This window comes from Tiliqua scincoides, chromosome 5 (assembly GCF_035046505.1).
Source record: "Tiliqua scincoides isolate rTilSci1 chromosome 5, rTilSci1.hap2, whole genome shotgun sequence".
Lineage (NCBI taxonomy): Eukaryota > Metazoa > Chordata > Lepidosauria > Squamata > Scincidae > Tiliqua > Tiliqua scincoides.
In genome coordinates, this window is record NC_089825.1 from 108,777,560 (window position 1) to 108,921,738 (window position 144,179).

Below are 144,179 nucleotides of genomic sequence, written 5' to 3' on the forward strand. Positions count from 1 at the left end.
TTTGGGCGACTACACCCAACTCTAGGCAGCTTCAGTACAAGCCTGCCGCCCCCTTCATTGTCACCCAGAAGGGCCAGGGTGGCAGGCTAGCTCAGGCCACCCAAGTGAATCCGTGATGTGCCTTTGCCACCAGGCTGAAGTTCATCCAGCCTGTGTCACCCAGCCGGGAATGCCAGCATGACCAAGCGTGGAGTCCACCTGGCCCTTGCCACCATGCGGCATACACCGAGATGACCTTACATACCCAAACCGGCATGACACCTGCCTAAAGTGATCAACAAGACGTTTGGAAACCCCAACTCTGCCCCTAACACCACAGTCCGGGGTAGGCGAAAAAACCACCAACCAACGTGCCAATTAGGCTGATGGCAAAAATTTCCTACTCGGCCCCAGATGGCGACCAGCTAGTCTCAGACTGCCAAAGTGTGGGGGGTTGGGGGATCGCTGCCTGGTCCCGACTCAGCGGGTTCCCCTGTGCAGCCTGAACGTGGCCCCAATCCAATTAGCCCCCAGCCAATAGGCTGCAGGGCTGGCCCTTTTGTGCCTCATGCGGGGGTAGGGCAAACGCCAGTGGCGCATTAATTCACGTGGCACTGGAATGAGATAGTCAATAGATCAAAGATTGATATACTCAGAGATCAAAGACTGGAGTGAAGCACATAAAGACATCTTCAGTGTTTCAGTCATTGTGCTGGCTCCCAAAATCAATTCAGAATGAGGAAAGGCTCCAACTGTATATATTCTAGCAAGAGTCCTGAGAATAACTCTCACTGGTCTTATCACTTTTAATGAGGGCAATGTGAATACGACAAGGAAAAGGTCTGAAAGAGGTGGTTACTTTGAGGGAACCTGGACACAGAGGACAAGTTCTACAAGTAAATGGACACACTTGAACATTAGAGCAATGGATAGAAATCAGTTGATCCCTGTTCTCATGCCCATTCCCTGTGATTATTCCTAGATGGTGCCCCGGTCCAGATGTGTTGAGCGTTGCCACCCTGGACAGAGCAGACAAGTTCGTCAAGGGGAGCAGATTTGTTGCTATGATTGTGCTCCATGCTCTGAAGACCTGATTTCAAACCAGATGGGTAAGTGAAAGTGTGCAAAGCTACATTGTTTTTAGATTGAATTTTGGCCAGAGTTCAGAATTATTTTGTCAAATATTGTGTGATTGATGCATCACCATCATCATCACCACCACCATCATCATCATCAATGTGTTTATGATCACATGGGGAAAGTATTCAAGATATTTGCACAAATGATCAGATTTGGAGAGGCAAGTGTTGTTCTTCCCTTTGTCGCTGCAATATCAAGTATTGACTCTCATCTGTGAATGGGCCAGTGATGACCCCAAATTCTCCCACACATAAATTGGTCAATATTTTCACAGAAAGCAAAAATGAAGAGCAAGAACTTTCAAGTGGTTTTGGGGAACCATGTGGGTTTTGGGGAAACCATGTGGGTGCAGGGATTTTCTTGGAGTGCTTCCATATTGCCTTGTCAACTGGAAGCACAGTTGCCAACATTGCCAAGGTTCATGGCAGTCGGTTCCTGCCAGCCTAAGGTATTCACAGCCCAATCCTAACCTGCGCCAGCACAGCCCAGCCTGTGTGGCCTGCACTGTTTCCAACGCAGGTTAGGTGGCAGCTGGAGGTCTCCTTCAGTAAGGGGATATATTTCCCCTTACCCTGAGTAAAGCCCAAGCCTGCTCTTTGGGGCTTCTCATATCTGCACCAGCAATATAGCTGGCACAAATCCAAGAAGCCTGGTGTAACACCAGGAGGGACAGAGTTAGGATATGACAGAGGAGGCTTCTGCCAAACCCACCCCCCTCCCAGACCTGATCCAACCCCTTTCCTCCCTTTCCACCCCTTTCCTCCTGCCCAGAATCATCCCCTCCCTGTCTCCCCACCACCCTCCCCACATCCAGCACAAGCCTACCTACACCGCCTGGTGCTGCTCCTGTTCCCAATTGGACCTCCCACCATAGCATGTAGCGCAGCCCATTTTGGCGTGCAAAATATATAGGGATGGGATCTTAGTCCCTTAATTTATAGATGCATGCATTCATTCATTCATTCATTCATTCATTCATTCATTCATTCATTCATTCATTTATATTTATACAGGTATTTATATACCACCTTTCTTTGGTCAGGTGATTTCTCCTCAGACTTTAATCCAAGGCGGTTTACATAGGCAGGCTGTTCTAAACCCCTGTAGGGATTTTTACAATTGAATAGTTCTAGTCTTTCATAGAACTCCTTGTTCCAGCTGGATTTCTTCCCGGTCTGGCCTCTCTCTGGCCCTTCGCCTCCCACGCTCCACTTGACCGCAACTCCTCTCTGCCACCGAGGGTCAGCTCATCAGTATATCAGCGTGTCGTCAGTTCTCGGGTACTTCCGGTTGTTTCGAACTGGCAGCCTCAGATCTTCAGGCATACAAGGCGGCAGCTCTACCAACTGAGCCAGACCTCCTGCCCATTCATTCTAAGATTCATTCATTCATTCATTCATTCATTCTAAGATACACCCCACCAGTGCTTTTTTGTAAAAAAAAAAAAAAAAAGAAGGTGCAGGAACTCACAACTTTTTAATCTTTAATTTAATTTATTTATTTATTTATAAACCATTTTTTTATTGGAGAAATAAAATATTTTTATGTGCTTCCCCCCTAAAGATGAACTTACTTCTGAGTAGACATGCATAGGATTGGGCTGTCAATCTCCACATCCCCTTCCCCCTAGCTACTTTTTCTACACAAAGGGAAAAATACTGTACAGGTGCACTTGTAGCATGTAGTATGTAGTGTGGCAATACTTCAAGGAGTGGAAGCAGTGAATGGATTCCAAAAAATGGTTTACATGAGTTCCATGTAGTAAAATTACTCTAAGTAACTGTGGGAGTAAGAACAAAAAAGGAATTTTTACATGAAAGGGGTCCTTAGGTGCACACAGAAACAGCTACGTTTGCAAACAAGCGATTAAATATGGTTTAATTCAGGTATCAGAATACTCTGTGTCTTTGGGAAGGTGCTTGGCATGCAATTGTATGTTCTCTGCTGCCCTGAGCAGCTGCTGTGCATTGCTGGAGAGGAGCTGAAAACGCTGGCTGGCGGAGGGCATGCTTGTGGGGGAAGGATGAGGAGGATCTCTGGCAAGGCTGGACAGCATGTTGTACACACATAGAATCCCTTTTCACCTGCCCTTAGCATGTGAAAACGGGTGCAGATATATATATCTCTGCCAGGATTAAGAGCCCAATCCTTGGTATGTCTACTCTGAAGTAAGTCTTGTTCTAGTCAATGGAACTTACTCCCAGGAAAGTGCCTAGGATTGCAGCCTAAGAGCCCAATCCTATGCATGTCTACTCAGAAGTAAGTTCCATTATAGTGAATGGGGCTTACTGTGGATAGGATGGCAGCCTCAGGGCCCAATCCTGTGCCTGCCTACTCAGAAGTCTGTCCCATTAGAGTCAATGGGGCTTCCTCTCAGGAAAGTGTGGAGAGGAGTGCAGCCTCAGAGCCCTTCCTCTGCCTGTCTACTCAGGCTGCAAGGCTATGACACTTTCCAGGGAGTAAGCCCCATTGAACACAATGGAACTTACTTCTGAGTAGACATACATAGGCTTGGGCTCTCAGGTTGCAAGGCAATGCACCCTTTCCCAGGAGCAAGCCCCAATGAGCACAATGAGACTTACCTCTGAGTAGACACACCTAGGCTTGTGCTGCAGATTGGCATGGGGGCTGCACCAGCCAGCTTCCTTCCCCTCCTCCTCCGCCAAGCCAGTACCTGGGTGTTCCGTGGGTGCCACAGCCCATCTCCCTGGCTGGCTGGCTGGCTGGCTGGCTGGCTGGCTGTCCGTACTCAGCATCGGCGCATATCCCCCACACCCTCCACTGGCTTGGAAGCTGCGAGGGGAAGCAGAACGCGGGGGGAGGGGAGGCGGGCTGGGCTCAGGCTAGAGCTTGGGGATGGGGGCAGGAGGGGGTCATTGTGCGATCAGGCAGGGGCCAGGTGCCTGCCCACCCTTCACCCCCCAGCACCCACCCAGCGAATGCCTCTGTTTTGCTTCCCCCCCTCCTTGAATGCCTCTGAAGGGGAGGGGACCCTGCAAAAAGGTGCCGGAACTCCGTCCCCCCGCGTTCCATTAGAAAAAAAGCCCTGCACCCCACTCAATTAAGGTGGTTTTCATGTTAATAAGATCACCTAAGATAACAATATTATTGCCATCAGTGAAGATCCAATTAAAATATTTTAAGCACTGAAATTAAGAAAGAAAACATACTGTCATGTTTTCTGACCTTACAGCATTCTTGCTCAGTCTGTCTTTCCTATATTGTAGACTAATTTCAATTATGGGCATCCTAATCCTACCTAAATCCCCCATTTTGGCCTACACAGCCACACCACTGGAGTGTGTACTGCATCCTGAGGGGCAGGCAGTCCCAAAGGTTTCTGTTCCCTTCCCTGGTGGTGAGCCCTTGCTGCCCCACTGGATCTATTGGGACATGCACCAGTCATTTTTTGGGAAGGCAGATTGATGGTGGGGATAGGATATCAGTGGCACTGCTGCTGCCAATTTTGCCCCCTTCCTGGCCTCAACTGATCTTCCTCCCAGCCCTGATCCCTGGCCCATTCCTCCCTCTTCTTTCTCCATTCTTACCACCCCCACTTCCCTCCTGCCCCAGGCACTGATTTACCAGTGCTGGGGGTCATGGGCAAACCACTGGTGTACTGCCACAGGCACTCAACTGCATGTGGTCAGTAGGTCCATAAAGGAATTTGTGCTGCTGGATGCTAGTTCTGGCAGTGCAAGCCCCCCATAGGATTGGGGCCAGAATGGCCTAAACAAGGCAAGAGGCCAGACTCAGCAGTGGCAGACCTCCCACTCATTCTATGGAGCCTCACGCACTTTTAGGACCCCGTGGAAGCCTCTCTGAGGCTCCCGACAGGGTTGGAAACTGTGCTTCCAGTTTTCCAGAAGCACTGTTCAAAGCTTTGGGGAAGCCTCAAGAACCTACCATGACACAGCCTGGGGTCGCGTGAGGCTCCATAAGCTTCAGGTAAGTGGGGGGGCAGATTTTCCTGCAGGGGTTGGCGACATCCCACGGGAGGCACCATCATGGACCTTTCCCAGGGCACAGGGTTGGGGAGGTCTGCCACTGAGACTCAGACAGTCAATAATTTTTCAGGCAAATAGGAAGAATGTGTTTGTTCCTGCCCACCAACACAAGGTGGAACCCCACTCTGGAGAAAACCTTAATGGGTCAGACACATCTCATGAGCTGATATTGCTGACCATAGTTAAAAACAACAGCAAATCAGAGTGAGGTGTACTGCTCTAGAAAACATGGAGATATTTCCATATGATATATTTTGATGATACTTCAGTGGAAGTTACTGATCTTTGCAAATTATTGAAACGGAAACTTCATGAATTCAGTTCAATGACTTTGTACTTCAAGTGAAAACGTAGCACTGTCCTTTGAGAGATCTTCCTGAAATTGTCTTCAGTATGCAGAATTATGAGATGTTGTCACATCAGGTTAAAAGGTCTAATACACTCTAGAACTATTGAGAGTTTGCTTATTTCTTCCAGACGCTGAACACTGTGACCAGTGCCCAGATCATCAGTATCCCAACAGTAACAAGGATCTGTGCATCCCCAAATATTTAGTCTTTCTATCTTATGAAGAGTCCATGGGAATCATTTTATCTGCCTTTGCTTTTTTCCTTGCCCTGCTGACAGTTCTGGTGATGTGGAGCTTCATTCAACACCAGAATACTCCTATAGTCAAGGCCAACAACTGGGGCATCACCTGTACCCTTCTCTCTTCTCTGCTGCTCTGCTTTCTGTGTTCCTTCCTATTCCTTGGTCGGCCTGGGAAGGTAACCTGTCTTCTGCGCCAGACAGTATTTGGCATTGTCTTCACTGTTGCTGTGTCTTGTGTGTTGGCCAAAACCATCACCGTTGTTTTGGCCTTCATGGCCACCAAGCCAGGAAACAGAATGAGGAAATGGGTGGGAAAGCGGCTGGCAGTCTCAGTCATTGTTCTGTGTTCTCTCATTCAAGCTACCATCTGTGCAGTGTGGCTGGCAACCTCTCCCCCCTTCCCAGATTTTGACATGCAATCCCAGATTGACCAAATCATTGTGCTGTGCAATGAAGGTTCAATCCTCATGTTCTATATTGTTCTGGGTTACATGGGATTTCTGGCCATTGTCAGCTTCACTGTGGCTTTCTTAGCCAGGAAGCTACCAGATACTTTTAATGAAGCCAAACTGATCACTTTCAGCATGTTGGTGTTCTGCAGTGTTTGGATGTCCTTCATCCCAACCTACCTGAGCACCAAAGGGAAATACATGGTGGCCGTGGAGATCTTCTGCATCTTGACCTCCAGTGGTGGGTTGTTGAGTTGCATCTTTCTTCCCAAATTCTATATTATTATTCTGAGGCCTGAGTTGAACACTAGAGCCCAGCTCATATGGAAAAAGGCTAGTTGTCCATGACTGTTGGAATTGGTCTTCTCATACTTTCCCCCTCATCCACTTATGCTGGAAGAGAGGCTTTCTGGCTTAGGGATGTAGATCAATCCAGCTCCCTAGCTGGTCCATATCACTTCTGTTTGATAGAAAAAATGGCTGTTCAGCCCACACTGGCACAGGGGCTCCAGTTTTGCTTGGGGAGGGTAGTGGGGAAAACCATTTTAATGAAAAAGAGAGTGGGAGTTACTGAACCTGAGGGCGGGCTTGACAGAGGAGTCCTTTGACTCTTGACTTGAATGGTGTTGGTTTAAACTTGTATCAGTATGGTTCAAATGCACAAATGAAGCTGCAAGGCAGGTAGACTAATGAGGGATGAAGACATGAATATCTAATGACACATATTTTTTTTCTATCTTTTTCTCCCAGAAGGCTCAGGGGCGATTTTTATGGGGTGGACTTATCAAGGAACCATCTTCTCTGATTTCATGATCCTTGATAGCTTATCCACAGTTCTAAATGGGTCCTTCCAAAGGTTCCCCCCCCCCCACCTTGCTGATGTGCAGTAGCTCAGGATACCAGTGGCTTCATTAGCATGCCTCCTTGATAGAGTTGGTGAGGACAGCTAAAGCTGAGGGCCCTTCCTTTGTCTTGCTTCAACTTATTTTTTTCCATATCAGGAAGCTCCTGGGAGGTGGCTTGTGTTCCCTGACTCAAATGTGAAGTGCAAGCAATGTGTTCTTCCCCATGCAATTTACCAGGAAGCAGACAAGGCTTTTTCCACACCAGCCACATTAATGGTCAATGGAATCATTGTGACGGTGCTGGCAATCAAAAGCGTGGCGTCCCTCTTGGTCTGTGGTTATGAAGACTCTTGGCTCAGTCCTGCTTCTGAAGTTACATTACTGGTCTGGGTTATGTCTCTTGGCAGACACTCAATGTCATGAACATGTATATATATCCATGTCTGCCTGCACTCACTAAAATAAAAGAAATAAAAGGCTTGTAAACAATACATTTTACTCTGAGTTCAAATGGATTAGGATTTCCCCACTGGCATCACTAGGGGGGTGCGGGGGTTGTAGGCCACACTGGGTTACGTGTCAGGGGGGAGTGACGTGCCCTGGGGGGAGGATGCGCTAGGTTCGCGGCTTCAGGAGCTACCCCATCATGCCATACACCGTTGGATGCAGAATGTCCAGTGGAATGCAATGCAAAAAACAGAATTGAAATAACTCCTTCCCTTCAAACGTTATGGTGAAAAAACCAGAAGGAAAAATGCAAGGAGCCCTATGGAAAGTGAACGTAAGCCATATTGCACATTTACTCATGAATAGGCATACTTGCCATAGTCAATCAGAAAGGGCAGGCAGAGAGGACTCCAACAACGTCAGAATGGTCCTGATCCAATGAATGCAACCCCCAAAACACCTGAGAAGGAAGTTGCTCCCACCCTCCTGCAGTCAATTAAGCTCTATAGAAAGCAAACTCAGGCACATGGTTGTGTTTACTCATGAGTAGGCAGACGTGCCTTGCCTTTTGGTCAGGCCAGGCAAAGGGGAATGTGAGGCCACCAGAAGGCTTCTGATCCAATAGAGCTGGAGTTGTTCCAAATGCTCCAGAAGGCAGCCTCTTCCCCCCACTAAGAAGGACAAAGAAAAGAGGCTTCAACTGGTATGGGGAAAGTTTTCTATTTTGCACTTGCAAAGCCAGGTGGGTCTTTATCTTGATGTGCTTGAAATAGAAGAACTTTAAACTGGGCACTGACTTTGGAGGGCTGGAAATCTCACTGATTCTTTTTGGGGGGTTGGATTATTACAGGCAGGCTACAGAGTAAGCTCCATTGACCACTATGGGACTTACTTCTGAGTAGACATGCATCAGATTGGGCTCACAGGCTGCAAGTCTACCCACACTTTCCTGAGAGTAAGCCCCATTGACCACTATGGGGCTTACTTCTGAGTAGACACACACTGGAGCAGGCTCACAGGCTGCAATTCTATCCACACTTTCCTGAGAGTAAGCCCCATTGACCACAATAGGACTTATTTCAGAGTAGATTCACTTGTTGGAACAGGACTCGCTCCCCCCCTATTTTATTATTTCTTTTATTTTAATTTAATTATTTATAATTATTTATTTTTTAATTTGCTTGATTATGTCACTTCTGTCTATGACATCACTTCCAATGGGTCCTGGACAGATTGTCATTCTAAAAAGTGGGTCCCAGTGCTAAAAATTTGAGAACTGCTGCAATAAGGTGTTAGTATGTAAGTTGACATGGGTGTGTGTGTGTGACTCTACAGATTTTCAAAATCATTAAAATCAAAGTTTGGAGGAATAAGACCATCATGTTATATATCAATCAATGCGTAATTTCATGCAGAATGCAATGAAACAAACCACATTGAAATATCTGTGTGCCATCAAAAGGTACAGCCAAAAAACCAGTGGGGGCGGGGTGATGGTACATCACCACGCCCACCACCTGGGGTGTTGTCCCGCCCATTGCATGGGGTGATGCTCAGGCCTCCCACACTGGGTGACATGAATCCTGGGTGATGCCACTGGATGTCCCCTTCTGCCACTCTTCATATTCTTCAAGAAACTAAATTTGAGCTGTATTTAAATACAGATGAAGCCTGTGAATCTTCAGTTGTTAAATGTCTATATAGTTCTAGGCTTCACTTAACTTTGTTCCCTTAGAGAACCCTTCATTGTGTTGTTGTTTTAAACAGAAACAAATACCTGCAACTTTGAAACATCATGATATTCAGATATTGTTCATGAGCATTGGGGAATAAACGGGAACATGCTTCTTTGAAATGGATACATAACATAGCAGCAGCACCTGGCTGCAACTTCCTCTGCTTCCTGCTTTAACACTAAACATAGCTGATCACCTCAAAATGTCACAGGCCTTGGTGGGAGATGCAACAACACCAGAGGGCTAACAGGCAGGTCGCATGAGACAAGGAGCTCTAGCTCTCGGGTTCCAACCCAATTCCTCCTCTTTCTGGAGCCAGTGAGCAATATCGATTTGCAGTCTCTTTCCAGAAGGTCCAGATTTTTCTCTCATAAAGAAGACCTCTCAACTGCCTTGGTAGGGGAACAGAAGATGTATATCTTCCACACATAAAATGAAATTCCATTCATTGATTATGTTACTGATTACATTTTGTCCCATTCTTTCTAAAACTGCCCAAGATAGCCTGTCTTTTCTCCAACGTAAACAAATTTCTTCACAACAACCCTGTGAGATAGGATAACCTGAAATATGATGTATTGGCCCAAGGTAACCAACCTGATGGAGCTGGAATGTGAACCTGGTTCTCTTCAGTGTTCCATTGTAACCATTACATCACACAGCCCTTCTTTTATCACACAAAGGGAAAACCAATCTGCACACCATTGCATTTGTATAGATAGTTGGTGGAATGTGCCTAGCTCCTCCGCCCACCTTGTTCACCAATCACAATAATGATTTAAGAATAGGGCTGTAGAAAAATCTGGAAATGTTTAGTTTTGTTGAGTTATTCTACACATATTTTCTTGAGTCTCCTTCCTGATTTTCTTAACCAGAGTATTTGCCTGTGCAGCCCTTTACAACAACCACACAAGACAGTTGCATATGGATGAAAGGGCCACTTTATTACAGCAAGACACTGAGGAGGGAAAGCCGGAGACCAGCAGCAGTTAAGCTAAGGCAGGCAAAGGTGCAGAGGCACTGTCTGAAGGGGCATCAGAGAACAGACCAACTCCAGGTGGGTGAAACACCCTGACTCATGGCCACACCCCTTGATCAGGAGTGCAACCTCTCATGTCAACTCCCGCAGGGGTGGAGGCAGCAAACCCTGCAGGCTCACCCTAACCGGTTTAGCTTCTGAGGCAGGCCAAGGACTGACACCAGGCGACTCCCCACCAACCCCATGTGCTGGAGGGGCAACTGAGGATCAGTTGATGGGTAATGCCCTGCCTTAGATGACCTCCAAACGCACACTGAAAGCCCAGCTTCAAGCCTTTGTGCCCGCACCAGTCTGCAATACAAAGTGACCAAGTTAGCAGAAAATGACAAAACCCAACTGCAGTCTGGGGTAGGCAAAAAAATCAGGCAGACAGAACAATTCCTGCCCCAGCTCCAAAATGGCAACCAGCAAGGCCCACTGCAGAAGTGGGAGGGCGGGTATGAATCAGCATCCCACAGGGTTGGAGTCGGTAAAGGGAATGGCCACTGGAGGAGGAGTCATCAGGGAGTAGCGTTTTGATCAGCATGCGTGATCAGTAGTCATCAGAGATGCATTTTGGTACTTTGGAGTGCTTCAGATGCTATTGAGTCCACTGGTCATTCTTTCAATTTCTTGGGGGTCTTCCACAAAATCATTTGAAGGCAGAAATTCATCTGAATTGCCTCTCTGCACTCACAGCTGATAGTATTCAGAGCAGTACACACATCACCTGGTGGTTTAGATGATATGTGCCGCCCCATGTGATTAACCCATTTCTGCCCAGAGCACAGGTGTACACATTTGATCCCTGTTGTGTATATGCAATGTTGGGCAGAAATGGATTAACTGGAGAAAGTCCCAACGTTCTGTAGAAACTACATTTACCAGAGTTTCCAGATGGGAGGAGGAATGAGAGACAGGAACGGAAGGTGAGAGAGCAATACCTCATTGGTGTACTGCAAGTTAGTGTTTTTTCTTACCTTCCTGCCAAACTGTTGTCTTCTTTCCTGGGATTCAAGTAACATTGAGTTAACAGCAGAGGCTTCACAGCACTCATAAACTGCATCAAATGGCCGCTCCTATGGTTGTAGTGGCCAGGCAGTCACTGATTGAGTGTGGGCTTGCGCTGAGCCAGAGCCGGACCGGCGGTGAGTATTGCAGGTGTGACTTATAGCACATTTGCTACACTCAACACTGGTGCTCAGCCAGCATGGGCCTGGTTGAATTGGGCCCTTAAAATCCCCATGCACTGAAATTCTGTCACTCAATACACATTAAAAGGACTTGTAATTCAGCTAAGGAGGAAAGGCAAGTTATTTTTAGAGTCAACAAAAATCTCCCTCTCTTTCTGAATTTCAATTTTCTTCTCTCAATCTTTAGCAGGACAGAATGTGCCCCTCGTGGTTTCTGATACACCACCAAATATTGTGGAAACTGATTGTTATCTTGTGCTGTGCTCTTGGCAGGATCACTGAAGGGCTGACAGAAAGCAGTTTCCTTTGCTCTACCAGATGGTTCCAAATGAAGTCGCTCAGCATGCTGGGATTGTTCATCTCCTTAAGAACTTTGGATGGACATGGATTGGTGTCATTGTTTCAGTCTTCCTGCGGACCCTTCCATCTAGGCTCCTGGAGAACAACATTTGTGTTGAGTTTACAGAAATTGTTCCAAAACTAAGGTCATACAGGAGTGGAACAAGTTTCTTAGGTTATACAACAAAAAAAACTACATTCTATTCTGTCAAGGACCTAAAGCAGTGTGATTCTTGTTAGTGGGGATCAACGATCAATGGAGGCTTTACGAATAGTTTTAGTCACCAATGAAAATATCAGAAAACCAATAGAAAAGGTTTGGATAGTAACAGCTCGGTGGGATTTTGCAAATGTATTTCATCAGTCTTTCTTCAAACCCAAATCCTTCAATGGCACCTTGTCCTTTACACTGCACACAAATAAATTGACTGGATATGCAGATTTCCTGGAGACAATCAATCCTCACCAATCATGGATTCACAAAATTCAATCGTTTTGGTCTACTGCATTTGAATGTTCATTTCCCCCTGTGACATCCATGGTGGGCAGAGACCCCACCCCTTTGGGTGTGCCCAAGCACGGGGGGCTTACCCGGACGACGCTCGCCGGTCGTCGGCAGAAAGAAGGACGTGAGGCAGATATAGTGGATTTATACAGCCGGTTTACTCTCGTTAAATTCTTGACACTCATGGGGCCTGTTACGTCACAGGCCCCTTTGTTTTACATAGATAGGTTGCGCCGGCGAACAACAGGCCCGTTCCCCACGCCTGCCCGACCCCTTGGGACGTCTGGCCGGGCTCTCCGGCTGTTGTCAGTCAGCCAGGTGTACGGGTTCCCGAGGATGGTAATACCTTGTTCGGGGGTCAGCTTAGCTGTCCTCAGGAGGGCCCCCTATACCTTCAGTCTTGCCCCTTGAGTTGCTGGCCTCCAATGGGGGTTGTTGATACGGGGTCCTGGCTGTTGCAGCCTCCCCTTTTGGGTTTTTTCCCCAGGCATGGCTAGGGTCAGGTGGTTCCCAGCCCTTCTCTCCAGGGCTGAGATGAGCTGAGTTCCCTTTGGAGCCTGGGTTGCCTGGATGAGGCCGGGGTGGCTACCCTCTCTGGCCTCCTCTGCGATCCCTCTCCCAACTGGAGAGGAGCCACCTCTCCCTAGGCTATCCAGCCTCCTTATGAGGCTAGCCTTGTTCTGGTCCAGCCCCACCCCTTCAGCCCACGTGGCTGCTGACTGCTCCCAGGAGGCACTAGGGCCTACTCCCAGGGAAGTGACTTGCCTGGGATCCCAGTCCTGATAGTGCCCAGGTTCTACTCCCGAGGAGACCATTACCCCTGAGGAGACCCCTGCTCCAGGGGGATTCCTGGCCTCCTGGGCTGGGCCTAGGTGACACCCCCATATTTCATTTCTGAGCAAAGTAAACAAAACTGCACTGGGAAGGAGAAGCTGGGGAGCCTCCCTGGATATATGTTTGAAATGCAAATGTCTGGCCAGGGCTACAGTATGTACAATGCTGTGTATTCTGTTGCACATGCTCTACATGCCATGTTTTCATCCAGATTCAAGCAAAAAGCCCTCAAAGAAGGAGCCACATTGAATATTCACCCCTGGGAGGTAGAATCTCAATCTCTCTCTTGCTCTTTCTTCATCTTTAATTGAACATTGCCACAACCTTGCAGGGATGGACAAGTCAGGCATGGATTGACTCAAGTTGAATCACTAGTCTCCATCCCATGCCTCAAAAACGAGTCAATCTGAGGGCACTTTCCGGGACACCTGGTGCTTTTTTGCGACTCAAAAAGTCTCGAGTCATGAGTCTTTTTGCTGTACGCGTTAGATGCGAAAAATAAATGTAGCTTCAGCCGGACTGTGTGTGCATGTGAATTCCTTCAAACACTCCCCTGCTGTCCCCATCCCATCTGTAAGTAGAGTGGGAAGTGGTGGGATGGACTGTGTGAGAGTGGGGACAAAAACAGCAGGAGGGTGTAGGGTCATGCTCAGTAGCTGTGAGGCTTACCAAGATGACCCAATCCTTTGCAGCTGTACTCAGAAGTAATCACATTTGCACCAGTTGTTCCATGAGAGCTCCCAAATAACAACAGAGTTCACAGGAGCCATGAGTTTTGAAAGAATGATTGCAATGATCCTCGCCCCCCCTTCCCCCACTCCTTTTCCCTGGGCTTCTCCAACCTTGTGCCCAGAGGAGCCATGGCAATGAAATGGCCACTGTGGTATCCCATGGGTACCTGAGCAGCTGCAGGAGTGTCCTCAGAGTAAGGGGACTTGTGTTACCTTACCCCAAATAATGTGGCTGAAGCCCCAATGGGTTTTCTCAGAGTTTTGCCAACTCTTTAACTGGCACAGAACTAAGAAGTCCCATGTCGAGCTTCCCAGCCCCAGAGAGGACACAGGATAGGTTGACAGGTTCTGCTGTCTCCACCCCCTTTTGGGTCCGATCCTCACCTCCCCCAACCCTGTTCTGTTCTCCCTGTGCCCCAAAAAGCTTTTCCGCCAACCACAGGCTATATTTACCACCCAACACTCCTCCGACACGTTTTCTGGCACTGAGACCCAGAACAAGGGCTATGGGTGTAGCGCTGACACACTTATGGCACTTTTGTGACCATCGGTCTGTGTGGTAAAGATGTGCTGCTGATGGCGGAGCCCAATAGCACCAGGCCTTCAGTCACCTTATTCCAGTGCAGAAGGCATTTAGACTTTTTGGAGCTATAAAACAATGTCTGCATTAGCTGGCCATAAACAAACACCACAATCCTAAACACATTTTCTCAGAACTTTTCATTGTCTTCAGTGGCGCTTACTCCCTTGTAAATCTATTTAGGTTTGCAGGCTAAATCACTTGGTTTGCTGTTTGCATTGGAGCCATTCCCAAAACAAAATAGGAGGATTGGTCGGTCACCATAAATGACTCATGGCTCATGGCTCATGTTGACCATTATGTATTAAAAGATGTCCAGAACTCTCCTACATCTAGACAGTTTGGCATCACTTGATCTCGGGCAAAACAGCAATTCATGCTTCTCTTGTGTTTCAGATTATACTTAGTTCACTGTTCACTCTTCCACTTTGTGGAGGGTTTCCCACAAAATCACTTGAAAGTCACATTCATCGGAATGTCCCCACTACAAGCATGCTGACAGTATTAATAGCAGCACATACAGAGTAGTGCTTCAGATGATATGCACCCCCCACCCTGGTGTAATTATCTGGTAAAACCCCAACTTGAGGGTGAAACTGCATTAGCCAGAGTTGAGAGAGCAAGACATCGGTGGTGCAATGCAAAGTGTTATGTCCTGATAAACTGTTGCCTTCTTTCCTGGGATTCATGTTTGCTGAATGGGACTTAGGGTTTAATAAACAAGAGGATCTTGACCATTGGGATCTGAGATGATGAGCAAATGAGTTCTTTAGGGCCTTATAACCCAAACCTCTTTTCATTCCACTTCCTTTTTTGTGCCCTTCCCTCATGGAGACCCAGTGGTGAACCTCCCCTGCCACACACCCCAGGCAAATGTCCGCAATGGTGCACCCTCACGCAGGATGGTGCCATCCACCCATGTACAAATCCACCCCCCCTCCCACTTACCTGAAGGTTACAGAGCCTCGTGTGACCCCAGGCAGCGTCAAGGAAGCTTTCTGTGGCTTCCTCGATGCTTTAAACCGAAAGCACAGTTTCTGACTACGTCAAGAGACTCAGAGAGTTTTCCACTTGATCCTAAAGGTGTACAAAGCTCTGCACCTGGGGCATTTGTCCCATTCTGATGATGGGAGGTCTGCCATTGGGGAGATCTCCAACAGTCTCTCATCCTACAGTGGAGGCCAATCTGGTATTACTCCACTTGAGAATGTTACGATTGGGCAGTAAGTTGACCCTAAGAATGAGGCACTGAAGCAAATTTAAGATTCTGTTGGTCATACCTGGGATCCAGAGTCCTGAGACAATTTCACAGTTCACCTTGTAGTTGTTGGAAAAAAAGGACCTGATAACCAGTGGTATACCTAGATGGAGTCCACGGGGTCAAGTCACCCTGGACAGCACATCTGGGGAGTGCCACTGCCCCCAGTCATGCCACCCCAAATGCCCATGCCCACTGCTGCCCTCGCCAGAGGCTTTCTGAGGGCTGAGGAGGCTGAGCAGGAACAGGTAAGACAGTGAGAGGAATGGGGAGAGGGCAAAACTGGGTAATCCTCTGGCTCCTGGAAGAAAGAACTTGCTGACTCCAACCAACGGCACATCAGCTAATTCAGGATCAGGTGGACAGGTTTGACCAATGGGTAGGCATAAGGAAACTCAGTGAGTGGCAGTGCTTTTTGAGGGTTACCAGGTCAGAAGCTGCATTGGGTGGTTAGGCCACCCAACTGACTGGAATGCCTCTTGTCTAGTTCTGTTTTAAAATTCCATAAATCTGAAAACTCCTCAGAGTGTAGCTCAGATAGAAAGTGCTTCACTAATTTCTATTTTCCTTCTATTATAGAATGCAAACCGTAGAGCATTATTTCAGGATCTACGAGTAAAATAGTGCCCATTCTGAGTTTGTATTTGAGTGTGTATCTCCAAAAATGGAAGCTGTATATCAACTCACACAAGCCAGCTGAAAAGCAATTAGAAGGGCTGTGCGACTTGGTCTCACCTGTTTTCCTCCACCTGTTGTCTCAGTTCTTACAAAGAGTCTATGTGTGTCTGTTTTGTCTTCATCCCAGCTTCACTCTTTCCTGAGAAATGTCCATTTCAACAATAGCGCTGGAGAAGAAATATTTTTTGACAACAACGGGGAGCTGGCAGGTGGATACGATCTCATCAACACAGTCACTTTTCCCAATTCCTCCTTCAAGAGGATCTGTGTTGGGTGGATGGACCCCCAGGCTCCTGCTGGCCAAGAATTCACCTTGAATGGAAGTGCCATTGTGTGGAATCCCAGGTTCAAGCAGGTGGGGATGCTGATGCTGTTTCCAGAACTGTTGGCTCCACATTTACAAAAGAACAAGGAAATGCTGTTGTCTAAAGGCCCAATCTTATACAGTGCGTGCCGGCACAGCACCGGCGTGGACTGTGGCAAATGTGCCATAAGACAAGTTTGCAGGGCTTAGTGCAGCTGAGCAACAGCTCTTTGGAGAAAGAGTGAATGGAAATAATATTACTTAAAAGTGATGTCAGCTGCATATAACCCCAGTTGGTCAAATTTCTTTCACTTGTAAATCTGGCCTGACCTCAGTGGGATTAACAGCCCAATCCTAAGGAGCAGCCCAATCCTGGTCTGCCTGGGGCGCCTCCGCTTGGCAGCACCATGAGGGCTGCCACTGCATCCAGTGCCTCCCCCACTACCGCAGGAGGCAACTTGGGAGTAGGGGACGTTCGTCCCCTTCCCCCGGGTAAGGGAGGCAGCCCCACAATGGGGCTACTCCCTTTAGCGGCGCCCTTTGGGTGCCACTAAAGTAAAGGTGCTCCTGTAAGGAACATGGCCTTCACAAGCGCCTAGGATCCTGTGGAGCAGAGCTCCACAGATCCTCCTCCTGCCTGCCCCCTGGCACGCCTCTGGCACACACCCCTCCCCACGTCAAACCGGCCTCCCTGCCCCTCCCCCTCCCCACGTCACACTGGTCTCCCCCATCCCCGGAACGCCCAAGTCCCCACCCCATTCCTCATTCCGCAGCCTAGCAGTCACAGGCACCGCCGAGCCGCAGAACACAGGCGTCCGCCAGGCAGTGGCTCAGCGCCGGCCGGAGCTGAGCCATCTCCGGCAGGAGTCTGGCAGTGAACCTTACGGCACGTTTGCGACTGTGGTCTGCGCCGTGGAGGTGCGGTGTGGACCACAGAATTGGGCTCTAAGGGCTTTGTGAATTGTAGAATTATGTTACAGGGTGTTTCTGCACCAGCCTTCCTTATTACAGTTAATGTTTGCACCTCATTTCGTAATGCCACCAGTATTAGTCTTCCTATATTTTCCTATATTGGCACCTAAATGTTCTTTTTTTTAATTTTTCAAAAACAAATGTTAACAAACACACATAACAAATAACACAGAAAACATAACAGACTTCACTACAGACAAAAAATGGGTGCAGGAAATCATATATCATTATCATATATCACTAAAACTAAGAAAACATTACATATCTTAATTTCCTCTTCAAAATTTACCCCTTAATATCATTTTTCATTCATCCTTCATTTATTTTATCATATCAAATATAATATATATGTAATACAATCATCTAAATGCCCTATCAAATATTTCTAAAACTTCATTTTCAACCAAGCATAAAATGATTTCTATTACTCAATTTATGTCGGTTTTCATAGTTGATCCAAATTTTCTGAAAACCAATAGCAGCCAACAGAGTACCCCCCCCCCCAAAAAAAAAAAAAAAAAAAAAAAAGGAGGCAGGAGGAGAAAGGGGAATGGCTAAAAGGAATGGGGATTTTTATTTTTAATTTTTGGAGACAAAGCCATCAAGGGTGGCTTTTTTTTCTTTTTTGAAGGGGGAGGAAAAAGAGAAAGGTGAGGATCCTTGGTTAAGCTGACACAGACCCCAAGCCTATGTAGGTCTACTCAGAAGTAAGCCCCATTGGAGTCAATGGGGCTTAGTCCCAGGAAAGTGTGGAAAGGATTGCAACCACATACAGCAAGATTACAACTCACCCCAAAGTAGATGGGAGCTGCTCACACACATACACCCAACATGCAGATGCCACCCTTATTCCCCCAGGCAAGAGGGAGGGATGCAGGCCGGGGCATTTGGACACTCCCCACTAGGAGACACTCCCCACTAGGAGCAGGCTGGCTCCTTCCTTTCCAAGCAGTCTTGACCAATCCCAGGATGTCCAGGGCGAGGGGCACACTGGGAAATGTAGTCCTTGGGGCAAGGTTGCACATGGAGAGAGTTCCATGATGTGATGCTGCACCTCTGCCTGCCCGCCCAGCCAGCCTTCTCTCCCACCTCCCCCACCATGTTTCACATGCCCTCCCAGCCTCACGCTGCCCCACCCACCTCGTTCACAGCTGCAGAAAAGCAGCAAGTCAGCAGGCAGCACGTGCAGCTGAGCAGAGCAGCCCAGCCCAGCCTCTTTCTCCAAGATACCTGGTGATGCCCCTGGAGGCTAGGGAGGCGGAACCCACAGATTGACTACCTCAGGACTAGACTCATATCCACTCTAGAAACATTGAGACTTCTTATTTCTTTCAGATGCAGAACAGTGTGACAAATGCCCAGAACATCAGCACCCAAACAGTCACAAGGATCGGTGCATTAACAAAGATTTAGTCTTTCTATCCTACGAAGAGCCCTTGGGAATCATTTTGTCTTCCTTTGCTCTTTTCTTTGCCTTGCTGACAGTTGTGGTGATGTGGAGCTTCATTCAACACCGGAATACTCCCATTGTCAAGGCCAACAACTGGGGCATCACCTGCACTCTTCTCTCTTCTCTGCTGCTCTGCTTTCTGTGTTCCTTCCTATTCCTTGGTTGGCCTGGGAAGGTGACCTGTCTTCTCCGCCAGACAGTATTTGGCATTGTCTTCTCTGTTGCCGTGTCTTGTATATTGGCCAAAACCATCACTGTTGTTTTGGCCTTCATGGCCACCAAGCCAGGAAATAGGATGATAAAGTGGGTGGGGGAGAGGCTGGCAGTCTCAGTCATCATTGTGTGTTCTGTCATTCAAGCTGCTATCTGTGCAATGTGGCTGGCAACTTCTCCCCCCTTCCCAGAGTTTGACACGCACTCCCAGATTGACCAAATCATTGCACAATGCAATGAAGGTTCAGTCTTCATGTTCTACATTGTCCTGGGCTACATGGGATTTCTGGCTGTGATCAGCTTCACTGTGGCTTTCTTGGCCAGGAAGTTGCCTGATACTTTTAATGAAGCCAAACTGATCACTTTCAGCATGTTGGTATTCTGCAGTGTTTGGGTGTCCTTTATCCCAAGCTACTTGAGCACCAAGGGGAAGCTCATGGTGGCTGTGGAGATCTTCTCCATCTTGTCTTCTAGTGCAGGGTTGTTGAATTGCATCTTTCTCCCCAAATTGTACATTCTTTTATTGAGGCCTGAGCTGAACACTAGAGCCCAGCTCATACGGAAAAAGGCTATTAGTCCATGATTGTTGAAATTGCTATTACCCTGCACCCCACAATAAAGACACGAGCAATGGTCTATGGTAGAAAAGGCCACTTCATTAACTATTTATTTATTTGCTTATTTATTAAATTTATATTCCACCTTTTTCCCCAAAGGGCACCCAAGGTGACTAACAATCAGGATTCAATAATAATAATAATAACAGTATTTATATACCGCTTTTCAACTAAAAGTTCACAAAGCGGTTTACAGAGAAAAATCAAATAACTAAATGGCTCCCTGTCCCAAAAGGGCTCACAATCTAAAAAGATACAAATGAATACCAGCAGACAGCCACTAGAACAGACACTGCTGGGGTGAGGTGGGCCATTCAAATACAATGCAAAGTAAAATACAAATAAACATTAAAACAAAATAAACATTAAAACAAAAAACAAATAAAACAAGATAAAATACATTTAAAACTTTTTAAATTACAATTCGAACTGCAGCAGGGACGAAGGGCCCAATCCTATCCAATTTTCCAGCACCGGTGCAGCCGCAATGTAGCCCCAAGGTTAGGGAACAAATGTTCCCATACCTTAAGGAGTCCTCTGTGATTACTGCCTCACCACAAAATGCAGTGCATGCCTCATTGGCACAGCTGCACAGGCACTGGAAAATTGAATAGGATTGGGCCCTAACCCACTAACCCACTAAGGGCCCTAACCCACTAAGGGCACAATCCTAACCCAATTTCCAGCACCGACAGAAGGGCAATGCAGCTCTGAGGTAAGGGAACAAACATTCCCTTACTTTGAGGAGGCTTCCATGAGTGACACCCAAGTGCAGGCTGCAGCACATGTTCCTTTGGCATAGTTATGCCAGTGCTGGAAAGTGGGTTAGGATTTGGGCCTAAGTTGTGCGGATTCTACATTGGGGAAATGGAGCTGCCTCTCTACTTCCCCCTGAATCAAGTTTGGGCAACCACACCTGACTCTAGGTTGCATCAGAATGATGTCTGCTGCTCCCTTCCTTGTCAGCCCAAAGGGGTCAATGTGGCTGGCTAGCACTGGGCATCCAAGTGAACCCACAGTGCACTATTGCCATCAGGCTGAGGTTTGTCCAGGCTGCCTCATCCAGCCTGTTATGCCAGCATGACCAAGCCCTCCTCTTCTAATGACAGGCCTTGCAAGGACAGCACATAATTCCCCAACCTGGCCTAACCTATAGGGTGTGGCAGCTGGCCAGTGTAGAGAAACAAAGCCAGCGGGTGTGGGGCTCACAATTTGTGGGAGTGGGACTGAGAAGGAGGAACACAGGAGAGGTGGGGGCCTGGAGAAGAAACTATTTAAGGAAGGCAGGGTCTGTGATGAGAGGTTGGTGGGGGGTCTACATGAGGGCTTTTGGCTGGAGACACTGCCTGAAAAGAGCCCACCACTCCATGCTCAAGGAGGGAGCATGATGATCAATGGGGGAGGCACAGGTGTGGTGGAACCTCCTCCCCATGGGGATACTCTGAGGCCAAGTTAGGGAACCTCCACCCAGCAGGGTCCTTGGAGGGGTTGGCACAGCCGTCAAGGCAATGTTCTTGGTGGAGGGAGGAGTGCATGAAACTGTTCCCTGCGTGTTCCAAACCCCTAGAAGCAAAAGAGGTGTATCCTACAGCTTGTGTTATTAAATTTCCATCCATTGTCAATCAAATAGGGGTTGGACAGACCGACCGACCGACCGACCTGGGAATCAGTAAAATAAAATATCTTCTTGCACATTTAGAAGCTTTTTCAGAGACTTTTCTCAACAGTGATGCTCCCCAGTTCATTCCTTAGACGCAATTCTAAAAGGCTGTGAATCAGGTGCAATTTTGCCAATGGTCTCTTTGTTTTTGGTCAGTGCTTTGTGTGGAGTGTAGCAGCAGGAACATCTACCCTTCACACCAGGGCCTCCTGGCTAAAGCGCCCAAGGAGAAGAGCTTCAGAAATAGAGTGAGAACAGGGTTATCTGCACCCTGGGCCATCTCCAACCGAGCAGTTTGGTCTGCTTCCCAGGTGGGGCCTCCCTTCTGCCTATTGGCTTGGAGGTAGGGAGCCCACCTCAGCTGAGGTACTTTGAACCAGCTAGTGCTGTGGGTTTTTTATAACCCAGGCTGACCTCATCAGGTTCCATAAGCTGCCCCATTTCTCTCCCTTCACAGTGAAGAGCCCCTCCTGCCATGGACTGTGCCTGCCTGGTTACCTACAAGCTCTCCTTTTCCATGCCTTCTGGGCATGCAGCCAGCTCTCCCACAATCAATGACTCCGAAGTAGTTGGCAGCAGGATGCCAGAACCAGGCATGTCTGAGGCTGAACACTTTGTGAAGATGGTGATTGTGATGAGTGTCTCTGTTTCCTTGGTTAGATTCCAAGGGATGAAGGTCAAGGCCAAACCAAATTAGGCAGGAAGGAGTTAGTTCTTCACTCAGCTGCAGCCATTCTGCTATGTGTACAAATACACACTCCTAGTACCATATATCTTTTGATGCTGTGTGCATCCTGCCTTGCTGTTGGCCTGTGGAGCATTAACCTGCTGGAGCTTCATTTTCTCATCCCAATTCCAGTCCCCATCCACACACCACCATGCCAGCCAGCATGCGGTATCACTGACACTCCCAAGTCCCCTTTCCTTTCTATCCTTCTCTCTCCAAGTGCTATCCAAACACCTGATCCAGTGCAGGTTATCAGCTAAATTTGGGAGGCACTTCTCTTTCTAAGCACCCCTTCCCTCCCAGAAAGGCAACTTGGCTCCCATGCCCTGTTTCCTTCCAAACAGCTGCCTGCATGCCAGGTGCTGGCCTCATAGCTTTATTTCCATCTGCAAGGGCACCCTTTAAGGTCAGGGAGACTGTTCAGGCAGCCCCAGCTGGGAATCCCCTTTGGGATTGGGGCAGGAAAATCAATCCCTTTGGTTTCACCTTTCACCCTCATGTCCAGTGCCCTTTCCCCACTGAATTACATGGTGGAACAGGCCTCTGCACACAATTGCATTCATCCCATAAACACATGTTACATATGTTTGCGGAAGCACTGCTGGTAACAAGGAATGGGTTTTGATGATGTTCCTTTGGGGGGTGAAAGCATAAATAGAATGGCAGATGCAGGTGAGTGGCATCAAGATGTGAGTATCTTGTGGGCTCCCTGAGGCATTTGGTGTGCTGCTGTGAGATACAGGAAGCTGGACTAGATGGGCCCTGGGCCTGATCCAGCAGGGCTCTTCTTATGTTCCATAGGGAGGACTGTTCAGGATTAACAGATCCTCCTGACTTCCTTACTTCCCAAGGTCCTCTTTTCTCCCCTCCTTTGTTTATTCCATTATGCCACCCCCTTTTCCTATTCTTTTCCCTCCTTCAACCTAGAAACTACTTACATTAAACTTTCAGGCAAGTGAGCGATTGCTAAATAGATTGCATTGTATTTTACTATGAATTCCTTTTTTCTTGAAAAGTATGGTCATTCCCACAATAAAAGTTATCTATCATTATGCTTTACCTTCATCTCCTTCATCTTTTCAAGACATTCCTGTGGCTTGTGCTATTGTCTCCTATGCTTGTTCCCTGAACTTCCCTGAAAGATTCCAACCCACCTGCACATGCTTCACTTGTCTTAAAAGATTGCCTGGTAATAAAAGAGCTTCCAGACTGCAATTTTGACATGCTTTTTTCTCATACTAGTTTAGAGTATTGGATTCATCACTGAAGAAACTATGATGTATGTAAGAACAAAGACTAGGTTCCCTTCAGTTGACAGTGAGAGGCGCTGTATAAGCAAAAGCTCTAGTAAACACAGAGTGAGAAAACAGTGCGGTGGGGCATGCAAGAGGAGAAGCTTTACGTTTTCCGTTTGGAGGGGTTTCTCAGCACCGCAGAGAAGATGTACACATAGGCTGCAACAATGAACATAAAGCCTCCAATGTTGTGCCACGACTAACTACCAGAAACCCACTTTGAACAAGGTGTAAGTGAACAGGGGAGCTTCAGTAATGCTGGGATTTCACAGAAGACATGACTGAGAACATGAGAACGGAAAGGGATGGAGAATGTGCTGGCTATGTGTGTTGCAGCACGGACAAGACCAGTGATCCAGGCACTGACAGCCCGCTGAAGGCAGGCTCTCTTGTTCATCATGGCCTCGTAGCAAAGTGGATGGCCAATGACAATGTATCAAAAATCAAAAGCCATGACTGTCAGGAGGAAAAAAATCAGCTACTTTACCTTCACCTCCAGAAGGCTGGTGGAAAATTTCCTCATACCTGCATCGCTGAAGATGAATAGGAATGAGCTTTGTCTAGTGTTAGAGGAGGTACTGCTGGCTTCACAAGCTCCATTTTTTCTTCTGTAGAGGCTCCCTTCACAGGAGAAGGACTGGGGCCATTAAGCCACAGCAGCGAGTGTTTCACCATTTGGGAAGAACCCAGAAGTGACATCTTGATATCATGTGACATCATGCTGTCACTACCCTGGGTGCTGGGGAAGAATGTTTCACCAGGGGTGCCTAAACCCTGATCTGGGGGCCACTTGTAGCCCTCAGGGACTCCCACTCTGGCCCACGAGCAGTTCCCCAGTCTCCAATGAGCTTCTGCCCTCTGGAGACTTGCTGGAGTCCATGCTGGCCCAACGCAACCGCTCTCAGCGTGAAGGCAACTGTTTGACCTCTCGCGTGAGCTGTGGGACAAGGGGTCCCTCCACTGCGTCCTGTTTCACGACTGTGATGCAGCTGCAGCAGCGAAAGAAAGGCCAGCCTTGCTTTGTACAAGGCCTTTTATAAGACTTGAGCTATTGCAAGACATTCATTCATTCATAGAAGTTCCATCTCTAATGTATTCATTTATTCAAATTTGAAAAGTAAATTAATTCTTTTGTTTCCCAGCCCCCAACACAGTGTCAGAGAGATGATGTGATCCTCCTGCCAAAATGTTTGGACACCCCTGAGTTACACCAGTGATCAGCTGGTTATATTTATGTCTGCATACCAAAATTGTATCAAGCCCTGTCTGTAGAGCCAGCATTGTTTCTTCTACTTCATCTGTTCTTTAGGATATAGAAATTCAAAACGACACATTTTTGCACATGCCCAAGTTGGGAAACAAGGTGAATTCTGCTCGCTTAATTATATGCAGAAAGGGGGATAGTCTTGATAAATAGGAATGCTCGAAAAGTTATAAAGGTGCATGTAGTTTTGTTTTGGGCATGCACATGACTTCACTACTGACTTAGGTCAGGGGTGCTGATGTGTGTGCCAGGCAGCTGCTTTTAAATAAAGATTTAGATTATTGACCTTCAGGCTGCCCTCTGTCTTGATTGGCTGACCTCTCCTGATTGAATATTAAGGAGGTAATCGTTAATTTCCTCTACACCCATATCAGAGGTTTCCATATATGCGCGCGTGTGAAGAGGTTTCCATATATGCGGAAACCCATATCAGAGGTTTCCACACCCATATCAGAGGTTTCCATATTTGCAGCGGCAGTGAAGAAGGCCAATTCTATGCTTGGGATCATTAGGAAGGGTATTGAGAACAAAACAGCTAGTATTATAATGCCGTTGTACAAATCGATGGTAAGGCCACACCTGGAGTATTGTGTCCAGTTCTGGTCGCCGCATCTCAAAAAAGACATAGTGGAAATGGAAAAGGTGCAAAAGAGAGCGACTAAGATGATTACAGGGCTGGGGCACCTTCCTTATGAGGAAAGTCTACGGCGTTTGGGCCTCTTCAGCCTAGAAAAGAGACGCCTGAGGGGGGACATGATTGAGACATATAAAATTATGCAGGGGATGGACAGAGTGGATAGGGAGATGCTCTTTACACTCTCACATAATACCAGAACCAGGGGACATCCACTAAAATTGAGTGTTGGGCGGGTTAGGACAGACAAAAGAAAATATTTCTTTACTCAGCGTGTGGTCAGTCTGTGGAACTCCTTGCCACAGGATGTGGTGCTGGCATCTAGCCTAGACGCCTTTAAAAGGGGATTGGACAAGTTTCTGGAGGAAAAATCCATTACGGGGTACAAGCCATGATGTGTATGCGCAACCTCCTGATTTTAGAAATGGGTTATGTCAGAATGCCAGATGCAAGGGAGGGCACCAGGATGAGGTCTCTTTTTATCTGGTGTGCTCCCTGGGGCATTTGGTGGGCCGCTGTGAGATACAGGAAGCTGGACTAGATGGGCCTATGGCCTGATCCAGTGGGGCTGTTCTTATGTTCTTATGTGTGGGAGGGGGTGTGGAACAGATACATAAACTCCATGCATTGTTTAGAAACAATTTGAACAAATGGCTTATAGATGACAACTGCATATGCATATATTTGTAAGACTTGAATGTTTTAGTAGAGATGGTTTGCAAATTTTATTATAAATATTCATACAGAGATGTTTGAAAATGAAGGTATTTACCATACTCAGAAGTAAGCGCATTTTATTCAGTAAAATTTAGATGGTAATCCTGTCTTACTCACCAGAAATATACACCTCTATAGATTGCTTCTTAACATATTTTGTAAACCTTGTGTATTTCGTTCAGTATTTTCTGTTTACTTTTTAATTGTTCAGTAATAAATGAGAAAGAAACGCTGGGGACGGAAAGTATGACAAGATCAATTCCAAAAGTCATGGACTAGTAGCCTTCTTTCGTACGAGTTGGGCTCTAGTATTTAGCTCAGGCCTCAGAATAATGATGTAGAATTTGGGAAGAAAGATGCAACTCAGCAACCCACCACTGGAGGTCAAGATGCAGAAGACCTCCACAGCCACCATGTGTTTCCCCCTGGTGCTCAGGTAGCTGGGGACAAAAGATACCCAAACACTGCAGAACACCAACATGCTGAAGGTGATCAGTTTGGCTTCATTAAAAGTATCAGGCAGCTTCCTGGCGAAGAAAGCCACAGTGAAGCAGATCATGGCCAGAAATCCCATGTAGCCCAGAACAATGTAGAACATGAAGACTGAACCTTCGTTGCATTGTATAATTATTTGGTCAATGGAGGAGTGCATGTCAAACTCTGGGAAGGGGGGAGATGTTGCCAGCCACACTGCACAGAGGCCAGCTTGAATGAGAGAACACAGAATGATGACTGAGACTGCCAGCCTCTTCCCCACCCACTTCCTCATGCTGTTTCCTGGCTTGGTGGCCATGAAAGCCAAAACGACGGTGATGGTTTTGGCCAACACACAAGACACAGCAACAGAGAAGACAATGCCAAATACTGTCTGGCGGAGAAGGCAGGTCACCTTCCCAGGCCAACCAAGGTATAGGAAGGAACACAGAAAGCAGAGCAGCAGAGAAGAGAGAAGAGTACAGGTGATGCCCCAGTTGTTGGCCTTGACAATGGGAGTATTCCGGTGTTGAATGAAGCTCCACATCACCACAACTGTCAGCAGGGCAAGGAAAAGAGTAAAGGATGACAAAATGATTCCCAAGTTCTCTTCGTAGGATAGAAAGATTAAAACTTTGGGGATGCACTGATCCTTGCGACTGTTTGGGTACTGATGTTCTGGGCATTTGTCACACTGTTCAGCATCTGAAAAAATAAGCATATCTCAATATGCAGCCTCCACTGTACCCAGGGCAGGAATGGAGGCAGCTGGAGATCTTGCGGTAAGGGAGAATTTGTTCCCTTACTCCTTATCAATCCCCAGCAGACTCTATAGGTCTACTTGGAACTGTGCAAGCTTATTCATAGGTGCAGAACAAGTAGCCCCATGTAGGATTTTAAGGCCCAGGACATGGGTGAGAATTCAGAGGAGGCCTCCTCCCCCATTCCGGCCCCCTCCCAGGACTGAGCAAACATTTTGTTCATCCTCATGTAGTAATAATGCTAAAAATGATAATGTTAATGATAACGACAATGACAATGACAACGACAACGACAACGACAACAACAACAACGATGATGATGATGATGATGATGATGATGATGATGATGTAACTTTGCGCTCTTTTACTTACCCATCTGCACTGAAATCAAATCTTCAGAGCACTGGACACAATCATAGCAGCAAATCGGCTCCCCTTGGTGAACAAGCCTATTCTGGCCAGGATGGCAACTCTCAACACATCTGGACTGGGGCATCATCTAAGAAGAACCATAGACACTAGTCCTGGAGGTGCACTGGCATGTTCAGATTGGGCTGTTAGAGTAACATCCTGTTCATGTCTACTCAGAAAAGCCCTCCAGCTGTGGCCGCAGGTGGAGGGAGACTTTACCGGTTCCCCGCCTGCATGACATGCTGAGCAGCTATTGGTCAGGGGAGGGGGCAAGCCTGGGGTGTGCAGTTTAAAGGCTAGCACCCAAGCTTCCCCCAGCCTCTTGGTTCCTCAGCAGCAGTGGAAGGAGCAGTGGGGAGCTGCGGCGTTGAGGCAACGAGGGGCCAGAGTGGCAGGCCAGAGGGGCTGGGAATCTGGGACCAGCAGTGGGTTGCAGCTTCCCTGTGGTAGCTACTGCGGTGCTTTGTTGCTGATTCCCCTGCCATTGCTGGGTGGCAGCCACATGGTGTTTCTGTTCAGCCTCCTTGGCTGAGGAGGGGGAACTGGTAACGGGGTGGGTTGCAGCTTCCCTGTGGTAGCTACTGAGGAGCTTTGCTGCTGTTAAGCCTCCTCCTCTGCATTGTTTACCCCTCCTTGTTGGAGGGAGAGGTGACAAAGGATCTTGCTGGAGCCACTGCCCCCCTCTTAATTGATTAGAATGCAGTGAGGGGTGCACTGGTAGGCTGGGCAGGGAAGGCACCTGAGCTCACCTGTGCCTGAGTCTTGCAGTGTGTGTGTGTGTGTGTGTGTGTGTGTGTGTGAGTGAGTGAGTGAGTGAGTGAGTGAGTGAGTGAGTGAGTGAGTGCTGCTTTGGGATAAAAAATCTTGGATTTAATCTGGGCTTAGGCAACTGGTGCTTGTTGTAGGTGGATCCTTAGGCATGCCAAAAAGAGTTCAGAAATCAGGGAGGGGGGCAACCGGCCAACCCCCCAGTAAGGTGCACTTGCACCTTCCTCCATCTGATGAGGGGGATGAGGAATCTAACAGGAGCCTCAGGGTAAGGGTGGGATTTTTGGAAAGGGCCCTAGCAGAAAGTCGGGCGGCTGTTGTCCCTTCAGTGGGGCCTGCTTCTCCAGCAGTTCCCCCATCATCCTCCGCATCCTCATCCTCATCATTGGCTCCTTCCCACAGTGGTGGACCACAGCATGGGGATGGAACACTCATGCAGTCCATTCTCTCCCAGCTTTCAACCATTACAGGTATGCTGCAAAGACTGCCTGGGGAACCTGTTGCACAGTCATCAGAGGCTCAAGACTCCAGGATTTCAACTCAAAGGCAGGATGCAGTGGCACGGATTCCACCAGGTGAACATGGAAATGCACACAACACAAGGGAGGGCAGAGCCCAGCCACATCAGCGCATGCAAGGCCTGCCTTTAGATGAAGGAAGTACTGGATGCATGGAGGAATCTCTTGGAGCACAGGAGATTACCTCACTCACATCCCAAGGGGTGGGAGGGCATGAGGGACTAGCTACCACCACAGTGGCCATCACACAACCTGGGCTTATATTCCCAGGCCCTGCAAAGGGGCCATGGGGTTCAACACCCCCATGTCTGCTGGGAGTTTAACAACTCAGGTCGCTGTTCCAGGAGGCTATGCAGTTTTGCGCACAGTTGCAGAGTCTGTGGCGTGCGCCACCCCAGCTGCAACTGCTCAAAAGCCAGGTACTCTAAATCAAGTGGGGGCTTCAGTAATGGAGGGGGCTCTAGCAGCACCGCTGCAGGTACAGGGTCCTAGTCCAATTAAGGTGGGTTACCTTCTCTGTTGCCTGGCCACATACCCTGATCGGGTAGCTGCCGAGTTTATTGGTGCTGGGTTTTCTTTGGGGTTTCGTATTCCTTGTTTGTCACCTAGGATTGCAGCTTGGGCCAATAATTTGAAATCAGTGGCTGGTTGTGAAGATGTGGTGAGGAGGAAGATAGGAAAGGAGGTTGAGGCAGGCAGGGTCCTAAGCCCCCCTTTTCATTTACCTCCCTTGCCGCACCTTCACATCTCTCCTTTGGGTGTAGTACCCAAGAAAGCACCTGATCCACCACCTCTCAATCCCCAGAAGTACTTCAGTGAATGATACCATTTGACAAGGCATTGGCTATTTTCAAAGGTTGGGGGGCTCGGGTGCAAATGGTGAATTATGTTAGAGTGACATCAGCAATGCGGGAGGATATGGCCATGTGTTCCACTCCATTGAAGCACTGCTGTTTAGGGCTGCCGCCCTTGTTCTCTTTTTTGGGACCTTCCACCTGGGTGAAGTTTTGGCACAAGTAGGTGGGACACCTTTGCGCATGCCTTATGGGTCACGGATGTACACTGGACCCAGACTGGCGTGAGGCTGAGGCTGAGGCGTTCGAAGACAGATCAGGTTGGTCATGGACAGTGGGTCCAACTGAATGGGGTATGGAACTCCCCACGATGCCTGGTGGCAAGGCTGTGTGAGTATGTGGCTCAAAGAGGCGTGTCTGATGGGCCGCTCTTTGTGCACAAGTGGAAGGATCATCATTGTGCTAGGAATGGGGCCAACATGACGCCAGAGGCACGCAAAGTGAGCGGATCCCCTGATGTCAATGATGGCCTCCCGATTGGGCAGAAGAGGCTGGAGCCCCTCACCAGGTTAAATGATGGCCTCCTGATGGGGCAGAGGAGGCTGGAGCCCCTCACCAGGTTCAAGTTCCTGGCTGTGGTGAGGAAGTGTTTGGAGGGCCTTGGCCAGGACTCAGCCAAGTTTGACCTTCATTCATTTAGGATGGGGCAGCAACGGCTGTTGCTGGCATGGGTTGGGATAGTAGGGAGATCAAAAGAATAGGTAGGTGGAGATCTCGGGCATTTAAGAGCTATGCGCGACCCAAGGCAGGTGGGTCATCTTAGTTATCACCTGATTATTCATGTTTACTCACATGGTTTTGTTTTTCCTTCTTTAATTGTCAGGTTTGGGCCTTTTCCTACCAGCGAGGGCACTAATTTGTGGCCACTCCATTGTCTTCTGGGCTCACAGGCAAGCTCTCAGGAGGGAATTTGGATCTCAACTGGGCCTGGAAACACAACTTTTAGTGTGTGGGCCACCAGAAGGGGGAGGAAGCAAGTGCAATTATTGCCCATGGTATGGGAGTGTGTACAGGGAGCACCTCCTCCACAGGTGCTTCTCATACACCTTGGAGGTAATGACCTTTGCCAGAGGACGGGGCTGTCCTTGAGGCGGCAGGCTGCAGAAGACCTTGCTGCACTGAGAAGCTGGAGACCTGGCCTGATCATCATATGGTCGGATCTGCTTCTGCGTTGGGTTTGGAGGTGTACTACTAGTCTGGCTGGAGTTGATAGAGGCAGAAGGAAGGTGAATGCGCACCTGGGGAGGGAAGTGTTGGCAGCTGGTGGCCTAGTGCTTCGCCACCCAGAGATGGTGAGCTCTCTGCCTCACTTTTGCAGGGGAGATGGCATGCATCTCTCAGAGGTTGGGAAACATATCTTCCTGTCAGACTTGCAGCGGGTCCTGCTGGGATTGTTAGGTGGGGCAAGGGGATGCTAAGAGCCAGGCTAGCCCCCCCGTGTGGCAGGGTAGTGCGGGAACGGGCAAAGAAATAGGGAACCGGTGCCTACCTTCAGGCAAGCAACAGGCTGGGTTAAGGCCAGTGCTGAGCCCCAAGTGTACCCGGATTGGGGGCAGCCTCTCTTGACCCCAGAATGGAATTGGGATGCTCACTTTCGTGGTTCCCTGGCTCAGGGTGGGCAGCACAATTTCAGCTGGCTGGACCCCATTTCCAGGGGTTGGTGATGAAGAACCTGGGGGAGCCTTGGGCAAACTCAGGTTCTGAGTCAAGGTGGTTCGCCCAAAGGAGGGCTCAGACAGGGACTGTCTCCTCCTAGTTAGGTGCCTGCACTAAAGGGGGGTGGAGTATAGCCAGGACCCGCTGCATTGCACCAATCGCTGCACAGCTTTGTAATTGAATAAATCATGGCCCTGTTTCAACCAAGTCTTTTGTGTCAAGCATGTTTGTGGGGGGATACCTGGGCAAGTCATTTCCACTGAATTAAATGGAACGCACTCCAAGTACATTTTCATAGAAATACAGCCTTACAGCCCAATTCTGAGCTGCCCACAGTGCCCAGGATTGGTTGCACCCGAAAGGGCTGCCACTGAATCCTGCACCTCCCAGGCTACCACGGGAGGTTCCTTGGGAGAAGGGGACTACTCTCTTTAGCATTGACCAAAAGGTCGGCACTAAAGTAAAGGCGCTAGTGTAGGGCACGCAGACTTCCACGAGCGCCCTGGATCCTGCGGAGCACAGCTCTGTGGATCCGCCTCTCTCCCTCTCCCGACACACCTCCTGCCCGCCCCTCGGCAAGCCTCCCGCCTACCTCCACTGGCCTCACCCCTCCCTGTAACGCCTCGTCCATGCTCTTGTCCACGCACCCATCTCCCGTTCCGCAGCTTGGCAGTCCAGTAGACTACTGAGCTGCGGAACTTGGTCACCGCCCGGCGCTAGCCCAGCACCAGCTGGCACTGGGCTAGCACCAGCGGGAGCCCGGCGGTGAGCCCTGCAAACGTGCTTTATGGCATGTTTGCAACTGTGGCCAGCGGCGCTGATCCGTGCTGCTGACCACAGGATTGGGCTCTGAGTCTCCCAATTAATGATTCAGAAAACAGCATCACCCTCCTCACCTGCTTGAAACTGGGATTCCACACAATGTCACTGCCATTCAAAGTGAATTCTTTGCCTGCAGGAGCCTGGGGGTCCATCCTGCCAACACGGATCCTCCTGAAGGAGTAATTGGCGAATGTGACTGTGTTGATGATATCAAATGAATTTGCCAGTTCTCCCTGATGGTCGAGAGAAATTTCTTCCCCGGCACTGTTGTTGAAATGGATGTTTCTCAAGAATGAATTAATCTGGGTCAGAAGTTGAGAGATAGAAAGACAGATAAATAGAAAGATTGTGTGTGTGTGCATGTGTGTGTGTGTGTGTGGATATGCACTCACATGCACAAGCATGCACACGTACACCAACTGAACAAAAACAGGTGAATCCAAGTCACTTGAACCTTGTTAGCTGTTCGTCAGATGGCTTGGGTGAGAGTCACTCCAGGTGCTGCTTTTGGAAATGAATCTCACACACCTGCTCAGAACAGGAATGAGTGCTCTCTTAGTTTGGCGAGATGGTATCTAGTGGTGAGCATTTCATCATGAATGAGGACTAAAGACTGGTTCTAGGCTTTGTATTGAAGCAAAGTTGGGAGGGGTTTTCTGTTTTTTGGAGAGTATCAAACAGAACTTTGCTTTCAAGATGGAATTGTTGAATACAGCAATTGTTTTCGGTTCCCCAACAGTTTATTGACCCATCATAGATGAAGCAGCCTGGGATGTGTGGGGCATGGGGACCTTTCACCCTTCTAGGAAGGCCTTTGTTTGTTGTACCTGGTCTTTGTTCAACATGAGGTGGCCTGGCTCAGGCCATTGTGCTGCTTTTCCAGTGTGACCTCTGTAACCTGCTCATCCCCAGAAAGATTTAATGTAGGATAGGAATTGGCAGGATATGCCAATACCTGAGTGCTTGCAGAAAGCATGGCATATGTTGGGTGTGCCTAGGTCTATTCTGCTGTTAAGCAGAGAAGGTAACATTTTTCTATTTTGATACACTTAATGTTCAATTCCCTACATTCTCTGATATAAATCAAATGTTTGTTGCAGTTATAGCCTTTAGCAGTGGTTCTCACACATTTAGCACCAGGACCCACTTTTTAGACTGAGAATCTGTCATAACCCACCAGAATTGATGTCATGATGTGAACTGACATCACCAAGCAGGAAAATTTTTTCACAATCCTAGGCTGCAATCCTGCCCACACTTACCCAGGAGTAAGTTCAATTAACTATCATTGTTAAAAGCATATACATTGTCGCCTTTTCAAAGTACAGGTCTGCAACATTTCCCCAAATGCAGTCACATATGATGGTAGCATCAAGTCTAATATATTAAAAATAAAATATTAAAATGTATGGGGACCCACCTGACATTTGCTTGCAACCCGCCTAGTGGGTCCCAGTTTGAGAAACACTTGCGTTTGTTCACGCTCAGTCCTCTGATGCTAAGTGCTCCCACTCTTTTGCACCATCAGGTGGATGTTTTTCTGAAAGCTCAGTTCTATGGCTCATTTATGACAGAGGGAGGACATCCCAAATTCAGAAATACCTTTCCACAGCTCACTGTGGAACATGGACAACGGCCATTTTAGAGACATTGCCACAAACAGTAGAGGCAGCAGTTGCTACTTGGTAGGTTCACTCCTACCTAACGCCCCACATGGCCAATGCAGTGGCGCCAATGCAGCTACTGCTTAATCCTGTGAGTGGAGTTTTGACATCCCCAGGATAAGCCTGTGCCTGGCCAAAAGGCCTACTCAGACCTGGGCCAGCTCTATAGGTGACACATGTCTGTGTGGATGCAGTTCAGGTAATCAAAGCCAGGAAGGAGTCAGGATTTGATGGCCGCCGCCGCTGCTGCTGAGTCCCTTCCCAGTCTCAAACTGCCCTCGTCCTTGCAACATCACCACCCCGTTCTGCCCACCCCACCCCACCGTGTCCTCTCCTCCTCACCTCCCTCTAACCACCTCCATGCACTTCCTAGAACCAGCAGGTTTTCACTGTCTGCTGTCATGAGGACCTTCCTGCCCACCACTTCTGGCAGTGACCGGACCATAAGATCTGGCCTGTCACCTTTGGAAAAAGCCAGAAATCGATAGGCAGCATCAGGATTTGGCTGTCAACTTTAGATCATGTGACACCACACTGTGTAAATGTAGGCAAGTTCTGGACCACTTGTGACTCACAAAGTTCAACACAATTCATTAGCACTTCATTGTGAAACATCATCAAGGAGCAAGCCAGAGGATTTGTGCAGTTGTTATTACATAGCTGGGAATTAGACCCATTGAACATAGAGGAAGATACTTCATATTCCATCTCCACTAACTGGTATAAGAGGCACCTTTTAAAGTGGTGTCCTCTTCTGTTTAGCAGATGGTGAGCAACTGTCCCTCATCACCCCAGCATGGCATCTTTTCAGTGGCTGTTGCTGATGCTTCTTACATTTTTCTTCTTACATGCCCTTTGGGGATGGGGAACCATTCTTGAATTTAGCTGTTTGAGCTGCTTTCTGAACTACTTTTTGTTTTTTAAAGGTATAAATATATTCTTAATAATGATCAATAAAGAAGCTCTGGATTCCACTATTGGTTTATGACCTGCTAACACAGAAATTCCTTTATGACTATGGATAATTTCCTTTGCCTGCTGCACATGAATAAAAAACCAGAATCCAGTCAGTGTATGTGTCAGAATGCATTTGTGGTTTATTATGCTCAAATTGAGAGATAGTCCAACCTGCCATGGATGGGGATTCAGGATATTCAATGTTGCTCTATCAGTGATGGCTTTTGGCTTGGATCTTGATGAAAGCATGGCATGGAGAGCATGTGCGACAGAATACACAGCATTGTAGATATTGTAGCTCCTGTCAGTCATTTGCATTTCAAACAGAGGTGCAGGGAGACTCCTCAGATTCTCCTTCCCACTGCACTTGCCCGATCCTCTCTTAGGGCATGAGTGGAAATAACAGTCAAATGCACAACACCAAAAAAATTCCAGGAAGAAAGGTTTCCAGGTATTGTAAGGGCTGATTGTCTCCAAGAAATCTTCATATCCTGGTAATTCCTTTGTGTGGAGTGCAAAGGATAATGTACCATTGAATGTTTTGGGTGTAAAGTGCATCAGACCAGGTACAGCTGCAAAATCCCACTGAGCTGTAATGATCCAAACCTTTTCTATTGGTTTGTTAAAGGAATGTTCATTGATGAATAGAACTCTTCGTAAGGCCTCCATTGATCGATCATCCCCGCTAACAAGAATCACATTGCTTCTGCTCAATGACAGAGTAAAATTTATTCTTTCTTCTGTCTGAAGTAGGAAATCTGATATATGCCAGTATGACTTTAGTTTTGGAATAATTTCTGTAAACTCAACACAAATATTGTTCTCCAGGAGCCTAGACGTAAAGCTTCGCAGTAAGATTTCTCCACTGTCGTCATCTGAAACAATGACACCGATCCATGTCCATCCAAAGTACTTAAGAAGATGAATAACCCCATCATGCTGAGAATTTCCGGTTGGAACCATGTTATGAAGTAAAGGAAACTGAGTTTTATCACTCAATACATGGTGAAAGGAGTTGTAATTGAACTAAGGGGAAAAGACAACAGTGTTTTTAGAGGCGACAGAAACCTTCCTCTCCTCCTGAATTTCAAAATCTTCCTCCTAATCTCTAGCAGGAGTGGATGTGCCCCTTAGGAATTCTGATTCATGACCAAATGTAGTGAATGTTGTGAAACACTTCTGTATTCATCACAGCTTCTCTAAACAAAGCCAAACCAAAAAAAGAATTTCTTTTTTTCTGGGTTGACCTGGGTTGACCCAAATGAGCAGAACCAAATCTTTAACTTGGCTGCTTTGGGGGAAAAGACACACAAATAAGTGCACCAGTTGGACTGCTCCCTTTATTTCAATTAATGAAGTGGAATTATCTTTTCAGTGGAGGAACATACCTGTGGAAATTTGTAGATGTTTAAGATGCTGGGCATGTGGATCGTATTTTGGGGGATGAGCCCTCCAATGATGGCCATAAGATTCTGTTTCTGGCCACAATGGTAATTACTGCGACACCCTGGGAAAAGGAAACTCAGAGTGGACAAAGCGCCCACTGTATTTAAAACGTCTGAGATTATATAATATTTCATTGTCTTGTTGGGTAGAAGGTTGGCATTCCTGTTGATCTCATTCGTGGCAAACACAGCTGCAAGGACTTCATGGTATTTCCTGGGGAAAAAACTGCAATGAGAGTTTCATTTGATTAAGGCACATGCAATGACCTCTTTCTCCAACAGAAACTGTTGGAGTCCTTCCACATAAGAGCAAAACCCTCAAACCTCCAAAGCATCATGTTTATGTTTTCAATAATTTTGTTTCCCACCTCTTTTTTTTTTAATCCTCTAAAATCCTCTTTGAGGGCAGTGATGAGTTGACCAATTTTGTTTAAATTTGCTGCAAGCTGACTTCAGCTTATCATATAGCAGACTTGAAACATAGCTACATAGATAAACAGACATTGCATCGGAATGCATGTGTTATGTTTGGACTGTCCCTCCTTTAATTCCTAACCCACATTGTCATATGGACCATCCCAACCAGAGGATAAACACCTGAGTGACAGAGATTTATTTTCTGTTTGGTTGAGGTAACTGGGGAAGAACTTGAGCTGAGGAAGGAATGGAACTCCTTTGGTTTCTTCTAGCTTCTTCCTATTTTATTTATTTATTTAAAAGATATTTATCCACCTTTACTCTGCCGGAGCAGATGCCGAAAGGCAGCTCTCAAGTTATAGATAAGATATACAATTTATAAAAAAAAAATGAATAAAATCAGAAAAAATAAATACCAATTCGAAAAGGGCAAAAACTACTTTCACTCAAGAATCTTCTATAAAAGCGCAGGAGAGAGACAAGCCATCGACCAAACACCAGACAAAACAAAATGATTTAAAACCGCACGGAAACATGTTGCGGGGGGGGGGGGATAGATCTTAATTCTCCCAGTTCCATAATTGTGGCACCACTACTGAGAAGTCTCATCCCCATGCCACCATCAGCCTAACTCATACCACTATGAGAAATGTAGCAGAGAGCCGGCATGCCACAGAGATCTGGCAGTGGGCTGAGACATGGGATTTTCAGCTTCACGAGTGTTGCTGCTCTTTCAGAGCCTGAGCACCCGGGCCTGGTTCTTTGCGGCCAAATTCTAAGGCTACAAAAGATGGTGCAGGAAAGCTTGGAAGCAGGACGGAACACAGATTAATTAAATGACATGCATGTATCTCTCTCCTCTCATAGGAATAAATTTAGGACGGCTCAATTTGTGTTGTTCTCAATCCCATTTCAGAAAGATTTGTTGCAAACAGAAAGTGACAGAAATGTTGCTGAACAACAGAACTCGACTTGGATAGGAATCTAGTCACACACAGAGAAACAGAGAAGCGTAACCAATACGATAAGAGTAACTGTATAATGAAATACAACTATTTTTTCCCCATTCACGTATTTTCAAGGAGATGGTGGCTAAAAGAAATACTTACAAAGTGACTGCTGACCATTTTGGTCTGGCATTAAAGGGAAGTTCCCTGAGTTCTGCATGCATGAAAGATACAAATTCACCAATTATAATACGATCTACAGAATTACTGGTTCCAGCACAGAATTGAAAATTCCACGGAAATTCACAACTCTTACTGACACCCTGAGGCAGCTGCAGTAGCAAAGTGATGAGCAGCAGTGGGATCAGCCTGCAGATCAGAAAGCCTTGGCCCCAAATATACTGGGGCCCCTTCATTGTAACTTTCATGCCCATCATCAAACCTATTACCACAACCAACATTCTAGAAAGGAGCTATAAAATGAACGTCAAATCTGACAACAGTTACAGCTTCCCCACTACACAGATCCTGAACTTTCCTTTCATTACAGCTCTGCCTGTTTTAGTGAAACTCTCAGACATGTGAAGCCCAAATTCCTTTCAATTAGGTCTTTATAACCCAATACAGAAGAGAAGATTGTATCACCCTGTGTGTTGTTGTCACAAACTTTGCAATGGCCTTCTGCTTATCGTGGCGTATTCACTACTTGATGACCGATTATGAAAATTGCAGGGTAGAGAATTGTTCTTCCCAAAGCACTTGAAGACTTGCCAGGCCAAAGTAAATATGTTGGATGGCTCCACAGTTGAAAACTTCTCTGCACGGGGGAGGAAGTAAAGGTCTCCAGTGCATGTTGGGTATGGAGCAGAACGTTCTGAAAGAAAAGCAACCAGCATGAGCACTATGGGTAAAAGGAAATTGTCAGTGACCAGTCAAGCTCAGATTTCCTCCCAAACTCTGATAACTCTCATAACTTTTTCCTTTTTCTCGCATATCCTGAAGACATTGTGTGTGTGTGTGTGTGTGTGTGTGTGTGTGTCCGTGTCCGTGTCTGTGTCTGTGTCTGTGTCTGTGTTTTCAATTCCATTTGTCTTCATGATCAGCAGTTATTTTCAACCTTTTTCATTTCATGGCACATTGGCAAGGCATGAAAATGGTCTAAGCACATCATAGTTTTTTTGACAATTGACAAGCCACACTGTGCTGCCAGTGGGGTGCTCACATTCCCCATTGGCCCAACTAATAAAAAAAACCCTCTTCCAAATGAGAATACATGTGTATTCTCAACAGTTCTGTCTTGTTTCCTTCTTGTACTGATTTGGGAGTGGGAGACTCAGTGGGAGGGCCAGCTGCATTTCTTCTCTGTCCGACTTTTTGAGCTTCCAGCCAATTGGCTTAGCATAGACAGGCAAGACATACCAAGAATGCCAATGTTCTAGGTCAGAAAAACAGTCCCCTTTCATAAAGCTACAAAGACATATAGTTATTACTGAAACCAATGAGATATATATAGGGAAGAAACAATACAAGCACCCCTCCTACTGCACTGAATATGTCATATAAGGGTTGGGTGGGTTAGCCTGTATAAGCTTCCCCCTATCCCATCTGCTGACAATCAAGTCATGCAGACCTTGCTTCAACTCTCCCCATATCAAATCCGAGTCCATCAAGAACAGATGACCACTATTACCTCTGTACAAAACAGTCAGAATATGAATAATAATAGGATGGGCAATAAAAGTCCCCCCCAGCTACCACCACCACCCTTTCCAAATGTATTTTCATGCTGGTCCTCTCTAACTTACTTACCCTAACTAACTTACTCTAACTTACTTAGGATGGGCCCATATTCAATTGCACTCAGGATACTCCTCTGCTGAAGAGAGATTGGGAGTTTCTTGTAGTGGGGGATTCGACTATAGAAACATAGAGACGGGGGTTTGCGATGGATGTGAGGACCGCATGGTGACTTGCCTGCCTGGTGCAAAGGTTGTGGCCATCACTTCTCATCTAGGCAGGCTAGTAGATAGTGCTGGGAAGAAGGTAGCGGTTGTGGTGCATGTCGGCACCAACGATGTGGGCAAATGTAGCCGGGAGGTCCTGGAGGCTAAATTTAGGCTATTGGGTAGGAAGCTGAAAGCCAGAACCCCAAAGGTAGTGTTCTTGGAAGTGCTATCTGTTCCATGCGCAGGGCCAGCTAGACAGGCGGAGATCAGGGGTTTCAAGATGCGGATGAGAGGGTGGTGTAGAGAGGAGGGGTTTAGATTTGTTAGGTACTGGGACAAGTGGGGCCTATACAAGAGGGACGTGCTTCACTTAAACCAGAAAGAAACCAGACTGCTGGCACATTATATAAAAGGTGGCCGAGCAGCTTTTAAATTGACCCCTGGGGGAAAACTGACAGGAGCCAAGGGGCATCTGGTTTGGGACTCCTCATCCCTATGTGACAAGGATGAGGAGGTTAGAGAAAAACAAGGTAAAGACAAATAGGAGAAGAAATTGGGAATGGAAGCATGATGGAACGTGATAGAAGGTTTGGCACAATAGACGGTTTGGACATTGCAGGGATAAAGGAGCTAATAAGCAGCCCACCCTGGGGCATTCCATATACAAATGATTTTATCCAAATGCCTGAAGTCTCCAAGCGAAGATGGGAGAACTGGAATGTTTGGTGACTAGAGAAAACTTTGATATAGTGGGCATAAGGGATATCTGGTGGAAAGCGAAGAATCAGTGGGATACCCCAATCCCGGGCTATAAATTATACAGGAGGGACAGGGAAGGCCACGTTGAAGGTGGGGGTAGACGTTTATGTTAAAGAATGTGGAGAATAAAAGTAACATAAAATGTGGCAAAGGAAATGTAAGAAGGTGATATGAGAGGCCAAGAGAGACTATGAGGAACACAGGGGAATAATAATGCTTCTTCAAATACGTTAGAAGCTGGAAACCTGCCAGAGAAGCAGTTGGCCCTCTGGATGGTAAGGGAGGAAAAGGGGAGATAAAAGGAGACTTAGGGCACAATCCAAACCCGCGCTGGAACAGGCAAGCCAGGAGGCTTGTGCTGCATCCAACGCAGGTTTCTGGCCAGCAGTGGCTCAGCCAGAGGCAAGGGAAAACTCTTCCCATTACCCCTGGGTAAGGGCTGCTGGCCCTAATGGGTCTCCTCGGACCTGCGCCACCTCTGAAGGTAGCACAAGTCTGAGGAGAGCAGAGTTGCTTGAAGACGCTCTGTTCTGCCCAGGGACGGGTGTTGGGATCTGGCATAACTGCCGGGTCCCAGCCCTGCCCCCAGCTCCCTGCACGCCCACCCCTGGGGCCGCCCATCACCCGCCATCCCCTCGCTCAGAAACACCCCCTCCTGCCTACTCCCCGCCCCCATGCCTACCTTTGCTGCTTGTGTCAGCGCAGGCACACCGACACAAGCGGCAGCGAGGAAGCCACTGTGGAGGCTTCGGTTGGCCTCAGAGCATCGGCACATCTACATGTGCTGATGCGGCTTTCTCCCACGGAGGCACAAATATGCTTTACAGCACATTTGTGACCCTCATATGCTGGCCCAAGGAACTTGAGCTGGCATAACGCACTGTTTGGATTGTGCCCTGAGTGATGACAGAGAAATTAAATGAGTTCTTTGCATCTGTCTTCATGGGAGAAGACCTAGGGCAGATACCACTGCTTGAACGGCCCCTCCTGACCAAGGAATTAAGTCAAATAGAGGTTAAAAGAGAAGATGTTTCAGACCTAATTAAGAAATTAAAGATCAATAAGTCACCGGGCCCTGATGGCATCCACCCAAGAGTTATTAAGGAATTGAAGAACAAAGTTGCTGATCTATTGATTAAAATGCAACTTGTCCCTTAAAACAGCCACGGTGCCAGAGGATTGGAGGATAGCAAATGCCACTCTGATCTTTAAAAAGGGAAGGAGACGGGACCTGGGAAACTATAGGCCAGTGAACCGAACATCTATTCCAGGCAAGATGGTGGAATGCCTCATCAAAGATAGAATCTCAAAACACATAGATGAACAAGCCTTGCTGAGGGACAATCAGCATGGCTTCTGTAAGGGTAAGTCTTGCCTCACAAACCTTTTAGAATTCTTTGAAAAGGTCAACAGGCATGTGGATGTGGGAGAACCCATGGGCATTATATATCTGGACTTTCACAAGGTGTTTGATATGGTCCCTCACCAAAGGCTGCTGAGAAAACTCCACAGTCAGGGAATTAGAGGGTAAGTCATCTCCTGAGAACTGGTTGAGATTAAGGAAGCAGAGAGTGGGTGTCAATGAATAATTTTCACAGTGGAGAAAGGTGAAAAGCGATTGTGCCACAAGGATCTGCCCTGGGACCGGTGCTCTTAAACATCTTCCTAAATGACTTGGAGACAGGGTTGAGCAGTGAGGTGGCTAAGTTTGTAGGCGACACCAAACTTTTCTGAGTGGTGAAGACCAGAAGCGATTGTGACGAGCTCCAGAAGGATCTGTCCAAACTGGCAGAAAGGGGAAACAAAATGGCAGGTGCATTTCAATGTCAGTAAGTGTAAAGTCATGCACATTGGGGCAAAAAGATCAAAATTTCTCATTTAGGCTAATGGGTTCTGAGCTGTCTGTGACAGATCAGGAGAGAGATCTTGGGGTGATGGTGGACAGCTCGATGAAAGTGTCGACCCAATGTGCGGTGGCAGTGAAGAAGGCCAATTCTATGCTTGGGATCATTAGAAAAGATATTGAGAACAAAACAGCTAATATTATAATGCTGTTGTACAAATTGATGGTAAGGCCACACCTGGAGTATTGTGTCCAGTTCTGATTACTACATCTCAAAAAGGACATAGTGGAGATGGAAAAGCCGCAAAAGAGGGTGACTAAAATGATTACTCGTCTGGGGCACCTTCCTTATGAGGAAAGGCTACAGCATTTGGGCCTCTTCAGACTAGAAAAGAGGCACCTGAGGGGGGACATGATTGAGACATACAAAATTATGCACGGGAAGGATAGAGTGGATAGAGAGATGCTCTTTTCCCTCACACAACGCCAGAACCAGGGAACGTCCACTAAAATTGAGTGTTGGGAGAGTTAGTACTTGTTATGGAGTGTTATGGAGTGTTGGAGAGTTAGTTAGCCCCCTTGGGTGCCCTTCGGGGAGAAAGGCAGAATACAAATCCAATAAATAAATAAATAAAATAAATAATAGTACAGGCAAAAGAAAATATTTCTTTACTCAGTGTGCAGTTGGTCTGTGGGACTCTTTGCAACAGGATGTGGTGATGGCATCTGGCCTACATGCCTTTAAAAGGGGATTGGACAAGTTTCTGGAGGATAAATCCATCACGGGTTACAAACCATGATGTGTATGTACAACCTCCTGATTTCAGAAATGAGCTATGTCAGAATACCAGATGTATGGGAGGGCACAAGGATGCAGGTCTCTTGTTGTCTTGTGTGCTCTCGGAGGCATTTGGTGGGCCACTGTGAGATATAGGAAGCTGGACTAGATGGGCCTATGGCCTGATCCGGGGGGGGGGGCTGTTCTTATGTTCCCTCACCCTCTACCAAGGCCTTCACTGGGTAAAGCTGAACCAAAGCACAACCACTCTTTTTTAAAATATATATATATATATATATATATATATATATATATATATATATATATATATATATATATATATTTTCCAAAAACAAATATAAACAAACACACACAACACATAACACAAAAAACATAACAGACTTCACTACACACAAAAAAGGGGTGCAGGATATCATATATCATTATCATATATCACTAAAACTAATAAATTATTACATATCTTAATCAATTCCCTCTTCTAAATTTACCTCTTAATATCATTTTTCATTCATCCGTCTATTATATCTTATCAAATATAGTTTATATGTAATACAATCAACTAAATGCCCTATCATATATTTCTAAAACTTCATTTTCAGCCAAGCATAAAATGGTTCCAATGCTCAATTTGTGTCAGTTTTCATTGATCCAAAATTTCTAAAAACCTGTCCATTTCCACCACATTCATTATTTTCTCTATTAATTCATCTTCCATTAGTATTTTAAAACTCTTCCAGTTTCTATATAAAATCCTTGCTACAATTAAAATCATAATAGCTAAATATACATTAATTTCTTTTACCTATAACATCTAAAATAATATTAAACAAAAATAATTCAGGTTTCAATGGTATAATCAATTCAGCTATCTCTTGTATTAGTTTTCTTACCATTCTCCAATAAATTTGCATTTTTTTACATATCCAACACATATAATAAAGTGTTCCTTCCACACACTTACACTTCCAACAACAATTTGATATACAGTATTCTGTTTCATTTTTGCCAGTTTTTTTGGTGTCATGTACCATCTATTAAACATGTTATATACATTTTCTTTAAAAATTGTTACTCTAATAAATTTTATATTATGCTTCCAGATCTGTTCCTATTCATCTATTATAATATTATGGCCTATATTTTGTGCCATTTTATCATACATTATTTTACTGTTTCTTCTTGCATCTCAAGATCCAATAAAAACATATCCATTTTTTAAAAATATGTTTTTCTTTTGTTTCTAGAAATAGTCTATAAAATGGCATCTGTTCCATATAGAAACCTTCTTGTTTGTCTCTCCCAAATCTTGAATCTAATTATAGGTGTGTCTACCAGCCCATCTCCACACCTTGCCTTGACAATTCTTCTTCTTTCTCCACTTCCTCACTCTCCATGGAACATGTCTCAACATTCTAGTTTTATTATCATCCACTGTCCATTTCTTTTCCTGTGAAGCCTTCAGTAAGTTATCTCTCTGAAAGGTTCTGATGGATTTCTCATGAATTTCTCTTGGTGATTTGTGTTTTCTCAAGTAAAAAGTGCTCAGTCTTCTCACTGGATCCAATTCTTTAGGTATCACCTCCATCAGTGTATCAATCCATTCTGATATTAATCTGACAATCTGTAGTGACGTATCTTCTCCTTTCTCTTCTGGTATATTTTGCATCCTCACAACTCAAGTTGCACTATCCATCTGAGTTTCCATTAACGTTATCTCTGCGTCTTACTGATTTTCTTCTATCTCCAATATTTTAGCTTGGTCTTTTCTTACCTTTTTTCCCAATCTCTCCATCTTTTGTTTATTTTCTTCTGATCTAATTTTCACATCTATCAGGTGTCCACTAAATTTATCTAGTTAAAACATCCATGCTGGCTTGAGTCCGTGGAGATTGGTTTGCTTGTTGCTGTGCCATTGCCAACAGTTTTTCCATGTTGTCTTGCATAGTCTGTTTCCAGTCTTTCCCTTTTGCTTCCTCTTGTACTAATTTTCCAAATTCAATCTCCACCACTGGCAAACTTCAGACTTTCTTACCCATCATCTTCGTTCTTCCTTGCTGTGGAACTGAAATATCTTTTGCTCGCAATGCTCTTTAAGACCACTAGATGTCCACAGCGTATTATCTTCCTTGCTCCACTTATAAACACAAATCCAGTTCTTGCAATGTCTTTTTAAATCCACTAGTTGTCACTAGATGTCACTGGTGCACTGTTCTTATTTCTTATTTCTGTTTTTCTACTGTTTATACTTCTTGCCTTACCAACCACAAGAATGTCAACACATCCAGCCGCTCTTTTGGGCAATGCCAAAAGAAAGTATCAAACCAATGCAATAAGCACGCCAATACACAAACTTTATCCAAGGACAGTTAACTTGTAATCCACCAAAATTCAAAGATGTAAAGTTGTAATTGTTATTTTCATATCTCCATAACAAGCTTGGTATATCTCTTATACGATTTCTCCTCACACTGATAAACAGCTGAGGGGGGAACCTCCCCCTCCTCTTCTTCTCACGGCAAGAAAGAACCAAATCAGGCAATCAATTACTCAGTCCACGCCGGGCATACACAAATGGAATAACACTTACTTAAGTCTTTCAAAGTCTTTCCCTGCTGGGGCCTTCAGCTTGATTCAGCATGAATTCTTCACCATTGCTGCCAAGACGGCGGAATCTCCTGGGAAAGCCCCCTGGCCGGGCTTTGTCTCCTCAGGAATTGTGCCATCACATGGAGGAATTTCTCTCTCCTGACAAATATCTCCGGGTCTCCTCAGATCCGCAGCTTTTGGGAAAAAACAGAGTTCCTTTCAAGAGCTCGAGAAAGGCACATCTACTTGGCTGCTGGCTGGCCCCTCCCTCTTGCCACTGCCATATGTTTTGGGGCCACAGCAGCTGCTGGCATCTCCTTGGTTTAAGGGAACATCAGTTCCCTTACCCCGTGTAGAACTCTGCTGGCGCCTATCAGTCTGCTTGGATCTGTGTCAGCTCCTGAGCTGGCACGGAACTGAGGAGGCCAGTGTAGTGTTCCATGACTCAGAGTGAGGGAGGGGGACAGAGGATTCACCAGCAGCCTCTGCTGCTGCCCCTGCCCCCCTCCCAGGCAAAACAAGCAAAAAAACAGAAGTGCATCTCAGAAGGCTCTGGCAGGTCCTCTGAGGCATGGGAAGGCCATGCATGGTCTCCACATGCTTCGTAATTCCTCCAGACGTGGCTGGAAGGCACTTCTGGTAATGTCTGGCCCCGGCCTGTCAGCCCCAACCTCTGATGCAGGACCTAGGAGAGGGGGTAAAGGGGGTGATTTGTACTCAGATTCAGGGTCAAAAGGGGGCTCCAAGATCCAAAGGAGGGGTCCAGAAATTTCCTGGGATCGGACATTTTCCTATCTACTAAGAAATGTTGCCTGCATGGGATGCTGGAGACACTACCACAAGTGTGAGGCTGCAGCTACTGGCAAGCCATATATGCTGGTCAAGGAATGCATACATGACACTCCTTAGAAAAGTGTCAAATCTGGGAGGAAACCGGACTGCTACAGTAGCTCTTTGGCTTGTAGATCTGCTTATCATGAAGGCGTGCAGAGGAGCTCAGGGACACAGCTGTGGGGCTATAGCTGCTGCAGAAGCAAAGTTTGGTATGCACAGGACACTTTCCCTTCTAGTGTGAGCCATATATGATGATGCTAATCATTTTCTGCATATGATTTTCTGTATGTAAAAGATTTTAGAGAGACTTAGGAGTGTGTTTGGCTTTCTGTATTACTGTATCCAGTTGCCGATGTGAGGGTAGACCTGGTCTCCAAAGACTTTTCCAGCTGTCTCCACCCTCCCCCATCCTATTTTGCGCCTCCCTGTTCCCATTGTGCTTGCCTGTCACCACCCTCTCCCACTCTATTTCACCCCCCCTTTTTGCAAAGGGGCCCAAAAGAAACATTGTCCCCCCTGATAAAATTCCTCTCAGAGGCAGCATTCTGATGACCCCGAGCTGAGGCTGAAAGGGGTGGGCAATGACGGCCAAGGAGTGGTGGGGAGGGAAGAGCCAGAAGATGCTATCACTTCTTCAGCAACTGCACTGGCCCCTAACATCCACTGAGAGTGAAGATAGGCTTGGATCTTTTTCAGTGTTTGTGTGTCCTTTATCCTAAGCTCTCTGAGCACCAAGAGGAAGTACATGCTGGCTGTGGAGATCTTCTCCATTTTGGCCTCTAGTGCAGGATTGTTGAGTTGCATTTTTCTCCTCAGATTGTACATTCTTTTATTGAGGCCTGAGCGGAACACTAGAGCCCAGCTAGTATGGAAAGAGGCTATTAGTCCATGAGTGTTTGAATTGATCTCATACTTTCCCTCCGCTGGACTATTGTACATGTGTGGGAACACGCGCGCACACTGTTGTGGTAGGGTGTAGGAGTTTCTAGCAGAGCGAAAAACAAGCGGCAGTGCAACAGAAACTCGAGGCTAATGTCCAAGGCAATTCCTCAGGAGGCAAAGAACTACTCGACACGAAAGTTAGGTTCCATCACCAAGATATATTATTTACAAGGATATTTACCATAACATGGTCAAACATACAGCAACACACATATACAGCATCCTGATTCCTATGCCCCCTAATACCCAATTGAGCATTTGTCAGCAGCCTTGTTTTATGCACAAGGCACGCCCACAATCAGGTGCACAGTGTTAGCAATCAGTAACAGCTGCTACTTGCTACAGACTGACTATTCAAACATAGTGCTTGTCACATTTCTTCCTGTGCACAGGACCTGAGTGATTTCTTGGGTTCAGACCTCAACACACACATACATACACCCACACACTGTACAGGTCCATGCACGCACACACACACAAACAAACAAACACACACACTGCCTGATGAGCTTCAGCTTTGGTTCATTGGAGCACAATAGAAGAAGGGGGTCACCCGTCCTTGATCTGCAATACATTTACAATGAAATACCTGTATTCGTCTCCAGAATCATGTGGGGATGCACACTGGCTTCAGCAGCCCCAGGAGCCATCAGACCTTGGTCTGCTGCTTCCTCCAGTGAATCCCTTGCGGCTACTCTCAACCTTGGTCAACAAATTTGTCCCTCCTCTTTACAGGAGAGGCCTTACAAGGCCAGTGAATCCTGCCCCCACCTGGCATAACGTACTGGGTGAGGCCGCTGGCCAGTGTTATTAAATTTATATCCATTGTCAATGAAAAAATGAAACAGGAGTTGGACAGACAGACAGACAGACAGACAGACAGACAGACAGACAGACAGACAGACAGACAGACAGACAGGACTGGGAATCAGTAAATTATCTCCTTGCACATTTGGAAGCTTTTTTCCCCATTTTTTTTCCAATAGTGATTCTCCCGAGTCCATTCCTTAGTTGCAATTCCAAAAGGCTGTGCATCAGGTGCAATTTTGCCAAAGCTCTCTTTGTTTTTGGTCAGTGCTTTGTGTGGAGTGTAGTGGCAGGAACAGCTACCCTTCGCTCCTGGTGGGCCACTGAGATAAACAGGAATGGTCTAGATGGTCCCTGGGCCTGATCCAGCACGGCTCTTCTTATGTTCGTATGTTCCATAGGCGGGACAGCTCAGGATTAACAGACCCTCCTAACTTGCTTACTTTCCAAGGTTCTCCTTTCACCCCTCCTCCCCCCTCACTAGGTTCATGTCACCCGGTGTAGGAGTTCAGCTCATCAGCCCCATGCAGTGGGTGAGGCAACACCCTGGGTGGTGGGTGGGCGATGTACCATCTCCCTGCTCCCACTGGTTTTTCGGCTGTACCTTTTGATAGAACACAGATATTTCAACGCGGTTTGTTTCATTGCATTCTGCATGAAATTACGCATTGATTGATATATAACATGCTGGTGTTATTCCTCCAAACTGTGATTTTAGTGCTTTTGGTCACTAGTGGGGTCACCACCACCCCCGTCAGGGTGTCAACTTGATAACACCTTATTGCAGTGGTTTTAGCTTTTAGCTTTTAACTTTTAGCACTGGGATTCCCTTTTTAGAATGACAGTCTGTCCAGGACCTACCAAAAGTGATGTCATGGCTGAAAGTGACATCGTCAAGCAAATTAAAATAAATAATTATAAATAATTAAAGGAAAATAAATAATTAAACAAAGAGAAGCCAACCCTGCTCTACCAAGTGAATTTTCTCTATAGTCTGTCTGCAATACCCGCCCGCCCCCCAAGAAATCAGTAAGGTTTTCTGCCCTACCCAGTGCCCAGTTCAATTTACCCAGCACCCCCCAATAAAGACACAGGCAAGGGTATATGGTACAAAGGGCCACTTTATTAACTATTTAAATATACTTCAGATTGCAACAGGGCCTAACAAATAAGTCATGCGGGTTCTACATGGGGGAAACGGAGCTGCCCGTCTACTTCCCCCTATAGTGATTTGGGCGACCACACCAGACTCAGGGCAGCGTCAGTACAAGCCTGCCGCCCCCTTCATTGTCACCCCGAAGGGGCAGGGTGGCAGGCTAGCTCAGGCCACCCGAGCGAACCCGCGGTGCGCCTTTACCACCAGGCCGAGGTTCATCCAGCCTGCGCCACCCAGCCAGGAATGCCAGCATGACCAAGCGTGGAGTCCACCCGGCCCTTGCCACCCTGCGGTGTACACCGATATGACCTTACCTACCCAAAACCCGCACGACACCTGCCTAAAGTGACCAAGAAGACCTATGGAAAACCCCCATTCCACCCCTAACTCCACAGTCCGGGGTAGGCAAAAAACCATCAACCGATGTGCCAATTAGGCTGATGGCAAAAATTCCTACCCGGCCCCAGAAGGCGACCAGCTAGTCTCGGACTGTGAAAGGGTGGGCGGGTGGGTGACCGCTGCCTGGTCCCGACTGCGCGGGCTTCTCTGAGCAGCCTGCACGTGGCCCCAGACCAATTAGCCCCCAGCCAATCGGCTGCGAGGCTGGCCCTTCCTGTGTCTCGTGGGCGGGCAGGGTAAACGCCGGTGGCGTGCTAATACACGTGCCACCGGAATTACCCAGCACCCCCCAATAAAGACACAGGCAAGGGTATATGGTACAAAGGGCCACTTTATTAACTATTTAAATATACTTCAGATTGCAACAGGGCCTAACAAATAAGTCATGCGGGTTCTACATGGGGGAAACGGAGCTGCCCGTCTACTTCCCCCTATAGTGATTTGGGCGACCACACCAGACTCAGGGCAGCGTCAGTACAAGCCTGCCGCCCCCTTCATTGTCACCCCGAAGGGGCAGGGTGGCAGGCTAGCTCAGGCCACCCGAGCGAACCCGCGGTGCGCCTTTACCACCAGGCCGAGGTTCATCCAGCCTGCGCCACCCAGCCGGGAATGCCAGCATGACCAAGCGTGGAGTCCACCCGGCCCTTGCCACCCTGCGGTGTACACCGATATGACCTTACCTACCCAAAACCCGCACGACACCTGCCACCCGGGGGGTCAGCCTAGCGCTTGGCCCCACCGCCCCACACGGAAACAAATTTCCGCAGGCCCAGTTGCAATTCAAGAAGAAAAGGATAATTGCCCAACACCAAAAGGTGTACTCCATCGCTTCTGAACAACTGGGGCGCATCATAGCTGATGCCTGGGTGATAAATGACACCGACTCCGTAAAGGGGTACTGCCCGCCTCACATATGAATTTACCTTCGTCCTATCCAGTTCAATCTTTTTAACATCAGAGGCATAACACCAAACACTGTGAGGCAAGAGGTCAGACCATAAGATGACCGTCCTGCAAGATGCTGATTAATGTGGAGAATATCGCTGTAGGCCTGAAGCCTCAAGGACAGAGTCGTCCTCTGGCCCAGGTCGTTCCCTCCCAAAAGTATAACAACAATGTGAGGCTGGGCATGGGCATGCACAAACTCATAAAAAGCAGGAAGAAGCTGATCCCACAGCATTCCCCGCCGTGCAACCCAATGCACAGTAGCCAAGGAACCAAGCTGCAACTGCATGCCAAAGCTACTGGATACCGCCCTCTTCCTTGCCCAGAAACGATGGAGTGGCTGAAGATAATGACCCGAACTGCTCCCGCCCTGGAACCTGTGGACAGGAAAACAGGAATCACAATTCCAGAAACATGCATCACTTAACCATATAGCACCTGGCAAAGTCAGTGCAAGTGAGCGCCCAACCGCTGTCACGGGACGAGCCCGGAAATATAGCATGCAAAACAGGAACATGTGGCAGTGCCACTATAAACTTCTGGCAATGCCAGTATAAAGAGCGCCCAACCGCTGTCACGGGACAAGCCCGGAAATATAGCATGCAATACAGGAACTTGTGGCAGTGCCACTATAAACACCTGGCAATGCCAGTATAAAGAGCGCCCAACCGCTGTCACAGGCCGCGCCTGGAAATTTCTGTGGTATCTGCATCACCCCTCGCCCCTACCACCAGGGCGAGGGGGAATAGCCGAGCGAATCCCGCTCAGCGCTTGTCAGGCTCTCTGACGTAATACGAAAATGCGCAGGAGCGCCAACGGCCAATCCTCTGAATGTCCCGGGCTGGGAGGCCGATATCAGCTGTAGCCGATGCAGCCCCAATCCTGAAAGAGTGCAGGCCGTAAACTTCCGTCCAAAACCCCAGGTCCGCCACTGCCCTGCAAAAAAGGATCCTAACTGGAAAAACATAACAGGTGAGGCATCAACATGACAGAACAAGGCATCCCAAACCACAGGACGTGCAGCCAAACAAGACCAGCATCAGCAAAACTTGAGGCCTTGGCACAGAACGCCAATGCCGCCAAGTACACTGATAAAGACCCACACGATACGTTAATGCCCTGCAGGTATAAAAGAACCGCATCAGGTGTTCTGGCGGAATAGGCCAGACTTGGGGTACTGCCAGGGCTGCCCAAAAGGCCTCAAATTCCCTTGCCGCCCTTTGATAGCTGTGAAGGTAGACGGCGCAAGCGCAGACAAAATTACATGCTGCGCTCTGCACAGCCAAGGGTCCTAAGCCAAAGAAGCATCGGGTCGGGATCCCGCTGCACCCCTGGAGCCAGCTGCCGGAAATGCTCCACCTAAAAAACGAGATAGGGTGTCGGCTATGCCGTTATCAAGACCCTGGATGTGCCTAATGAAAAACAAGGTGTTAATCTTAAGGCAATGCAAAACAAACACCCTCACCAGTCCCATTACCTGTGGGGACCAGGACGTCTGCTGGTTAACGACAAAAACCACAGCTTGGTTGTCGCACCAGAAACGCACAGTGGAGTTGGCAAATTCCTCTGCCCATAATTGAACTGCCACCGCAAGGGGGGGGACAGCCCTAAAAAATCATGTCTACAATAACCCCTTCTGAAACCCATGTATCCGGCCAAGGGGCAGAACACCATCTCTCTCTAAAATAACTCCAAATCCAAAACCACCCGCAACATCAGAGTGAACTTGCAGCCCCGCCCCAAGTAAACACTCCTGCTGCCAAAAGGATACACCATTATAAAACTCCAAAACTGTAACCAGATTACCCAATCTGCCTTCATGTCCTGGGTGATCCGCAGGCGATGGTGAAGCCTCTAATACCCGCCATGCAGGCATGCAGCCCCTGAAAAAAGGCCTGGCCAGGGGCAACTACCCTGCAGGCAAAATTCAGATGCCCCACGAGAACCTGCAAATGTCTCTAGGACAATTTCGGAGCCTGGAGGCCAGCACGTATTAGCTGCTGCAGCCTAACCAACCTGTTGCCAGGCGGCCTACTGCACCGCTGTACAGTGTCTAATTCAATACCAAAAACGTAAGGGTAGTTGCGGGCCCCTCAAAATAATAGACCATTGAGGCGAGTCGTGCTCTGCTCACCACTAACCACCCCATAAGGGAGGCAGATTTCTCGAAAGGGCACAGGAAATTGCGCATCCCATTGGTAGCACTTTATCCAGATATAAGGAACCATTAAACTGAAAACCAAGCAAACAAAAATCATCAGGGTGGACGGGCAAGAGTCTGACTGTAGACACAATATCCGCCTTGGCCATAAGGGCGTCAAGGCCACAGCCACGTACTACCCTGATAGCTTGGTCCAAAGAATATATCATAATGAACTAAGGTGTGCAGGGATCCTATCACTAACTGAACCCCCATAAGGATAGGACAGATGGTGAATGAGAGGGAAGGTCCAGGGACCTTCTAGGAACTACACGTAACGGGAACACCTAAACATTGGGAAACTGAGGAGACTTAAAGGGGCCCACCAGATGGCCGGCTCCCTATTCCTTATCTATCTTAGCTTAAACTGTTCCTTCCATACCCTTTACCGACAGGAGATTCCTGGCCCAGGTAGACCTGGAGGGAGGGGCCACAGGAATCTGAATCCCTTGTCACTACCTTCAACTAATGATTGAGCGTCCGAAAACTTAGGATACCCCTACAAAATACAGCCAACACCTCTACTCTAATCAGGGTGGGCCACCTTCCCAGCTTGAGGGGGCTGACCACCCCCACTTTTGGCCTGCCCAGCTCGGAGCCTGGGACTCCTCCTAAATCCTGCCAACTCGGGGCACACGGACACCGAGTGCTGGCCGTTGTACTGCCCGCTGACATGTGCAAGGGTGCAACCTGCCCTGCCGCCCCGCCCCATGGAGTTAAACTCATAGCAGGAGCGGAGGGTGAATGCATCACACTCCTAACATCCCTGCCACTGGCCCGGCTGCGCCCAGAGCAAATGCCCACTAAGGATCAATCGCCCAAATTGGACCGGGCCAGCCAGATAATTTGAACCCACAATCCTGCTCTGAAATCTGCCAGTCGAGGGGATAATATCCAGGTACTTAAAGTGCAGCTGCCCGTGCTGCCTACATTAGAATAACTACTGCAGCATAAATATCAGGTCGACCAATTATTCCAATTTTTATCAATTTTTCTGCCTTCACCCCACTTGAGGGACAGGCACTGGGTCACCCGCCTTCAAGGCTGGCTCAGGTTGCTCACACAATAAACTAAACACAGTAACAAACTCGCCCTGCTAAATTTTCCTTTAACTGCCAAGGCGAGTTGACCACCCAAAGGCAGGGCCACATCCCACTAGGCCACTCGTGGACATTCACCTGACCCTTCCGTGGCTCCCTGAGAGAAAACACCATACAGGACATCAGCATAAGGAGCCAGGCTGTAAGGGACACCAGAGACCATCAAGATCCGATGCCTGTACCTGAACAACTGGAGGTCCCGGAGCCTGTCGCTCAATGAGCTTGTCCAAAGTGGTTAATCTCTTCTGTGCCCAGAAAATGATGGAGTGCCCACAGATAAGAACCTGAACTGTCCCTACCCAGGAACCTGGGAAGATGCCACCTGTGGCTGCTGCTGCTGCTCATCAGGGTCCCACTGTGCTTGCACAACCGGAGGTCTGGCTGGAGCCTGTGACTCCTTAAGCTCCTCCAATGGTTACTCTGGAAGAGAGGATTTGCGTTAGGTTCGCCCCACGTCCCTTCCTGGTAGACCTCCCTGGGGAGGGAAGCGCCTGATGCATTGACCATCACCCAAACCAGCGTTTGCACATTGCACTCTCCTTCTTAAAAGCTTCTGCCTGTGCAACCAGAGCCCACAGCTCAGCTGTATCATCCTCCTCCTCTGAGGAAGAAATCAGTGCGAGCTGGGGGGGGGCCTTCCCCCCTGATTTCTTATTCCTCATTGGGCATACAGACGTCTCAACAAAAAACCTGGGGGGGGGAGTGGTGGCAACTGACAGCCACCTCTCACCCCTCCAATATATTTCTATTAGAGAAATATATATATATATTATTTCTGAGAGCCCAGTCCTATGCATGTCTACTCAGAAGTAAGTCCCATTATAGTCAATGGGGCTTACTCCCAGGAAAGTGTAGACAAGATTGAAGTCTTATTTATCATGACCGTCTTATTATTTAACAATCATTAATTTTCTTTTCTTTTTTTGTTTTGTTTTGTTTTGTTATTAATTTATATTTTAACTACAACTTCCTTAATTATGGAATTTGGTTTTTTTGTTTGTTTGTTTGTTTGTTTCGTTGTGTTTTTTTTTTTAATTAAATTTTTTATTATTATTATTATTTATTTTTATTAATATTATTATTATTTTTAATCTCACCTCTTTATTTATTTATCCAATCAACTTCTTATTTTCTTTCCTCTCCCCCCCTTTTTTTTTCTTTTCTTTTTTTTTCTTTTTTTTAAACTAGCATGCAAATGACACAGCAAAACAACTATCCAACTTATGGTCTCCCATCCAATTCTAAACCACAGCTGACTCTGCTTAGCTTTGCTCAATGTTGAGTGTAAAACACCACTCAGCCAGCAGGCCTTATAGGCAAGCAAAGGAAGCAAACTCCTGGCAAAATGCCCTTCCATACTATGTGCTGGGGAGGAGGCAGTGACGCCCTGAAAGCCCCAAACACACGGAGGAAGGTGCGGAGAAAAGCTCCTGGTGCCTCTGCCAGCAGGCTCAACAAGCAGCCGGGCAGGAGGCAGAGCAACCCCAAGGGCGGCAGGCACCAGCTGCAGCCAGGCACGCGCCCAAACAGCGCTCCCACGGGGCGCCTGCACACCAAGCAGGCGACCCGTTTCCCACAGGCACCCCAAACGACCAGCAGGCTCAAACACTGACCCGTGCAGAGCTGCCAGGCGTCCAAGCGCTGGCCACCCAAACTACCCTGGGGAGGTGGGGGGGGTCGGGCACTGAGTGAGGGAGGTGGGGGGGAGGTCGGGCGCTCAGCGGCTCCCGCTGAGCGCTCTCGCTGAGCGCAGCCAGCAGCCTGGAGGAGAGCAGCCAAGCACCAGCCCCAAGGCACACCAAGCCCACTGGAGGCGTGGGCACACCAGCCGCACACACGAGGCCAAAGAGGGGCGCAGCTGGACCGCCGCCCCTGCAAGGCAGCCCACCGCAACCCAGCCAAGAAGCCCAACCCAGGCAACACCACCAGCAACCGCTCGCTGCCCACAGGTAAGCCGAGAGGGCAGGCGGGCAGGCGGGCGCCCGCAGCCAAGTCTGCTGGGCTCGAGGCCCCAGCAACGTGGCCTGAGTCGGGGAGCAGCGTGCAAGAGGTCCTTCCCTGACCACTGCCTGGTCCCGACTGCGCGGGCTTCTCTGAGCAGCCTGCACGTGGCCCCAGACCAATTAGCCCCCAGCCAATCGGCTGCGAGGCTGGCCCTTCCTGTGTCTCGTGGGCGGGCAGGGTAAACGCCGGTGGCGTGCTAATACACGTGCCACCGGAATTAATTTATTCTGTTTAAACAAGATCACTGTCAGGATCCACCTGGCTTTGCAAGTCTAAAACAGAAAAAAGTTCACCTTAGGAGCTGTAGCTTCTGTATTTATCCCTTTTAGTGGTGGGGGGGAGTGGCCGCCTTCCGGAGCATTTGTTGAGCTCCACATTCATCAGATTGGGACCTTTCTGGTGGCCTCCCTTTCCCCTATGCCTATAAGAACATAAGAAGAGCCCCGCTGGATCAGGCCAAAGGCCCATCTAGTCCAGCTTCCTGTATCTCATGTGGCCTGTCGTATACTTGTCTTACTCTCCCAGGGTTTTGGGATGCTCAGAGTTGTTGGTTCTGAACCCTAGAGCCCTCAAAGATCCCTGTTCGGTAGTACTGCCACCATCCTGTAAGAGCCAGTATCTCAGTCCAGGGATACTGAGACCCTCTAGGCTTAACTATATCCCTTGTAGGCACTGAGCACTTTCTTTAATTAAAGTCTCAGTACTCAAGTTACTAGTCCACAATGAGGATTTGGTAGCTTGCTGAACGGCTAGGCAGGATTCTGAACCTGTGTCCCCAACAGACAATGAACCAACATGGTAAAAATATTTTTACTTTATTAAGTACATAGAGTTACAAAACTTACAAAAGGCAGCAAATGCTAGAGGCATAAAAACTTCTAGGAAACATATCAGCATAAAACAACAAAGCTAACTGGCTAACTCTATTATTCTCTAAATCTCACCTGGGTCAGCTTCTTTTGTAGATCCTCAGGCCAGTTACCTATAAGGCCACATGGTCCTGGCGGGGCAGGATGTGCACCCACCACCTATCTCACCAAGAGACAAAGACCAAAAGACCCTGTCCTACGGAAGTGGGGCTGGATGCTAGCCCTCTCGGCTCTTACCTCCCCTGGAGATCTACAGCTGCATGCCATCCTTGATGGGCGTCTTTCTGGCTGCCTAGGTGCTACATTATCACCTTCCATTGAGTTGTAAATTCCTAGCAGCTAGGAACTGCAAGCCACTTCTGTGTTACTGTTTTAGCTTGGTTCAGGCTTTACATGTTACTAGGCCTAAACTGTACATATTCATGACATGGCCCACCAAATGCTTCAGGGAGCACACAAGACAACACAAGACAACAAGCCTGACCTGATCATGAGCCAAGGCACATTTGCTTACTCATGAGTAAATGCAACTGTGTGGCTAAGGACAGAATCCTAGCCAGGTCTACTCAGAAATAAGTTCTACTTTGTTCAATGGGGCTTACCCTCAGGAAAGTGTGGTTAGGATTGCAGCCATAGTTTCACTTTCCATAGGGCTCAACACATTCCTGAGCTTGGAGGGAGGCTGCAGTCATTGGATCAGGACCATTTTGGTGTTGTTCAATTCCTCTCAATCTGCCCTTTCTGAAGGACTAAGGCAAGTTTGCCTACTCATGAGTAAACACACGATACGGCTCAGTTTCAGTTTCCATAGGGCTCCATGCATTTTTTGTTTTCCAGTTTTTTGCCCATGACTTTTGAGAGAATTGAGATATTTCACTGGTTTTCATTGCATTTTGCTGGAAATTCCACATTCCATGGTATATGGCATGATGGTATTATTCCTAAGCACTGTGATTTTAGCATGTCACCCCCCCAGTGCGTGTCACCCAGTTCAGCCCACAGTCCCTGCACCCCCCAGTGATGCCACTGGCTCCTCTTTTCCTTGTAAAGACTTTTCCATTCTTCAACCTAGATACTACTTACATTAAAGTTTCAGCTCTGTGAGCAATTGCTGAATAGATAGCATTGCATACTTGTATTGATTCCTTCTTTCTGGCAAAGTATGATCATTCCCACAATAAAAGTTATCTATAATTTACCATCACCTCCCTGAACTTCCCTGAAAGATTTCAACCCATCTGCACATGTTTCATTTGTCTTAAAAGTTTGCCTGGTAATGCAAGAGCTTCCAGAGTGCAATGTTCACCTGCTTTTTCTCATAGTATAGAGCAGGGGTGCCCAAACCCCGGCCCGGGGGCCACTTGTGGCCCTCAGGAACTCCCAATCCGGCCCTCAGGGAGCACCCAGTCTCCAATGAGCCTCTGGCCCTCTGGAGACTTGCTGGAGCCTGCACCGGCCCAACACAATGTTCGACCTCTCATGTGAGCTATGGGACAAGGGCTCCCTCCACTGCTTGCTGTGATGCAGCAGTGGCAGTGAACGAAAGGCCAGCCTGGCTTTGTGGAAGGCTTTTTATAGTCCTTGAGCTATTGCAAGACCTTCATTCATTCATATAAGTTCCATCTCAAATACATTCATTTATGTAAATTTATTCAAATTTGAAATGTAAATTAATTCTTTTTTTTCCCTGGCCCCCCAACACAATGATGTGGCCCTCCTGCCAAAAACTTTGGACACCCCTGGTATAGAGCAATGGTTCTGACACATTTAGCACCGGGACACACTGTTTAGATTGAGGATCTGTCAGGACCGACTGGAAGTGATGTCATGACTGGAAGTGACATCATCAAGCAGGAAAAAATTTTAAAAATCCTAGGCTGCAGTCCAGCCCACACTTAGCCAGGAGTAAATCCTATTTACTATCATTGTTACAAGAATATACACAGTAGCTTGTCAAAAGTACAGGTCTGTAACATTTCCCCAAATGCAGTCACATTCCATGGTAGCATCAAGTCTAATATATTAAAAATAAAATATTGAAATGAATGGGGACCCACCTGAAATTGACTCGTGACCCACCTAGTGGGTCCTGACAACAGTTTGAGAAACACTGATATATATATGTATATATATAACATATATATACATATATATACATAAAGCCTCCATTGTTGTGCCACAACTACCAGAAACCCAGTTTCAACAAGGTGTCAGTTTGAACAGGCGAGCTTCAGTAATGCTGGGATTTCACAGAAGTGACTCATAACATGAGAACGGAAAGAGATGATGCTGGCTGTGTGTGTTGCAGCTTAGGAAAGACCAGCGATCCAGGCACTGACAGCCAGCTGAAGTCAGGCTCTTTCGTTCATTATGTCCTCCTACTGAAGTGGATGGCACAGATGGCAATGAATCCATCAAAAGCCATGACTGTCAGGAGGAAAAAATCCGCTTGTTGAAACTGCCTTCACCTCCAGAAGGCAGGTGGAAATGGTCTTCATACCTGCGTCACTGAAGATGATTAGGAATGAGCTTTGGCCTTATTTAGTACTTTACTAAAGCAGGTGAATCTTGCTCTTCTAAGCCATATCAGCACTAGAAAGAGACCTTATGTTTGAGGCGTTTCAGGAGAGTTTTGCAGGTCATATAGGAACATCAGGTGATTTTGTGAGACGAGGAAGCAAGGACAGTCACTGCACAGGTCAACGTTATATCAGTGAATTCTTATAACAAGGGCAATGCACATGCTTAATTTTAAGTACCAGGGATATGGGCCAATATAGCAGTACCCTGATCCTTAACTGGTACATTTAGCAGTATTTTATTAGCTACTTAGTTGACCAGTGTGTTGTGAGCTTTGGTATTAGCACACCAACCATTCTTATGAGGCCTGTGTAAATTCTATTCTTAGAATGCAGGTGCGCATTGCTTAAAGATGGGGGTGCGTTGCCACAACCCCATCGTTAAGTGACGCCAGGGTTAAACAAAGTAATCTTTGCAAAGCCTCTGGAGGGTGTGGCCTCTGCAGGGCTCAGAAAAGCATCCGGAGATAAGGGGAGCACAGCTCCTCTCAGCTCCAGTGGCTTTGTGGGTGTGACAGGGATCAGCGACGGACCATCGCGTATGTGGTCCATTGCTGGTTGGAATATTGCTAAACAGCATTCACCTGTAGCTGAACAAGAGAACCCCTGTGAGATGGGTTCCTAGAAAAGTGATGTTGACCAGTTAATACGCTATCATTTATCCTTTTTTCTCATTCATAATCAATTAATGTGTATTTCTGATTGTTTATTATCACTTTCAGAGCCCTAACATGACGTAGTTTGATAGGCACATTTCCTGTGCGCTATGCCGGGAGGGCACAAGACTGCTGCAAGGTCCACCCTAGTTCTGGAGGAGGCGCTGATGGCTTCACAAGCCCCGTTCCTTCTCCTGTAGAGTCTCTGTTCACAGGAGAAGGAATGGGGCCATTAAACCTCATTAAACCCTCATTAAACCCTTTGGGAAGAACTCAGAAGTAACATCACAATATCACATCATACTGTCACTGTCCTGGGTGCTGGGGCAGTATGTTACACCAGCGACCACCTGGTTATATTTATGTCTGCATACCAAAATTGAATCAAGCCCCAGACACAGCATTCTTTCTTCTTTAGGAACAGAAACTCAAAACTGCCCATTTTTGCACACGCCCAAGTTGGGAGACAAGGTGAATTCCACATGCTTAATTATATGCAGAAAGGGGGATCGTCTTTGATAAATTGGAATACTAGAAAAGTTATAAAGGTGTGTGTAGTTTTGCTTTGGACATGCACATGACTTCACTACTGACTTAGGTCAGGGGTTCTGATGTGTGCGCCAGGCAGCTGCTTTTAAATAAAGATTTAGATTGTTGACCTACAGGCTGCCCTCTGTCTTGAATGGCTGACCTACCCAGATTGAATATTAAGGAGGGAATGGTTAATTTCCTCCACGCCCATATTGGAGGTTTCCATATCCACGCTTGGGGAGGGGGAATGAAACAGACATGCATTATTAAACTCCATGCATTATTTAGAAACAATTTGAACACGTAGCTTATAGATGACAGCATCTGAATACATTATCAACATTTGAACACGTGCCTTCTAGATGATAACTTCATATGTATATATTTGGGAAGCATTTGAAAGACTTGAATGCTTTAGTAGAGATGGTTTGCAAATTCCTTTTTAATATTCATATAGAGGTTTTTGAAAATCGTGTCATTTACCATAGGATTTAGCACACTGTATTCAGTAAGAATTTGGCAGTAATACTGTCATACTCACCAGAAACAAACACCTTTATATATTGCTTGTTAACATATTTTGTAATCTTTATTTTGTTCATTTTTTTCTGGTTACTTTTCATTGTTCTGTTTTTTAGTTGTTTGTTTGGTTGTTCATTAATAAAGGAGAAAGAAAAGTTGGGGATGGAAAGTATGACAAGATCAATTCCAAAAGTCATGGACTAGTGGCCTTCTTCCTTACGAGTTGTGCTCTAGTGTTCAGCTCAGGCTTCAGAATAATGATATAGAATTTGGGAAGAAAGATGCAACTCAGCAACCCACCACTGGAGGTCAAGATGCAGAAGACCTCCACAGCCACCATGTGTTTCCCCTTGGTGCTCAGGTAGCTGGGGACAAAAGATACCAAAACACTGCAGAACACCAACATGCTGAAGGTGATCAGTTTGGCTTCATTAAAAGTATCAGGCAGCTTCCTTGCGAAGAAAGCCACAGTGAAGCAGATCACGGCCAGAAATCCCATGTAGCCCAGAACAATGTAGAACATGAGGACTGAACCTTCATTGCATTGCACAATGATTTGGTCAATGGAGGAGTGCATGTCAAACTCTGGGAAGGGGGGAGATGTTGCCAGCCACACTGCACAGAGGCCAGCTTGAATGAGAGAACACAGAATGATGACTGAGACTGCCAGCCTCTTCCCCACCCATTTCCTCATGCTGTTTCCTGGCTTGGTGGCCATGAAGGCCAAAACAACAGTGATGGTTTTGGCCAACACACAAGACACAGCAACAGAGAAGATGATGCCAAATACTGTCTGGCGGAGAAGGCAGGTCACCTTCCCAGGTTGACCAAGGAATAGGAAGGAACACAGAAAGCAGAGCAGAAGAGAAGAGAGAAGTGTACAGGTGATGCCCCAGTTGTTGGCCTTGACAATGGGAGTATTCCGGTATTGAATGAAGCTCCACATCACCACAACAGTCAGCAGGGCAAAGAAAAGAGCAAAGGAAGACAAAATGATTCCCAAGTTCTCTTCATAGGATAGAAAGATGAAATCTTTGGGGATGCACCAATCCTTGTGACTGTTTGGGTGCTGATGTTCTGGGCATTTGTCACACTGTTCTGCATCTGAAAGAAATAAGCAAATCTCAATAATTCTAGCAAATCTATAGTAGCCCATTCAACTTGATGGGATCAGCATCCTGTAACTGGCATGAAATGTGGCATTATAGAGAATTCAGGAAGATCACTGAAAAGAAAGTGATAGCACGTTTTGCTTTTGAAATAGGAAGTCATTGAACTGAATTAATTAAATTTTCCTCTTTCAAAATCCATCAAGAATGTTCAGTGGTTATAAATAGACCATCATCAGAATGTCTCACTTGGTGTGCAGAGTATTACACTTCACACCCTTTTTAAAAAAAAACAAACATTAAAAAAGAGTTAGTGACAGAAGCTACAGGATACGTCTGACCTACCAAGTTTTCCTCCAAGGTGTGAAGTTCCCCTTTTGTTGGTGAGTGGAACTCAGAAAGAGTTCTGCTTTTTAACAAAAATATTGGCATGCTGGACAGAGCCTCTTGCCTTGTGTACAAGGAAATTTGGTGATGCCCTTCACAGAGGATTGACCTGCTTTTGAGTGAAGTCATGAAAGAAATCCCTTCTCCACATGAATTATGGTGATTAAAATATTTCGAAATTTGATCTGCCCTTTTGAAAGAAAGGCTGCTCATGTGCCTCCCTGGCGCGCTAGCAAGTATTGCTGGGCTTTCCCCCCTTCAACCGGCAGCAGGGAGTCGCTGCCAGATGATTGGCTGGCTAGCCAAAAGGGGGTGGGACGGGAGAGCTCGGAGCTCAGTTTGTTCCTGGCAAGTGATGGGATCGGAAGCTCATCCAGGCGTGGGAGGGAGGCTTCGTCAGGACGGGGCTTGAGTGGCAGGACGCGCGCTTTCAAGCCCTGTCAGTGCCTTCTACCCCATGCTCGGGCTTGGGTGGCCCCGGGAGCGGGGAGCAGGAGGCTGCTGCGCAGCAGAGCTCGAGTAACTGCAGGGCGCTCAGTCATGCCCCATCTGTGAGAGGTGCAGCAGCCGCTTGCGGAGCAGGCCCTTCCCCTCAGCCTCCTGTCGCCTTGGCTACTACCTGGCAATTTCAAGTTTCATTCACCTGAGTCAGCTACCTGAGTAAATCACTTACTTCAGCACAATTTTGATAGTCTGCTTCCCTCCTGAAAAATGGAGCTTTAACTCCTCAAACTATTGTCATCCTTACTTGAGCGAAGGGAAAGGGGACTGGCAGTTCGGTCAAACAGTGCCCACCTGGCTTCCACATCCTTTCTGCTTGTAACCTTAGGGTGGAGAGGCTACACCTCTCCAAGAAAGAAAGAAAGATGCTTGCAGGTTAGAGGAATGATGCTCCCATGGGCTAGCTCCTACCTGCCTTGTGTTACAACAATGGTTGCAGGTTGGGCATTAATTCTCTTTAACTATGGTCCACAAACTATGACTTCATGACCCACAATAGGTCCCAACCCAATTTTGATTGGTCATCAAACAGTCAGGTGGCTAGGCTATCTGCATTAAAAATTGAAGCAAACAACTATTTGGGGGAACCGTTATAACCATGGAGGCTTGAGTGGTTGGTATAGCCTTAGCTTTAATTGGGTCCCGATCCCAAAGTTGGGGTGCCACCACGCTGTAAAGGGTGCACAGGTGGCACTTGAGGATGAGATATTCCCTATCAGTATAGTTGCCTAGTCCATGAAAGGTCAGCTTTTGTCTGATAGCTGCACATTGGCACTTGGACTTCTACCCACTGTCACTGGTCTCTGACAGAGGCCATCAGTTCCTGCCAGTAGGGAGCATCAGGATGGCAGGACTTCACCAGGGGTTTTCAAATTAATGTGGCAAGGGGAATTTATTAAAGCTGCCCCTGTGGTGGTTGATTGCCACAGGCTTATTGCCCAATATCATGTACAGGGATTACCATGAAGTTTTAGTCCCCTTTAGTTGGGGACATCTCCCCCAGCAAGGTTGCTACATGTTGAATACCAGGTGTGGTAGCCCTGTGCAGAAAGGCATGGATGCAAGGGCCTTGGTTAAGGCTAGGGTCTTTGTAATTATTAACCCACCTAATGTGGGTGTGCTCCCGCCTAACGGGTGTGCTGTCCCTACTCCTTGAAAGTGGGGTGGTGCCTTTAGTAACCTGCTTAACAGGCATGGCAGAGCTGTGGCACATTTACCAGGTGCAGTAGCCCTATGCTGATAGGCACAGATGTGTTGGCCTTTGCCAAGGTCTTGTGTCTTTGCAATTATTAACCCACCTAATGGGTGCCCTGCCTCTATTCCTTGAGAGTGTGGGGGGGGCGAATTTTGTCTTTTCATTTGAGGGTGTCCAAGACTGACCAGATGTGGCATGGGCAGTGAATTCAGCTTAAACGGGCTCCTATGTGGAACCTTTGCCCTGTATCTGCCATGGAGCAGTATTTCTTGTTGGCTCCTTCAGGAGTGGACCCGCTATTTCGACATTTGAATCGTTCCCCCCTCACGATTTATCAGTTTTGGGCCATTTTTAAAAGGGCATTGGCTCACTTGGGTTTGAGGCCAGAACTATCCGGGCTTTATTCATTTAGAATTGGGGCAGCATCAACAGTGGCTCGCATTGGGTTTTCGCTCCAGGACATCAAGCGCATCAGCAGGTGGTGCTCTGGTGTGTTAAAATGCTACGTTTGTTAACACTAGGCCCATTAGTATAGGCCGCGACTCCCTGGGTGAGCCTAGGGGGTAGTTATTCTGCAGCTGAATTTACCCTAAGGTGCTGCGCCACGTTGGCGTGATGTGTAGGTGCTGTCTTTGGTCTATAAGGACCCCTGTTGATCAGGCTCTGGCCTGGGTCGTTTTTGCCCCTAGTCCTGTTTCGGATGGGGGCGATGTGTTTGTGATGATCAGGTTACTGGCCACACAAGTGTTTGCCGAGACCCATGTGGGTGGGGCAATGTGTATTCCTCATGAGGTGGAGGGAATTGGTTATACCTTTTTAACCGTGAGCTATTCTAAGTGGGTGTTAAGTGAGTTCGCCTCACGATGTGCTTTTCTTTCAACAGGTCCGCGAGGGAGGTGCAGAGCCAGGGTCCTGATCTGCGGACATTCCATAGTTTTTTGGACCCAGAAGCACGCCATGTCATCCAGTTTTGGCTCTCATCCGGAGCTGGGTGATGTTGCACACTTATGTGTTGGAGTCCGTTTTTCTCAGCCTTTCTGGATTTTATCACACTCAACCCCCTGCCCCAGGTAATCGTTGTCCACTTAGGCAAGAATGACTTGGGCCAGAGGAGTCTATGTCCTTGAGGCTCCAGGCACACAGGGATTTTAAAATGCTCATTAGTCAGTTCCCTGCGATTAACATCCTGGGGTCTGACATGCTGTCTAGGAGGGTTTGGAGGTGGGCGCACAGCATTAGAAGAATAAACATTGCCCGCAAAAGGGTCCATGCTTACCTGGGCAGGGTTGTCACGGAGCTCAGGGGAGCAGCTGTCCATCATCCTAGAATTTGATTTGGGCAGCCTGTTTACCGTGGCGATGGAGTGCATCTTTCCCCTATGGGTTATGGGCTCTTTTTAACAGACTTGCAACAGGGCTTGAGAACCTTTTTGGGTGCAGGGAAGGCCAAGCACTAGGCTGACCTCCCCTTGTGGCGGTAGGGTGGGCAGAAGACCTTCTTGGTGTCCAATCTAAGTCAGCAAGGACATGGGGTGAACCAGAACCGCTCCCATGATACCTGACTGGCTCGAGGAGGCAGGCTGGCTAGCCCCTTGTTCGTACTTGGGGGCCTTGCAGGGGTGACCTGAAGACATAGTAGTTCGGCTGACTTACCCTCTTCTGGCGACGTTGAGAGGTGGGCTTAATAACAATTGAGTTATGCCTCGAGTCGGGTGGACGCCCTATGAGATTGGGGGACGAAGACGGCTAGAGCCGTTTCCCTCACATAGAACCCCGCACTTGGGATGGGTTTTGTTTACCCCTTTGTTGCCCTGTTGCAATGTTTTGTATTCAATAAAGTGGCCCATTTTAATTCCATACCTGTTGTCGGCTGTATTTATTTGGGGAATGCATGGTAAATGTGGTGTTCAGATAATTTAATGTCAAATGTTAGGCAGTTGAATATACCAGCTAAGCAAGCTTTTCAGTTTTGGCTGAAAGTTTGCCTGTCCTAATGAAATGGGCTATATCTCAGAATGAATGAATGAATGAATGAGGCAGCAATCCTATATGCACTTACCTGGGAGTAAGACTCATTGAACTCAATGGGATTTACAGCCCAATCCTTGCCAAGTCCTGCTGTGTGATCCAGAATGGCCAGGGCAGCCTCCGCTGTATCCAGGGCGGTAATGGAGGCAGCTGGAGATCTCCTTGAGGTGAGGGAGAATTTGTTCCCTCACTCCTTATCAATCCCCAGCAGACTCTATAGGTCTACTTGGAACCATGCAAACCTATTCATAGGTGCAGAACCAAGTAGCCCCATGTAGGATTTTCAGGCCCGGGACATGGGTGAGGATTCAGAGGAGACCTCCTCCACCATCCGTGCCCCATTTCAGACCAGAACAAACATTTTGAATATATTTCTCATGCAGTAATAATGATGACAATAATAATAGCAATAATAATCAGAACGTAACTTTGCACTTACCCATCTGCACTGAAATCATATCTTCAGAGCACTGGACACAATCATAGCAACAAATCTGCTGCCCCTGGCGAACAAGCCTATTCTGGCCAGGATGGCACTTCTCAACACATCTGGACTGGGGCACCATCTAAGAAGAATCACAGGGAATGAGTGTGTGTGTAGGTATCAACGGAATAATATTGATTACTATAATGTTCGTTCCTCTCCATTTAATTACACATCTAGTCCTCTGTTTACATCCATGTGCCCTCAAAGTAATTAGCTATTTTATACCTTTCTCTTATCAATTTTATAACCAAACAACCAATGGGTCTCCTTGGGCCTGCACCATCACTTTAGATGGCACAATTCAGAGATAACAAAGGGGGTCTGTTGGTTGAAGTAGCTTCTGACATAAGGAAGGAGTAGCTTCCAGCACCAGTTACTTGTGCCAAGTGCCACACCTTCCTTCCTCTGAAACACCCCCGATCCTCCCAAATCTGCCCGAAGCCTTCAACCCCCATCCCCATTCTTCCCACCCTGCTGATTTACCAAGGTCAGAGGACCTTCTCTTTACAACCATGGTGAGAGGGTACCCTTGCCATCTGACGTGGTAGCCTGAAGCAGGCAGCTATGAGCACTACCAGAACAGCTCTAACAATGCTGTAACCGTATTCCACCACTGGCACACTAGTCCTGGAGGCACTCAGTTGTGTTAAGATTGAACTGTCAGAGTAACATCCTGAGCATGTCTTCTCATAAATAACTTCCACTGAGTTAAATGGAACTCACTCCAGGTACGTTTTCATAGAATTACAGCCTTTACTTCCTCTGCAGTCTCCCAATTCTTGATTGAGGAAACTGCGTCCTCCTCCTCACCTGCTTGAACTTGGGATGCCACACAATGACACTTCCATTCAAGGTGAATTCTCTGCCTGCAGGAGCCTGGGGGTCCATCCTTCCAACGCGGATCCTCTTGAAGGAGTGATTGGGGAATGTGACTGTGTTGATGATATCGAATGAACCTGCCTGTTCTCCCTGATGGTCGAGAAATATTTCTTCCCCAGCGCTATTGTTGAAATGGATGTTTCTCAGAAAAGAATTAGTCTGGGTCAGAAGTTGATAGGTAGAAAGACAGATAAATAGGAGGACAGTGTGTGTGTGTGTGTGTGTGTGTGTGTGTGTGTGTAAACATGTTCACACGCACACATAAGCACACACACACCAACTGAACAAAAACAGGGGAATCCAAGTCACATGAACCTTGTTAGCTGCTTATCAGCTGGCTTGCATGAGAGTCACTCCAGGTGCTGCTTTTGGAAATGTATCTCACACACCTGCTCAGAACAGGAATTATTGCTCTCTTAGTTCAGCGAGATGATACAATTTTATTGACTCATCATAGATGAAGCAGCCTGGGATGTGTGGTGCATGGGGACCTTTTACCCTCCTAGGAAGGCCTTTATTCAAGGTCTTTGTTTGCTGTGCCTGGTCTTTGTTCAACGTGAGCTGGCCTGGCTCAGGCCATTGTCCTGCTCTTCCAGTGGGACCTCTATAACTTGCACACCCCCAGAAAGCTTTAACATAGGATAGGTGTTGGAGGATATGCCAATAGCTGAGTGCTTGGGGGAAGCATGGATGCTTGGGGGAAGCATGGCATATGGTGGGTGTGCCTGGGTCTCCTCTGCTGTTAAGCACAGAAGGCAACATTTTCCTATTTTGATGCATTTAACTTTTCATTCCCGGCAATCTCTGATATAAATCCATTTTATGTTGCTGTTATAGCCTGCCCTGTACCTTGAGTTTGTTCATGCTCAGCCCTCTCATGCTAAGTGTTCCCACTCTTTGCACCCTAAGGTGAGTGTTTTTCTGAAAGCTCAATCCTATGGCTCATTTATGACAGAGGGAGGACACCCCACTTACAGAAATGTCTTACCACAACTCACTGACAGTGGCCATTTTAAAGACATTGCCACAAATAGCAGCAGTGGTGGTAGATACTTGGCAGACCCAATCCTACCCAACTCCCCACATGGCCAATGCGGCGGCATCAATGCAGCTACTGCTTAATCCTGTGAGGGGATTTTGATCTTCTCAGGATAAGCCCGTGCCTGGCCAAAAGGACTACTTGGACCTGTGCCAGCTCTAAATGTGACATCTGTCTGTGTGGATGCAGTGCAGGGTATTGAAGCCAGGAAGGGGTCAGAATTTTATGGCCCACCCACTTCCGAGTCCCAGTCTACCCTCCTCCCTTCACCATTGCCACCCCATACCTACTCCACCCTCTCCTCCTCACCTCCCTCCAACCAGCTACATGCACTTCCTAGAACCAGCAGGCTTCCATTGTCTGTGTCATGCGAACCTGGCTGTTGGCCATTTCTGGCAGTGACCGGGCTATGAGATGTGGCCTGTCACCTTTGGAAAAAGCCAGAAAGTGCTCGGCACCATAAAAATTGGACTTTTAACTTTAGATTATGCGATGCCACAGTGTGTAAATGTAGGCGAGTTCTGGACAACTTGTAACTCACAAAGTTCAACACAACCCATTAGTAATTCATTGTGAAACATCATGAGAATTGCTCAGAAGCAAGGAGAAAATCACAGGATTTGTGCAGATATCATTGCATACTTGGGAATAAGACCTATTGATTATCGAGGAATTTACTCCGTTTTCCATCTCCACTAACTGGTAGAAGAGGCACCTTTTAAAGTGTTGTCCTGTTTAGCAGATGGCAAGCAACTGTTCCTCATCACCCCAGCATGGCATCTTTTCAGTGGCTGTTGCTGGTGCTGTCTCCATTTTTTTCTTTTTCTTTCCAGATTGTGAGCTCTTTGGAGATGGGGAACCATTTTTTTTCATTTAGCTGTGTGAGCTGCTTTGTGAGCTACTTTTTGTTTAAATAAAAGTATATAAATATTCTTAATTATGGTGGTACTTCTGAATAAAGAAACTCTGGATTGCATCATTGGTTTATCGTCAGCTAATGTAGAAATTCATTTCTGACTACAAGTAATTTCCACTGCTGGCTGCACATGAATAGGGAACCAGAGTCCAGCCAGTGTTTGTGTCAAGATGCATTTGTGGTTTATACCCAAATTGAGTGAGATAGGCAAGATGGTCTGACCTGCCATGGGTGGAGATTCAGGATACTCAATGTTGCTCCATCACTGATGGCTTTTGGCTTGGATCTTGATGAAAACATGGCATGGAGAGCGTGTGCGACAGAATACACAGCACTGTAGATCCTGTAGCTCTGGCCAGATATTTGCATTTCAAACACAGTTGCAGGGAGGCTCCTCAGCTTCTCCTTCCCACTGCACTGGGCTTCTCCTCCCACAGAGGATGAGGAGAGAAAACACTTAAACGCAAAAGCCCAAAAATGTGCTATGAAATAAAGCTTTGCTTGGTAAGGGTTGATTGTCTCCAAGAAATCTTCATATCCTGGCAAGTCATTTGTGTGGAGGGCAAAGGATAATGTACCATTGAATGTTTTGGGTGTCAAGTGATTCCGATGAGGTACAGCTGCAAAATCCCACTGAGCTGTAATGATCCAAACCTTTTTTAATGGCTTTCTTAATTCATTTTCATTGATGAATAGAACACTTCGGAAAATCTCCATTGATCGCGCATCCCCGTTAAGAAGAATCACATTGCTTCTGCTCAATAACAGAGCAGAATTTATTCTTTCTTTTGTCTGAAGTAGGAGATCTGCTGGATTCCAGTATCTCTGTACTGTTGGAATAATTTCTGTAAACTCAACACAAATATTGTTCTCCAGGAACCTAGATGTAAAGCTCTGCAGAAAGATTGCCCCAATGTCGTCATCTGAAATAATGACACCAATCCATGTCCATCCAAAGTACTTAAGGAGATGAATAATCCCATCATGCTGAGAATTTCCATCTGGAACCATGTTATGCATAAAAGGAAACTGAGCTTTATTGCTTAATATAGGGTGAAAGGAGTTGTAATTGAACTAAGGAGAAAAGACAACAGTATTTTTAGAGGTGAGAGAAATCTCCCTCTCCTCCTGAATTTCAATTTCTTCCTTCCAAACTTTAGCAGGAGAGAATGTGCTCCTCAGGGTTTCTGATTCACCACGCAATATTGTGAAATCTGAATGTCCTCTGATGCTTTGTTCTTGGCAGGATTATTGAAGGGCTAAGTACAAAGTATAGAGAAGTATGAATATTGTGGCTCTAAATACACTGATCATTAAAAAAATTCATTTGGGATGAATTTGGATTAGAGAAGTTACAGGAAGAGAAATGCTTAACTAAACACAAACAAGCACACACGCATACACACAACACTTCTCTATTCATAACAGCTCTTATCAAAAAAAGAGTTTCTTTTCTAATGTATGCAGGTTCAAGTACCAGATAGCTTCCTCAAGAGGACCCGGGCTGAGCCAAATGAGCAGAGAAATCTTTAGCTTGGCTGCTTTGGGGGAAAAGACACACAAATAAATGCACCAGTTGGAATGCTCCCTTCATTTCCATTAATTTATATTTATTTTATTTTTCACATTTTTATACTGCCCTTTCTTAGAAGAGCTCAGGGCGGGGTACACAGCTGCTCCCCTCCTTTTGTCCTCACAACAACCCTGGGTGGTATGTGAGGCTGAAAGTAAGTGACTGGCCCAAGGTCACCCAGGAAGTTTCATGACTGAGGGGGATTTGAACTTGGATCTTCCAGGTCTAAGTCCGCCTCCCAAACCACTGCACCAGACTGGTGTGGAATTTTCATTTCAATGAAGAAACATACCTGTGGAAGTTTGTAGGTATTTAAGATGCTGGGCATGTGGATTGTATTTTGTGGAATGAGCCCTCCAATGATGGCCATGAGGTTCCGTTTCTGGCCACAATGGTAATTATAGCGACACCCTCTGAAAAGTAGATTCAGAGTGCCATAAGCACTCCCCTCTGCATTATAAAAATCCGGAAAGATCAGGAATCTCAACGTCTTGTTGTGTATGAGGTTGGCATTCCTGTTGATCTCATTCATGGCAAACGCAAAAGCAAAGATTTCATTATATTTCCTGGGGAGCATACTGCAATGAAAGTTTCACAGGATAAAGGCACATGCAATGACCTCTTTCTTCAACAGGCACTGTTGGAGTCTTGCCATGTAAGAGCAAAACCCTGATACCTCTAAAGGATCATGTTAATATTTTGAATAATTTTGTTTCCTACCTCTTTTTTTTAAATCCTCTAAAATCCTCTTTGAGGGCTGCGATGAACTGACCAATATCATTTCAATTTGCAGCAAGCTGACTCCAGCTTATCATATATATTTAACCATAGCTACCTAAATGAACAGACATTGCATCTGAATGTGTGTGTGACGTTTGGGAATTCCCTCCTTTGAATCCGAATCCACACTGTGATATGGTACATCCCATCCATAGGATGAAAGATACAATGACAGAGATTTTTTTTCGGTTTGGCTGAGATAACTGGGGAAGAACTTGAGCTAAGTAAGGAATTGAATTCCTTTGGTTTCTTCTAGCTTCTTCTTCATTCATTCATTCATTTAGAGCCCAATCCTGTGGTCTGCGCTGCGCTTCCGCAGCGCGGACCACAATTGCAAACATGCTGTAAGGCACGTTTGTGAGGCTCACTGCTGGGCTCCCGCCGGAGGTGGCTCAGCTCTGGCCAGTGCTGAGCCACCACCCGGCGGGCACCCGTGTTCCGCAGCTCGGTACCTGCGACCGCCGGGCTGTGGAACAGGGAATTGGGTGGGGATAGGGGCGTTCCGGGGGGAGGGGAGGCCAGCGTGATGCGGGGAGGAGGTGGGGAGGCCAGTGTGACGTGGGGAGGGGGTGTGCCAGAGGCGTGCCTGGGGCTGGGCAGGAGGAGGATGCAAATGCCAGAAGAAACAAAAAAGTTTTGAACCCTTGCCAAAATGCAGAGGGAGGGGGTACAGCTTAATTCTCCCTAATGGCGCCATAATTGTGGCACCGCTACCAGAAGGCTCACCCCTGTACTGCCATCCCCCTAACTTATACCAATATGAGAAACGTAGTAGAAAGTCAGTATGCCCTAGAGATCTGTAGGTAGAGACATGGAATTTTCAGCTTTGCGAGTGTTGCTGCTCTTTCAGATCTTGAGCACCCGGCCCTGGTTCTTTGCAGCCAAATTATAAGGCTACAAAAGACGGCGCAGAACAACTTGGAAGCAAGATGGAACAGATTAATTAAGTGACATGCATGTCTGTCTGACATGCATGTATCTCTTTCCTTCCGTAGGAATAATTTCAGGATGGGTCAATTTGTGCTGCTCTCAATCCAATTTTAAATTCAAACTCAAACAGACCTTTATTGGCTTATAATATAGATACAACAACAGCAAATATGGACCTATGGTAATTAATAATTAATACAAAGGATACACGACAACCAAATAAGTCAGGGATATTTACCCCATAAAGATATCCTATCACTTAGATGTTGTCCCTTCATTATATTTAAAACCATTTGCTGCAAATAACCCACCACCACCCGCTCAGATACAACAATGGAAATATCATTCAATAAATACTGTATTTTAACATCATCAGGATAGTCCTTCTTATTTGCTAAAATTGGTTTCAACTATTTGGCTCTAGTATCATCTTATGTAGGGCATTGCAACAGCATATTTTGAAGAGTTTCAATGCAGCCCTGATTACAGGAAAAGCATCTAGTGGAATAAGATCTCCCCCGAAATGTACCCAACAAGACATCCGATGGTAAAACATTAAATCTAGAGAGCGTAAAAACACAACGTTCCTCAGAACTAGTTAGGAACGAAAAATATGCAGTCATCTCTCTGTGTTTCACAGTCACCATTAGATTTAAGGGGGAGTAAACCTTATTTGCCATAGAGTATAGAGTTTGACTTTCTATATTTAAAAATCTTTGGCTGATTTGCCTGAATGCTTCTATTTGAAGAGGTAAGCTCAAGAAATCTAGATCTATACCTATGGCTCTGATCATACATTCCACAATAGTCAGCCACTTCAAGACACTGTTTTCTAGGAGCATTTGAAGGAGAAGCCTCCGAGGATCCAAACAATAATATATTCGGAGCCAATGCTCAACTGTCCAAAGCCATGCTCTTGTTTCAATTAACATTTGTTCAGTTTCCAGATAGATTGCAGTGTACAGCATGCAATCTGCAAGATTACATCTGCAAGAGGGATCTGAAGGCCTTAGGGATGGACCTCAACAAGTGGGAAACCCTGGCCTCTGAGCGGCCCGCTTGGAGGCAGGCTGTGCAGCATGGCCTTTCCCAGTTTGAAGAGACACTTTGCCAACAGTCTGAGGCTAAGAGGCAAAGAAGGAAGGCCCATAGCCAGGGAGACAGACCAGGGACAGACTGCACTTGCTCCCGGTGTGGAAGGGATTGTCACTCCCGGATTGGCCTTTTCAGCCACACTAGACGCTGTGCCAGAACCACCTTTCAGAGCGCGATACCATAGTCTTTCGAGACTGAAGGTTGCCAATACAATACAGCATGCACAATCCAATTTTTAAAAGATTTGTTGCAGACAGAAAGTGACAGAAATGTTGCTGAACAAGAGAACTCTTGTTCTCTAGGAATCTAGTCACACGCAGAGAAACAGATTTGTTACACAGAGAAAGTGTAACAAATACAATAACAGTAACTGTATAATGAGATAGGACTCTTTTTCTCCATTCAGAGATTATCAAGGAGATGAGTGCTGAAAGAACTACTTACATAACTGCAAATGACCAATTTGGTTTGGTATTAAAGGGATGTTCCTTGAGTTCTGCTTGGAAGAAAGACACAAATTCCCCGATTACAATACCATCAACAGCATTAGTGCCTACAATGCAGGGATGCCAATCCCATGGAGTGTCACAACTCTTACTGACACCATGAGGCAGTTGCAGTAGCAAAGAGATCGGCAGCAATGGGATCAATCTGTTGATCAGAAAACTTGGCCCCAACATTCTTGAAAGGAGCTATAAAATCGACCTCAAATCAGTTACAGCTTCCCTACTATACAGACCCTGAAATTTCCTTTCGTTACAGCTCTGCCTGTTTTCAGTGACACTCTCAGACACATGAAGCCCAAATTGCTTTGAACTGGGTCTTTATAAACCACTATAAAAGAAAAGAGGGTGTCACCTGGTGTGTTGTTATCACAAACTTTGCAAGTGCCATCTGCTAATCCTTGGTATATTCACTGCTTGTTGACTGATTATGAAGATTGCAGGGCAGAGAATTGTTCTTCCCAAAGCACCTGAAGATCTGCCAGACTAAAGAAGACATGTTGGATGTATCCACAGTTGAAAACCTCTCTGCACTGGGGAGAAAGTAAAGGTCCCCAGTGCATGTTGGGTATGGAGCAGAACGTACTGAAAGAATATCAAGTAGCACGAGCACTGTGGGTGAAAGGAAATTGTCAGTGACCAGTCAAGCTCAGATTTCCTCCCAAACCCATAACTTTTTCCTTCTACTTGCATATTCTGAAGACATTGTGTGTGTGTGTGTGTGTGTGTGTGTGTGTGTGTGTGTGTGTGTGTTTTCCATTTGTCCCCATTATCTAAAGCAGTGATTTTCAAACTCTTTCATCTTACAGTACACTGGCCAGTCATGAAAATGGTGAAGGCACATCTGGTTTTTGACAATTGACAAGGCCTACTGTGCTGCCAGTGGGGAGCTCACATTCCCCTATGGCCCTACTAATAAATGACCCTCTCCCAAATTCCTACACCTGGAGACCATTCACAGCACACCAATGTCGCGTAGCACAGTGGTTGAAAGTGGCTGATCTAAAGCTTCATTTCCTCTTACTAAAATCACATGTGTATTCTCAACAGTTCTGTCTTGTTCCTTCTTGCACTGATTTGGGAGTGGGAGTCCCAGTGGGAGACCCGGCTGCATTTCTTCTCTGTCCAACACTTCTGGCTTGCAGCCAATGGGCATAGCATAGACAGGCAAGACATACCAAGAATGTAAAGATTGTAGGTCAGAAAAACAGTCCCCTTTTTAAGTCATTTGATAAAGCTAAAAAGGCATATATTTTATTACTGAAACCAAAGATATGTATAGAAAAGAAACACTACAAGCGCCCCTTCTACTGCACTGAATATGTGATATAAGGGTGGGGTGGGTTAGCCTGTTTCAGCTTCCCCCATCCCATCTGCTGACAATAAAGCTACACAGGTGCTGCTTCAATACTTCTCAGAACAAATCTGAGTCCATCAAGAACAAGTGACCACAATTAGTTCTGCACAAAACAGTCTGAATATGAGTAATAACAGGATGGGCAGTAAAAGTCCCCCTCCCAGTTACCACCACTACCCTTTCCAAATATATTTTCATTCTGGCCGTCTCTATCTTAATTACCCTCACCCTCTACCAAGGCCTTCACTGGGCAACGCTGAACCACAGAACCACCACTCTGAGCTCCAAGTCCCAAGTAACAGAACAATCCCTAAGGGCCTGCTACTTCAAGGACAGTCCAGTTCTCCACCACAAGTCATTTCACTTCAATGAAGTAACGGCATGAGAGGAGGACCATTCACCAGGTAGTCCCTCAAACTGGGTAGCAGCTGCTTCCATGTCATCCTGATCCAGTTGTTGCTGGACATCTGAACCAAGTCAAATTCTGTTCCAATCCTAATGTTGTTTGCTCCCATGTGGGCCCCAAAATGACATATCCCCACAAATACAGATTAATACCACCCAACTTCCAATGGTGGGGAGAGAGTGAGCATTGGAAGTTTGGGGGCAGGGAGGAAGAGGAAGGTAGCCTGGAGGAAGCGACTTGCTGCCTTTCTTGCTGAGGATCCTATCCTCTCTTTCCCAGGCCACCCTATCCCCTTTCTCCCCTTAGATTTACACCAGCTACATAGCTGGTGTGGTTCTGAGGAAACTCATAGAATACCAAGAGACCTATCCAAAGGCAAGTCAAATATAGTCACTCATTGCAGTCCTCCTCTTCGCCATACTACCATTGCATTCAGCGCATGCTCCTCTGGCACTGCTGCTTTGTCGGCAATGCTGGGGGATACGACAGGGCAGTGAGACACTGAGGAGGAGGCACTGCCCTTAACTGGTGATTTTTAATGAAAGGAAAGGCAATGAATAAGATAATACTCTCCTAGGACTCTCCATGTCACCATGGGTGTCCAAGTAGACATATTGTGGCAGCCAAATAGAGGCTGGTGCTGGCCACTGTGGGTAGGCGTTGCATCTTCTTGCTGGTAGGAGAGGCAGCTGGTGTGGGTGGTGGTGAGTACCATGCTGAGCTGCAGGGAGGAATTCAGGCAAGATGAGAGGATTGAGGAGGGCAGTAAAGAGGCAAAACGGGGAGTGGGAGAGTGGCACTGGACAGGGTTTGGGCAACTATGGCCAAGGACGAGATGGAGTCGGCCTTCCAGAACCATTCTGAAGCCCACAGAGGCTGTGGGGGGAGGTGCACGGCCTCTGCTGGCTTCATAGCTAAGGGCAATGCCCTTCATAGCTAAGAATGAAACTGCAAAAAAATGCATGGAGCCCTATGGAAAGTGAAACTGAGCCATATCGCATGTTTACTCATGGGTAGACAGACTTGCCTTAGTCCATCAGAAAGGGCAGGCTGAGAGGAATCCAAGGACACCAGAATGATTTCTACCCAATGAAAGCAGCCCCCCAAAAACAGCCAAGAAGGAAGTCCCTCCTCCGAGCTGACAAATGTATTGAGCCCTATGGAGAGCGAAAGTAAACCACAAGGCCGTGTTTACTCATGAGTAGGCAAATGTGCCTTGGCTCCTCATAGTGCAATGCTTGAAATATAAGAACTTACACTGAACTGGGCACAGGGGAGGGTTGAAAATCTCACTGATATTTTTGTGTATGTGGGGGGGTATTATTGCAAGCAAGCTACAGAGAAAATTCACTTGGTGAAACAGGGCTGGCTTCCCCTTATTTAATTATTTGTTTTTCTTTAATTATTTATTTTATTGTGCTTGATGATCTCACTGCCAGTCATGACATCACTTCCAGTGTGTCCTGGACAGATTGTCATTCTATAAAGTGGGTCCCAGTGTTAAAAGTTTGAGAACCACTGCCTTATCTCAAAACGGGCCAATGAGATATCCTTGGGGGAGGGGGTGACACCTTAGTGACCAAAATTCTGGAAATCGTGGCTTTTAGGAATGATACCATCATGTTATATACCATTTGATGCAGAAATTCATCCATGGCTTGTGGGGAAAGATTCACTGCATTTATTTTCTGGCCATTATTATTATTCATTTCATGTCATGACTATTACTATCTCTCAGTCTCACCTACCTCACCGGGTTGTTGTGAGGACCAAATAAGGGGAGGAACCGTGTACACCACCCTGAGTTGCTTAGAGGAAGGATTGTATAAAAATGTGAATTAATTAATTAATGAAGGACACAATTCTAAGTTTGACTTGGGCCAGTCCAAGGGACTTGGGGCCACAGGAGGGTTGCAAATGTGCCGTAAAGCACATTTGCGCCTCTTTGGAGGAAGCTGCGTTGGCGCATATAGATGCTCCAATGCACGGTGGCTGACAGAAGCCTCTGTGGTGGCTTCCTTGCAGCCGCTTGTGTTGGTATGCCCATGCTGATGGAAGTGGCACAGGTAGGCGTGGGGGGCGGGGAGGAGACGGGAGGGGGCGTTTCTGGGCAGGGGGAGGGTAGGCGATGGGCGGCCCCGGGGCGGGCGCACTGGGAGCTGGAGGCAGGGCTGGGACCCGGCAGTTATGCCGGAACCCAACCCCCGTCCCCAGGGAAAATGGAGTCGCTTCAAGTTGCTCCACTCTCCTTGGACTTGCACCAACTCCAGAGGTGGCGCAGGTCCAAGGAGACCCATTGGGGACAGCAGCCCTTACCCAGGGGTAAGGGGAAAAACTTCTGCTTGCCTCTGGCTGAGCCGCTGCTGCCAATGAACCTGCGTTGGATGCAGTGCAAGCTTCCTGGCTTGCCTGCTCCTGCGCAGGTTTGGATTACGCCCTAAGTTGTGTGGGGTGACAAAAATTTATGGGCCGCGGGTGTTAAACGACCTAGCTACACCACTGTGGAAGAGGACTTGATTATGGAAGGTTTTGACTAAAAGATGGACCTCAGTGGTAGCAGCGCACACCAGGAGTCTTGTTTCCCTTTCCCAGCCTGGGCATACCTCTGAGGCTTCTTAGACTTATGTCAGTGTTGATCCGAGGAGACTCATTGGTGGCCAGGCGGCATATGGAGAGGTAAGTAAAAATAAAATACTTACAGAAAAATAAGTGAGTAAGATGAAGTAAATAAAAAATGCCAGTTATTTATATTTACCTCTTCCTAGCCATCTGGTCATCCCACCCACCATAAGATGCACTGCACCCTCCATCACAGGGGCTGGTGGGAGATAGGATTAGACTGCTATCTAATTCCCTTAAGCGCAAATGCTTTCAACCATGGATCTCTCAAGGAAGTTTAGCACGAGAGATATTTCAGACTCTCAGAAAGACAATTCTTTACCCTGCAATTATTACAAATTGCTGCTATTAAGTCGTGAAAACTCCATGGATTAGCATAGGCTCCTGGTCAAGTTCACAAAAAACACACACACCACATGTGTTAAATGTAAAAAGCTGGGGAAACACATTCTCTCTCTAAAAATACTCCACTCCAAACACTGGGCAGTGCAAGTTGGAGCAGCTCATTTAAGACAGGCAGATCTCTATCAAAAAGATTTTTTATGGTGTGGGTTGAGATGTGTATATTAGTAAAAGTGTTAACTGTTGAAAGATTTGAAGGTAATTTTTACCTCCTTTCACAAACATTGGCTTTGGTATTAGCCCTGGGGATAGTGCAAGTGACATGGTGAAGGTGCCCCAGTGTGTCAGGGGCCAAGGCTTCGTAGGCCTCAGGCTGATGCCATTTCTGCTCACTTTGCTGCTGCAGCTGCCTTCTAGTGTGAACGTGATTTGCAAACCTCTGAAGAATTTCCGGTCATGCGCTAATGACCCCGAAATTAGCTCTGCAGTTGGTCTCCTTCTGGGTGGATTTGTCTCTCTGCAGCACATGATATTGAATGAGCTTCCCTTCAATGAGACACCAAATTTGGCATTTGTTGTCTAGTAAGTAATTCCTTGAGCTCTCATTTGCTTGATAATAGCATCTTGGGCGAAAAATTAGTTCTATTTCATTATAGTTTATCAAATACAACTCTACTAACTGTAATGAAAGAGAACTAAATATTCCCCCAAGGTGCTATTATCAAGCAAATGAGAGCTCAAATTACTTTCTAGACAACAAATGCCAAACCCTTTTAAGCTCAGAAATCTATCAGATTTCTGAACTTAGAAGGGTGCGTGTGTGCGATGTTTTCACTTTAGCTATAGTCTTTATCTAGCTGTTGGGAAAAAAATGTGGTTAGTAAAAATGATACCAAAAAAAACTTGGTTCAAATGATGATTTTGGGTACCATTCTTCTTTGAGCATAGATACCACTTTCAGTATTCTAGATCTTATTCTTTATAGTACAGATGAGTCAAAATCTGCACAAAGGCAAACACTTGATGACTGGTCAAGCTGCATAACTTTGTTCAGCAAAACAAAAACATTTAAGTGTTCTTAAATGGGATCGGGGCAGCAAAAACCACCACATTCTGAGATTATTCCAATGCAAGTAAAAAAATGCACACATTTCATTTATTTCTTCAATGTATCAAGCTGTTTTGGAATGTGTCTTCAGTCCATACATCTTGGCTCTGTAGATGTTTCTTGGGTCAGTGGCGTAGCGAGAAGGGGTGCAAACCATGAATTTCTGCAAGTAGCCCCTCTCCACTTTGGCCGCTTTGGAGCCATTCCAAGCAGTGGGAGCAAAATGGAGGCATGCTCAGAATGGCTCCAAAGGGGAGGGGCTGCTTGCATGCCGCCATGAGGCTCCCTGCAAAATTTAACACTTTGCATGACCTTTAGCTACGCCACAGTCTCAGGCTGTCAAGTGAGAATCATCATGCAGATGGAAGCTGAACCTTCTGTGCTTCATCCCAATACCAAATCTCTGCACTACTTCTGATTCATCACACTTCTCACATTCTATCAGTTTCAGCAGGGTCTCCGAGCGGAGGGCCTAACTGCCCTGTCCCTGCCCCAGGGCGCTGTCCTGCCGCTGCTTCGGAGAGCGCGGATGAGCAGGCTCATCCCTCTGAGGGGGGTTGGGGGAGAAGGAACCCCCCGCACCAGCGCTTCTCCCCCCCAAGCGGCTTGGTCGTTCCGCCGCCCGCTTGGTGGCTTGGGTGGAGCGGTGCTGTCCTGCTGCTGCTTCGGGAGGGAGCCTGGAAGGTCGAGAGCTGCAGCCCTGCCTGAACTTTCCTGCGAGTAAGACCCATTTACTAGAATGGGCCTTACTTTTGAGTAGGCCTGCCTAGGATTGGGCTCTTAGGCTGCCATTCTGGCCACACTTTCCTGGCAGTAAGCCCCACTGATGAACATTTGGAAGCGTGCTTGAGGCTGGCTGTCAGCAGCCTGATTCACTTCAGTGCAAGTCATCAAGTGCTTCAGGGAGCGCGGCTGAGCAGGCTTGTCCCTCTGAGGGGGGCTGGGGGGGAGAAGGAACCCCCCGCGCCAGCGCTTCTCCCCCCCAAGCGGCTTGGTCATTCCGCCACCCCTCGGCGGCTTGGGGCGCTGTGCTGCCGCTGCTTTGGGGAGCGCGGCTGAGCAGGCTCGTCCCTCTGAGGGGGGCTGGGGGGAGAAGGAACCCCCCGCGCCAGCGCTTCTCCCCCCAAGCAGCTTGGTCGTTCCGCTGCCCCCTCGGCGGCTTGGGTGGAGTGGCGCTGTGCTGCCGCTGCTTCAGGGAGTGCGGCTGAGCAGGCTCGTCCCTCTGAGGAGGGCTAGGGGGAGAAGCGCTGGCATGGGGGCGGTTCCTTCTCCCCCCTTCGCGAGGCTCATTCCTGGGGCCGCTTCGAGGGCGATTGAGTGTCCCGGATGCGATGGCGGGCCAATCAGGAAGCTCCAGAGTTCTTTCCTGCCCCTTTCATTGATTGAAAGGGGCGGGAAAGAGCCCCAGAGCTTCCCGATTGGCCCGCCATGTTGAAAGGGGCGGGAAAGAGCCCAGGAGCTTCCCGATTGGCCCAGTGCCGCTGAGTGTCCGGATGTGATGGCAGGCCAATCGGGAAGCTCTGGGGCTCTTTCCCACCCCTTTCAAAATGGCAGACGGGAGGCTTGGCACGCGATTGACCGGATTTTGCTTCGCGATCGACCTTTCGATCGCAATCGACGTTTTGAGCACGCCTGGCCTACAAGCTTCCACAGGTATGTTTGTTCATTCAAATACAGTTGTACATCCACTAACACAAGCCAATGGAGGAGCCCAACTGGTACTCTTACCTGTATGTCTTCTCTCCAAATCGGTTCGGCTACCTGGTAGCTTACTTACTTACGCTCATTTTTTTGTTTGTTTGCTTGCTTAGAAAAGCTGTCATGACTCAAGTCAGTGACTTGGGATTTGATTCATGAAAATGTGTGATTTTGGGTGTATCAGTGACTCGTGAGTCACATGCGGATGACTCTGAAAAAGACTTGAGTCAGGGTCCCCCAACTCAGCACTCGTCCCCATGCATGCTGACTCGAGACTGCCTATGTCTAGGTGTGCTTGCTCATTGTTTTCACAGTATGAAAAACCTCAGGGTTCAGCATTCTGACTGGGAGAATAGCAGGGAGTGCCAGCCAGGAGACAGGAAAGGGTTGATGCATCTGAGCATCAGAGGAGGAGGTTGGAGGCTGGAGAAAACTCTTTTACTGTGATAGGAAGGAAGGAACAGATGATCATTTGATACAGGATGGGCAGTCTGGTATTTTTATTAGCTGAGGGAGAGCAGGAGGAGGAGCTTAAGGAGGTTCCTGCCTTACGATTGGCTGGAGGGGGAAAAAGGAGATGGAGAATCAGGGGGGAGGCAGTTCATAGAGATCACACTTTCCACCATGGCTGGTGGAGAGGACAAAACCTCATTGAATGACCGGCTGCAGTGGGACTACTTCTGAGTAGGGTTGCAAAGGATTGGGTTGTCCTGGTAAATCTCCAGCTGTTCCACATGACCCTCCTCCCTCTCTCTGTTTCTGTCCCGGCTCTCTCGCAGTCCCTCCCACCTCTCCTGCCCTGTTTTCAGATGAGCAGAGACAGCAGGGGAGTGAGTAAAGATAACTCTGACACACACATCCCTCAGAACCGGAACCATTTTTTCCACAACTGGCTTTTTAAAGGGGGGGCATCTTGACTTGAGTCTTCTGGAGTCACTAAAGGGTGAACTGGCAACTCAGAAAGTGCTCCTGTTATGACACGTTTTTGAGTCGAGTTGCAGGAGGCGGTGACTTGGCAACCCAACTGGAGTCAAGGCACACTGGACTTGCCTATCCCTGCTGAAATCTGGCCAGAATTCAGAATTGCTTTGTCAAGTATTGTGTGATGGTTGTTTTTATTAGTATTAGTAGTAGAATTTTGATCATTACATGGGGAAGGTATTCAAGATGCTTATGCAAATGTGGAGAGGCAAGGTTGTCCTTCCCTTGATGATAACAACATCACACAATGGCACTTTCTTGTGAATGATCCAGTGATGACCCAAAATTTCCCTTAAATAAATTTTGGCCCAAACCTGTCCATCTTACCAGTGCCAATGCAGCTGATATGCAGCTCCAAGGTGATGGAACAAACATTGTTTTACCACCTTGAAGAGCCTTCCATGATTGCCTCTGTTCACTGTAGGATATAGCAGACACTCCATTGGCACAGCTGCATCAGTGCTGGAAAGTTGAATAGGATTTGGCCCTGTGCCAATATTTTCATGGCAAACAAAAATGCGGAGTAGGAACTTTTAAACTTTGTAGGAACACAGAAGAGGTGGGGGCCTGGAGTAGAAATTATTTAAGAAAGGCGGGATCTGTGATGAGAGGTCGGTGGAGGATCTCCTTGAGGGTTTCTGTCTACAGACACTGCCTGAAAAGAGTCCACAGTGCTCAAGGAGGGGCAAGATGATCAGTGGGGGAGGCACAGGTGTGGTGGAATCTCCTTCCCATGGGAATGCTCTGAGGCCAAGTTAAGGTACACCCAGCAAGGTACTCTGAGGGGCTGGCAGAGTTGTCAAGGTAACGTTCTGGGTGGAGGGGGGAGTGCACGGAACCCTTCCCTGCATGTGCCAAACCCCTAGAAGGAAAAGAGATGTGTCCTATGACTTGTGTTATTAAATTTCTATCCATTGTCAATCAAACAGGGGTTGGAGAGACAGAGAGGCAGACCTGGGAATCAGTAAAATGAAATACTTCTTGCACATTTAGAAGCTTTTTCAGAGACTTTTTTCAACAGTGATGCTCCCCAGTCCATTACTTAGATGCAATTCAAAAAAGGCTGTGGATCGGGTGCAATTTTGCCAACGGACTCTTTCTTTTTGGTCAGTGCTTTGTGTGGAGTGTAGCAGCAGGAACATCAACCCTTTGCCCCAGGGTCTCCTGGCTAAAGCTTGTCCTAGCCTGTCCCAAGTGCCCAAGGAGAAGAGCCTCAGAATATACGTGTATATTCTTTTACTGTGTACAGTATATTCTTTTAACAATGATAGTAAATGGAACTTTCTCCTGGGTGTGTGTAGGATGGCAGCCTAGAATCGTTAAAAATGTTTCTGCTTAATGATATCACTTCCAATCATGACATCACTTTCTGCGGGTCCTCACAAAATTCTAATTCTTAAAAGTGGGTCCCAATGCTAAATGTGTGAGAACCACTGGTATAGAGTATTGGATTCATGATTGAAGGAACTATGATATATGTAAGAGCAAAGACGAGGTCCCCATCAGATGAAGTATTAGTGAGGGGCGTTGAATAGGCAAAACCTCCAGTAAACACAAAGACTGAGAAACAGTGAGGAGGGGCAAGCAACTGGAGAAGGATTTTGCTTTCCCTGTTTGGAGGGGTTTCTCAGCACTGAAGTGAAGATGTACACAGAGGTTGCAACATTGAACATAAAGCCTCCAATGCTGTGCCACGACTAATTACCAGAAACCCAGTTTCAACAAAGTGTAAGTCTGAACAGGTGAACTTCAGTAATGCTGGGATTTCACAGAAGTGACTGTTAACATGAGAATGGAAAGGGACGGGGAATGTGCTGGCTGTGTGTGTTGCAGCATAGGGAAGATCACTGATCCAGCTGAAGGCAGGCTCTCTTGTTCATCATGGCTCTGTATCGAAGTGGATGGAGATGGCAATGAATCGATCAAAAGCCATGACTGTCAGGAGGAAAAAAACAGGTACATTACCCACGTCCAAAAGGCAGGTGGAAAACTTCTTCATACCTGTGTAGCTGAAGATGATTAGGAATGAACTTTGTCCTTGTCTAGTATTTCACTAAGGCCCAAATCCTAACCAACTTCCCAGCACAGGCATAGCAGTGCCAATGGGACATGCGCTGCATCCTGCAGTTGGGGGGCACTCATGGAGGCCTCCTCAAAGTAAGGGAATGTTTGTTTCCTTACCTTGGTGCTGCATTATCCTTATGTCGGTGCTGGAAAGTGAGTTAGGATTGTGCCCTTAAGCGTGCAAATCTAGCTGTTCTAGGCCATTTCAGCAGTAGAAAGAGGCATTATGTTTGAGGCATGTCAGGAGAGTTTTGCAGGTCATATAGGAACATCAGGTGGTTTTGTGAGATGGGAAAGTAAGGACAGTCACTGCACAAGTTAACATGATATAAGTGAATTCTTATAACAAGGGCAATACACATGCTTAATTTTAAGTACCAGGGATATGGCCTGTGTATATCCTATTTTTAGAGTACAGGTGTGTATCGCTTAAAGATGAAGATGCGTTCTGATAACACCATCGTTACTTGAAACCATTGTTAAGTAACATCATCTTTTCAAAGCCTCTGCAGCGTGTGGCCTCTTCAGGCTCAGAAAAGCATCCAGAGGCAAGAGAAGACAGCTCTTCTCAGCTCCGATGGCTTTGGGGGTGTAACAGGGATCCGCGATGGACCATAGCGCATGCAGTCCATCGCTGATTAGAATGTTGCTAAGCAGCATTCACCTGTGGCTGAATAAGAGAAGACCTGTGAGATGGGTTCCTAGAATAGTGATATTGACCAATTAATTTTTTATAATTTGGCCTTTTATTCTCATTCATAATCACTTGATGTGTATTTCTGCTTGCATGTTATCACTTGCAGAGAACAAACATGGGTGGAGCATGAGGGGCACATGCCCTGGGTGCTAAGTGTGTGTGGGGGGGTGCATGATGGCCCCATGGTTCACCCTAGTTATGGAGGAGGTGCTGGTGGCTTCACAAGCCCTCTTCCTTCTCCTGCAAAGGCTCCCTTCACAGAAGAAGGAGTGAGGCCATTAAGCCACAGTAGTGAGCATTCCACCCTTTGGAGAGAACCCAGAAGTGACACCACAATATTAAGTGACATCATACTGTCACTGTCCTGGGTGCTGGGGCAGTATGTTACACCAGTGATCACCTGGTTATATTTATGTCTGCATACCAAAATTGGATCAAGCCCTGTCTGTAGACTCAGCATTTTTTCTTCTACTTCATCTGTTCTTTAGGACAGGGGTGCCCAAACCCTGACCCTGGGGCCACTTGCGGCCCTCGAGGCCTCTCAATGCGGCACTCAGGGAGCCCACAGTCTCCAATGAGACTCTGGCCCTCCGGAGATTTGTTGGAGCCCACACTGGCCCGACACAACTGCTCTCAGCGTGAGTGTGACTGTTTGACCTCTCACGTAAGCTGTGGGATGAGGGCTCCTTCCACTGCTTGCTATTTCACGTCTGTGATGCAGTAGCAGCAGCAAAGGACAGGCCAGCCTTGCTTTGTGCAAGGCCTTTTATAGGCCTTGAGCTATTGCAAGACCTTAATTCATTAATATAATTTCATCTTTAATATATTCATTCATGTAAACTTATGTAAATTTATTCAAATTTTAAATGCAAATTAATTCTTTTTTTCCCTGCCCCCCGACACAGTGTCAGAGAGATGATGTGGCCCTCCTGCCAAAAACTTTGGACACCCCTGCTTTAGGATATAGAAACTCAAAACACATGCCCAAGTTGGGAGACATGGTGAATTCCACATGCTTACTTATGTAGGGAGATAGTCTTGATAAACTGGAATACTAGAAAAGTTATCAAGGTGCATGTAGTTTTGCTTTGGGCATGCACATGACTTCACTACTGACTTAGGTCAGGGGTGCTGATGTGTGTGCCAGGCAGCTGCTTTTAAATAAAGATTTAAATTGCTGAACTACAGGCTGCCCTCTGTCTTGAATGGCTGACCTCCCCAGATTGAATATTAAGGAGGTTAATTTCCTCACCACATATACTGGAGGTTTCCATATCCACGCTGGGGGGGGGGGGAGGGAATTGATCAGACACTTAAACTCTATGCATTGATTAGAAACAATTTGAACATGTTCCTTATAGATGACAACATCTGAAAACATTATCAATATCTAAACAGGTGGTTTATAGATGACAACTATAAAGGCAGGAGGTCTGGTCTAGAGGGTAGAGCCTCCATTTGCCTGAAGATTAACATCCACAAGGTCGGCAGTTCGAGGCCACCGGCACCGTGCGACCTTGAAGCAGCTGGCAAGCTGCAGCTGAGCTGTTCCATCTGCTCGGAGCGTGGGAGGATGGAGGCCAGAATGTTAAACCAGATCGGAGTGTAACATCTTGAATGTGGTGGTTCTTGAAAGAAAGAACCTTCTTTCAATTTGTAAAAATCCCTGCGAGGATTTAATAAGCCTGCCTGTGTAAACCGCCTTGAATAAAGTCTTGAATAAAGACCAAGAAAGGCGGTATATAAATACTGTATATTATTATTATTATATTAACTACATATGTATATATTTGGGAAGCATTTGAAAGACTTGAATGCTTTAGAAGAGATGGTTTGCAAATTCCTTTTTAGTATTCATATAGAGGTGTTTGAAAATTGTGTTATTTACCATACTCAGGAGTTAGCGCACTGTATTCAGTAAGAATTAGGCAGTAATCCTGTCTTTCTCACCAGAAACAAACACCTGTACAGATGGCTTATTAACATATTTTGTAACCTTTATCTATTTTGTTCATTCTTTTCTGGTTACCTTTTTGTTTTTTTATTTGTTGGTTCACTAATAAAGGAGAAAGAAAACCTGGGGATGGAAGGTAAGTCAAGATCAACTCCAACACTCATGAACTAGTAGTCTTCTTTCGTATGAGTTGGGCTCTAGTGTTCAGCTCAGGCCTCAGAATAATAATGTAGAATTTGGGGAGAAAAATGCAACTCAGCAACCCACCACTGGAGATCAAGATGCAGAAGACCTCCACAGCCACCATGTGTTTCCCCTTGGTGCTCAGGTAGCTGGGGACAAAAGATACCCAAACACTGCAGAACACCAACATGCTGAAGGTGATCAGTTTGGCTTCATTAAAAGTATCAGGCAGCTTCCTTGCGAAGAAAGCCACAGCGAAGCTGACAATGGCCAGAAATCCTAGGTAGCCCAGGAGAATGTAGAACATGAGGACTGAACCTTCATTGCATTGCACAATGATTTGGTCAATGTGGGAGTGCATGTCAAACTCTGGGAAGGGGGGAGATGTTACCAGCCACAACACACAGATGGCAGCTTGAATGAGAGAACACAGAATGATGACAGAGACTGCCAGCCCCTTCCCCACCCACTTCCTCATGCTGTTTCCTGGCTTGGTGGCCATGAAGGCCAAAACGACAGTGATGGTTTTGGCCAACACACAAGACACAGCAACAGAGAAGATGATGCCAAATACTATCTGGCGGAGAAAGCAGGTCACCTTCCCAGGCCGACCAAGGAATAGGAAGGAACAAAGAAAGCAGAGCAGAAGAGAAGAGAGAAGAGTACAGGTGATGCCCCAGTTGTTGGCCTTGACAATGGGAGTATTCCGGTGTTGAATGAAGCTCCGCATCACCACAACTGTCAGCAGAGCAAGGAAAAGAGCAAAGGAAGACAAAAGGATTCCTAACATCTCTTCATAGGATAGAAAGATGAAATCTTTGGGGATGCACTGATCCTTATTATTGTTTGGGTACTGATGTTCTGGACATTTGTCACACTGTTCTGCATCTGAAAGAAATACAAAAATCTCAATAATTCCAGCATATCTATATTAGCCGACTCAACTTGATGGGATCAGCATCCTGTAACTGGCATGAAATGTGGCATTATAGAGAAATCAAGAAGCTCACTGAAAAGAAAGTTAAGGCAAGCTTTGCTTTTGAAACAGGAAGTCATTAGACTGAATTAAATACATTTTATTCTTTCAAAGTCCATTAAGTATGTTCAGTGGTTATAAGCAGACCATCATCAGAATGTATATCTCAGAAGGAATTAATTAGGCAGCAATCCTATATGCACTTATTTGGGAGTAAGTCTCATTGAACTCACTGGGATTTACAGCCCAATCCTACCCAAAGTCCCGAAGTGTGATCCAGCAGGGCCGGCGTAGCTTCCGCTGTAACCAGGGCGGGAATGGAGGCAGCTGGAGATCTCCTTGAGGTAAGGGAGAATTTAATCCCTTACTCGTTATCAATCCCCAGCGACTCTATAGGTCAACTTGGAACTGTGCAAGCTTATTCATAGGTGCAGAACCAAGTAGCCCCATGTAGATTTTTCAGGCCGGGGAGGGTTTGAGGATGCAGAAGAGGTGTCCTCCACCATCCATGCCCCCTCCCAGGCCTGAACAAACATTTTTTTCATCCTCATGAAGTAATAAAGATAAAAATAGAAATAATAATCTGAATGTAAGTTTGAACACTGTCACTCACCCATCTGCACTGAAATCGTATCTTCAGAGCACCGGACGCAATCATAGCAACAAATCTGCTCCCCCTGGCGAACAAGCCTATTCTGGCCAGGATGGCAACTCTCAACACATCTGGACTGGGGCACCATCTAAGAGGAATCACAGAGAATGGGTGTGTGCGTAGGTATCAACTGGTTGGTACTGATTGCTATAACGTTCATTTTTCTCCATTTAATTACACACCTAGTCCTCTGTTTACATTCACATGCCTTCAACTCTATAACTAAACCAGCAATCGGTTTCCTTGGACCTGCACCATCCCTTTAGCTGGCACAAGTGAGAGGACACAAAGGGTGCCTGTTGGTTGGCTCCAGAAGAGATAGCTTCCAGAACAAATCCACTTGTAAAAAGTGCCACATCCTCCTTCCTCTGAAACACCCCCGATCCTTCCCAATCGGCTACAAGCCTTCCACCCTCATTCCCATTCTGCCCACCCTGCTGATTTTCCAAGGTCAGAGGACCTTCTCTTTGCAATTCTGGTGAGAGGGTACCCTTGCCATCTGAAGTGGTAACCTGGAAGCCAGCAGCTATGAGCGCTTCCAGAACAACTCCTATAATGCTATAACCATATTCCACCACCGGCACACTAGTCCTGGAAGCATACTGGCATGTCAAGTTTGGGCCATTAGAGTATCATCCTGTTCATGTCTACTCAGAAGTCATTTCCACAGAATTAAATGGAACTCACTCTAGGTACGTTTTCATAGAATTACAGCCTTTGCCTCCCCTGCAGTCTCCCAATTCTTGATTCAGAAAACAGCATCACACTCCACACCTGCTTGAACCTGGGATTCCACAAGATGGCACTTCCATTCAAGGAGAATTCTTTGCCTGCAGGAGCCTGGGGGTCGATCCTTCCAACGTGGATCCTCTTGAAGGAGTGATTGGGGAATGTGACTATGTTGATGATATCAAATGAACTTGCCAGATCTCCCTGATGGTCAAGAAAAATTTCTTCCCCGGCGCTGTTGTTGAAATAGATGTTTCTCAGAAAAGAATTAATCTGGGTCAGAAGTTGACAGGTAGAAAGACAGATGAATAGAAAGCCAGATTTTGTGTGTGTGTACACACGCGTGAGTGCACACACACACACACACACACACACACACACACATGCACACGAACACCAATTGAACAAAAACAAGTGAATCCAAGTCACATGAACCTTGGTAGCTGCCTGTCAGCTGACTTTGGTGAGAGTCACTCCAGCTGCTGCTTTTGGAAATGTATCTCACACACCTGCTCAGAACAGGAATTAGTGCTCTCTTAGTTCAGTGAGATGATATCTAGTGGTGAGCATTTCATCATGAATGAGGACTCAAAACCGGTTCAGTGCTTTATACTGAAGCAAAGTTTGGAGAGGTTTTCTGGAGAGTATAAAGCAGAACTTTGTTTTCAAAAAAGAATGGTTGAATATAACTATTGCAGTTGTCTGTTCCGCAACAGTTCAACTTCCTACTTTTTTATTGACGCATCATAGATGAAGCAGCCTGGGATGTGTGGTGCATGGGGACCTTTCACCCTCCTAGGAAGGCCTTTGACGTAGGATAGGTATTGGCAGGATATGCAATACCTGAGTGCTTGGGGGAAGCATGGCATGTAGTGGGTGTGCCTAGGTCTCCTCTGCTGTTAAGCACAGAAGGTCACATTTTTCTATTTTGATGCATTTAACTTTTAATTCCCTGCAGTCTCTGATATGAATCAAATTTACATTGCAGTTATAGCCTATACCAGTGGTTCTCACAAATCTAGCACTGGGACCTACTTTTTAGAATGTGAATCTGTCAGGACTCACCAGAAGTGATGCAAAGACCGGAACGGACATTATCAAACAAGAAAATTTTTCACCATCCTAGGCTGCAATCCTACCCACACTTGCCCAGGAGTAGGTTCCATTTACCATCATTGTTAAAAGCATATACATAGTAGTCTGTTCAAATACAGATGTGTAACATTTCCCCAAATGCAGTCATATACCATGGTAGCTTCAAGTCTAAAGAATTGAAAATAAAATATTGCAATGAATGGGGACCCACCTGAAATTGATTTTTGACCCACCTAGTGGGTCCCAAATCACATTTTGAGAAACACTTCTGTTCGTTCATGCTCAGCCCTCTCATGCTAAGGGTTCCCATTATTTTGCACCATGAGGTGGATGTTTTTCTGAAAGCTCAATTCTATGGCTCATTTACAACAGAGGGAGGACATCCCACTTTCAGAAATACCTTCCCACAGTGCACTGACAATGGCTAATTTAGAGACATAAAGAGTAGTAGTGGTGATCCCTACTTGGTAGGTCCACTGCTACCTAACTCCCCACATGGCCTTGCAGTGGCACCAATGCAGCTACTGCTTAATCCTAGGTGAGGAGTTTTTACCTTCCCAGGATAAGTCTGTGCCTGGCCCAAATACATGTGCCAACTCTACAGGTGACACATGTCTGTGTGGATGCAGTTCAGAGGATGGAAGTCAGTAAGGGGTCAGCATTTGGCGTCCACCGCTGCTGCTGCTGAACCCACCCACTTCCCAATCCCAATCTGCCCTCCTCCCTGCACCACTGCCACTCTGTTCTGCCCACCCCACTCTCTCCTCCTCACCTCCCTCCAACCACCTACATGCACTTTCTAGAACCAACAGGCTTCCATTGTCTGCTGTCATGCGGACCTGACTGGTCGTTACTTCTGGCAGTGACCAGGCCATGAGATCTGGCCTGTCACCTTTGGAAAAAGCCAGAAATTGCTAGGCATCATCAGGATTGGGCTGTTAACTTTAGATAATGTGATGCCACACTGTGTAAATGTAGGTGAGTTCTGGACAACTTGTAACTCACAAAGTTCAATACAACCCATTAGCAATTCATCCTGAAACATCATAAGAATTGCTCAAAAGCGAGGAGTAAGGCAGAGGATTTGTGCAGCTATCATTACATACTTGGGAATAAGACCCATTGAATATGCCTCTTATACCAGTTAGTAGAGATGGAATATATATTCCATCTCTACTAACTGGTATAAGAGGCATCTTTTAAAATGGTGTCCTCTTCTGTTTAGCAGATGGTGAGCAATTATCCGTCATCACCCCAGCATGGCATCTTTTCAGTGTCTGTTGCTTCCTCCATATTTATTTTTCTTTCCAGTTTGTGAGCCCTTTGGGGATGGGGAACCATTCTTTCAATTAGCTGTGTGAAATGATTTGTGAACCACTTTTTGTTTTTTAAAAAAGTATATAAATATTCTTAATTATGGAATAATTATAATTATTATTATTTATAATCTATTTTTATATTTATAATTAGATTTTAATTATATTTAAATTGTAATTATAGTTAAATATAATATTATAATTATATTTATAATTAGCTTTTATAATTATTAATTATAATTAGAAGAATAATTACTTCTGAATTTAAAAAGCTCCTAATTGCACTATTGGTTTATGACCAGCTAACACAGAAACTCCCTTATGGCTACAAATAATTTCCTCTGCCTGCTGCACATAAATAAGGAACCAGAATCCAGCCAGTGTTTGCGTCAAAATGCATTTGTGGTTTATTATGGTCAAATTGAGAGATAGTTCAACCTGCCATGGATGGAGATTCTGGATACTCAGTGTAGCTCCATCACTGATGGCTTTTGGCTTGAATCTTGATGAAAACATGGCACGGAGAGCATGTGCGACAGAATACACAGCATTGTAGATACTGTAGCTCCGACCAGTCATTTGCATTTCAAACACTTGTGAAGGGAGGCTCCTCAGCTTCTCCTTCCCACTGCACTTTGCTACTTCTCTTAAAGACAATAAGGGGAGAGAGCATCCAAATGCCGAAGCCCAAAAACGTTGCATCAAGTGAATCTTTGATTGGTAAGGGCTGATTGTCTCCAAGAAATCTTCATATCTTGGCATATCATTTGTGTGAAGTGCAAATGATAACGTACCATTGAATGCTTGAGGTCTAAGGAGAATGAGATTATCTACAGCAGCAAAATCCCACTGAGCTGTAATGATCCACACCTTTTCTCTTGAGTTTCTTAAGTAATCTTCATTGGTTAATACATCTCTTCTTAAAATCTCCATTGATCGCACATTGCCGTTAGCAAGAATCACGCTGCTTCTGCTCAGTGACAGAGTAGAATGTATTCTTTCTCTTGTCTGAAGTAGGTAATCAGATATATGGCAGTATATCTTTAGTGTTGGAATAATTTCTGTAAACTCAACACAGATATTGTTCTCCTGGAGCCTAGATGTAAAGCTCTGCAGGAAGACTTCTCCACCATTGTCATCTGAAACAACGACACCAATCCATGTCCATCTAAAATACTTTAGGAGATGAAGAATCCCATCAAGCTGAGAATTTCCAGTTGGAACAATGTTATGGAGTAAAGGAAACTGAGTTTTATCACTCAATACATTATAAAAGGAATTGTAATTGAACTAAGGAGAAAAGACAACAGTATTTTCAGAGGTAACAGAAACCTTCCACTCATCCATCCATCCATCCATCCATCCATCCATCCATCCATCCATCTATCTATCTATCTATCTATCTATCTATCTATCTATCTATCTATCTAGATAGATAGATAGATAGATAGATAGATAGATAGATAGATAGATAGATAGATAGATAGATAGATAGATAGATATCAATAAGGAGAAATTTGGATTCTTCCAACAAAAAGAGAAATGTGTAACTAAACACAAACAAGCACACACACATACACAGAACTCTTCTCTATTCATAACTGCTCTCCTAAACAAAACAAAACAAAACAAAACAAAACAAAACAAAACAAAACAAAACAAAAAAAGTTTCTTTTCTAATGTATGCCAGTTCAAATACCAGATAGCTACCTCAAGAAGACCTGGGCTGAGCTGAAAGGGCAGAGCCAAATCTTTTAGCCTGGCTGCTTTGGGGGAACCACCCACAAATAAATACGCCAGTTGGACAGCTTCCTACATTTCCATTAATGGAGTGGAATTTTCATTTCAGTGGAGGAACATACCTGTGGAAGTTTGTAGGTATTTAAGATGCTGGGCATGTGGATTGTATTTTGGGGGACGAGCCCTCCAATGATGGCCATAAGCTTCTGTTTTTGGCCGCAATGGTAATTAAACGGACACCATGTGAAAATGAGATTCAGAGTGCCATAAGCACACCCCATAGTATTCAAATAATTTTCATAGATCTGGAAACTCAGTGTCTTGTTGGGTACAAGGTTGGCATTCATGTTGATCTCATTTATGGCAAACACAACAGCAAGCACTTTGTGGTATTTCCCGGGGAACATACTGCAATGAGAGTTTCACTTGATTAAGGCACATGCAATGACCTCTTTCTCCAACAGAAACTGTTGGAGTCATGCCATGTAATAGCAAAACTCTAATACCTCCAAAAGATCATGTTAATGTTTTGAATAATTTGGTTTTCCTCATCTTTTTTAAAAAATCCTCTCTTTGAGGGCTGTGATGAACTGACCAATTTTGTTTTAATTTGCTGCAAGCTGACTTCAGCTTATCATATTGCTTAGACTTTAACCATAGCTACCTAGATAAACAGACATTGCATCTGAATATGTGAATTTTGTTTGGATATTCCTTCCTATGAATCCTAATCCACACTATCATATGAACCATCCCATCCACAGGATGAACACTTGAGTGACAAACAGAGATTTATTTCCAGTTTGGCCGAGATAACAGGGGAAGAACTTGGGCTGAGGAAGGAATGGAATTCCTTTGGTTTCTTCTAGCTTCTTACTATTTTATTAATTTATTTAAAAGATACTTATCCCACCTTTACTCTGCCAGAGCAGATGCCCAAAGGCAGCTTACAATTTATACATAAAATATACAATTTATCAAAACAATGAATAAAATCAGAAAAAATAAATAAAACCAATTTGAAAAGGGCAAAAGCTGCTTACACTCAAGGATCTTCTATAAAAGCAAAGGAGGGAGACAAGCCATCACCCAAATGCCAGAAACAACAAAAAGGTTTTGAACACTCACCAAAACAACTTTGGGGATGTAGATCTTAATCTCCCAGTAGGGAGTTCCATAACTGTGGCACCACTACAGAGAAGGCTCACCCCCATGCCGCCATCCCCCTAACTTATCCCACTATGAGAAATGTAGCAGAAAGCCGGCATGCCACAGAGATCTGGCAGTAGGTTCACACATGATATTTTCAGGTTCACGAGTGTTGCTACTCCTTCAGAGCTTGAGCACCCTGCCCTGGTTCTTTGCAGTCAAATTATTAGGCTACAAAAGACGGTGCAGAACAACTTGGAAGCAAGTTGGAACATGGATTAATTAATTGAAAGGCATGTATCTCTTTCCTTCCATAGGCATAATTTCAGAATAGGTCAATTTGTGCTGCTCTCAATCCCATTTTAAAAAGATTTGTTGCAAACAGAAAGTGACAGAAATGTTGCTGAACAAGAGAATTCAGCTTGAATAGGAATCTAGTCACACAGAGAGAAACAGAGAAGTGTAACAAATACAATAACAGTAACTGTATAATGAGATAGGACTCTTTTTCTCCATTCAGAGATTATCAAGGAGATGAGTGCTGAAAGAACTACTTACACAGCTTCGAATGTCCAATTTGGTTTGGCATTAAAGGGACGTTCCCTGAGTGCTGATTGCATGAATGATGTAAATGCACCAATTACAATACCATCTAAAGAATCAGTTCTTCCAGGGCAGGACAGAGAATGCCATCGAGGGTCACAGTTCTTACTGACACCATGAGGCAGTTGCAGTAGCAAAGTGATCAGCAGCAATGGGATCAGCCTGCAGATCAGAAAGCCTTGGCCTGAGACATACTGGGTCCCCTTCATTGTGACATACGTGCCCATCATCAATGCTATTACAACAATCAACATTCTGGAAAGGAATTATAAAACGGACCACAAATCTTACAACAGTTACAACTTTCCACTACACAGACCCTGAAATTCCCTTTAGTTACAGCTCTGCCTGTTTTCAGTGAAACTCTCAGAGATGTGAAGGCCAAATTGCTTTGAACTGGGTCTTTATATCTCAATACAGAAGAGAAGATTGTATCACCCTGTGTTGTTGTCACAAACTTTGCCAGGGCCTTCTGCTTATCGTGGCGTATTCACTACTTGATTACCGATTATGAAAATTGCAGGGTAGAGAATTGTTTTTCCCAAAGCACTTGAAGACCTGCCAGGCTAAAGTAAACATGTTGGATGGCTCCACAGTTGAAAACTTCTCTGCACTGGGGAGGAAGTAAAGGTCTCCAGTGCATGTTGGGTATGGAGCAGAATGTTCTGAAAGAATAGCAACCAGCACGAGCACTGTGGGTAAAAGGAAATTGTCAGTGACCAGAAGCTCAGATTTCCTCCCAAACCCATAACTTTTTCCTTTTGCTGCATTACCCTGAAGACATTGTGTGTGTGCGTGTGTGTTTTTAATTCCACTTGTCTTCATTATCTAAAGCAGTGATTTTCAACTCTTTTTTGTCTCATGGCACACTGACAAGGTACTAAAATTGTCAAGGTGCACCATCTGTTTTTTGATTATTGACAAGGCACAGCATGCTATTGGTGCGGGGCTCACATCCCCCAATGGCCCTACTAATAAATCACCTTCTATGCACTGAATATGTCATATAAGGGTGGTGTGGGTTAGCCTATTTCAGCTTTCCCCTATCCCATCTGCTGACAATGAAGTCACACAAACCCTGCTTCAACTCTCCCCATAACAAATCTGAGCCCATCAAGAACAAGTGACCACTATTACTTCTGTACAAAACAGTCTGAATAAGAATAGTAATAGAATGGGCAATAAATGCCCCCCCCCCAGCTACCACCAGCATCCTTTCCGAATATATTTTCATTCTGGCTCTATCTACCTTACTTACCCTCACCCTCTACCAAGGCCTTCACTGGGTAATGCTGAACCAAAGAACAACCACTCTGTGCTCCAAGTCCTAAGTAGCAGAAAAATCTCTAAGGACCTGCTAGTTCAAGGACAATCCACGACAAGTCTTTTCACTTAAATGAAGTAACGGCATGAGAGGAGGACCATTCACCAGGTAGTCCCTCAGACTGGGAAGCAGCTGCTTTCATGTCATCCTTCTGTCCCTGATCCAGTTGATGCTGGGCATCTGAACCAAGTCATATGGTCCTGATCCTACTGTTTGCTCCCTTGTGGGCCCCCAAATGACATATTCACCACGAATAAAGCCAGATTGATGCCACCCAGCTGCCAAGCATGGTGAGAGAGGGGGGGGGGAGTTTGGGAGCAGAGAGGAGGCCGGAGGTAACCTGGAAGAAGCGACTTGCTGCCCATCTTGCTGAGGATCCTATCCTCTCTTTCCCAGGCTGCCCCACCCCGTTCTCTCCTCAGATTTACACCAGCTTCCTCATGTGGTTCTGAGGAAACCCATAGGATACCAAGAGACCTATCCAGAGGTAAGTCAGATACACTCACATCTTGCAGGCCTCCTCATCGCCACACTACCACTGCATGCAGTGCATGCTCCATTGGCACTGCTGCTTCATTGGCAATGGTGGGGGATACGACAGGGCAGTGAGACAGTGAGGAGGAGGCACTGCCCTTAACTGGTGATTTTTATGAAAGGGAAGATGATGAATAAGATAATACTCTCCTAGGACTCTCCACGTTACCACCCTTAATGGGTTTCCTAATGAAAAGGGAGATGGAACACAAGGGATCAACTTGATCGTGAACACTCAGATTTGCCAGACCTCAGACTGAAGTAACTACTCAACTAACCTTTCAACTGGGTGGTACTTCATTCCTTCCAGTAGTGTTCTGTCCTCCCAAGCAACTGCTAGAAGGTACCCAATTATCTAATCCCAACTCTTCAAGGTGCTGTTGCTGTGGCAAAATGTTTGTGACCCCTTGGTCTTGTCTTCTTTGATTAACTCAGAGGGGAGACATAACTAAGGGTGCAGTCATAACCCACTTTCCAGCACTGACTTAAGGGCAATGCAGCTCCGAGGAAAGGGACCAAACATTCCCTTACTTTGAGGAAGCCTCCATGAGTGCTCCCCAACTGAAGGATGCAGCTCACATCACATTGGCACAGCTATGTCAGTGCTGGAAAGTTGGTTAGGATTTGGGCCTAAGTTATCTTCTTGAATTCACCTGATCCTGGTGCCAATCCTAAGGGCTCTGTGCTCCAGAGGTTGCCTTTTTGGCTCTGTTGTACCCAGCGACATTGCCGGGGATAGGTTTGGGCTGTGTGTCTCCGCCCCTCCCATTACCTTTGAACAATTTCCCACAGGGCTTCATTGAATGTACACATTAGCAATAAAATGCCCTCCTCACCTGTGTTCTTGAAGCAGATGGTATGCTAGCATTGTGAATCTCAGTATAAATCCCCTATTCTGGTTTTTGAACCATTCTAACAATTTTGACATTTGGCACATCTTGATTTCAGCCTCAGTCACCCTGCACTACCAAATTACAGTGACCTGTCATCAGGTTCAGTACAGGATGTTGTACATGATTGCTTCCCCCCTTGAATGAGCCTGTTAAAAGTATTTTAAAAACAATGCTAGTAACACACATCAATGAAAACAAATTTAATAAAACCATTATTCCATATAAAATGAATTGGAAAAAAGGAAGGAATCACCCAGCCTGGTACAGTTTTGTTCCACCAGATCACAGTCAACTTTTGCCATGCAAAAACCATCAGGCATTTTGTGTGTGTCAGCAAAACAAAACGAGCAACAGAAGGCGTGAGAAGATAAATGCCATCAATCATGTGATTATAGACTTTTTCCGTACCAGCTGCTCTCTAGTATTCAGATCTGGTCTCCATATAATAATGTAGAATTTGGGAAGAAAGATGCAACTCAACAACCCTGCACTAGAGGTCAAGATGGAGAAGATCTCCACAGCCACCATATGTTTCCCTTTGGTGCTCAGGTAGCTTGGGACAAAGGACACCCAAACACTGCAGAACACCAACATGCTGAAGGTGATCAGTTTGGCTTCGTTAAAAGTATCAGGTAGCTTCCTGGCTAAGAAAGCAACAGTGAAGCTGATTGTGGCCAGAAATCCCATGTAGCCCAGGACAATGTAGAACATGAAGACTGAACCTTCATTGCATTGCACAATGATTTGGTCAATCTGGGAATGCATGTCAAACTCTGGGAAGGGGGGAGAAGTTGCCAGCCACAGTACACAGATGGCAGCTTGAATGAGAGAACACAGAATGATGACTGAGACTGCCAGCTTCTTCCCCACCCACTTCCTCATGCTGTTTCCTGGCTTGGTGGCCATGAAGGCCAAAACGACAGTGATGGTTTTGGCCAACACACAAGAAACAGCAACTGAGAAGATGATGCCAAATACTGTTTGGCGGAGAAGGCAGGTCACCTTCTCGGGCCGACCAAGGAATAGGAATGAACACAGAAAGCACAGCAGCAGAGAAGAGAGAAGAGTACAGGTGATGCCCCATTTGTTGGCCTTGACAATGGGAGTATTCCGGTGTTGAATGAAGCTCCACATCACCACAACTGTCAGCAAGGCAAGGAAAAGAACAACTGAAGACAACATTATTCCCATCGGCTCTTCATAGGTTAGAAAGACTAAGTATTTGGAGATGCACCGATCCTTGTTACTGTTTGGATACTGATGTTCCAGGCATTTGTCTCATTGTCCAGCATCTGAAAGAAGTAAGATGTCTCTGAAAGAAGAGGCAAACCTTGGAAATTGACAAAAGTAAGCATGAGGTGGATTTTGCTTCAGCACTGTCCCACTCACAGAAGAAAGTCAATGCCTGATGTTGCAGCCATTAAGTAAAGAATGCACATGTACCTTTCCAGATCTAATCATTTGGACAACATCTTGGACATTTCCCCATACAACAACAACAACAACAACAACAACAACAACAACAACAACACATGCACCTATCACACAATATTTACAAAATATTCTGAATTTCACTCTAAAAAGAATGCAGCTTTGTAATCTGTTGCTTACCTATTTGGATTGAAATCATATCTTCAGGGCACTGAGCACAATCGTAGCAGCAAATCTGCTCCCCCTGACGGATTATCCTACTCTGTCCAGGGTGGCAACTCGCAACACATCTGGACTGGAGCAATATCTAAAAATCATCACAAGGAATGGCAGTGAGGATGGAGAATTACTGGTTTTTACTCATGGCTCTCATATATGTCATTAGACAAGTCAGTCCATTTACCTGCAAAACCTGTCTTCCATTTATAAATTTGGAACCTCCCATGTTCTCTCACAGTAGCTACCTTTTTCAGAGCTTAACTCTGAATTCTCTCATGTGAAGTCACCATCACCCTCCTGACTCAAAGCCCCTGACTCTATTATTGCTAAACTATCTCTGCAATAAAAGTTTGTTTATTGCCCTTTAACCTCCCTCCTCCTTCCCTGCCCAACCATTGAACCATACCATTGGCCAATACACAAGTTCCCCCATAGATTTCCCACATGTGTGGGTGCTAACATATGTAGGAGGCACACCCAGTAACACTTACCTGCTACTCTCATCTACCGCCTCCGTCAGTTCTTTTCCTCGGACAGAGCGCGCAGCGGGCCGCCCCCTTCGCTAACACCCTGCAGAGCGCGCAGCGGGTCACCCCCCCTGACGCCGTCTGCAGAGCGCGCAGCGGGATGCCCCCTCACTAGCTCTCACGGGGCCGCTCTGACGCTGCGCCCCGGAGCTAAAGCCGCAGAGCGCGCAGCTCAAGAGAGGCTACCCACTGCCCGAAGTGACGGGAGCCTGCAAGCGCGGATCTCCGTGCCTCAAGCCCCGTCGTGGGGCAGCCTCTCTCCGCTCCTGGAAAAAGCGACCTGCTCGGTCGCTTCCAGGAACGGAACTGAGCTGGGTCTAGCACCTGCGCGCTAGATCAGGCTCAGTTGTCCAGCCCCCCAAGGCCAGCCAGCCAATCAGCTGGCAGCAAAGCCCTGCTGCCGGCTGATAGGGGGTTTAGCCTGGCAATCAGCGCTAGCGTGCCCATACGGGCACACTAGCTGCCTTTCTTTTCCTCTTTTTAAGTTCACCACAATTGTGAGGCTCCAGAATTCTACCATGGTGGGGAGCAAATCCTTCTTTGCTGTCACTCCCTACCAGCCTATCCACCCGTTTGATCTCCTTCAAAATGGACAAGTCAACAGCTGAGGAACAGGAAGACTTCCATAAACATTCAATTCCCACCAGTCCCTCACATCTAGTCTGTCGAATTAGCCATATCTCAGGTATCAGGGACCTTTGGACATGGAGTTTCTTGAATTGCTAGAACACTTAGCATGGACATCATTTGCCTAAGAAACTACATGCACTCCTTGTGCATGGTGTCAATGGAACAATGGAACAAAAAAGTCAGTATGAAACAAAACAAACAAAATAGAAGACACATTAATCCATTTCTCACATATACTGAGAAGTTTCAAGCCATACTTTGGAGCTATCAAAACAGAGATTTACAAATTCATACATTCTACAGCAAGAATGTAGGTTATGTATTAATCTAGAATTTGACTATCTAGCATTCTGGAGAACATGACAGGCAACCCAGTCTAGTGCTGCAATATAGTGCATGAATTGTGTCTGGGGGACATTTGTCCCCTTAATCCAGGTAAAGCCCCAGCAGCCACAATGGGGCTACTTAGATATGTGTCCTGTTGTGTATATGCAACATTGGGTAGAAATGGCATAAGCCAGCTACTGCTGGCAGCTGAGCTTGCTACCTATGATAACACTGGCACAAAAATGAGCTGCCCTGTGACAGGATATGTGGTAGTAATGGCCGGTGTTTCTGCCCCCTCCATCTGATCCACACCCTCCCCCTGTAATGACTCCCCTGCCTCTCTCTCTCTCTCTCTCTCTCTCTCTCTCTCTCTCTCTCTCTCTCTCTCTCAGCCAGCCAGCAGAGTGCCTATCAGTAGAGTTCCAGTAGTCCCAGGCCTCTGACTGGCAGTGACCTTATTGCTGGTGCGACAATCCTTCACGCTGCCACATTATGGCACATTTGCAACAGTGTGCAAGCTCAGCTGCTAGCAGTAGTTGGCTCACACCATTTCTATCCAATGTTGCATATACGCAACAGGGATTAAATGCGTACACCTGTGGGCAGGGCAGAAATCGGTTAATATTGGACCAAAAAGTAGGGCAATGTTAAGATTTTAATTACAGTCTACCAATACTTAGAATCCATAGCCTAAACTGCAAATATAGCCTAAACTGCAAATATCTGAAACCATTCTCATACATCTGCCCTCTCAGGTGGTCCAAGCATTACAAATAGTTCAGTAATAAATCCTAGAATACTTTTTTTCTAGGGACCAGGGGACCAGGCAGTGGTGGAGACATAAGTAAAATAGTTTCTTACTTATATCCCCTGCCAATCTATGGTCCACAATGGGCCTACTTAAATCTATGCCAGATGAAAAATCCTAGAATACTTTTATAAGGCAGGTCAATATTATCAGTGTCAGCGGTCATCTTAAAGTCTTTTAAGGAGTGTATAATGTGATGAGACTTGACATGCAGCTCATTTGGCAACTCTGCCCAACCCATTTGCTGTTTAACTTGTAGTAGACAGTGAGCAATATCTAACCTCCCTTAGAGTATCTCAGTGTTTGGTTCATGGGAACCTAGGCAACAGCACTTCCCTGTTCTTTTGCCGTAGTGGAACTGATCGTTCAAAAAACATCACAACCATCCCCACCTGATTGAACTTGGGATTCCACACAATGGCACTTCCATTCAAGGTGAATTCTTTGCCTGCAGGAGCCTGGGAGTCTATCCTTCCAACGTGGGTCCTCGTGAAGGAGTAATTGGGGAATGTGACTGTGTTGATGAGATCGTATCCACTTGCCAGTTCCCCCTTTCTGTCAAAAAATACCTCTTCTCCAGCACTGTTGTTGAAATAAACATTTCTCAGAAAAGCGTGAATTTAGGTTCATAAATAAATGAAGCAGGAAAAAGGTGTCTTCAAACCACCTGTGCTCTGTTACCAGCTTGATAGCTAGGATCTGTGAGCTTTCACTCACCTAACACTTTTTGGGAAGATTTCACACACTCAGAATGTGTATTATTGATTCTCATGGCCCAGTCCTATTCAGGGGTGGCCTACAGCATGCCAAAACGACTTCAGTTCCATTCCACAAGCTGACTGAGGACCAGGCAGTGGTGTAGACATAAGAAAAATAGTTTCTTACTTACATCCCCTGCCGATCAATGGTCCACAATGAGCTTGCTTACATCTATGCCAGATGAAAAATATTTTTTAAAACTTATTTGACTGTATAATATGAAGTGTGGTGCACATGTATACATTTGTATGTGATTTTGAGTGCCCAGACACCATCACTCAGAGTAATACTTTGTTTCAGAGCTGGACTGGAGCAAGAGGCTTAACATACCACAGACCAAGAGGAATGCCACACTTTTCATTGTCAGAACAATCATTCCCCCCCACCCCACCCCCATGCACACACACATTTCCGGCTGACTTGTAAGAAGTCTGGCCTCTTACAAAATTCCATGGGCAACTGTACCTTGTTTGCATAACATTTTTTTTTTTGGGGGGGGGGGTGCCATTGTTTGTTTGGGCACAAAAGGCAGCTAGCAAACAAATACATAAAAGATAAAGTACCTAAACTATAAAATTTTTGTGCCTGTCATTCATCCACCATTGCTTATCTACCTTTCTGTTACTGCATTCATGTGTTTTCACCCATTGGTTCTCCAGTAAGCCAGTTCTTTCCATTCACAGTTCAAGGACTGCCATGCCAAGCCAGCATGGTAAAGGTCACTTTCCTTTCCTACCTTTCTACCCTTCTTTCCCTGAGTCCCACTGTGCCAATGTGGGCTGGACAGTCATCCATGTGGGCAGCCTTTCAGCATGCCACTTCCCCTCAGAAAGAAGCTCCAGCTCTCTTGTTCTGCTTCCTTCCATCAAGGGAAAGCAAGCCAATGAATTTTGTTTATGAAACAAAGGGCGCAATCCTAACCAACTTTCCAGCACTAGCATAGCTGTGCTTGCGGGGCATGTGCTGCATTCTGCAGTTGGGGGGCAGTCACGAAGGCCTCCTCAAGGTAAGGCAATGCATGTTCCCTTATCTCAGAGTTGCATTGCCCTTACCCAGGTGCTGGAAAGTTGGTTACGATTACACCCTAAAAGCAGAAATTAATGAATGACTTCAGATAAGTCCAAATGCTGCACTGGAACAAAGAACTTGAAACCAGTCAGTGGCAAGTGTGTGTATCGATGCACTCAGTGTTTTATTATACTACAGACAGAGAACGAGGGATCAGAGAACCTAACCTCCCATGGTTGAACATTCAGAATGTTAAAGGTGGCTCCATCGTTGAAGGGTCTTTGCTTGGATCTGGACGAAAACATGGCATGGAGAGCATGTGCAACAGAATACACAGCATTGTAGACACTGTAGCTCTGGCTAGACATTTGCATTTCAAACACAGATGCAGGGAGACTGGCCAGCTTCTCCTTCCCACTGCAGTTTGGTGCATCTTTTGCATAAACTGTAAATGGGGACAACGGACATTCAAATGCATGAGACCAAAACCACTTCACATCATAAACCATTGATTCATGAGGATTGATTTTCTCCAGGAAGTCTCCATATCCAGGCAAATCATGGGTGTGGAGTGTGAAAGACAAGGTGCCATTGAATGATTTGAGCGTGAACTCACTCTGCCAGCAGACAGCTGTAAAATCCCACTGAGCTGTTGTGACCCAAACCTTTTCTATTGGCTTCATTAGGAAATATTCATTGAGGATTAGAACTCGTCGTAAAGCCTCCATTGGTTGTGGATCCCCGTTAACAAGAATCACATTACTTTTGGTCAACGACAGAGTAGAATTTATTTTTCTTACTGTATGAACTAAGAGTTCTGTTGGATCCCAGTATGTCTTTAGTTTCAGAATCATTTCTGTAAACTCAACACAAATATTGTTCTCCAAGAGCTTGGATGGAAGGATCCTCAGGAAGATTTCTCCACTGTCATCGTCTGAAACAATGACACCAACCCATGTCCATCCAAAGTGCTTAAGGATATGAACAATCCCATCATGCTGAGCGTTTACATTTGGGACCATGTGGTAGAGGAAAGGAAACTGAGTTTTATCACTCAATGCAGGGTCAAAGGATTTGTAATTGAACTGAAGAAGAAAGATAATGTTATCTAAATTTAAATTTCTTTCTCAAAGTTTATCACAAGACAATGTGTGCCTCTTGGTATCTTTATCCTCAACCCAAATTTATGGTAACTTTAAATCATCTGGTACCAGTGGCATAGCTAAGAGGATGCAGGGGGTAGCAGTTGCACCAGACAACAAACTTTAGGGGGCCATTAAACTGAGCTTGACACTAGTGGCCAAAATTGCAAAATTTTGATATGTATGAATAATACCATCATGTTATCTATCATTGGAAAGGTAATTTAATGCAGAATGCAATGAATCAAAACTGTATTGGAATATCTGTATTCTATCAAAAGTTATGGTCGATTAACCAGAAAACAAAAACACAACTGCCTTATGGAACAAAAAATCGATTTTCTTAACTCCAAACTGACCTATGACACTGATTGTTCTGAGAACCAATGAGATGTTATTGTGATACAGCATGGAACCAATAAGGTGTTAATAATAATAATAATAATAATAATAATAATAATAATAATAATAACTTTATTTTTACCCCGCCTTTCTCCCCGAAGGGACTCAAGGCGGCTTACAACATATTAAAAACATAATTTTAAAACAAATAAAAACATATTAACACATAATAAAAAACAGCAGTCAGAATAAAAACTAGGTAAAAAGAGCATAGAGCAGCAGCAAGTCATAAAAGAATCAGGCCTGTAAAAATATTAAAAGATGTTAAAAAGATGTTAAAAGGCCAAGAACTCAGAAGGCTTGTTTAAACAGAAAGGTCTCAAGAGAGGGAGCCATTCTTAAGTCAAGGGGAAGGGAGTTCCATAGCGTTGGTGCCACTACTGAGAAGGCCCTATTTCTTGCAGCCGCCCCACGTACCTCCCTAGGCGGCGGCACTTGTAAAAAGGCCTTCTCTGATGACCTAAGAGGACGAGCCGGATTGTACGGGAGTAGGCGATCTCTAAGATACCCCGGTTCAGAGCAGTATAGGGCTTTAAAGGTCAATACCAGCACCTTGAATTGGGCCCGGAAACGAATGGGCAGCCAATGCAGCCGCTGGAGAAGCGGACTGACAGAGTCGAACTTCCTACCTCCAGTAACCGAACCGAACTGTTAATATGAATCAGCTCTCATTTCCATATAGCATAATACAGTTACCCCTGCTAACTATGTAAAGAGGCACTTTTTCAAGTGGTGCTCCCTTATATTTAGCAGGGGGAGAATAACCGTCCCTCTTCACCCCTGAACAGTGTCTCTAACCAATAAGAGTCAGACCTTGTATTTATTTACTTAATTAAATTTGATTTTGTCATGTGGGGGGGGGGCTGCAAAATCTTCTTTGACCCCAGACAGCAGATAGATGCCTTAGCTATGCCACTGCCTGGGGGGGAGACGGCAGAACAAGTGGGTGGCAAGATTCCGGGGGGGGGGGAAGAGGCAGGTTTTCCCTGGTTTTCACTTTTTTAAAAGCCTGGGCATGACATCACTTCCGGTTGTGACATCACTTCCAGGGCATCATTTTGAGCTCAGCACCAGGCTACATGGTTGTTAGCTATGCCACTGTCTGGTACTGTGCTCTTTAGAAGATTATTGATGGGGTAAATGCAGGTATAATGGTCCTAAAGCCAGTTATTGCAAAGGTAATTTGGTAAAGAGGAATTTGGTTTTGAGAACCTGTAGGAAGTGATAAGCTTCAACATGCTTGCACACACACACATAGGCACATACACCCCTCAATTCCAAACAGTTTTCTAAACAAAAAAAGTGTCTGTTGTCTAATGCATACAGGTTTAATTACAGGTAGTTAGCTTAAGAGAACCACTGCTGAACTAAGTGGACAGAGACTTGGGTCTTTTAGGTCACCAGATTTGCAAGAAAGAAGCACAAGCAGGTGAACCAATTGGGTTGTTGCCCTAATGAATCTCAGTGGTTGGCCCTTTGCATTTCAATAAACATACCTGTAAAGTCTTGTAGATATTTAAGATGCTGGGCATGTGGATTGTGTTTTGGGGGATGAGCCCTCCAATTATGGCCATGAGCTTCTTCTTGTCACAGTGGTAATTAAGTGGGTTCCCTCTGAAGAGGAGATCCATAGTGCCAATAGAGGATCCGGCTGCATTGGAACTGTCCTCTTTGACCTTGAATCCCAGTGTCATGTTGGGTAAGAGGTTGCCATTCTTGTTGATCTCATTCAGGGCAAACAGAAAAGCAAGAACCTGGTGGTAGTTTTTTATGAATGTGCTGCAATGACAGTTTCACTTCATTATGGTGCAATTTCACTTCAGGTGCAATGGCATATTTTTTTTTTTTTTCCTGTTAAAAATGGTTGCAGGCATGCCATGGAACAGCAAATAGCTCAATCTCCCTTATACATTTGTATTCTTTTAAAGACAATGATAATGGCGGTTTAGGTTTGAATTACTATGGGTACAGTCCTAACCAGGTCTACTCAGAAGTAAGTCCTATTTTATTCAATGGGACTCTCAGGAAAGTGTGTTTAGGATTGCAGCCTTTGTTTTGTAAATTGCTTGGGTAATCCTTTAACCCATTACTGCCCAGCCCACAGGTGTACACATTTGATCCCTGCTGCGTATATGCAACGTTGGGCAGAAATTTAAATCACATCTTCATTTCCTCGAGGGCTCTGAGGGCTCAATCCTATCCAATTTTCCAGTGCTGGTGCAGTCATGCCAATGGGATATGCACTGCATCCTGTGGTGGAAAGGCAGTCACAGAAGCCTCCTCAAGATATGGGAACATTTGTTCCCTTATCTTGGGGCTGCATTGTGGTTGCACAGTTGTGCTGGAAAGTTGAATAGGATTGGGTCCTCAATACCTGGCCATATTAGGGCACAATTCTAACCCGGTCTGCTCAGAAGTAAGTCCTATTTTGTTCAATGGAGCTTACTCTCAGGGAAGTGTGGTTAGGATTGGAGCCTTAGTTTGTAATTCCTGCAATCTGACTTTGATTAATCAAATACTGAAGGCTTTAAGAAGAATTGATAGAGAGCTACAAAAACAGATAATGTATGTCAATGGATTGTCATGCATGCCTTTTAGCTCTTAGGAATCCAAAACTGCACTGTGAAGTGGTATATCCGAAACATCGGTTGAACACCTCAGTAAAAAACTAGGTGTTGTTTTCAATTCAACTGAAGTAACTTTGGAAGAACTTGAGCTTGCACAGGAACTGAATTCCTTTGGTCCTCGGATCCTGTGAGTACCACCTTTAACAATTGTGTAGAAGAAGGAATTTCAGCAGTTGCAGCAACACAATTGTTAAAGGCCCAGGAGCCCTAGGTTGGAAGGCTGGCCATCCTGATCTAAACCAGTGTTTCTCAACCAGTTGTACGGGTACCACCAGCGGTACTTGAGGTGGTGGCTGGTGGTACTCGCGGGATTCTGACACCTGCAGCCTGGCAGCAAAACCAGAAACATGACACAACAAACAGTGGTAGGAGGCTTGGCTTGGCGGGCAGAGCTTCAAAGCATGATTTTCCATGCAAGAAAAAGCCCTTCGGTCCACCCTGAGCCTCTTACTGTTTGTTGCTTCACATCTGGCCACCCACCCCAAAGTAAATGGTGATGACATCATTGCCAGTTACTTCCGGTGGTGCTTTGAATAGGTGGACCATATGAAGTGGTATGGCAGAGGAAAAACCTTGAGAAGCACAGATCTAAACTAATGAAGTCTATGTCTTCATTTGAACAAGAATACTTACACAGAGTTATCACTTGACCCAGGCTGCTTTTTTGACATGAATATTATTAAACAATTTCCTTTTTTTCCCCAGAAGTTAGATAAAATGCAAATAGAATAGTAGTAATGGTGTCATTAAACATATATTCCCCATTAAGATATTATCAAAAAGGATGATTGAAAGAACTACTTACTAAACATTGAATGACCTAGCTGGAAAGTCAGTAAAATGAAGCTCATTGAATTCTAAATAGAGGAGAGAGACAAATTCACCCATGATGATACCATCCACAAAACTAACTTCACCCTCTGTGACATCAGAATGCAAATGCCATGGGCTGTTACACTTCTTGCTGGTACTGTGAGGCAGCTGAAGCTGTAAACCAAGGAGCAGCAATGCAGCCAATCTAACTATCTGGAATCCTCGGCCCCCGACACACTGGGGCATCTTCACTGTGGCGTAAGCACCCATCAGCACTATTACCGTGACCAACCTCTGTGGAAATTGCTATCAAAGTACCCAGTAAATGGTTGAGGCTTAAAAACACAGATCCCAACCTGGGCTTTGAAAGTTCTTTTCAATGGAGCCCTGCCTATCTTTTGCAGAAGACCTGCGTGCCCTATATTGTTTTGAATGGACTCTTTATAGATGGAGAAGAGCATATCTCCAGCTCCTGGCATTGACTCATGTGTAGTCATGGGGAACTTTGCAAAGGTCCTTTGCGCATCCATGGAATTTTCCCTCCTTGATGGTAATAATTATGATAAATGCAGCTAACAGAATTGTCCTTCCCAAAGCTCTTAAATATCTATCAGGCTAAAGTAAACATGTTTGACTGATCCACAATTGCTGCCACTGTCCCAAAGTATAGATACGAGGTAGATGGGGCCATCTGGGGAAAAACCTTCTCAATAGTATACTGAACTCCAGTATTACTCTTAACTCAAACCCACAATAGTATCTACTGAGCAAAGACCCATGAAAAAGGACTAGGCAGACAAATAGTCAAAATTTAGCTAGTTTATTAAAAGTCCCCAAAGAGAAGGAATTAAACAAAATAAGGAAAAGAGACTAGGGGCCCAATTCTATCCAACTTTCCAGCTCTGGTGTAGCCACAGTGCAGCCCCATGGTAAGGGAATACATGATTCCATATCTTTAAAAGGCCCCTCCACCACAGGATACCACGCATACCCCACTGGCACAACTACACCAGCACTGGAAAATTGGTTAGGGGATTCACCATGAATGTGACACCACACTTTAAACAAAATGGTGGTCAAGCTGGGTGCTTAATACAGGGAAGTTCAGCTAATCAAGTGAGAGCACAATCCTAACCCTTTATGTTAGTGCTTTCCAGCACTGACATAAGAGCAATGCAGCTCTGAGGTAAGGGAACAAACATTCCCTTACTTTGAGGAGGCCTCCATGAGTGACACCCAACTGCAGGATGCAGCACATGTCCCATTGGCACCGCTATGTCAGTGCTGGAAAGCACTGACATAAGGGGTTAGGATTGCGCCCTAAGTAGTCACACATTTCTCAAGCTACAATAGCCACCTGCAGAAAGTTCCCCACTCAACAAACCAACTTCTCCCAATGTAGTCAACAGCAATGTTGAGTAGGAAGCTTTGGTTTCTATCCAAAGTAACAGGTGAGAAACAATGTGGTGACAGTGTAGGATTTATATTTGGATTCCAATCTCCACTCAGCCATGAAGTTTGTGGGATAACTTAGGGTCCATTTTTAAGCTCCCTCACGGAATAATCCTACAAGTGTTATTAGAAGGATGTTTGAAACTTAACAGTTTAACAGCTTAACAGCTTCCACAATGCAACCTTGATCTGCTTGTTTCTCATGCTATAGATTATAGGATTCATCATTGGTGGAACCATGGTATAGATGATAGCAAACACTAGATCCTGTTTAGATAAAGTGTTAGTAGGAGGACTGGTATAGGCAAAGATTCCAGTGAATACAAACACTGAGACCACAATGAGGTGGGGAAGACAAGTGGAGAGGGCTTTTTTCTGACCCTGAACGGATGGTATTCTAAGCACTGCAGAGAAGATCTGTGTGTAAGTGATAATGATAAAAATAAAACAGCCTGACACTACACTACAACTAGCCACAAGAAGCCCAACTTCTACCAGGTACAAATTTGAGCAAGAGAGTTTTAGTAACTTTGGGATTTCACAGAAGAATTGATCAACAATGTTAGAACAGAAGTTCACCGCAAAGGTGCCACCAGTGTGCAACACAGCATAGAGGAAGCCACTAATCCAGGCACTGACCACCATCTGAAGGCAGGCTCTTTTGTTCATAATGGCCTCATATCGAAGCGGATTGCAGATGGCGACATAGCGGTCATGGGCCATTATCGTAAGGAGGACAAAATCGGAGGTTTCAAAGAAGAAGACAAAGAAAACTTGAGCCACACATCCAGAATAAGTAATAGACTGACTGTTCATGAATGAATTTGCCATGGATTTGGGTATTGTGACAGAAATGGAGCCAACATCTAAAATGGCCAAGTTCATTAATAAGAAGTACATGGGTGTGTGGAGGTGATGATCAAAGGCTACAGCAGCAATGATGAGAAGATTCCCCATCATTGTTGTCATGTACAGTGCTAGAAACACAAAGAAGTGTAACAGCTGGAGTTCTCGGACCTCTGAGAATTTCAGGAGCAGAAATCCAGGCATGGAAGTAAGGTTGGACATTTTGTGGAGAGTAGAAAAGTATTATGATTGAACCTTTGTTTCCTAAAAATTGTCATAGATGTTTAAGGAACTGAAGCACTTGATCAGTTCAGAAGGCTTCCTTTCCCTGTTGCATTGTAATAACCATTTGGATCAATGAAACAGTTGATGAGAATAGTGTAAAAGAGACCAAATCCCAAGCAGTAACTCTCTTCCTTTCGCTTTCTTTATACCTGAGCCTTCACACCACTGTCTGGATTTTGAGATGGCATTATTGACGTACTGAAGAATACAGGGGGGAAAAATCATGATGTTAGACAGAACCCAGCCAAAGGTTAATGCAGCAGTAAACATGGGAAATAGTGAGAGAATGCATTAAAATTGTGTTTTGAAGACAAAACCCATTACACCCATTGTGCAGGTAAAAGAGAAAATGACATGCTTCTGTGGGGAAAAGAAAGATATAGGAATGAAAAATTACAGTTGATATTTAAAAAGTTTGGCATTATAGGGCAAAAGCCTAACCAGGTCTACTCAGAAGTAAGTCCTATTTTGTTCAATGGGGATTATTCTCAGGAAAGTGTGGTTAGGATTGCAGCCTTGATGACTGTTTGTAGCAAAAGTGGTTTCAATCCCATTGTTCTTTAGAGTGTAAGATATCTGAAAATATTCAAACTGCATAATCTATAAGTTCTTTAAGCTGAAATACCTGTTCAGTTCCACTCATCTCATGTAATTGGATCACCAAGGCTGCAATCCTGACCATACTTACTGAGGAGTAAGCCCCACTGAACACAGTGAGATGTAATTCTGAATAAATATGTAGGACGGGTGACTCGACTCATAAGACACAGACTCGAGTCGCCCAACGTACATTTCCTGGATTCATGCGGACTCAAGACAGGTTTGTTTTGAAAACCGAAAGTGACTCGGAACTCGGGAGTTTCTCACAAACAAATGGAGCCTCAGAAACTCTGACCTGCCACTTCTGTCCCCTCACTCATGTTGCCCGTGCCCTCCCACTTTGTGGAGCTGCGGCACCTTCTCCCTCCCTGCAGCACATCTCCCTATCTGTGCTCAGCGCTCCTTCTGAGGGCAGAATTGGGAGTCATGATGTGAATGGGGGTGGATGGGTTTGTTGCTGGAATTCGTAAGGAACCGATTGGCGCATTCTGCACTGCTGCACTCACTCGAAGTACAGCAAAGTTTTTGTTTACAGATGGGATGGGAACATCAGAGGAGTGTTAAACAACAACTCCAACACACTTACAGAGACCTCCAGCAGTTCTCTTTGTTCTGCAGAGTCACACCTGACTCATTTATCAAAAAGACTCTGACTTGAGTCAAACTGAATCCTAAAAAAGCTCTGGCTGGCTCCCAAAGGCTGCCCATTAAGACTCGTGCACAAGTCGAATCAAAGGGGGCAGGGACTTGTAACTCAACTCGAGTTTCACCACAGTGGACTGGCACATCCTTTTAAATATATTTAGGATTATGCTATAAAGCTGCAATCATCTGCACACATTCCTGGCAGTAAGCCCCTTTAAACACAATGAGACATAATTCTAAGTAGAACTGCACTGAATAATAATTCTTAAGAATAGAAAAAAAAATTAGTTGAGAGAGAGAGAGAGAGAGAGAGAGAGAGAGAGAGAGAGAGAGAGAGAGAGAGAGACTGACTGACTGACTGACTGACTGACTGACATAACATTTTTGAGGATCATTCAATTTCATCATAATTCTTTATTTACAGTCACAGACCCTACATTCATAAAACATTTAAAACATTTAAAACATGATCATTCAATTTGTAATCTGCAACTACTTACAGAAGCTCTCGGAAGCCTTTTCATAGATATATTTCAGCAGTATATGAAATTACTCCATCAGCTGCCTTAAGTCACCATCCTTCAACCTATGCATGCATCTAAAAATGTTCATTCGTTCTTTGCATCTAGCCACTATATGCGTAGCTAATTTCTATACAGTATTGACTTTTGAAGCTTACATGCACTGAAAAAGATGATGTAATCTTTGCTTTGGCTTCTGAGAGATTTGATCCCATGAGTTCAACACAGAAGAGCAAAACAAAATTAATGAAATCTCTCCCCCCATAAAGCTTTATTTTTGCTTCTGTTTTATGTTCAAAGAGATACTTAGCACATGAAGGATGCATTGAAGCACATTGAAAAAAACAACACATAAAGCAGTAAATCCTGCACACATGCACAAACACACAAATTACATCCGGGATGTGAAACGCATACAGAGTCGAAGGTAGCATGCATGGCGCCTGCTGAGGGTTGGAAATGGCATCATTAAGCAGCAAGTGACATCATTAAGCAGATGATGGTCAGAAATAAGTACTTTGTTCTCACATTGAAACTAAGTAGCTGCAAATGATAAAAGAGAAAACCCCTGTGGATAAGGAAACCCATGGATAATGAAATATGTGGGTTTTGGGGGCCCTGTAATCCTCTGGAGGTGATAGGTGCTGCACTCCCATCATCTCTGCAGGATGTTCTGAGGGCCAGGAAGGCTGTACGTGGCCCCCCTGGTCCTCAGAAGGCATTATAAGTCCTCTGGGAGGCCTTAGAAGGTCACTTTTTTTTTTTTTTTTTTTTTTTGTAAAAACCAGGGAAGCCCCCCGCCTTCCAAAGGTCTTTTAAGGCCTTAAAAAGTCACTTCCGGTCACTTCTGGTTTTTTCCAAAAAAATGGAAGTGACCTTCTAAGGCCTCTAGAAGGTGTTCTGAGGATTGGGGAGGCTGCATGTGGCCTCTGGAGGGCTCATGTGGTCTGACCTGTGGGTTTAGGGACCCATGGATAATGAAATCCACTGGTCCCAAATCCATGGATATAGCAGGCCCACTGAAAATGTTTGCAGCAGGAGTTTATAAAAACCTCAAAAGCCTGGTTTCAGTTTTTCTTTTCATAAGAAAAGTGCCAGAAAAGTCTTCCTTTATTACATGCATTGTTTCTGGCTTATTGGTTTTATTACTATTCATGGTTTATTCTGTTATTTGTTGTATCTTCTTGTTTTCCGCAAATTGAAATGTAACTCTGTAATCCTAACCAACGTGTTTTTTTTTTCTTTTTCTTTTTTTGAATAATAACAAAAGAAAAGAAATCATTTCTCTCTGTAAACTAATATAATTAATTTCCTAGGGAAATGAAGAAGAAAATCAATCCAAATTACTCTGATTCAATAAGTCTGATTCAAACAGCTTTAACTTTATTCAAATTGTTGACCAAATCTCAGTAAGCTATAACTTAAACGGTGCTTCTTATCTCCTGGGGTCTATAACTTGCAAATGTTAACCGTAATTATCACCTTTAAAAATAATCTATACTACATATATTTTTCCTATTAATTGAAATTAAATTAGGGGGCGGAGCCAAAACTCAGCGAAGTAGCAGTGAACCTCGGAGGGCTCCCCGGGGGGACTGCTAAATAGATGTGTTTTTCATGTGCCTCAACAACTAAGGCACGCTTCGTTGTCAAGAAGATGGTACGAAGAGCTGAGAGCTTGAACGGGATTGTCTTTTGAAACAGGCAATTTCAAAGCTTTCTCCCCATTTGCTCTGTGCTGAATCACATTGTATCCCAGTCGCCATCTTGGTGGTTAGGAAAGCTGGGAATTCCGTCTCCCACGGCCTAGATACAACACGACAGCAAAAACAGCTTTATAAAGTGAGTAACCTTGGATTATTAAAGGCTATAACAAGAACTGTAATCAAGAGGTTGGAAGGATGAAAAGATAATTTTGAGATTGTTTACATTGGCTGGTAGCCACCCAGAGGAGAAATGAGCGAATCTGGATCTAAAGAAACCCCTGCTGGAATAAACATAAGATTATTTTGCTTACTGGTGTGCATGGAAAAGAAATAAATCTTCAACGGCTGAAAAATCCTTTACTTTTGCTTTCCTAGCAAGAAGTTCTAATTTAGGCCTGGTCATTTAAAGGCATACTAACTTAATTTGACAGTGTTATTGACCTGGATTACTGATCCACCCTTTTTTTGTAAGAAGAGATGCAAGATAAAGATATGGATGACTCTTTAATTGTTTGACTGATTTGACATTGTTATTGAAAAAAAGATGGCTGCCGTCTAGCAGAATCTCAGCTGCTGGAGCTCTTATCAATTTTAGCCTTAGTGGCAACGCGGGAGGTTTTTTCTTCTCCCAAGTTATTTTAACTAGCTGAAGATCCTGCTGGCAACATTGATACTGGTTATTTTGCTGCTTTGGAATGCCTACTTTTGTGGATTGATTTGGATTGAAAACATGGGCAGGAGAAAGAAAAGGCAGCGAACTGGCAGCGGTTCCCCTCCGAAGGTCTCTAAACAACTCCAAATGGATCAAATAACATCTTGGAACGAGACCATAAGTGTTACTCCCAACCCTGCTTTATCTAATAACTCGAGCTGTCTAGAGACTGAAATTGATTTGGAGATGGAAGAACGTAACAGCATACCATGTTTGGGAAACACTAAGAATGGGTCCTGCCCTGAAGCGATCTCACTAAATGTTTATGCCATGAGAGTGCACTGGGAGATAAGGACCTAACTCATGGGGACCAAGAGGAACAGGTGGACCTTGAACCAGGCAATACTACCATCTTAACTCTTTTGGGAGATCACTCCCTTGTTGCGGCTAGAACAGTTTTGGCAATCTTTCAGGAACTTAAGTTTATATCCTCCCAAATTGATAAACTACAAAAGAAGCTGCAGGAGCAATCAGCCCCAAGACCCAAGGGCAGTTCTCCAGCAACAACACGAGCTTATAGCCACACGCAGATAATGTCCAAGGACGCCTCTGTCTCTGCAAAAGAATCTAGGATCAAACCTGTCTCTTTGCTTAAAGCTGCTGGCTCTCACTCACGCTGTTTCCAAGCAAACCAAATTCTCTTGGAGGTTGGCAGAGTGCCAGTAAATTATGGAAAATGGAGGGACAGGTTCTGTGTAAAAATATCCTTAAGTAAATTTTATGTATGGATCTTAATCAGATTGACATAAGTGCCCAATGGCTAAGTAGTCCTGCATCTAGAGTCAGACTCCTTCTGTCCTTTGACACCTCTACAATTCCCCTGACTCTGTTTTGAATGAGAAGGTTTCTCAGCACATTCAAAATAACAGCGAAGAGAGTCTTCTCTGATTTCTCTGACTCTAATCAAGAGCTGCTGCCCTCCTCCACACATAGCTCGAAGCCTCTGACCACTGCATCATCCTCCATCCCTGCACAAAGTGATTCTTGGCTGCCTGCCCAGACAGCTGATAAGACTGCAGCAACATCCCCCTCTAATGAGCAAACAAACTCTCTGAGTCCAAATATAATAAAGAACATTACTGAAAGGGACTCTGCTACCTTGCAAAGCCTAACCCTCTGCCTAGAAACTGCCTTACCTGAACTGAATCGCTCTTCCAACCTGCGATATCCAGGGACTGACAAAGACATATGTGGAAAGCTTTCCCCAGCCGCTCTGTCAGAGTCCCATCTGATGTATACGTTTGCCACACAGCAGGAACAAATGAGGGAGACTGAACCTAAGTCGGTAAGCTGTCCTTTGGATGTTGATGAAACAGCTGATGCCATTGTGGGCACAATGCCTGGAAATCCTACGAAAGACCTTTCATCACAGCTTGATGCTACTGAGCTTGATAGTATGGAAATTGCTGAAGAATCCAATAACCCAAGGAATGTGACAGATGGGTCTGTTCCTCCAGACTCTCTTTCATCCATAGAGCTCACTGCTAAAAGAGTTTCAACCGCCTCTGCAGGTCTGAACCAACGACCCCCCACAATACTAAATGACCAACTGGTCAGGATAGACCATATGGGTTCAGCTTCAATAAGGTGCCCTAAGAGGGTCATTAACTCAACTACAGAACCACAGGATGAGATGCCCGACATAGATATGGAATGCGCCAGGAAACATCCTTTAAAGAACTCTGTGCTCAGCTCTGAGGAGATTGCAAGTACTGGTGATGTTCCCCAGAGTCCACCTAACAACCCTCCACAAACTATGATGTCTCCTCGGAAAACTGGCTCTCCCAGCAGCAACACAGGCTCCCAGTCAATAGATCTATCACTGTACCTGGACATTGATGAGGACACATTGACCAGGGAGGCCCTGGAGGCTTTTAGATTTCTTCCCCGACAGGAACAACTAAGGATGGTCAAGAAATTGGAGATGGTATGGCAAGAACTAATGGACTTTATATTGATCCCTTGCTGCTCTGCATCATCTAAGAGCTTACCTCCTTCACAAGACCATACAACCTCTGTTCCAGATGCGGCCCTACCTCAGAGGCGATCCATCCAGGCAGAGATTCATCAGGAGCCTCCAGCTGGAGGTACAAGGGTCGCCCAGAAAGTAATGCACCACGTTTTTTTTTTCTCAGCCTACAGTAATGGTACGAATGCGAAACTTTAGATATACATTATTTGAATTTTCAGGAGTGCACACACAAATTTTTGGTTTCTTCAGACAGATAGCGTAGCTGCAGCAGTGTTTCGAAATGGTGTCTGTAAGTGATGTACGTTACAAGCAGCATGTCATCATTGCATTTCTCACTGCAGAGAAAGAAACTGTTGGGAACATTCACAAACGTTTGTGTACAGTTTATGGAGAATCTGCAGTCAACAGAAATACGGTTAGTCACTGGGCACAGAGAGTGAGGCCATTAGAAGGCCGTTCGGCAGAGCTCCAAGATTTGCAGCGTTCGGGGAGGCCATCCACGGCTGTCACACCTGACAAGACGCAGCTTGCTGATGTGCTCATTCGCGAGGACTGACGCATAATGACTAGGCAGTTGGCGCTGAAGCTGTCAATCAGCAAAGGAAGTGTGGATGCAATAATCCGTGCTCTTGATTACTCAAAAGTGTGTGCACGATGGGTTCCGCGCTGTCTTATGGTGGACCACAAATCTCTCAGAAAAAAACATTTTGAAGATGAGGGGGAAGCGTTCTTGTCCAGGATTGTGAAAGGTGATGAAACCTGGGTTCACCATTTTGAGCCCGAAACAAAACAACAGTCGATGGAATGGCGTCATCCTCAATCTCCACAAAAGAGAAAATTCAAAGCAACTGCTTCCGCCGGTAAGGTCATGATCACTGTGTTTTGGGACTGTGAGGGCGTCATACTCATTGATGTGATGCCAAGAGGCAGCACCATTAATTCTGAAGCTTATGTGAAGACATTCACCAAACTCAAGAAGCGCTTCCAGCGACTTTGGCGCCGTAACAACCCAGGTGAATGTTTGATTCAACATGATAACGCTCAGCCTCACACAAGTTTGAGGAATTCGGAACACATCACTAAACAGGATTGGACTGTGTTACCCCATCCACCCTACAGCCCTGACCTAGCTACCTCAGACTTCCACTTGTTTGGGCCATTAAAGGATGCCATTAGCGGAAGACATTTTGAGGATGACGAAGAGGTGATTCGCACAGTGCAGAAATGGCTTCATGACCAGAACAAGGAGTGGTACCGACAGGGCATATATGCCCTTGTGTCTTGCTGGAGGAAGGCCATAGAACTGGACGGAGATTACGTGGAAAAATAGGGAGTGTAGAAGAAACATCATTCTTTCTTGTGTGTAAGTTTCATTGTGTTCAATAAATAATTGCTGAAGAAAAAAATGTGGTGCATGACTTTCTGGGTGACCCTTGTAGTTTGTCCTCCTCTCAAGGTCTATCATCTGTCAACATGGCTCAGATCTCTGAGCCTATGGAACTGCCTTTGAATAATCTGGACTCACCATCTACAGAGTCCATTGTCAGTGGCCCTTGCCAATCAATGGTAGTGTTGGAGAAAGTAGCGGCAGAGACACGTAATTCTCTTCCACCAACTAAACAACAGACAGTATTTGCTAATCTAGAGGAAGCTACAGCACAACTACCATAGCTCTCATCAGAAGATATTCAATCTAGCCAATTGGTGCAGTTACCTTCTACACCTGATTGCACTCATCCTCTCCCAGTAACCAAAACAACCCCAGAAGGGTCAAAGCTGCTGAACAACCTAGATGCCAAGTCAAGACTGTCTGAGGACACTACCCCTGAAAAAGGGACACAACATTCTCTTATAAGAAATCAGAGGGATCCAGATACTCAAATCCTCTCAACTTCAACTTCATTAGATTGACTTCCACCTACCCGCTCCCAGAGCATTCCACGGGGCCAGCTGAAAATCCTTTCTTACAATATCGCTGGTTGGTTTGCAAAGACTCGTGGAAAAGAGCTAGATACTATTTTAAGAGACTGAGACATTATTTTACTGCAGGAAACTTGGGCAATTAGACCTATTGAGTTTGATGGGTTTCTTTCTATATTTTTACCCGCACGGAAGAATGCAGTAAAAGGCCACCCAGTTGGAGGCCTTGCCATATTAGTGAAACCTGCTTTCAAACATGAATTGCTATTTATGGCTGATAATTTTTGCAAAATACAAGCAATCAAGGTGAAGCTAATGCCCCAAAGCATAATGATAATTAATATATATGCCTCCTTTAAAAGATAAATCTGCTACTGAAAAGCAATGGGCATATCTTAGTGGTATAATCAATGACCTGACTGGTAAATTTCCCTCTTATAAGATTCTAATTGCAGGAGAGTTCAATTCCAGGGTGGGGCATAATTCTGACATCTTTCATCAACTTTGGGACTTACCTACTGACACGATATTGCCAGAGACCTGTCTATTCGAAAGGCAATCGAAAGATAGAACAATTAATGCTGCGGGGCTGCTTCTAGCCAAATTTTGTATCACTTATGGCCTTACTTGGCTAAATGGCTTAGACGCATTGGGGGATAATGGAGAATTCACTTATATTTCATCTAGAGGTGCAAGTGTTATTGATTATATCTTGGTTCCTCCTCAACTCCTTCCCCAGATAGCAAACTTTTGTGTTGGATACCCTCAGTCTAGTGACCATCTCCCTCTGTTGTGTGATTTAGACTATCTCCCAAATCATTATCATAACACTAACATCCAGGAGGAAGAAAGTTACCCAAACATAACAAAAACAATTAAATGGGATCCAAACTCTAAGAACTCATTTTGTGCATGGATACAAGCAAAGGAAATCCCTCAATTGTCCACTCTGGATCAACCAGGGATTGTCCACTTTTTTGAGAACTTAATATCTACTCTCTTGAAAGTATTAGGTAAGATCCCCTCATCCCGAAGAGTTGAGAGTGGGCGAGATGACTCTAAGATTGATCAGATCTGCTTATCTCTGAAAACTGCAGTTCGCAGCACTTACAAAAAATTTAGGGACACTAACAGTAAAACACTTTTACACCAATATTTCGAGCTGACTGCCCACCTGAAGGAAGCTGTCAGAGTTTTGATCCATCGTATTCCAGAAGCAAGATGGTCACTGCTAATTAACACTGTTAGATCAAAAAATGCTAAGAGTTTTTGGCAAATTATATCAGGTTGTTTTCACAAAGAGTCAATTGGTACTACAGCAATCCCTGCCAAACTGTGGGAATTGCACTTTAAATCAATTTTTTTTTTATGAATCCAAATCATCCTCTGCTGTTCAGGCATCCATCCCGCCAGACCTCCCAGACTGGCCTGCTGTCTCAGCGGATGAGATCATTTCAATTATTAACCAGCTAAAACAGGGTAAAGCAGCTGGCCCAGATGCAATTCCCTCAGACATCTATAAAGCAGCGCCACACTGGTGGGCACCAATTATTGTGGAACTATTCACAAGAATCAATAAATTTGGAGTAATTCCAGAATCCTGGACCAGATCAATCTTGGTCCCTATTTTCAAAAAAGGAAATAAGAACCTTCCCTCTAGTTACAGGCCAATAAGCCTTTTGGATGTCGCAGGGAAAATGTATGCATCCCACTTATTGAAAAAACTTTCTTCCTGGATATTTGATTATAACATCATAGGTCCAGAGCAAGCAGGTTTCAGACCAAACAAGTCCACAGTTGACCACTGTGTGATACTGTCCCATTTAATTTTTAAGCAGGTGACTCAAAAGAAATCTCGACTCTATGTGGCATTCCTAGATTTAAAGGCTGCCTTTGACTCTATTGATAGGGACAGACTCTGGGAAAAACTTGAGAAGATGGGACTTGACAAAAGATTATTAGAACTAATTCATGTCCTACACCTAAACACTTCCTGCCAAGTGAAATTATCCCCACAAGGTGACCTTTCAGCTCCAATCCCGATCAACAAGGGGGTCAAGCAGGGTTGTGTGCTGGCACCCACTTTGTTTATCCTTTTCAGCAATGATTTGGCCCCCATCTTATCAAAGCTTGACTCACATTGCCCCAAACTAGGATCGGTGGACGTCCCTTTACTTTTATATGCTGACGACATGGCTCTGATCTCACGTACAAAAATAGGCTTACGGAGACTGGTCAAAGCCTGCATTGAATATCTTACAACAAACTCTTTGCAGCTAAACTATGCAAAGTCTAAAATTGTGCTATTTGGGAACTCATGGAAACCGCAATCTTGGCTTTTCAGTGGAAAATTAATACAGCAGGTCAAGGAATTCCAGTACCTTGGTCTTCGATTTCATTACAAGAATTGCTGGTCCTCTCATCGATCAATTGCAATTAATTCATCCAAACCAGTGGTTCAAGCCATAACTCGCTTTTTCTTCTCCTGGGGCAAATGGTTTGTACCAGCTGCTTTGCAAGCTTTTAATGCTAAAGTCATTCCACAAATTTTATATGGCATCCCAGTATGGATTAAATAACACAGTTGAAAGGGTTCAATCCAAATTTCTTTACAAAATTCTCGGCTTACTGCATTGCGTTCCCTATGCAGCACTCTGCCTGGAATCAGGTCAACACAGACTGGAGTTACATGCATGGTCCAGTTTTTTAAAATACTGGGCCAAAGTCTTTTTCAGGGCTGATCACGACTTGTTGCTAAGGGGGCTGTTGACTGATTCAATGTTATCCCCTTGCCTAGTTCTATTTTATAAAAAAAAAACCAACAGATGGGCCTTGAGGTCGATCTACAAGGAGCTCCCTCTCCTGAGGTTATCACCAGACTTGTGAAAACCAGACTATATGATATAGAAAGGCAAGAGATTCTAAGTGCAGCACAGAAAAATATGTTCCCCTCTGAACTTTCATCTTAAAATTACAGGTGGTCAACAACCAAAATATCTGTCCCTCCTAGTGCACCCCCTGGAGAGAAGGGCCTTCACCTTGGCACGTTGTAACATGACTCCCTCTAATGACTTACATGGCAGATTTAGAAACGCCTCCTGGGAAGATCGTTTATGTAGCTGCAATTTAGGTGAAGTAGAATCATCCACACACATTATGTTGCACTGTCCCAGATGTCAAGCACTAAGACAGCAATTTCTCTTTCCCTTGCTCCATGCTAAAACAGGGCATTCTGAGAAAGCTATAATTCAATTCCTTCTAGCAGGTGATGTAGAGCATATAACCCTCTCTGTCGCACAGTTCCTAAATTTGAGTAATTTGAATCGAGCCAAGCTTTCTGTAGCAAGTAATCACTGAATACATTACATCTTTGGCAATATCTGCAGAGTAACTGATTGTTTTGTTTTTAAATAATACGTTTGTATGTAAAATGTATTGTATGTTTGTATCTGTGTGTACTCGTAGGTGTGCACATATACATATATTTGTGTACTACTTAGGTTTATATTCTCTCTACGGTTTCCGTACAGATTCTTCACCTACCAAATGTTTATGCCTAATAAAGTTTGACTTGGCTTGACTTGACTTGACATTGTTATTGACTGAACGTGGAATATTGATTTACACTTTTTGGATGCAAAAATTGGAAATTAGCTCTACAAGAAGTGGCTGGATTTGATATTGACAAAAATGGCATTACAAAATTTAAAGGAGGTTAGTAAAAGCCAGTCCTTATTAATGAATTTTTTGATGGATTTTAAAAGTGAAATGGAGCAACAGGTCAGAAAATTATCTGAACAAATGAAGCAAACAAACTCCTCCCTGTTAAGCATGCAGGAACAGATTACAAATAGCAGGCAAGAAAAAAGAATGGATGAAATGTTGGATGAAACTAAAGAAGTGGAGTATTTTGAAATAAGACAGGAGATGGAAAAAGCAACCGTTACTATAAGAATTAAGAATTTTAAGGAAGAAAATAGAGGGAACATCCAGAGAGCATGCTATCTCAAGAAGAGGAAGAATTTTTGGATTAAACCCAAAAACAACAGAATGAAGAAAAAGAAAGAAAAAAAGAGAGGGGCCAAGAAATTTAAGAGATTTAAGAAGAAAAAGAAGAATTGGAAGGAGCAGTGGGAGGAGCAAGAAGGAAAACACCAATAAGACAGAGAACAAAGCAAGCACTAAGACAGACAGTAAAAATGCCTGAATAATAAGCAGAATTTTTTTTCCTTTTGTAGATATTAATGGTCCAAATTCTTTTTAGAAATGAAGAGTATTTTATTAATCATATTAAATCAAAGCAGATGTAAATGAAAACTTGGAATACAAGTATAGTGAAAATTAAAGTGGTATTAAGATAAATAAAAGGGTTATTTTTTAAAAGATAAGTTATATAAAATAATTTATAGATGGTATTTTGTTTCAGAGAAAAGAGTGAAAGTATACCCTGGGTCATCAAACAAATGTTGCATGAGTAAAGAATTCAGGGAATTTTTTATTATATGTGGTGGATAGGCAAAAAAATAAAGAAATTTTGGAAAATGATATATAATATGTTGTAAGAGATATTGAAGTGTGTATTACAATTACAACAGGAGACATTCCTCTTAAATGTGGCATTAGAAATTAAGAATCAGACAAGAAAAAATTTATTTTAAATATTAGTTCAGTGTTAAGAAGAGTGTATAAGTAAAAATTTGAAGCCTTTTTATGACTAGATAGATAAGTTTAGAGAAAAAATATTGATTGTTTAGTTAAACTATTAATCAGTAAATATGACAATTCTTGGTATTGATGAATAATTTTGTTTGGACAATGTTGTAATCGATGGCCAATGCCCTCATTTGTAACCTATGTAGTCCCAGCCCTAAGTCTATCCAATGTTCCTTACCTGTATCTGTAATAAATAAATAAAGTATTGAAAAGGAAAAAAAAAGTTAAATTAAATTGAAATTAATAGAGAGAAAATGAGGTACCTACATCATGCTTTCCAATCAACATAATGGATTGTAATCTATTATCTTGACAATTTTGTACATATCAGTAGATTCATGTAGAATTTTTTCTTTGTGGATAATCATGCATTTTCGGCAGTACTAACAGAGTACATGAAATAAATCTTCCCCGAACTGTCCCTGCCACCATCTTCCCTGCTCTGGTGCTGTTGTGCAGATGCACTGGGAATTCTACTGTGGTTCACAAGATCCCGCACAATAAGCCCTGGACAGGATTAGGGCCTAAGGACTTGTAATATCCCTAATGGGCATAGGTCCTGCACGGGGGGGGGGGGTCTACCAGTGAGGTGGAGAGGGTTTTAGCTGCCGGGAGGCAGGTTCAGCAGACAGATGTACGAGCTGGTTTATTGTGAGGCTCTTCACATTCATGGGGGCCCTGTTACGTCACAGACACCCCTTAGATGGAACAACACTGCACCCATCCCCAGGGTGGAATTACAGGCTGGTTCATTCCCCCAGGTCCTTGCCCAAAGTAGCCTCAGCAGGTGTCCAGAAGTGCTGGTCAGGAGTGGCCACCAGCTGTGCCCCTGGAGGGGATGCCCCTGCCTAGTTGGGTGGCCTAGTGCCATGATAAGCTCCAAGTAGGTCCCAATCACCAGGTGCCCCAGTGTCAGTTCCCCAGCCTTGGGGCCAGGGTCCCTGGGTCCCCTTTCAAGTCAGGGACAGGCGGGGGAAGGACTGAGCAGTTGCTACACATGGCCACCTCCCTGACACTGCAGCCACCAGGAGAGGAGCAATCTCTCCCAACAGCTGCTAGGCCCCTTATGAGAGGGAGATCTTACAAGATCCCAGGCCAGCCGTTAGATTGGTAGGGTGACACAGCAGGTGGCAGCTTGTAATGGAAGATCAAAAGATCATCAGGTGGATGATGTGGTGTTGAAAGCGATGCCATGTTTTGACAGCTGTTTGACAGCTCTGGGAAGGGCAGGCCTGGCTCCACAGCTGTAATCAATCAAGGCCAATGGAGACTCTGATGGACACCTGAGCTTCATTTGACCTTGATGGAACTTTGAACAGACATGGACTGAAGATATGGATCACCTGAGCCTAATTCGGACTTAATGGGACATACAAGGATAAAAGGCAGCTTCAGAAGGAGCAAAGCTACCTGACCCAGAGGGAACCTGACCAAGAGGCTACCTGACCCCAGACCTACAGGACAGACACAGGAGAAGGGGACTGCCAGGACTCTGCAGGAGGACACAGGACACAGGAAGAGAGGACTGCCAGGACCCTGCTGGAGGAGACATTCTGCTGGAGAGGACACAGAGGAGGGACTCTGCTGCAGGAGACTGAATTGGACTTGGACTGGACTTGAATTGGACTTGACTGAATTGGACAGGAAGATTGGACTGTGCTTTGGAGACTGGTTTGGACTTGGACTGGAGGCTTCAGACCTTTACCCACTGAGTTAAGTGGAGTTTTGGGGAGAGAAACAAGAGGACTTGCCTCTGGACAAGAGGACTTGCAGGGAGTGTATGTGTTTGTAGCAATAAATCCTTGTTAATTGCTCAACTGATAAGGAGTTCTGTTCATTCTTTGCACACCACAGCTGTTGTTCTTGGAAAAGAAGGGTATTAATAAGCCAAAAAGTGGGCATTAGAAGGGAGTTGGAATATTTGGACGGGACACAGCTCTCCCAAGCCATTCCAGCCACCCACTCGAGTGCTAAAGCAGGGCTCTCCCACCTGGGAGCCTTGTCAGGTCAGGTGCCCAGTTCCCTGCCGCTTCCTGCAGCTGCTGCTCTGGAGCCAGTCTGGCTGCTGAATCTTGGGGGTTAGCTACCCCCAGTCTGGGAGTAACTCAACCCACTGCAGGTGATGGGGGAGGCTAGGTAAGTCCCCCCACTTCCTGGGGTCGGTTGCCCCGCTACTGGGCCCAATCCTGAGGTTGGAATGGTTAAGACCTGTCTGATTTACACTCAGCACAGATGCTTCTCCTGAAATTTATAGCTGAATCCAGTGACCTTGACATAGGTAATGCTGAATCTCGCCATTTCAAAGCTGCAGCTCTTGAATGGGAAGAGGACATTGTGGGTTTGAATGCTGGTTTGCCAGACATGGGGCAGGAATTGTCTTAATGGGATGGAGGGCAGTAGAATTAGAGCTGTAATGGAATTGCCAAATTTCAGATTGAAAGTAACAGTGATAAAAATATGGCATTTCTTTCCTTTTTTTAATACGCTCTGTGGAAATATTCACCGTTTAAAAATTGTGTTACACTTTACACTTACTGACAATAATACTTACTGGTAATGCTGCATCTCGCCATTTCTAAGCTGTAGCTCTTGAATGTGAAGAGGACATTGTGGGTTAGAATGCTGGTTTGCCAGACATGGGGCAGGAATTGTCTTAATGGGATGGAGGGCAGTAGAATTAGAGCTGTGATAGAATTCCCAATTTCAGATTGAAAGTAACAATGATAAAAATATGGCATTTCTTTTTTTTCTTTTTTTTAATACTCTCTGTGGAAATATTCACCATTTAAAAATTGTGTTCAGCCCCACTGTTTCCTCTGGCTTTCGCTGCTCAGCCACTTTCTTCTTTGGCCTAACTACATGATTCACACAGGTTATCTTACCCAGTCAGGGATCACATTTGTATGGGACAATGCTGCAGTACTACATAGTAAATCACAGCTGTGAATGCGATTGGAGTGAAGCAAGCAGACTTGCTGCCTGAAACCCTGCAAATCTGTCTTGTCAGCATTGGCATTGACACCTGCCTCTAGTTTAAGTGCCAGCTGAAACTCCACCCCAATTTTGTCCCCCCTTTCTTGCTTGCAGGTGTGTTAGCAGGTGCATACCCTCCTGCCACCACTAACTCCTTCTTGTCCACCTGGCTGCTTTTGCTGAAAGCATGGGGAGGGGAGCGCAGTGCAGTGATTCAGGAACATCCTAACACTACTGTCATCTTGCCACCTCCCTCTTGAACCTGCCCAGCCACATTCAAACACACTGACAGCACAATCCTAAGGGCTGTTTACACTGCTGGAATGAGTGTTCTAACAGCACGGTTTTATGGCTGCTGCAACCATGACAGTGCCAAAGCCTCAAGTCATGAGTGGCTGGGTTTGTGTAAGAACAAGGACTTGATACCCGTTGCCACTGGTAAGTTTGTGTAAGGGTTAGGAGGAATGAAGGGAGGGTGGAATGGGGTGGGGCAGGCAGAGCAGGAAGGTGACAGGGTGAGGAAGAGGACAGATTGGGTCCAGAAAGGGGGTGGGTTCGGCACCCACGAAAACCTAACCCCCTTCCCAGACTATGGAGCTAACGCAGGTTCAAGTTGACCCATGGCAGCTGTTGGGGCATCCCCTGGGGCAAGAGAACAAGTATTCCCTTACCCCAAGGAGGCCTCAGCAAGCCAAAACGCCCCTGCAGCATATAGTAGAAGTCATGTTCGCAAACTGTGTTGTCATTGGGGAGTTATGGAGTAGTCCAAAGAGTCCTAGAGGCAACCGGAAGCCCTTCCCAGAGGTAAATAAAACTTTTATTATTTACCTCTGGTTGGCTTTTTGGGTCCTGTTCTAGCCCTTCCCCACCATTAAATGCAGCACATGCTGCATCGAGTACAATGGTGGGTGATAGGATTGGGCAGAAATGGTTGTAATCTCCAGTTTTCAGAAAATTTTAGAACAATTCAAGAAGAAAAAGAAGCAAATACTCCAACATTTATCATCTTTCAATGCCTTTTGTAAACAGTTTTCTCTTAAATAGAATTCTCTTAGCAGCAACAATAGACCATAGGATCCAAACAGCCCAGTTCAGGGTCAATGCCCCTGTGCCAATGCAGTGGCACCATTGTAGCTTGAGGGGCATCTTGCAGGGGAATTTTGCATGTTGGAGGTCTCCTCGAGGTAAGGGGACATTCACCCCTTTGCCAAGGGGAAAGCCCCAGCCAGTGTCTACTTGGACTTATGCCAGCCAATTCATTTGCGCAAGTCTGAGTTTATCCATGTTGGCAAATTTAACCTGGGAAGGGGGATGGGATATGGCAAGCCAATCCTACCCCCTTTCCTGAGCCCAATCTGCTCATCCTGTTGCCACCCCCCGGCCCATTCCACCCCCTTCCCCTCAGCAGTCATTACATTACCTGGTCAATTTGCAAAGGATTTGAATGTGTTCATTTGGAATTCTCAGTTCCTTTGGGGGCAAGCAGTGGAATGTGACTGCTTTAGCAACATTCTACTGGGGGATGCAGGGAGGACACATGGATTGTTCAGTTCTACATCTTCAGTGTAATGTGTAATTCTTCTCAATTCACAAGAGACGCTTGAAGCAATTACAGACAAGTTCAACACTCTCTGAACCTCATTAACCTCCAAAGGCATGGGCGTGATTCATTATTTTTGACTTAAAATATTTCTGCACTCAAAAACCCATACTGTCGACCCCAGTGAGTTATTTTCACCACGCCAATTATTTCTCTCAGCACTGGGGACAATTTAGAAAGCAACAGTTAGAATGTAGTAGTGCCTTACACAGGATTTAATAATAGAGGGAGAGAGATTGAGGTTCTCTCAGAAGATTGATAAATGCCATCCTAAAAAGTCATATGCCCAGTAGGTAAGAAATTGATAATTACTAGATTTTTTTGCTTGTTTGTTTAATCAAATAACTCTTGAAAAATGTCCTGAATGTGAAAGCTCCTCTATGTATGTCTTGAGAATCTGAGAGAGTGAAAATATGATTCGCCTTCTCTAGTTCAATTTCACCTTTCAGTCACCGTTCCAAAAATTTTGACTACCATTTTCATTAAACCAGCACTTTTAGAACACTGAGAAAAAAAATTTGAAAGTATATGAGAAAGGACTATGGAGCTCTGAAGAGTTTTGCATTTATCAATGTGTACAACCAGATATATGGTGTTCATTGTTGTGAGCTCCACCCCCCATCAGACAGTTAAAGATAGCATGAAAGACAGATCTGTGCGTGAAATGAGTGCACTCCACCAATTTGCTGTTGGGGTAAAATGGTAGACAGCCTGGGAAGGAAAGCTCCTCTCAAACCATTCTCAACTCTCAGAAAGCCATGTTTGACTGTAACTTGGAGAAGCTCCTTAGTCAGTGGGCAGATGTCGGCATCGGCTACATAACAGGAACAAAAGCAAAGCTAAGGGCAATGTAGAAGAAATGGACAAGACAGGAAGAGGCAAAGTAGTGCAAGCAAACAGATCACAAACTTGGCACTTCTAAGGAAATTTTCTAGGAGCTACAGATCTTCCCTCTATCAAACTTTCTTCTTTTTAAAGAGGCAGTTCCGAAACTGCATTCAGGGAAATGCAAAAGGCTTCAAGCGAGTATGTACTCCAAGGCTAGCTGAGGCCTTGTATTCCAAGACCTTGTATCCAAGGCTAGCTGAGCGATTTTCCTGAAGCTACTCTGTGCAACTGGGGCTGGTGCTGTAAAACTGGGCCCTGGAGCAGAGCCCAACACTGAGATTCCTATGACAGCCCACCCACTTATAGCGCACTGAGCACTTCCATTAACATTGTGTGGAAGTTTCAGGAGTGATCTAGGGTCCTCTGCTGGGCATGGCCCCTTGGTCAGTTCCCAAATTGGTCATCCTGTTCTGCTAACACCTGTCTACTGCCTTTTTCCTTATTTCCCTACCAATAATCCCTCTGCCTATTATCACCTTGCACAGTGTCCATGTTTGCTTCTAAAATTCATCTTATAAACATTATTATTATTATTATTATTATTATTATTATTATTATTATTATTATTATTATTATTATTATTATTATTATTATTATTATTATTATTCAGGAATGTTCTCTTTTATTGAGGACAACATTTTAATCTTGTTTTAGGAGCTCCATTCCTTCTGAGGTCAACTATATTTAGAGTTGCTTGATAACTGTCTTTGCTTTACTATCTGCTGTATCTGAAATATTTCTAAATGCCAGGTCACACTGATTGTTAAGGGTCAGCCATGTAAACTGATTGACTACAAATGCAGTGATTGCCTGCCTCTTATTTTTTGTCTTTGTGAAAGTGCCAGCATTAAAAGTTGAAACTATGATGTCCTCTCCTACCAAAGAAATTTAAATGAAGATGGACTCCACCAATCCTATAGGAAGACAGAACCAAACAAGTTTCACAGGATTTGTCCTCATGGGATTCTCTGTTGATCCAAAGAACAAGAGTCTTCTCTTTGTTGCAGGCTTGATCACCTATCTGTTGACTTTGGCAGGGAATCTAATAATCATCATATTGATCTGCGTCGACCAATGCCTCAAAACTCCCATGTACATCCTCCTGGGAAACCTCTCTTTTATTGAGATCTGCTACATGTCCACCATACTCCCAAAGGTGCTGTGGGACCTCCTGTTGGGGGACAAGACCATCACCTTCATTGGATGTGCTCTCCAAATGTATTTCTTTATCACTTTAGCAAGCACAGAGTGTGTACTCCTCTCAGTGATGGCATACGATCGCTATGCAGCCGTCTGTCACCCACTCCACTACACCACACTCATGAGACAATCTATATGTACAGGACTGCTAGCAATTTCTTGGTGTTCTGGGCACTTTAATTCTATTGTCAACACAGCATCAGTCTTTTCCCTAACGTTCTGTCACTCCAATGCAATTGACCACTTCTTCTGTGATATTCCTCCTATACAGCGCCTCTCTTGCTCTGACATTTTCGCCAGCCAGTTGGTGACCTTCACTGTCTCTGGGTGTATTCTTGTTGTGACTTCTTCCATGATTCTTCTTTCCTACATCCTCATAGCCTCTTCTGTTCTCAAACTCCATACAGCTCATGGTAGGATGAACGCATTCTCCACTTGTGTTTCCCACCTCACTGTGGTGAGCATCTTCTATGGTACCATCATTTACACCTACCTACAGCCCTCTTCCAGTCATTCCTTGGAACAAGACTGCCTGGTGTCTGTGTGGTATACTGTTCTTATACCACTGTTAAACCCCCTGATCTACCGCTTTAGGAACAAGGAAGTGCAGGGGGCACTATGGAGAACTCTTGGGAAGGATAGGTCATAGGTACAGAATCAACACCTTGAGGGGTTTAAATCCACAGGATAGTATGTTTATTGTCTCTCATGCATATATATGTATGGCTCTCTCTCACCCTCACACAAAAATTTAAAAGGTTACCATAACTTCCACAAACATTGGGCAACATCATTAATTACAGGATAGTATGTTTCAAAATACATTGAATGAGTTGTCTTTTAACAAATACAGGTGCAGGGGGCGGAGCCAACACTCAGCGAAGTAGCAGTGAACCTCGGAAGGGGGATTGCTAAATACATGTGTTTTTCATGTTCCTCAACAACTGAGGCACGCTTTGTTGCCAAGAAGATGGTATGAAGAGCTGAGAGCTTGAATGGGGGAGTCTTTTGAAACAGGCAATTTCAAAGATTTTTCCCCGTTTGCTCTGTGCTGAATAACATTGTATCCCGGTTGCCATCTTTGGAGATTCAGAAAGCTGAGAACTCACCCTCCCACGACCTAGATACAACAACATGACAGCGAAAAAAGTTTTAAAATTGTAAGTAACCTTGGCTCATTAAAAGACAGAAACAAGAATTGTAATCAAGACGTTGGAAGGAGGAAAAGATAGCTTTAAGATTATTTACATTGGCCAGTAGCCACCCAGAGGGGAAGTGAGTGAATCTAGATCTAAAGACCCCTGCTGGAGTAAACACAAGATTATTTTGTTTAATGGTATGCATGGAAAAGAAATGACTAATTAAGATTCAACGGCTGAAAAACCTTTACTTTTGTTTTCCTAGCAAGAGGCTTGAAATCTGCCCTGGTCATTTAAAGGCATACTAACCTAATTTGACTGTGTTATTGACCTGGATTATTGATACACCCTTTTTGGAAGAAGAGATGCAAGATAAAGATTTGGATGACTCTTTAATGGTCTGACTGATTTGACATCAATATTGACTGGACGTGGAATATTGACTTATACTTTTTGGATACAAAAATTGGAAAGTAGCCCTACAAGAAGTGGCTGGATTTGATATTGATAAAAATGGCATTTAAAAATTTAAAGGATGTTAGTAAAAGCCAGACCTTATTAATGGATTTCTTGATGGATTTTAGAAGAGAAATGGAACAACAGGTCAGAAAATTATCTGAATAAATGAAGCAAACAAGCTCCTCCCTCATAAGCATGCAGGAACAGATCACAAACAATAGACAAGAAAAAAGAATGGATCAAATGTCAGGTGAAATTAAAGAAGCGGAGTATTTTGAAATGAAACAGGAGACAGAAGAAGCAATTGTCACTATAACAATTAAGAATCTTAAGAAAGAAAAAAGAGGAAACGTTCAGGGAGCAAGCTGTCTCAAAAAGAGGAAGAATTTATGGATTAAATCCAAAAACATCAGAATGAAGAAGAAGAAAGAAAAACAGAGAGGGGCCAAGAAATTTAAGAGATTTAAGAAGAAAAAGAAGAAATGGAAGAAGCAGTGGGAGGAGTAAGAAGGAACACCAATAAGACAGAGAACAAAGCATGCGCTAAGACAGAAAGTTAAAATGGCTGAACAACAAGGAGAAATTTTTTTAAAACATATTAAATCAAAATAGATGTAAATGAAAATTTGATATTAGAAACTAAGAATCAGATAAGAAAAACCTTATTTTAAATATTAGCTTAGTGGCAAGAAGACGGTATAAGTGAAAGTTTGAAGACTTTTTATGATTGGATAGATAATTTTAGAGAAAAAGTATTGATTGTTTAGTTAAACTATTAATTAGTAGATTAATAAATATGATAATTAATTGTTTAGTTAAACTATTAATTAGTAGATTAATAAATATGATAATTTTTGTATTAATGAATAATTTAGTTTGGACTAATGTATGTTGTAATCGATGGCCAATACCCTCATGTGTAACCTGTGTAGTCCCAGCCCTAAGTTTATCCAATTTTCCTTACCTGTATCTGTAATTAATAAATAAAGTATTGCAAAATAAATAAATAAATAAATAAATAAATAAATAAATAAATAAATAAATAAATAAAAAACAGGTGCAGCCTATTTATCCACAGATTTTTTATCTGTGGATTTGTCTCAATTAAGTGGGGATACTGAAAGTCACACATGCCTTTGCCTCCTTTGCCCTGCGCTGGCCTCCCGCTCCGTTTCCAGGCAGCCCAAAACACTGCAAAAAGGTTCTGCCTCACCCAGGCAGGAAATAGCCCTGGAGCCATGCAAGAGGTTCCCCTTTCGAAGGAACAGTAACATTTCTGGAGCCCCTGAGCCAGCAAAGAGGCTGAAGAGGGGGGCGGAAATCCCTTTGTAACCAGAACACATGCAGCAAGGTGGAGCACTCACTCGCGCTCGCTCTCTAGCTCTCTCTCTCGCTCGCTCTCTCTCTCTCTCTCTCTCTCTCACACACACACACACACACACACAGAGACACAGACACACACACAGAGGGGCCAGTGTGGTAGCAACAAAGGGGATTGCTTTAAAAAAAAACAGGGAATGTTTGCCAAATCATTGTTTGCCCCCCCCCCCCCATGATGCAGGCAATCATGGACACAATCATTCCCACCAAGCAAAGCATGAGATATAGCTTACATTTCTCTCCACACTTTCCTGGGAGTAAGTCCTATTGACTACAATGGGGCTTAGAAGTAAGTAGAAATGTAGAAATGCAAAGGGCTGGACTCTGAAAAGCTCAGCATCCCACCTGTGAAAGAAGCGGGACAGCTGGCAATGGGGGAGGGCTCAGGAGGGGGAGGCAGGAGGGGGAGGAGAGGGGATTGCTTTAAAAAACCCAGGGGGTATTTGCCAAATTCCCCCCCCCCAATGATGTAGGCTCTCCTACTCCAGCAAGCCTTCCCAAGCAAGCATTGGAAAGCCTTGGAGAGACAGGTGAGGGTGAGCAGAGAGCTGGACTATAAGTCCCAGAATGCTCTGGGGCAGAGAGCTTCCATGATGGTGGCCAGGGAGGGCTGCAGTAGCAGTAGCAGTAGCAGTAGCAGTAGCAGCAGCGAAGAGGAGGAGGAGAAGCTGCAGCACTGTTGGGAGGCTGCCTGGGACACAGAGGACAAGGCTTCCCAAGCAAGCTCACCATTCCAACTGTGAAAGAAGCAGGACAGCTGGCAACAGGAGGGCTGAGTACGGAGTGGAAGGGAAGTGGAGGGGAGGGAATTGAGAACAGCTGCCTTAGTTTCCTTCCATCTGGAAGTGTTAGGCTGCAGCGAATTTGTGTAACTCTATGGCATTTAGCACAACACGTTTTTTGTTAATCATGTGGAACTAATGCAGATAAATACACTCCACCTGTAGATCTGTTACCATTTTTTATTTGGAATGTGCATGCACACACACATGAATATATTAGGTTTATATCTTTGTATAATAGGGATGTTGAATGTATTGGGTAACATATCCCAATATATTGGGATATCCTGGGTGAATTCACTCATTTTGCATCTAGGGGGTCAAGTGTTATTGACTATGCTCTTGCATCTCCGGCTCTTTTGTCGTTTCTTCTGGATTTTTTTGTTAACCCTCGTTCTGATAGTGATCATTTGCCTATTCAACTATGTTTTCCTCTCCCTTCTTTTGAGATTCAATCATGGAAACCTCTAATACAGCCTCCCCCCCTCTAAAATGGTCCCTGAGGACTGAGGATGCCTACCATCACTGGTCCAGGCGGGAAGAGTCTATCAATTTGAGGGGCACGCTGGCAGGGACCGATTCACCTTCTATGGCTATTTCATCCTATGATTCCCTTTTTGAGTCTTTAATTCAGTTTCTTAGAGCTTCTCTTTCCTCTCGCTCCGTCAACCGAGTTCCTACGTAGTTTGACTCAGAGTGTTGGTGAGCTAAGAGGTGTGTTAGGCAGACTTTCCATCAAATACGCCTCAATCCCTCCCCCGAATCTTTAAGATTTTAGTTTTTTTGGAGGAAACATTGTCAGATCTTTTTGGATAGGAAAAAAAAAACAAACACTCTTTTGCCCAACAAAAATGGCTCCAACTATACGATGCAATTTCAACTAACAATTATAAATCTTTCTGGTCCTTAGTTACCCGTACTAATTTGCCTCCCTTTAATATTGTCCCTTCTCCCATTTCTCCGTCTGCTTGGGTTGCTCATTTTTCAGGAATTTTTTCCACCTCTGATTCTTGTGAACCGTTTATCCCTATTCCCTCAGATTGTCCCGAATGGCCACCTGTTACTCCTGATGAGGTTGTTGAGTTGATTAACACTTTGAAACCCGGGAAAGCTCCTGGCCCGGATGACATTTTGAGTGAAATATTAACCACCAATCCCATCTAGTGGGCAGTACCACTATCAAATCTTTTCACTCTAGTTAATCAATCTGGTCTTTTTCCAGATTCCTGGCTCTCGGCAATTCTTGTTCCTATTTTCAAGAGGGGTGATCCGTCTCTCCAGGAAAATTATAGGCCCATTAGCCTGCTTTCTGTTATAGGGAAGCTTTATTCTAAATATCTATTAGTTAGACTTTCATCATGGGCTTCCTCTAAAGCCCTTCCGGGTAGAGAACAAATTGGCTTATGCCTAGGTGCCTCTACTGTTGATCATGCCTTTTTACTCTCCTTCTTGGTTGAGAAATACTCTGCCCATTATGGTGCCAAACTCTTTGTGGCTTTCATCGATCTCCGCAGAGCGTTTGACTCCATTAATAGGGCTATGCTGTGGAACAAATTGGCCGGTTGTGGGATTGAACCCCGCCTCCTTTTCCTAATTCAACATCTCCATTCAACTAATTATTGTAGGGTACATTTTAATACTCTGGGTTCTACAACTGAGAAAATTCCTATTAGTAAGGGAGTTCGACAAGGCTGTATTCTCACTCCCCTCCTCTTCAATCTTTTTTTGGCAGATTTACCTTCGTATCTATTAAGTTGTCAGAATTCCCCTCCTTCCCTTAGTGGTGCTCCACTCCCTATCCTCCTTTATGCAGATGACGCAGTCCTTTTGTCTGTTACCAGACTTGGCCTGTGTCATTCTTTGCTTGCTTTTCTGGATTATTGTTTATCCAATGACTTAATAATTAGCTCTGAAAAAACCAAAATTTTGGTTTTTGCTAAGTCTTGGACTTTGTTTCCCTAGACGATTGGTACCCTTTCTTTCCAACAAGTACCGTCCTTTAAATATCTAGGGATTCTTTTTCATTTTCGCTATAGTTGGTCACCTCACCGGAAATCTGCCATTTCCTCAGTTGCACCTCATTTAAATGCGATTGCACGTTTTCATTTTTCTTGTGGTAATCAGTATGCCCCTGCTGCCCTTCACATTTTTAAAACTAAAATTCTTTCTCAATTATTGTATGGTGCCCCCATTTGGATACAGGCTGCAAATCATGAGTTTGACCAAGTTGCAGCCTCTTTCCTCAGATGGATCTTGGGGGTTCCTAATTTAATCAGATTATCCACTCTCATTCTCGAATTAGGGATCCACCTTCCCTCTACTACGGCGTGGTCCCTTACATTCAAGTTCTGGCTTCGTCTGCATTTAACTATGCACCCTGAATCTCTTTTAAACGATCTTTTAAAAGATTCCTTTTTTTCTAAGTGGTTTCAAGGGATCAATTCTAAACTTCTATCATTGGGATTGTCCCTTGAATCTCTTGCGGACATTAGTCTTCATAGAGCCCATTCAGTTATTAAGACCAAACTATGGGAACTTGAATTTATTCATCTCTCATCCAACCTCAATCCTACCTGCTCTCCCCGGTTTTTTGGCCTTCTTCCTTCATCTGGCTGCCCACACAACTATTTTACTATGTTGATTAATCCTGTTAAAAGGAGGGCATTTATGTTGGTGAGATTTAACATCTTTCCATCAGCCGTACATTTTGGCAGATTTTCTAATACCCCCTTGGAGCATAGATTGTGTCCCTTTTGCTCTTTGGAGCCAGACACAGTGGCCCACATTCTTCTCTGTTGCCCGTCCCTCCAATTACTCCAAGAAATTCATTTATATCCTGTACTTTCTTTCCCTTTAGGTTCCTTATCAGAGACTTTATCTGCACTTTTGAGTGACTCGGTTGTATCCTCCACTGGTGCGGTAGCAGAATTTCTATCTGGAGTTGCTAAGTTAAAACCTTTAACCTGATGTATCTCTGTTTCGTTGTGATCTTTTCTCGGTAGCACAGCAATTGTCTTGATTATTTTTCTGTACTGTATTTTAATGTTTTATTTAATTTTTGCTTATACCAATAAAGGTTTTGGAATGGTATTGGGAAACATATTTTTCCATACAAAGTCAGATGAGCTATAACTTAATGAGCGCAACAAATTTAGATTCTACTTTCTTGATTCAAAGTACCTCATGTAATCATAATGTAAATTGTTTCTTCCTTTTGCTCTCAATTTTTAAACCTTTATTTCAAACAATTTCTGCTGCTGGAACAACATTAGCTTAGCTTGCCAGAAGTATGGGACATATTTGTGTGAACAGATACACTGTTATAGTTCCAATATCCATATTTAGAAAGAGGATACTGGGTGGGTAATGGAAATCTTCTCTTGGGGTCCCAAAAAATGATATTTATATTGTATTGATATCTGACCCTAAGGATCCCAGAGTAGCAAAAATGCTTCTCTTTTATTCCCACAAAGCCTGAGAAATAAATTTGTGTGACAAATTTTGACTGGCCTTTGGTTACTAAGAAGTCCTCATGGCTAAGCTGAGACTTGAATGTGGATTTTCTCAGTACAACTCCAGCATGTGATCCACTAAAACAACAGTCCTTTCTGAGTTTGGCAATAAGATTCCAATCTGCAGTTGATTTGTTGCCAAGTGGGACTTCATCTCCTGTAACCACCTTTCACATGTGCCTTAAGCACAATTCTATCCTGCACTGGAACAGGCAAGCAAAGAGGCTTGTGCTGTATCCAGTGCAGGATAGGCACCAGAAGCAGCTCAACCAGAAGCAAGGGGAAATTTTTCCCCTTCCCCCTGGGAAAGGGTCGCTGGCCCCTATGGGTCTCCTTGGACTTGCGCCACCTCATGCGCCGTGAGGTGAAAATGGTTGAAAATCACTGCTCTTGATAATGAAGACGAATGGAATTGAAAACACACACACACACACACACACACACACACACACACACACACACACACACTATATCTTCAGAATATTCACGGAAAAGAAAAAAGTAATGGGTCTGGGAGGATTTCTGAGCTTCTGGTCACTGACAATTTCCTTTTACCCACAGCGCTTGTTAATAGCTAATTGCTATCCTTTCAGTACGTTCTGCTTCATACCCGACATGCACTGGAGACCTTTACTTCCTCCCCAGTGCAGAGAAGTTTTTGACTGTGGATCCATCCAACATGTTTACTTTAGCCTGGCAGGTCTTCAAGTGCTTTGGGAAGAACAATTCTCAACCCTGCAATTTTCATAATCGGGCAAGTAGTGAATACGCCAAGGATTAGCAGAAGGCACTTGCAGAGTTTGTAACAACACAAAAGGTTACACACTCTTCTCTTCTATAGTGTGTTATAAAGACCCAGTTCACAGCAATTTGGGCTTCACACGTCTGAGACTTTCAGTGAAAACAGGGAGAGCTGTAACTAAAGGGAATTTCAGCATCTGTGTAGTGGGGAAGTTGTAACTGTAGTCAGATTTGTGGTCCATTTTATAGCATCTTTCAAGAATGCTGATGGCTGTAACAGCACTGATGATGGCCAGATATGTCACAATGAAGGGGTCCCAGTATGTCTGGGGCCAAGGCTTTCTAATCTGCGGGCTGATTCCATTACTACTGATAACTTTGCTACTGCAAATGCCTCATAGTGTCAGTATGAATTGTGACCCTCAAAGGGATTCGCAGTTCTTCCTCGAAGGCACTAATTCTTTAGATGGTATTGTAATTGGTGAATATACATCTTTCCTACAATTAGAGCTCAGGGAACTTCCCTTTAATACCAGACCAAAATGGTCATTCTTCATTATGTAAGTAGTTATTTCAGCCATCCTCTCCTGGATAATATCTGAATGCAGAAACAATATAGTTATTTTTTAAATATTAGTTATTTGATTTTTCTCTGTAAACCGTTTTGTGAACTTTTGTTGAAAAGCGGTATATAAATACTGTTAATAATAATAATAATAATAATATACAGTTACAGTATATAGTCATTATACAGTTACTACTGGCATTTTTATTACATTTCTCTGTTTCTCTGTATGTGACTAGATTCCTATTCAAGTCAAGTCCTCTTGTTCCCCAACATTTCTGTCACTTTCAGTTTGCAATAAATCTTTCTAAATTTGGATTTAGAGTAGAAGAAATCCAGCCATCCTGAAAGTATTCCTATGCCGGCTTTCTGCTAGATTTCTCATAGTGGTATAAGTTAGGAGGATGGTGGCACGGGGGTGAGCCTTATCGGTAGTGGTGCCACAATTAAGGAACCCCGTACTGGGAGAATTAAGATCTACCCCCCCCAAGGCGTTTCAGTGAGGGTTCAAAACCTCTTTGTTTCTTCTGACATTTGGATGCTGGCTTGTCTCCCTCCTGTGCTTTCATAGAAGATCCTTGAGTGTTTTTGCCCTTTTCAAATTGGTTTTATTTATTTTTTGCTGGTTTTATTTATTGTTTTGATACAGTGTATATTTTATCCTTAAATTGTAAGCTGCAAAGGGCATGTGATCTGGCAGAGGAAAGTTGGGATAAATATTTTTTAAATAAATAATTAAAATAAGAAGAAGCTAGAAGAAACCAAAGGAATTCAATTCCTGCCTCAGCTCAAGTCCTTCCCCAGTTACCTTGGCCAAACACAAAATAAATCTCTATTCATCACTGAGCTGTTCATTCTGTGGTTGGGATGTACCATATCACAGCGTGGATTAGGATTCAATGGAGAGACTATCTAAACATAACACAGACATTCAGTTGTAATGTCTTTTTATCTAGGTAGCTATGTTTAAAGTCTGTGCTATATGATAAGCTGTCATCAGCTAATAAAATCAAATTTGGAGAGTTCATCACAGCCCTCAAAGAGAGGATTTTAGAGGATTAAAAAAAAAACATGTGGAAAACAAAATTATTCAAAACATTAACATGATCCTCTAAAGCAGGGGTGCTCAATAGGTGGATCGCAATCTACCGGTAGATTGCGAGGCAAAATGAGTAGATCGCAGAGTGCCAACCCCCCCCTTCAGGTGCCTCTGGGAGGAAACGCCGGGAGTAAGGCCCATTGTACTCAATGGGGCTTACTACCAGGTAAGTGTGGCTAGGATTGCAGCCTCACAGCCTAATCCTAGACATGTCTACTCAGGAGTAAGTCCTGTTCTACTCAGTGGGACTCAAGGTACACCAACATACATTGTACACATAAATGTTATATGTTATGATGGCGCGAACATTGTAAAAAAAACTCTGGTAGATCTCCGGGCCTTGCTGGGTTTCAAAGTAGCTCTCGAGCCAAAAATGTGTGAGCACCCCTGCTCTAAAGGATTGAGGTTTTTGCTCTTACGTGGCATGACTCCAACAGTTTCTGTAGGAGAAATAGATCATTGCATGTGCCTTAATCAAGTGAAACTCTCATTGCAGTATGCTCCCCAGGAAATACCATGAAGCTCTTGCTCTTGAGTTTGCCATAAATGAGATCAACAGGAATGCCAACCTCTTATCCAACAAGACGCTGGGACGCATCATCTTTCCAGATTTCTTGAATTCAGTGGGGAGCGCTTATGGCACTCTGACTCTCCTTTTCACAGGGTGTCACTATAATTACCATTGTGGCCAGAAACACAAGCTCATGGCCATCATTGGAGGGCTCACCCCCCAAAATACAATCCACATGCCCAGCATCTTAAATACCTACAAACTTCCACAAGTATGTTCCTTCATTGAAATGAACATTGCACTTGATTAATGGAAATGAAGGGAGCAGTCCAGCTGGTGCATTATTCGTAGTCATTCCCCCAAAACAACCAAGATAAAAAATTTGTTTCTGCCCATTTGGCTCAGCCCAGGTCCTCTTCAGGTAGCTACCTGGTACTTGCACCAGCATACATTAGAAAAAGAAACTCTTTTTCTGTTGTTTTGTTCTGTTTAGAAGGGCTGTTAGGAATACAGAAGTGTTGTGTGTATGTGTGTGTGCTTTTGTGTGTTTAGTTAAACATTTCTCTTCATGTAGAAAGAATCCAAATTTCTCCATACTGAGAGATATGTATGTATTTCTCTATACTTTGGACTTAGCCCTTCAATACTCCTGCCAAAAGCAAAGCATTAGAGGACATTCAGATTTCATAATATTTGGTGCTGAATCCGAAACCTTGAGGGGCACATTCCCACTTGCTAGAGATTGGGAGAAAGGTTTTGAAATTCAGGAGGAGAGGAAGGTTTCTGTCACCTCTAAAAATACTGTTGTCTTTTCTCCTTAGTTCAATTACAACACCTTTCACCATGTATTGAATGATAAAACTCAGTTTCCTATACTCCATAACATGCTTCCAACTGGAAATTCTCAGCATGATGGGATTCTTCATCTCCTTAAGCACTTTGGATGGACATGGATTGGTGTCATTGTTTCAGATGATGAAATTGGGGCAATTTTCCTGCAGAGCTTGACATCTAGGCTCCTGGAGAACAACATTTGTGTTGAGTTTACAGAAATGATTCCAACACTAAAGAGATACTGGGATCGTTCTGACGATCTCCTACTTCCCTCCACAGAAAGAATAAATTCTACTCTGTTATTGAGCAAAAGCAATGTGATTCTTGTTAACGGGGATGCCCAATCAATGGAGATTTTCCGAAGAGTTCTAATCGTCAATGAAATTGAATTAAGAAAGCCAATAGAAAAGGTTTGGATCATTACAGCTCAGTGGGATTTTGCAGCTATAAATTATCTGGCTCAGTTTGCAACCAAAACTTTCAATGGTACGTTGTCCTTTGCCCTCCACTCAAATGACATACCAGGATATGAAGATTTCTTGGAGACAATCAACCCTTACAAAGCAAAGCTTTATTTCATGGCACAGTTTTGGTCATCGGCATTTAAATGTTTTCTCCCCTCGTCCTATGTGAGAAGAGAAGTAAAGTGCAGTGGGAAGGAGAAGCTGAGGAGCCTCCCTTCACATATGTTTGAAATGCAAATGTCTGGCCAGAGCTACAGTATCTACAATGCTGTGTATTCTGTCGCACATGCTCTCCATGCCATGTTTTCATCAAGATCCAAGCCAAAAGCCATTAGCGATGGAGCTACATTGAGTATCTGGAATCTCCACCCATGGCAGGTCGGACTATCTCTCAATTTGAGTGTAATAGACCACAAGTGCATTTTGACACAAACACTGGCTGGATTCTGGTTCCTAATTCATGTGCAGAAGGCAGTGGAAAGTACTTGTAGTCATAAATGAATTTCTACATTCGCTGATGATAAACCAATAGTGCAAGAGTGCAATCCAGAGCTTCTTTATTCAGAAGTATCATCATTATTAAGAATATTTATAACCTTTTTTAAAAAACAAAAAAGTAATCACAGAGCAGCTCACACAGCTAAATTAAAGAATGGTTCCCCAACCCCCAAAGGGCTCACAATCTGGAAAGAAAGAAAAAAAAATACATGGAGAAAGCACCAGCAACAGCCACTGAAAAGATGCCATGCTGGGGTGATGAGGGACAGTTACT

At 45.1% G+C, this 144,179-nt stretch overlaps 2 protein-coding genes across 2 annotated transcripts; one reads left to right on the forward strand and one right to left on the reverse strand.

Annotated features, from left to right (window-relative positions):
- Nucleotides 1–29,999: 29,999 nt before the first annotated feature.
- On the reverse strand, nucleotides 30,000–112,408 carry LOC136653060 (olfactory receptor 14I1-like). Its single transcript, XM_066629985.1, has 7 exons — nucleotides 111,502–112,408; nucleotides 105,668–105,740; nucleotides 72,616–72,713; nucleotides 36,457–36,575; nucleotides 32,522–32,749; nucleotides 31,016–31,207; nucleotides 30,000–30,110 (listed from the first exon to the last, which is right to left on the reverse strand). The coding sequence occupies exons 1-7, from the start codon at nucleotides 112,406–112,408 to the stop codon at nucleotides 30,000–30,002; spliced, it is 1,728 nt and encodes a 575-aa protein (XP_066486082.1).
- Nucleotides 112,409–131,619: 19,211 nt separating this feature from the next.
- Nucleotides 131,620–132,570, forward strand: LOC136653061 (olfactory receptor 5F1-like). Its single transcript, XM_066629986.1, has one exon. The coding sequence runs from the start codon at nucleotides 131,620–131,622 to the stop codon at nucleotides 132,568–132,570; it is 951 nt and encodes a 316-aa protein (XP_066486083.1).
- Nucleotides 132,571–144,179: the final 11,609 nt, after the last annotated feature.

Bases quoted from the DNA above. Each gene is read 5' to 3' on its own strand.
- LOC136653060 (XM_066629985.1), bottom strand. From the start codon at position 112,408: ATGTCCAACCTTACTTCCATGCCTGGATTTCTGCTCCTGAAATTCTCA. The intron at 72,714-105,667 runs GTAATGTGATTC...CCTGTTCCACAG, and splicing joins TACTCTGTCGTTGACCAAAA to CCCGGCGGTCGCAGGTACCG. The intron at 31,208-32,521 runs GTGAGGAGGGTG...TTCCCTCCCCAG, and splicing joins GGAATCCCAGTTTCAAGCAG to GTGCGCATTCACCTTCCTTC.
- LOC136653061 (XM_066629986.1), top strand. From the start codon at position 131,620: ATGGACTCCACCAATCCTATAGGAAGACAGAACCAAACAAGTTTCACA.